At 33.0% G+C, this 144,179-nt stretch overlaps 1 protein-coding gene and 4 long non-coding RNA genes across 5 annotated transcripts in view; 2 read left to right on the top strand and 3 right to left on the bottom strand.

Annotated features, from left to right (window-relative positions):
• LOC123659000 overlaps positions 1-7,741 on the bottom strand; it is a 17,704-nt gene extending 9,963 nt beyond the window's left edge. The window contains exon 1 of the long non-coding RNA XR_006743954.1: positions 6,952-7,741. This is a non-coding gene — a long non-coding RNA (uncharacterized LOC123659000). The remainder of the gene's footprint in view (positions 1-6,951) is intronic.
• A 32,014-nt stretch (positions 7,742-39,755) lies between these two features.
• LOC123659228 lies at positions 39,756-40,943 on the top strand. The gene has a single exon (XM_045594477.1). The coding sequence runs from the start codon at positions 39,756-39,758 to the stop codon at positions 40,941-40,943; it is 1,188 nt and encodes a 395-aa protein (XP_045450433.1).
• Positions 40,944-50,621: 9,678 nt separating this feature from the next.
• On the top strand, positions 50,622-72,979 carry LOC123658837. Its single transcript, XR_006743940.1, has 3 exons — positions 50,622-50,686; positions 61,234-61,256; positions 72,969-72,979. It is a non-coding gene; the product is annotated as an uncharacterized LOC123658837 (long non-coding RNA).
• Positions 72,980-82,994: 10,015 nt separating this feature from the next.
• LOC123659141 lies at positions 82,995-102,353 on the bottom strand. The gene is made up of 2 exons (XR_006743985.1): positions 102,320-102,353; positions 82,995-83,071 (listed from the first exon to the last, which is right to left on the bottom strand). It is a non-coding gene; the product is annotated as an uncharacterized LOC123659141 (long non-coding RNA).
• A 29,811-nt stretch (positions 102,354-132,164) lies between these two features.
• On the bottom strand, positions 132,165-144,154 carry LOC123659025. The gene is made up of 3 exons (XR_006743959.1): positions 143,917-144,154; positions 135,163-135,167; positions 132,165-132,176 (listed from the first exon to the last, which is right to left on the bottom strand). It is a non-coding gene; the product is annotated as an uncharacterized LOC123659025 (long non-coding RNA).
• Between the last annotated feature and the right edge of the window lie 25 nt (positions 144,155-144,179).

Below are 144,179 nucleotides of genomic sequence, written 5' to 3'. Positions count from 1 at the left end.
TTTATTGGATTACGATGTGATCTATTTGGATTATACTGTGTTCAATTTTAGCAAAATTGATTAGTATTTAACGCACTAATCCGTTTATAAAGAATAATTAGATATGTACTTATATATGTATAGTTTTTATAGTTTATATATGTGTAGTTTCTAATATTAGAAATAATAATAAAAAAATATTTTTATTCTTAGATGTGAATTGTTGTTACATTGATTTTTTTTTGTACTTTTTTTATTATTTTCGTATAATTAGAATAAAACTCGACTCCAAGTCAATTAGATATATATTTAAAAAGATATATACATGATTTATACCATAAACATCTTTTAGTAATTTATTAGTGCTTAAGATTAGTATTGTTATGTACAACATTCTTATGCATGCATGCATTCAGCCTGTAATATCCCACTGCTGGGCATAGGCCTCTTTCTCTGTGTAGGAGAAGGATTGGAGCTTAATCCACAACGCTACCCCACTGCGGCTTGGCGGATATATTCCTTACTATGAGTAACAATCGCTATCAGGTGTTGATGATAACAATCGAAACCGGCAGCTTAACGTGCTCTCCGAGGCATGGTGGGGAGACCCACAAGGACAGACACCCAAACTCGAAAAGAATATTTACATAAATACGGTTGTTAGTTTTCGAAAAATATATTGAAGTTAAAAGAAAAATAATATCGTAGTTGTTATATTCAGTTCAAAATATTATTTATAACCTTAAAGTTTCAGGAAACGTATTACATTTCGTGAAATCTTTGATCAAAACTTCGAATAGAAAATAAATGACGCGCTTTAAACACTTAAATGTAACATGAACAAATCTGGTGGTGTACGATACGAGGAAGAAGCCCGCCATTAAAACGTCTTCCACCAGATTTCATCGCAACTATAGAATCGTTGGAGTCGAAAAACTTTTCACAATGCGTATCATGCTGAAATAATCTCTCACATCATAAGTCGTGAACACAATAGTGTTCAAAAATAAAATGTAACAAAAGTTTTTGTAACGACACAACACGTCTGCTGCCAGTCGAATATTGCGATAACTTTTATTGGCTTTATTTCTCTATCAGACTTTTCTTTTCTACAGATCTACTGGGCTTTGTGGGAATCGTCCGAGTTGAATTGTTGGTAAATGGCTTGTTTTACGAAAACCCCGATTTCCTTTTTATTTTATTACTTGTATTATAAACTTCGCGGCGCCTCTTAAGGTGAACATAGTTATTGGATACAAAAGATGTAACGGTTCTTCTTGGTTATCAATTTCACTTTTTTCTTGTTTCAATATTTCTTGGTGATTCGATCGGGACTGAATGTGTTTTGTACGGGGTGGCTTTATTCATACATTTTAATGCATACATATAGGTAACAACGTAATAACAATAGGACATACGAACTAGAGACGAACTTAACAACCAGATACACCACAGGCATTGTTATGTGTAAGAAGATTCTATTCAACCAACGACATTGTGATCAAATAACATTTATAGAAATTTTTGTTTTTTATCTCTGTGTTTGTACATGTATATCTATGTATGTATGTATATCCCTATCTTGCCTACGAGCTCATAAAGGTGTTAAGATCAGATCTGAAAAGTCTGCTACAGCAGGAATATCGTAAGCACGTTGCCAATATTAACGCCAACCTTCTTCAGATGCATTGGCCACTTTCATCATCATCATTACAGCCTATACAGTCCACTGCTGGACATAGGCCTCCACAAGTTTTTGCCAAAAATGGCGCGAACTCATGTGATTTGCCCATAGTCACCACGCTGGGCAGGCGGGTTGGTGACCGCAGTACTGGCTTTGGCGCACCGAAAACGCTGCTGCCCGTCTTCGGCCTGTGTTTCAAAGCCAGCAGTTGGATAGTTACCCCGCCACCGGTCGGCTTCTCAAGTTCCAAGGTGGTAGCGGAACCGTGCTATCCCTCAGTCGTCTCTTACGACACAAACGGGAAGAAAGGGGGTGGCTGTATTCTTTAGTACCGTACTTTCAATATTATGAATTATATAAAATAACAAAAAAAGCTGTTACATTTTATTACAGTACTAAACACTAAGTGAACATTTCATTACTAAATAATTATCATGTTTCTGAACATAAGTAGATCATAAATGTGAGCTTCTCTTTGTATATATTATTGAAAGCTTTTAAATTAATAACGTGAAATTAAATTTGACTATGTACAAAATGAAATATGTCACTGCGAGGCGACGAAATTTTAAAATAGTTTTGGTGATAATTTATGTTGATTATTACTGTATATTAAAGAACCGAATACATTGTTTCTGAAAATCGTATTACACTTATTTTAATTAATCTCTTCATGAATGTTTGAAAATTTATATTAAATGTGTTTTAATTAAAGTTTATTTTGTCGTAAAACATTATGTAACTGAAGTAGGGCACAGCAGAATTTATCCTGCTCAAAATCTTATGCATTCTGACTGGGCAAGTACATCGACTTACAGAAGATCACAGCTAAATAATACTGCTTTCAAGCAGTGTTGTGTTCATGTGGTGAGTAAACTCTTTGGAACTTTGGCCCCTGGAAGGTATTGGGTGTAGGATCCGCAACGCACTTCCGATGCTTCTGGTGTCTATAGGCTACGGCAATCGCTTACCGTCAAGTGAGCCGTATACTTGTTTGTCGACTTAGTTATAAAAAAAAATGAATATATATATTTGCATCCACGTGTAAAAGTCGTGTCGAGTCCTGTTTAAACGTAATTTCTACAGTGTGCAGTTATGTAAGGTTTTATATTTGTAAAACTGGGACTGTTAGGAATATTATCTTATATAGGGATGTATACGCTTCAGTCTGTAATATCCCACTGCAATATAGGCCTCCAATGCGGGGTATCGGATATATTCCCTACTATGAATAACGATCGCTATCAAGTGTAAATGATGTCAACCGGGATCGGCAGCTTAGCGTGCTCGGCTCGGTGGGAAGACACACAAGGATTAACAACAAAACTGGAAATAAAAATTTGTATAAACACAAATATCAACTCCAAACGGTAATTGAACCCGCGACCGCCGGTGCTTAGGCGCCGCCGATACGGCATACGCACTATTTCAGAGCGGTCATCACATATAGGGATGTATTATATAGTTTTGTTACTAAACATTTCTTTTTCATATAATGATTGATTTAATCATAATTTAACGAAAAACATTTGTAAAATTACTAGTGGAATTTTATTATGTTCATAACAACCTTCACCTAAAAGGAAATATTTACTTTCAAAAGTCAGAAACTTGAAGTTATTATTTATTTTATCATACCTTCTCGGGTTTATACAACGTACTTTACTGTTTTTCGAACCTAATAATTTTGCAATTGCATCATCAGGAATTTGCAAGGATTTTTTCCTAAAACCTCTATAATGTTTTTAGGCTGTGTGGTTACGGCAGCAAAGGATATAGCCACCCCGCTCTTCCCGTGGGTGTCGTAAGAGGCGACTAAGGGATAACACAGTTCCACGATCATCTTAGAACTTAAAAAACCGACCGATGGCGGGATAGCCATCCAACTGCTAGCTTTGAAATACACAGACCGAATACAGGCAGCAGCGTCTTCGGTGCGACAAAGCCAGCCTTGCGGTCACCAACCCGCCTGCCTAGCGTGGTGACTATGGGCAAAACACATGAGTTCACGCCGTTTTTGGCGCGAACTTGTGGAGGCCTATGTCTAGCAGTGGACTACGATAGGATGATGCGTGTGTGTGTGTGTGTGTGTGTGTGTGTGTGTGTATAATGTTAGATTCTAGCTCAATGATTATAAATAATGCGAGTAACCTATATATGAAGAATAAATCATTTTAAGTGTCAAAAGCGTTAACTTATAACAAAAAAGCATAAATATAGACGACTACGTATTATATATACATGCTGATTGTATTTTGTTCAATTAATACCTGTATACACGATTTAAATTTTGATGGTATATTTGGTTTTCACCCCCTGTTTAAAGAAAAAAGTTCAATAATTCTAATTCAAAATCAAATTTATTATTATTATTATTTATTTATACAAAGATGTTTCATTTTAAACATAAGATATATCCTGCCGTGTATGCAGTGGCGTGCAATGTGTCAATTTTTTATTATCATTATTTCAGAATTTCAGGTAAAAACTATTAAATACTGCAGCTCGTTAAATGAGTCCATTTCATGAGTCTACTCATGCCAAATCTTATTCAAATTCATTCAGTAGTTTTAGAATCTTGTACCGGCCCAGTTATAGAGATAGAGAGACTAAGATAAAATAAAAAATTGGCTTCAGTGTCCAACATACACTATTCTAGATAAAAAATGGTATAATTACGTATTCACGAATTCAGCCTGTAACATCATACTGTAGGATATATGCCTCTTTCTCCATGTGAGAGAAGTATACGAGCTTAAGCTGCTCCGCTGCGGGCTGGCGGTTATAATTACACCAGATTTATATTTTCGTTATGATATTATACTCTTTATTTCAAATAACGTAAAACCATTTTTGCCATACACATATGTCAGTTTTCCATAATGCACTTCTAGACAGTCAATTTTACGACAAGATTGATTTTATATTCAAACATTTCGGGTGATTGATAGCTATCTATGTATAAAATTCTATTACAAGCTACTTGAATGAAAAGCTGGGAATGATTAATGACAGGGTCTCCGTTAAAAACTCCGATTGTTATACTTGTTACAGCAATTTGTCCTTGATAAATTATGAATATCCTTTTATAAAGGGGTCCATGGATTCATCAATCTCGTAAAATTTTGGATTTTGATTAAGCTAGGGTATTAAAACCGTGTCAGTTCAGAGGATTAGTTTTGTCTAGTATAATAGAGAGCAAAATTAATATACGGACAGTCTAGCTGTACGTGTATTAAATTTAGTCGGGTATTCGAATATTCTGGTACATTTTCATAACTACAGCAAATATGATCACTAGTATTATTTTGAAAACAATGAAACTCATTGAAGATGATCATTAAAAAGGACATATTTTACCACATGCAATAATAATATTATAACCTAAGTTTGACTATCATGTAATGTGTATATTCTTACGTAAGTAGTGTGTTGTACCCTGTTACATATAATTTGTTACAAATTTACTTCTTTAAGATATTACATTCTTAAACTTTACATACATTTTAAATGAAACAACTTATTTGGCTTATTAAGGTTTTTAAATGCCCGACGTTTCGGATACTTTACAGCAACCAAGGTAACGGGAGGATAAAGTAAAAATGAGACTTAATTGATGGTAGCCTTCCACACAAGTGAAATAAACTAAATATATTTATATTACGTGTATTTAATTTTTAATTCTTCTGTATAATAATATTTTCGATTAGAATTAATACAAAACTTTTCGAAATAAATAAAATGATTAATAGGTCTTTAACTATGAAATAGCCGTTTTTGATGAAATAAGTTAACGCAAATTTTGTTTCTATTTTTTTTTAATTTTTATTGTTCAAAGTAATTACCCATGGAATCAATGTATTTTTGCCAACGTAGTGCTGGACGGTAGGCAACAAACTCATCAAAGGCATTTTGTACTGCCTCTCGGGTATTGAATTTTTTCCCGCCAAAAAGTTATCCAAATTCTGGAAAAAGTGGAAGTCTGTAGGGGCAAGATCTAGTGAGTACGGTGGATGATGGATAACTTCCAACCCCAGCTCTTGTAACTTAGAGACCGTCTGCTGTACAGTATCAGGTCGCGCGTCGTCATGCAGGAGCAGCGGAGCCGAGTGATTGACCAAAGCTAGTTGGAGACGTGCGAGCTTCCCCATTATTGTGCTTAGTTCTTCACAGTTGTACACATCTGCTCATGCCGTTTGGTAAGAAGCTGTGGTAAATTACACCGGCGCTAGACCACCAAACAGCTACCATCACTTTCTTAGGGGTCATTTTTCGTTTAGGGCATCTTTTAGGTACTGAACCAGGATCTAACCAACTAGCTGAACGCTTGCGATTGTCGAATATAATCCATTTTTCGTTACAAGTAACAATGCGATTTAATATGCGTTCGTTTGAGTGTCGAGTATCTTTACCTTGCCACATCTTCGCTGTTCAACAATCTGACTTATTATCTTACTGAAATTACAAAACTGCAAAGTAATAAAAAATTATTGAACTACTAGCGGACCCAGCAGACGTTGTCTTACCCGGTAAACAGCTACTAAATTTGATAGCTTACATATCGATAGCAGCGCCACCTAAAGGGTCCAATTGAGATAAAAACTAACAAATCTTCCAAGTTAGACAAAATTACAGATGCTTACAAAATTTGATGAAAATTGGTTCAGTAGTTTTGGAGTTACATACTGATATCAGCGCCACCTACCAGGTCCGACTGAGATAAAAACTACCCTATCTTCCAAGTTGGACAAAATTACAGATGCTTACAAAATTTGATAAAAATTGGTTCAGTAGTTTCGGGGCTGCATACCAATAGCAGCGCCACCTATCGGGTTCAATTCTGATAAAAACTATCCTATATCCCAAATTAAATCAAATTACATATGCTAACAAAATTTGATAAAAATTGGTTCAGTAGTTTCGGAGTTACATACATTTAAAATTTTCATTGTTAACGCCCACCCCCGTAAACCTTATTGGGCATGAGTTATCCTAAAACCCTCTCATCGATCATTTCTACATCACATATAGGAGATTCGTACCAAATTTGGAGTCGATAGTTTAAAAAGGGAATTTTCCATTGTTAACGCCCCCGCAACAATATAATAGGTAATTTGAAATAGCTAGTTAATACCATTTTTACTGTATGTAAAATAAATTAAAATGCGGTCTACGAATAAGATTCATTTAATCATTAATAACTTAAGTAAAATGCGCCGTAATATATTATTTAACATGAACTTTATTGAATAGCAATAAAGTTCAAATTGACTCTACATTTTATTTACAAGGAAAGTCTTTCCGCTGACCCCCTTCGATTTCAATTAAATTGAAATATGTTATTCTACATCAAAATCTAAGAGACACGTATTTTTTTTTATCGGCGGAAAAACGTTTCCAAGGGGTGAAAATATCCCCTAAAGTTGAGACCTCCGAGGGTAGTTTTCAGGTTTCGCCTATTTTCACTCGAGATAAGCGAATGCACTTAAATCGATAATCAACTTAATGATAAACGATGGAAAATGCAACTGGTTTCATATCGGGGGGTTGCACAGGAAAAAAGTTATAGGGGTTGAAATTCACAAAATCGTTATAACAAAAAAACTATAGCACCTATCTCGATGGTTTCAATTGCATTTTGAAGAGGGCAAAAAAATAGTAGATACGGGTTTTTGCGTTTTTACCGCAAATGAAGTTAAGGGGGTGAACTACCCCTATATATGTTTACAGTAAATCTCAATAAAACGGCAGTATTTCTTTGTTTTCTTATTTCTTCTCCTTGTGATACGTGTTTTCTTTCAATTTTCAACGTCTACATCTCAAACGATGGATAGATTTTTCTGGAAATAGCATTTCCATAACTGGTGAAAGCGATAGAACCAAAAGTGTGCGTCCAATCTTAATAAGTTGTTTTTTATTTGAAGGCAATTTAAGACACTAGTTATACTTAAAAGATTTAATTTTCAATGTATTTAAGCAATGAATTTTACCTAATTGAGCAAGGAAATTTCGAAACAATAAAATTTCCCTCTGAAAATTCTACCACTCTATCAATTTTTTATTTTTTGTCACTTTTTACGGTATAAACCAACCAATCACATCCGTAGTTTCAAAGAATTTTCTTATTTATTTATTTTTCCCGAAAATTACATATGGGTTAATTTTTACGGATCACCATTTTTTTTATAAGTCAATATTGAATAAGCCAGAAGATGAATTCCAAAAATATCTAGACGTTGAAAATTGAAAGAAAACACGTATCACAAGGAGAAGAAATAAGAAAACAAAGAAATACTGCCGTTTTATTGAGATTTGCTGTAAACATATATAGGGGTAGTTCACCCCCTTAACTTCATTTGCGGTAAAAACGCAAAAACCCGTATCTACTATTTTTTTGCCCTCTTCAAAATGCAATTGAAACCATCGAGATAGGTGCTATAGTTTTTTTGTTATAACGATTTTGTGAATTTCAACCCCTATAACTTTTTTCCTGTGCAACCCCCCGATATGAAACCAGTTGCATTTTCCATCGTTTATCATTAAGTTGATTATCCATTTGGGTGCATTGGCTTATCTCGAGTGAAAATAGGCGAAACCTGAAAACTACCCTCGGAGGTCTCAACTTTAGGGGATATTTTCACCCCTTAGAAACGTTTTTCCGCCGATAAAAAAAAATACGTGTCTCTTAGATTTTGATGTAGAATAACATATTTCAATTTAATTGAAATCGAAGAGGGTCAGCGGAAAGACTTTCCTTGTTAGAAAACGTTTATATGGGAAAAAGAAAAGGGTACAAATATTTAATTCAAATGAGAATAGAAAAACATACAAAACATTTCCACATACAAAACATTTCCACGTTTGACAAATTTTATATTAACGTATACTTTGTATTACGAAAACTTAGAAAAGTTTTAATTTAGTTAGGTTTATTTTAGATATGTAAGCAAGAATTTTTTTAATATCGAAAAATGTATTAAAGTTTGTAGTAAAATAGAGTTCAATAAAAATTTGCGTTAAAAGGTGTTTTTTATTTGATGAAATACCGTTATATTTTACAAAAGGCTTGATTAAAGGTTGTATAAAGTAATTCAATTTCAAACAATCATGCATCACTACACGGGTTATAGATTGTTCATTAACCATAGTTATAAAACTGATAACAGTAAACTGATAAACTATATTGTTTGGTGGGTTCCTATTTAAATAGCAGTGAAAATTAACATTTATTTTTCATTACTACTACTCGTATCTGTAGGAGTTGTTAGCTATACTACAAATATAATTACATTATAATTATTATATTATAGAAATATAATAATTCATTATTAATTTAAATCATCTAAAGCGTGACATTTATTGTAAATATTGTGACATTGAAATGTCATATTATGTAGTATTCTATTTTTGAACGCTTTACTCGTATATTAGCTTTATCTGTATGATTGTATGTTTGTAACCGACTCCTTTAGACTTCGTTTTGAATCACTTAGACTTATCCAGGACCGATGAAAATATACAAATCTAATAAAATTTTCTGCTTTTTAGTTTGGGTTTTTTATAAAAGCGTGTTTTTTTTGTTTTTTTAAACTATTATTTGTTATGTTGTTTCCTATTTTAATGTTAAATCCACTTTTCGTTATGTATTCGTTGTTTACTATTTGTTGAATGAGGGATGCTTCTGACCAATCTTTTGTTGACTACATTCACATATGTTCCTTGCGTCTCCTTACATTAGAACGGAACTACGACTACTGATTAACAGAGGTAGGTCACAGCAGGAGATAGTAGGAGGGATCCTGCTCAAAGTCTGCTGCACTCCGAATAGGGAAGTACCTTGACCTTACAGAAGATACAGACAGCTAAATAATACTTTCAAGCATTGTTGTGTTCCTGTGGTGAGTAAGGTGACCAGAATTCCTGGGCGAGGATTCAGGATAAAGTCGGCTACGTCTATAAGGTATGGTAATTGCTTACAATCGGGTGAGCCGTACGCTTGTTTGCCAACCTAGTTGTGTAAAAAAATCACGATCGCGTTATTTTCATAACCTGTCATAACCTCAAGCCGCTCTCTATATATCACGCAGCCACGTATCTACAGCCTTGATCTCAAGGCATATATGCCTCGTTGTCATCTATCATGTTGCTCTCAAATTAAGTTCCTGGATCTGTCTCTAGTTACCACGCCGTAACACAAGAATCCCGCTTACGAAGGAAGAATGAATGGAACATGGGAACAATAGAATAAGCGATTCAGCAATTTGATTGTTTTACAATTTAATTATTAAAATATATTTTAAATTAGTCTTGTATCAACAATCTCATAGAACAGTTATTTTTATTTTACTTTAATTGTAATTTCATTTTATATTTTGAATAAATAAATATTGTGAATTTAAATAAAATTGTTTTTAAAAAGACTTTCATCGGGCGTCATATCATAACTCTCTTAGGTCTTTATTTTCTCTGATATCTGCAAAAGTTTCAAAGTACTGTAGTTAATAATTATTTGGAAAGTCAGAGCAATGGTCAAGTTACTGGCTGTTGCACTAGAGTTAGCAGTTTTGATCCCTCCTTTATATCTGGATAGGCCTTGCAGATATTTGTCATAGTCTCGATACTTATGTTGTGTAAATTTCTGGACATTACCGTACATAATTTCAACCACTATGGGAGACGTTAGGTATCAGCGATGTGTTTGAAAAAGTAAGAACTATATGATCCGATGATTGCGAGACTTCACTATTTATTTATCAGTTTTTATTTTTGGAGGTTATTGAAGTTTAGTCCTTAAGAATCGATTTTCATATAAGGCAGCCGGTATGAAAAAGATAGGATGAGTAAAATCTACTGATCGAATGACCTCGTTACCGTTCTCGTAACGCCATCTATCGGATCTCAGTAGGGTTCCGATAGATGACGACGTTTTCTACAATCTAACAACGCCATCTATCGGCGATAGATGCTTTTATTAGATTCGTTTATTTGCCATTTAATTTTGATATGGTATAAATCTTACTAGTAAGCTTTTTGTGCCTATTTAGACAGTCGATCTGAAGGAGTAAACTCCAGTCGTGTGTCGAAGCTGACATAACACTTTTTTTTTTCTTGATATCTGTATTTTTTTGTAAAGTAAGCGTATTTGTAACAATAAAATAAAAAATAACCTTTCATTTGACCTTCGTAATCCTTATGACTGAAACAATTACGTATTTGTACTGAATGTTTTGACCTAAGGATTATCGCAAAATATAATCGGTTGTTCGTGATCACAACTGAAACAGAGGGATTAGCAGCCCTTTCTGTAATACCTGAAGTATTTTTTCAAATAAAATAAATATTCGTAAAATTGTTCCGCTGCATTGTAATATACTTCCAAATCAATCTTAGTGTAGAATATACACACATACACACACATATTATGTAAGCACATGGTATAAGGCTTTTTACGATCTACTGAGAATACCTTTCTTAATTACATTATAATAACATATAACTTACCATTACCTCAATGCAAGCAAATTATGAATATTTATAAACTTATTATTAGCGAAATAAAACTAAAATAACAAATAAATAAATGTAGCGTCTATGATACTCAGGAATGGAAGGAATAGTTTTCTACTGGTGAAAGAAATTTCAAAAAGAGTTCTGTAGTTTTAGATATTGATTAACCCATACATATCTACAAGTTGCTCACAAATATCTCTTACCACCTTTTACTATCCTTATAATATTTCTACAAAAATGATATCATCATCAACATCATTTCAGCTGATCACAGTCCAGTGAAGTCCACGTGAACTCGTGTGTTTTGCCCATAGTCACCACGCTGGGCAGGCGGGTTGGTGACCGCAGGGCTGGCTTTGTCGCACCGAAAACGCTGCTGCCCGTTTCTGGCCTGAGTATTTCAAAGCCAGCAGTTGGATGATTATCCCACCTACGGTCGGCTTTGTAAGTTCCAAAGTGGTAGTGAAACTGTGTTATCCCTTCGTCACCTCTTACGACACCCACGGGAGGAGAGGGTGTGGCTATATTCTTTACTACCGTAGCCACACAGTAGAAATTTTTTTACAAAAATGATATAAAAAAGCTAAAATTATATATATAAAGAATGTTAATAGCTTTAAATATCTTCAACCGAAATAGTTAAATATTATTTTGTAATAATGAGGAGGTACTGCACATATCTAGCTCCTATTATGGTGTATATTTGAAACATACGAAATTAATGTCGAGGCGCTCATTATTTTAGTTCGCTTCAACTTCATTAATTAAAAACACCACGGCTCGGTAGTCTTTAACGAAAATTGGATTTCCATAAAATGTTATTTTATATATTTTATTTCACATACTAAATCGTAAAACATTTTTTATTTTAATTTAAATTGTTTATTTAGGATTTATTATCAATTTTTAGGAATAAAGCGGAGGAAAAAATGTGACGTAGAGCACAAAAGTAAAATATCTTGTTTAAATCTCTTCGACTGAGAGAGAAGATAAAAAAATATCACAACCAAGTAAAACTGCTCGGAAACGTTTTTGTACTCTCTACCCCACCGTCCTCGGAAAGGGTCCCTGCGATGGTTAAAAAATTTGAAATATCTTCACAGTTTAAAGGTTTACATAAATGTACACATTAAAAACAAACAATTTCCATAATAAGGCAATTCAGATTGAAAACCTCCTATACCCTAAAAATATGTAAAATGAAACGTAAAAATACTCGGTACATCACTCACATCTTATTTTTTCATAATTCAGTAGAAATTTATGCAAATGTTTTCAGCCTCAATGCTGCCAAATGGAACGGGCTAATGCGGAACCCAGGCCATGATAAATGAGCCCTATTCCCATTTTTTTTATTAACTCATAAAATTATGGCATCCGCTGCTATGGGTATTGCGTTTAAACGAAGCTTCGTAATAGTAAAATGGAATGACATAACTCCTTTTCACAGATAATAACTTTATTTCATCGTAACGGGAGACATCTGGTGGAATTTATATTAAAAATTTTAGTTATAGAGGTTATTATTTATTTATACGTTAGTATGTTTACTAAGATGTAGTTTATTTTTGTTTTTTAAGTATTTTGTGTGAGTAATAGTCTAAACCTTTTCTAACTTTTTTTTAATAGTTGAAATACTGGGCACACTGAGAAGATACCAATCCTTATCACCATCTTTAAATAAGCAATGATAGCATTATAGATGTAAAACATTTTTTAGTTATTTTAAATGAATAAATAATTGATTTATTAAATAAATAAATTTAGTATCAATTTTTTTTTTTAATCATAGTTCATCCACTCTTTCTATCTTCGACATCCAATAACCGATTGTATGGAGTTAGTCGATAATAAAACTATATTTATAGACTATAATTTACCCTATTATCCTAAATTACCCACCATTATTATTCTTAAGTGTCCAGAACCACGGTACACTAAAGACGCATAGATCTTTCGTAATAATCTAATCGAATGTATCGTAACCTACATATGTCCTGCACAGTTTGTGCAGTAAGACAAGGAAATACTAGACGTTTTTCTTGGTTTCACCTGCTTTGACAATTATACGAGTCAAATTATTCTTTTGTTACTATAAATAGAAATATATTATACTTAATAGCCTATTTCTCTCAGATAACCCAAACATAACTCTTATCTACAAGGATACTTATGAATTTAGACTTTATTTTAGACATGTATGTTAAAAAAACTTGTAGAAAAAAATTTATTATGAGTATAAATGTGCATGTATAAGAACACATCGATATAACAAAATATGCATCTATAATCTCAGTTAGCTTTTTTGATTTTGCAGCTTTTGCCAAATTCCTTTTTCTCCAATACAATCCTCCATCTGTAATGAATTACTGTCTCACTAATGCAGATAATCTTATGTCATATACATAATGTTTTCTTGGCAAGTTCGCACAGCTTCGCCTTTCGCCTACGAAAAGCGATTCGTACTTTATCGGGAATACCGCAAATGTAATGATCCAAATTAGATGAGATAAGGATATTTATGTAGATATTTTGATATTCACACAGATACATATATATTTTTGAATATACACATGGCAGTCTTTTTCTAAGGTAGGCCACCTAATATATTTCTTTTAGGAATTTCGTCCGCGTGGAATTAAAAAAATATATTATTTAGTTACAAAATAAATAAATTTCTAAAATAAAAGTAACCAAAGTTACTCCTTATTACATCAGCTATCTGCCAGTGAAAGTTCCCACAAAATCGGTCTAGCCGTTTCAAAGATTAGCCTTAACTAACAGACAGACAGATAAGCAAAAATTATAAAAAATATTATATGTACCGTATATATATATTTATATGCATTTAATAAAAAGCTGTTATTTTAAATATTACAAACGGACACACCAATTTTATTTAAAAACATATAACATATAACAAATAAATAACTCGATTGTTTATTTTGAGTTTATACTGTATACTTATGATTTAAGAAGAAAAAAAACAATACATATTAATACTAAATAATAAATATTTATATTATATTATATTATTATTTATTTGTATAAATATAGATTGGCGATGGATTTTACTAACTTCAATAATTATTAAAATATACCCAGATATAACCAGATACCGAGTACCCAGATATATACCAAGATATATAATACCATATGACATATTTTCAGATGTTGCGACTGTGAAACTCAAATTACGAAACAGAATATTATATTCTATTCTATGGAGCGAAATTTAAAAGAATTTTACTGGAATTAATAAAAACAGACTCAACTAAAACTAAAAAAAAACCGCCACACTACAATTATTTAATTATTTTCGTGCTGATGACAAAGACAACTATACCCTGAATATGAATGTGCGAGTGATATATATATATTTTTTGTATGTTATTTCAACCATGATAATACTTATAAAAACCATTTTGGACATTATATGCTGCTTCCATTTTTGTTAATTTGATATTAAAGGGCTTGATTTGATATTTAACGTGTATCGAAACAGGTGTTATTATATATATTAGTTTGTCATATGAGACATCTAAAAGTTAAATCTTTTCAGCTTAAAATTGATTATTCTTCATCCATTCATCAATTTGATTAAATTGCGTTCAATTGTGTAAAATAGCACGTATGATTTTGTCAATGTCACGTAGAATGGAGACATGAAGACCGCACTAACCAATCTTGTTCAGTGCGGTCGAGGTTACAACCTTAATAACGATTTGCAGACTTTATTAATAAAGTCTTAACAAATACCATCAAAAATGACCGATTTTTAAACTATGAAAATGTGAATTTTCTTTTTTTAAAAATAAAAGTAGTGCAATGTCTTTTTGTATAAGATTGTGTTCAATTTAAAATAAAAAATCGTAAGCTATTTAGAATCCCGTTGTTTATTTTATCGTTGAAAAACCGTTCCATTTACGAATAGTTTTCGTTCAAGAAATCGAATATCATTTGGCAGCATCGTAACAACACAATTTTCTTGTCTCGAGTCAAATTCGATAACGCCTCACGCATCAGAAACCCTATTATGGCGTATACATGTATCGTATGCGATAACCTTTGTAGTATATTAGAGAACAATGGAATGAATGACGTTGTAATCAATATTTATTTTTTATAACTTCGTGATATTTTTATACCAATGTTTCTCTTCAATTAGGTGCTTTCGTCTTCTTTTCATCTTTCTTTGCACAAAAGTCCAGAAGATAGCCACCCCCTCTCTTCCCGTGGGTGTCGTAAAAGGCGACTAAGGGATAACACAGTTCTGCTACCACCTTGGAACTTAAAAAGCCGACCGGTGGCGGGATAACCATCGAACTACTGACTTTGAAATACACAGGCCGATGACGGGCAGCAGCGTCTTCGGTGCGACAAAGCCAGACCTGCGGTCACCAACCAGCCTGCTCAGCGTGGTGACTATGGGCAAAACACATGAGTTCACGTTATTTTTGGCGTAAACTTGTGGAGGCCTATGTCCAGCAGTGGAATGAATAGGCTGTAATGATGATGATAGAATACCTTAAGAGATAGACATATGCTGTTGCGGACTTACATATTTTTTTGAGAAATAATATTTTTTTCCCGTTTTCGTAACATTTATTGAGAATGCTCAGCTCCTATTGATCGTAGTAGTAATGGACTCTTTAACATAAAAAGAATTTTTCAGTTTGAACCTGACACTTCCTGAGATTAGCGCGTTTAAACAAACAAATCTTCAGCTTTATAATATTAGTATAGATAAAAACACACGTCCCTCCTTATGTTACGCTATAACTCGGTACGAATGAGATGGAAAAAAGTTATAAAAGCTGTGAGGTGGGTTTGACATACCATTTATTAAATGTACGATTTAAGCAATCAAAATAAACGTTTCAAAATTTTGTTAGGAATAAACCAGTATAGGAGTCAATAAACTCAAAAAAGCTACCTTATAGCTTGTCAACGCAATTAAATATATAAAAAAATAAAAGTATTAATTTTCTTCATTTGAACGAACTTAAAACAATAGTTACCTAAAAGGGAAACTAGAGTGACAGAAAGTAGAAAAAGAAAATTCGACATCAAAACTTCATACTTACACGTATACTTCCACTCTGCAAGCAATGCCTTCAATCTCTCAATTCCGTTTTTAATAGTAATAAATACATATTTAGTCTGTATGACATTTCTCGACACTGTAGAGATTGGGAGCAGTCTCTTATTTAATCGGTCCTTTGCTTGCGAACGGCGGTTGTACTCTGTGTTCCCTAGAACAATCGGGAACCAGTGGAGGTAGATCAACACTAGATGCAACACAGAAGCTAAACATGTTCTTCAAATATGAGAGACCGACAAGAAAGAGAGAAAGAGAGAGACGTTTTCATTGAAATTTCTAACGTAACATACGATTAAGGTTGGTATTAAAGCTAACCTGCATCAAACGTTTTTGCATTATTTTTTATTGATAGATCCAAGTTTTAAATTCATTTATTTAATTTAAATACGTTCAAACGCACATTCGTTCGATTTTTGAAACAAAAATAAAAATAATATTATACACATTAAAAACAAAATATATATAAAGAAAAAAGAAAGAATATAGAGAGAGAAGATTTTTTTAACAAAACTTTTTTCATAACATCGAGACTCAAGAGTACATTGAACTTTCGGGAACATCCCTTTAATCTTACAAAAGTTATGCTATCCCGCTATCCCATCAAAATTTATATCCTTCAATGCCGTTCCATGACAATATTCCGCCAATATCATTTTTATTTCGATATAATATCGCTATGTTTATTCGTAATAGAGTCTCGAATCTTGTATCGATATTCAGAATATGTTTTATTTCTCAACAATTTCCACACGAAGCTTCATTTTATGTAACGTCACGTGTCGTGACATTTTCTTCACGTAATGGATAAATAAACTATTGTTTTATCGCACTCTTAAAGAATTTTAACGTTATGTTGACGTTAAAACACATTGGCATTACATTATTTGTATCGTTTTACTCAAAATAATATATACAGTTCAAGTATGTTTGTGAAAAATTATATTTATATGTGGCGAAAAGATGAAAAAAGAAATAACAATTGAGTTGTCAATGTATCTTTTGATAGTAAAAATATTAATAAGTCGCATTCAAAAATACCAGTTGATTTGAGAAAAGAAAGGCTTTTTATTTAATATAAAAGATGGAATAAATTTATCAATTTGTCATTTGCGTAATAGTTAAGAAAGAATATATCCTGCTATTGCTAACTACAATTCATTTTTTGTCGAAATTGTCTTATTAACACTTAATTAGAATTACGAATTCACCACTTAGTATTTGTTTACTTTCATGAAAAAATATCAAAAGCTGCCCTTTACCCGTAGGTAAAGAACGACGAGAATGGTTATAATTACTTGTTCATTTATAGTATAACATCTAACCAATAACTAAATATTAATCAAATAACTTTCGAAACAGATAAACGTCAATTTAATAACGGTTTCGGTAACTCTTTACAAGGCTTCCTTAGAATATGTAAAACAGTTCTATAAAATGTTGTCAGACTAAGACTACTTGGTACTTGAATGGAGCATGGTCCTATTGCGTAAAGGTTTTTTTTAATATTAAATGATCAATTTAGAAGTAATTTATGATAAACTACTCGATACGAAAGTATTTAATCTCTAACGACAATAAACTCAATAATACATTTAAAATCCACTCATTTTTATTTTTAGTTACGTTTTTCATTCAATACATTTTCAATTTTGTTTCAAAAGACACAAAATTAATTATTGTTGATCCACCCACTTGAAAATTTATTATCTTCAACGTACCAAATAATCAACCTATTTTACCTTTACTTTCTTTGAAAACATTTTTCCGAAGTTATCTGTACTGATAAACACAAATCGTTTTGAGATTATAATAAAGCCTAGGTATAATAAAAACTCAAAATGACTTGCGCAATTGAAAATTACGGCTTACTTATTTCCGCCACATTCTGTGCTCTGGTAAAAAAATACCTAAGGTTATTTGAAACAGATTACTCCAAGCAATTATAAAGCATAATTATGCCTTCTCTCATTGTATTAAATAATAATTTTTTATTATTGTTTTAACTAAATGTACTCTGTTTTGTAATTTGCGTCTGTATTTTTGTTTGTTAAAAACGTGAAATTTTATAGAAAAATTCTTTTTAACATGTTTATATTTTTATTTTTTATTTTATTTTATTTTTTTATTTAAAAATAAAAATAAAATAAAATCTTTATATGAAAAAATAAGGTTTAAAGACAGACTAGTGGTCGGCCAGTGGCCGTAATTCGACCATAATTAATTTAAATTATAAGTTTGAACATTATCAGGGTTCTGTTATCAAAGACTATATATACTTCTATAATAACAAACAAAAGATTATATATGCGTGGGTGTGTCAAATACATGATAGTGTATGTAATAATTTTTTAATTCGTGCATTTTATTGCTTTGCATAATTAAAAAAAGTTGCATTCTGCCCTTCTTCTCTATCTTTACAAATAAATAAAATTGGAGTGTCTGTTTGTAATATTAAAATGACCGCTTCTTACTAAATGCATACGAATATATACACGATACATATACCAAAATAACATTTTTTACAATTTTTGTCTGTCTGTCTGTCTGTCTGGTCCAGCTAATCTTTGAAACGGCTTAACCGATTTTCACGTGACTTTAACTGGCAGATAGCTGATGTCGTAAAGAGTAACTTAGGCTGCTTTTATTTTGGAAAATTTATTTTATAACTCTGCAAACTGGACCATAATTGTTTTGTCAAATTCCACGCGGACGAAGTCGCGGGCACAGCTAGTATAAAATATAAGTGTGCGAAATTTCACACTCCACCGCCCGCGCAATTTTCGTAAAAAAGGAGTACAAAGATTTTGCTTCACGTATGTATAATAATTATTATATATATATAGATAACAATTATTATATAATAATAATAAAGCGCAACAAATGAAATTTAAATATAAAAAAACAAGAGTAATTTTCTAGGCATCGATGCGATGACCGATCGAAGCACCGATGACTGGATTGAAAAGAGTGTTGACCCCATTGACCTCATCGCGGGCACTCGTTTAGTATTGAATTCAATATACAAAGAATCGTTGAATACACATATACATTTATTTTTAAACATTATTTTATTTTCACAATAATAACTATGTTGGGTTAAAATAATATATTTAACATACTAGTTATAGTATAAATGAAAAGGTAAATTAAAACTCACATTTGCTAATTAGTTTAGTAACTAATTAGCAATAATTGTTTAATTTAAAACCTGAAATGTTATTGCTTGGCATTGATTTTTACCATAACAATAGTTTTCGAGAATTATCCACTTATGCACCGACGCTCACTCAACAAAAAATACACACACATACGTAATTTTGTCAAGAATGTATATTTATAATAATATTATAAAGCTAAAGAGTCTGTTTGTTTGTTTGAATGCGTTAATATTAGGAACTACTTGGACTTAACGCGTGTGTAACCTCTGGACATAGCTAATATATATGTTTTATATGTTACTAGCTGACCCGGCGAACTTCGTATCGCCTAACCCAAACTTTATCGTATGGTATTAAAGTTCAAATTGACTTTTAAGTATTATCACAAATCTTTTGTATGGGAGTATAGAAAAGTGTTGTTTTTAGACTTTTTCAGGAAATTTTAATTTTTTTTTAGGATTTTTCTCTCCGTAAGAACCATCCTCGTACTTCAAGGAATATTTTAAAAAGAGAATTAGCGAAATCGGCCCAACCGTTCTCGAGTTTTGCGCTTAGCAACACATTCAGCGACTCATTTTTATATATATGTTATAACATACACACACGGTCGTCTGTTCCCAAGGTAAGCAACTTAATGCTTGAGTTATACAGCCGACTGTTACAGCTATTTTTTTTTTTGTTAAATATAATATATGTACATAGAAATAATACATATAATATGCTCAACACCCAGACTCAGGTGGAAACAACCCGCAACCCGGGGAGCAGAAAGCAGGGCCAATACTAACTGCGCTAACGGTCTAGTCAAAAATAATCAAAGGTATTTACTTAGTTACTCAATATTTTTAGTTGACAAGATTTTATTACGATTGCTACTACAATTTTTACACAATACGCTAATCGAAAATAGCACGCGCACGTTGGAACATCGTACCTTTGATTTTCCTAGTGCTAATTAAAATTCATCTCGTGTTCGACGGTAAAAGAAAATTCTTGAGGTAGCTAGTGCCTCGCGAAAAATTCTGATTACATTTAATATATGATCATGTTATGTATAATACATAGACAGATCTGCTTTTCGAAAGGAATCAAAAAGTGTAAAGGACTTTGACCAGCCGTGTGTGTACATATCTATAGCCTTTCGATATAGTCAGTATAAGGCAATTGATTTTCTAGTTATGAGCTTATTGTATTTTAAACCAGCTTCAAAAAAGGCGGAGGTTCTCAATTCGACGATATTTTTTTTTATGTATGTTACATTAGAACTTTTAATGGATGAACCGATTTCGATGATTATTTTTGTAATCGAAAGGTGATACTTTTCATGTGGTTTCATTCAAATTTAATCGAGATCCGACAAGTCCTTTTCGAGTTAAATCTAATGACGCTTATTTACTTGACTATTTTTTCGACGACTTACGTTGTATACCTCGTAACTTTTTACCGGGTGTACCGATTTTGATAATTCTCGTTAATTCAAAAGTTGATACTTATCTTGTGGTACCATTTAAATTTGATCTAGATTATATTGTATTTACTTGACAATTTTTTCGTATACCTACGTTGTGTTACTTGTCGATTGTTGTGATTAAAGTAATTTTTTTTCGTTTGTGACCAAACACAGTTATGACTGAATGTATTCTCTGTTGAGAGAAGGTCATAAAAAGTATCAAAATTAAATCCTAATTTTTCTAGTAAATTTCCACCTTAAAATGCTCCTCTGATATCTCAAAACGGTGTTAAATTGTCCTACATAAGGACACCTCGTATTTGCTTTCACTTCTTAACTTTGCAAAACTTCGAGCAAAGTTTTACACTTTGACTCTATCGTCTCTAGGAACTTAATAGAGTATTGCGCAGAAGTTTGTCGTGGGTTAGCGTTTATTGCATTGATCTGGTTATATTATTCAAATTAAACGGTTCTTTAAAATCAACAATTTATCATATATTATTCTGTACTTAGCAGCATATAAATTTTTATTCCCTATTTCTACACTTATCTATATAAAAGTTGTCCATGTCCTTTTCCTCCTCCCTAATCTACCTCTGTATCAAATTCCAACAAAATCCGTTCAGCAGATAGACGGAGTTACTTATGGATTTATAATATTAACCTGTAATATTTTTAATTATTTGTAGCTCGGTGGTACCAGAACTAGATACGCATTACTCAGACGAGATTTAAATCTTTACGTCTCCAATAGACGCGTTTAGCATTATAACTCACAGCCCAACTGCGCTTAACAGGCCCTAAATTTTGCTGTCTATTCACAAATCATTTGCTCCCTTAAGTTTTCCTTTTAGAATTCATCTTCTTTATGTTCAATGGGGCAATTGTATAACTCTGAAATTTTTGTTTTTTATAGATTTTACGTTACTATTGTTAGAAATTTATAAAATGAGTTGGCTAAAATCCGTAAGAGGATTTAAAAAAAAAGATCAAGACTATTCAAACTGAAAAATAATGACGGATGTATAGCAATGTTTTTATTTTTAATATTGCTTCTACAGGCGAAACCGCAACGTTGGCCGAGAACACACATTGGAAACGCAGCGGCTAGATGTTGTCACATATAAAGCCACGGAGTTTTATCTTCGAAGCTGGTTTAAATCGAATAAATACTGGTAATATTTAATGTGACCAAAAATTTCTATTGATTAAACAATGTAAATGTATCATTGTATACATATCTTTTCTTACAATGTTATTTTAAAAGTAATATTTATCTTCGATATGAAATAAATATTTCAACGATGTATTTCAAATAAAATAAAATGTTCCACATACGATATCTAGTTGCGTTTTATCGCTATGAATGTTGAAGAAACAAAGACATAGCAATAACTATTGGCTATCATAAATCCATCATAATATGAATGTGACATATCACGTCCGCGTTGACGCGCGTTGTGAACACCACTACCAGTTTTACGACGTACCTTGCTTCGTAAAAGTTCTTGGTTGGTGCAAATGAAAGCGTATGCAAGTTACATCTTAATCAATTAATCCTAACTACATTGTTATCTGTCTGTAGTTTTAATGAAGACATTTGTTTTAAGATTAAGATCAGCGGGATTAAAGAGAAAGTTAATTAAACTAATTTTACTTGTGCTCATTTTGGTTTAAAGTAGTCTTGTACTGTATTGTGTGTAATGGTAAGACACTTAATACATTTTTTTTGGACTTTACTAGTATATACGTAACACTGTCATTACAATAATTTGATTATGTTACATTCGATATTTAGTACTTTGTTAATATGTCAACATAAAATTAAATATTAATACGCTCAAAATTTCTAATGACATATAAGTTCATATCTTAGGCCGGAACCTTAATGCCTTCAACGAGGCGTATCGAGGGACCTTATGCCAGCTCACGTCTAGCGTGTGTTTGTATGACTCTCGAAATGCCTTAGTTACGACCAGCTATTCACCCATTGTGGGGTTGAATGTGACAGTGTGGGTTGGACATTTTTTTCGTGTTTATCATCAAGTTCCAGTCTGTACAAGATCGTATAAAGATCTCGGATGCTTGCCAAGATTAGTTTGTTAGGCTCAAGTCATACGAAATATGTCTACAATCTCAATATGTTATGCAGGCACTGTTGTACATTTCTTAATTATATTTTGAAATTTATTTTAATTTCATTAGATAGAAAGTCTAATGACAACTCATTGATGTAAAATACGCAAAGCCAATTTAACTTATATTCAGTAGAATAACATTCTGCGTTAGAAATAATTATTTATGAAATTGATCTGTTATAAGGTAAGGTGTTATAAGGTAATATCATAAAATTTAAAACCCTTTTTAATTCTAATATTTGAGCTAGGAGAAATTTCAATTATTTTTTATTACTTTAAACAATTTCTACAAAAATGTTTATTTAAGCGTCATATTTTTATATCTTACAAAATATTATCGAATAATGCCAACTTTCAATAAAAAAAATATAAAAATAATTCAGCAGTTTCAAAGCTCACAAACAATGAAATTATTTCTCATCAAATCAACGTAAATTTCATTTAAAAGATAAAATAATTGTATAAATATAGACAACATTTTTAAAAATCCTATAAAAAGTAACTATTCTGTCTACATAAAAACTACTATTTTATTTGGTGCTATTGATTCTTGAAGGAATAGAATCATATTTACGATTCCTATGAAATGGAATATAAATTTTTAACGTTCTGTTTATAAGGGTATAATTGTGTATTTACATCCAATTTCACGTTTAAGATACAAAAAAAAGTGTACAGAGAACAGTGGTGAACAGTATCCAAGAAGCTATTAAGATACATCAAAATTATTTACTTAAAAATGTATTTAAAACTCTCTAAAACCACAAATTCATCACTGAGTTTTAGCGTATTACATAATTTATGATGTGATATGAAGATGCTTCTAAAACGTTTTCTTTTACTGCTGACCTCCATTTTTGACTTTGGAAGAGATGACATTTTACCCGTCACTGTTCCTATTTTTTTTTTTTTTCGAAATTACTTTATTTAATTACTACTACTAAGCACAAATTTAAAATTTACTGTTGCTAACACGTAAAGCTCTTGTACACTTCAGGATTTAGCAGTATCAGGAGATATTTAAACCCTTCATATTTATTATGAATTTCAAAATGTATGTCTTCATAAGTAAAAAATAAAATGATAAAATACATAAAATAAACATTACAAATAAGGAAATTCAAAAAATACCTCATATCCGTAATAGTTTTACTTACAAAGCGAACTAAATATGTAAATATGTATGCATATTTGAATAACATGTCAGTTATTCGAGTAAAAAAACGAGTGCATTCAAATCATGTTAAGAGCTGTACCGTAAGAATACAAAACACAAGACGACCAAGATTCATTACTTTTCACCATAGGTATAAGGTTACGTATACGTAGGTAGGTATAGTTTATTTTTAAATAAATATTTTTAAAAAGGTAAAAAGCATATTGATATATTAATTCTAACCAATGATAATAAGTGCATGTAGGTTATATTTTAATATATACTAGTGGTCGCCCAGAGGTCGAAATTCTACCATAATTAAAAACTTAAATTAAATAATACCATTAAACCAAAAAAAAAATATTAAAATAATAAACCTCTTTTTAAATTTTTCTATTTGACTACAGACTTTGACAATCAACAAAAAAGTATAATAAACGTGTGTGTGTGTGTGTGTGTGTGTGTGTGTGTGTCTGTGTGTGTGTGTGTGTGTCAAATACATGGTAGTGTGTGTAATGTTTTTTAATTGATTTAATATACTTTTTTAACATAATTAAAAAAAAAAAATGAGCATTTTGCACTTCCTCTTTATATATAAGTGTGAATTTCCATATTCGATTCGAAATTTCATATTCCTCCATCCGCGTAATTTTCGTAAAGAGGGGTACAAAGTTTATGCGTCACGTATATATCAATACGTAATATAGAAGATAAGTTATGAGTGTGTTATTATTTGGTAAACATTTTTAATTCTAAGAAATTCTAAACTAAAAAGTATCATCTATTGAAAATTATTCTGGACAGTTAGTGAATGTAATTACAATTTTAACGTTTTAATTGAATTAGATTTTACGCCACAAACAATTTATAAAAAGACCAATCAAATACAATATTTAAAATTTCATTTCAATCAATTTCAATCAAAATCGCTTACAAAAAATTTTGTTCGCATACGAGTCTAGACGATGTCAGTTCGCTACTTCGAAAGTTCATTTCAAATAAAATTAAAATCTATTTTCATATTAATTTCATTTAACGTTACTGTCGTGTTTAAAAGTAATAAAAAAAAACTTCAGCTGTCCGGGTCGTCGCTTATTAAACCAGGGATAAGAATGTATTCCAAGAATCCGTTTTCAGTCAGAGCTGTCAGTGTAAAGAATGCCCTTACTTTAGTTTCGAGTCTCGAGATCCAGGTGCGTCGACAGTAAGTTACATTATGAAAATTTTTATATTTAAACGTCTCTTATTCCCTGATCCGACTTTTTACAGCAGAAACTATTTCGATTATTCATATTTTAAAATCTTTGTTTTCTGCTGTTTATTCTGAATCACTATTTTTGTATTATTATTAAAATTCTTGATTGGCTTCTTAAAGATTTTACTATTTCATTAAAGTTAGAATATTTAATTCAAATGGAAAATTTCCAAGAACATCTTTACTTTAATTGGAGTGTTAGTGGTACATGCTTTGAGATAACAACACACGCGTATATATATAACACTTAATACACGAATATATATACTTATTGATAACTTATCTCAAAGTGGCTTATTTTTTCCTAATTCTTGCATATAAAACAATTCTAAAATATGCTTAAAATGTCGTTTACAACTTCATTTCTTTTTATACGTATATCGAATATCAGACTATTTTGGTTCCTACACATTTTTAAACAATTTATTAAAATCTTCGTAATTCGTAGTATGTATTAAGTATGTTGTACTCAATATTCACGTCTTTTTCAGTTAAGTGTTAGGAGTAATATGAATATAAGTAATTAAAATGGACATACATATATATGAGTGCACAATAACCCTTTTTTTAAAGGATTGTATAAAATATCTACTTGTTATTATATTGTTTTATAAGCATTATTTGATACATCTTAAGAACTAGGTTCAGGCCTATGAAATTATTTGTGTTAAAAAAAACAACAAAAAAATTACTGGTTAGTATCTCAATCTCAGTTTTATTCTCAGAAAAAGTTTGGAAGAATAAAAAATCCGAATTGAATTAAAAAATCTTAATATTACCATAGAATAATAAAATAAAATAAAAATGAAATCTTAAAAACAAACTCAAGTATGAATCTCTTCAATTTCCCATCCACTTTATTCGTATATACTTTTATAGGCAAATAGTAAATTACAGGGTGGAAGCAAAAGACCCCTTGATTGGCATTGCGATGGTCTTTACAGTCCACTGAATCGGGAAATCTGATCAGTCCCCTGTTAATTTCCGAGTACGTGTTTGTACAGACCCCCTTAATGCAGTTACCGGTTCATAATATTAGCTTTTAACGCGCATTCAGTGTGCGATATTATTGACACTTTATTTCAATTGATTTTTTAGTATTATGATTGCGTTATATTATTTTTATACTTTAAATTAAGGGTATAAAAAACTTGAATTCCTCAAATGTATTTTCCTCGTAATATTTGGGTAAAGTTGAATAGTTTAGCCGTAACTTTAATTAGGTATATAATTTTTTTATAGGTACAACTAAATCGGCAAACAAACTTATGGCTTAAACGATGGTAAGCGATTACCGCAACTTATAGATATAAAATGCAGTAGCATAGTAAACGCGTAGCCAACCTTATCTCTGACCTCTCTAGGATATCCGATTGCCTTACCACGGGAGCACAACACTGCTTGAGAATGGTATTATTTAGCTGCGATCTTTTGTAAGGTTAAGGTACTTACCGACTTCGGTTGCTCCAGATTTTGAGCAGCATAACATAACAATACACTTTATTGTACATCAAAACCGAACTAATACACATTAGATTGATTTTAACAAAGTATCTTAAGGTACAAAGGGCGGCCTTATCGCTGCATATATTCTGCTGAACCCTACCTTCATAAAATATGTCGTGATAAAGCCTATAAACACAGTGAAAGCGACGACGCGTTAGATTAGCTGCGGTCATAGCGGTGGGTGTTACATTCGCGATCAGGAATTCGAAACCCCGAAACAGGAGTAAATCAGAGTGAAGTTAGTTGAGTGCTTTTATTAATTCAATTATTTATTGATCAATGAAAGTGAAATTTCATTGCTTTCAAAATTTCAAAGAAATTATTTTACTTAAACGAACCGCATGTTCCTTTCATTCTTCAAATTGAATTGTTTCTTACCAGTAAGCACAGTGTGTCGTCATGTCGCAATCATGAAAATGCTACTCTGACTCGGTAGCGAATGCTCGCCGCACTTTTTCTGACTTTCTCGTTACAAACTAGACAGTGACAAAGAAATGAAACATTTTCTTTGCTGTAAAAATATTGGATACCGCTGAATATATAAATATTTCGTTTTAAAAATGTTTTAAAACTATACCAAAAATGCATGATTAAAATTAAGTACATTTATTATGAACAAAACTTGTGATAGCAAATCGTTAATTTTAATTTACAAACTTCTTCATTTAAATTTTAAGAATCACGAGCTATGCTTTTTTTATTGTAAGGTGGCAAACAAGCATACAGTCTATTAGATTATAAGCGCTCACCGTAGACTATGAAGACATGTAACACCAGGCTTCAAGCGCGTTACCGACCCTCTCCAGAAGCTCTGCCCACCTTACTCATCATAGGACCATACTAATTGAGCGTGCTTTAGCTGTTCTTTAGCTATGCTCGAACAACTATTATTATCCATATTTTCCACTAATAATAATCGGTAACCATCAAGACATGACAGAAAAACAGAAACAGAGATGTTGATTTTTACATTTTTTTTTTTCAGAAATTATAAATGTATATTTCCTCCCTTTTTTCATCTTTATCTAAATTTAACTAATACTCGATTTTGCACACCTACAAACGTCTGCTCTTATACGTCCTAAGGTGGGTTGGTAGAGAAGGCTTTTAGAATTAAGCCCGCCTTTGAACAATTCTTTAATGTATTGTGCAATAAAGTATTAATAAATAAATAAATAAATTTAACAATAATTGTTTTTGCACTAACGTCAAAACACCTGCAACTAATGTTTAAAATGAACGTAAAACACAAGACTCCAGGGACAGTGATCCGGGGCTAAGCGGGTTTTAATGCGGCGTCCCGCAAAGCCGTCATAAAGCCGCCGCCGTGTACCGAATATGACGGCGAAATGTTTTTGTAGCGCCGTTGAGAATATTTTAATAACAATTCGTTTTTAAGGAGAAAATTAGTACAAAAATTTTGATTAATAATCAACCTGAAGAACATACAATGATGCAGTGTAATGTTTTATACCTGACTCCTAACTAAGACTAAAGACCTAAAAAATAGCTTGGTGACAGTAGTTCTTCACGTTTTTTATTCTTGTATTCCGCTTGTTAATATTTGATAATATAGACAAATAACTAAAATCCCATGATCATTAATCAAGGTCAAGAGCATTGATCTAGGGCAAAGAGGTAATACATTGTCCCAAAAAGCAGTCATAAGCCTATTCGGTACAGGGCCGAGTGTAAGTTTTACAAGTTTTTAACGTCACTTTCAAGAAGGCGTTTTTATGAGCACTAAACTCGCGATCGAATTTATTTCTTTACTTCAAGTTAACCCTAAATTTAGTTTTTCGGCCTAGCCACATTTGGCATTTATTTACGAATATCGCAAATGTTATATTTATTTTCTTGATCAACGTACCTTTTTACTATTTTATATCTATTAACTATTTATTTTTGTATCTTAATAGATTAGGGACAATGGGAATAGTTCACAATTTTAAAGTCACCTAACGTGTTATACAACTGCGCAACACTTGAAGTCACTCTAAAATATGAGATCGTGAGTACGCGACAGAACCAAATTAGTCGACATAGCCATCAAAATTAGCTGATTTAAGTACACAAAATCATTTATAGTTTGACTATTAAATGAAAAACATTATTAAGCATTCGATTTAATAAATTTACGCAAACACACATTAATCGGAATATAAATTGATAAAAAGGTTCCGAGTTCAAAAAACGCGTTAGGATTTCGCGTGGAAATATTTCATATTCCGAACATAATTCTTAATTAAAGGATAGGTGTGATATGCGCATGTGCGTTACAACGTGTGTGCGTTATATTGACGGTTTATGCTTACATCTGCGTAAAGCATACTAAATACAGGATTATCAAAAGCTGTCGTTTCACGGTTCACTTGCATTGTTTAGGAGCGATTTGAATTTAACATTACGGTATCAGCGTATATTTTATTGATTCATGTTATATTATAGCGTTCGATCAATCAAATTGTAACCATTTTAATCGGGTCTGATTAAGTAAGATTCAAAAAATTGTAGTCATGAGAAAATTAAAAAGAAAACCTATTAGTGTTGTAATGACTCCGGTCTTGTGTACCGGTGCGTGTCTAAACATCGGTAGTGCGGGTTCGATTCCCGCTCGGGATGAATATTTGTATTTCCATAAATATTTCTTTCCAGTCTGAGTGTTTGAGTCTTAGGCTGATTTGTTTCACAGTAAATTCTATTTTTTTAAACGTTTCTAGTATTTAGGATGCTTAAACGAATAACTTTTAAATATTTTTGTTTATAATTATTTATGAATTCGTGCATGCACATGCACATATTCTTGTAAGTAATATTTATACACATTGTTTTTAGCAAATTACATTTTAGTAAATATCTTTAACTAGCTTCGCTTTGTGATGTCACTCGCGAAATTCATTTATCGAGATAAAAATAAAAAGCTAGCCTGAACATCTTTTGTGACAAAAATAAACTCACCATTAAAATAAATTAGGTCTATAAGTGATAAATTATATAAATAAACCCTTAACAGTAAGCATAAAAATTGGTACCACCATTTGTAATAATATTAATAAAGACGTATATTCACCAAGCTTAAAAAATTAAAAGAAATTATTAAAATATAATTTAAACAGTTTAAAAAAATGCTGGTGAAAAGGTCGTAGACTCAGCTTATAGCTGCTTTACATATATATACATATACGGTTGAATTGAGTAACCTTCTCCTATTTTGAAGTCAGTTAAAAATAGTTATAAACAAAAAACACGAATTATCAATGAAGTTTTAACGTTTTTTTTTTTTCAGTTTTAGATAACATATTTCCATGCCGGAGACTTTAAATTTACCGAATTTGAGATCATCAAGATATTTGCTTAGAAGCTTTGATCTTTTTATTAATTACAATTACAACATTTTTCGTTTCATTATAATTATAATAATTTTTTTTTATATATATAAATTTATTTATTGAAATATTATACGTATTTCTTTTTTTTTTATTATTATTCACAACTTCACTTCAGCCTAATACAGTCTACTGCTGGTCATAGGCCTCCACAAGTTCGCGCCAAAAATGGCGTGAACTCATGTGTATTGCCCATACTAACCACGCTGAGCAGGCGAGTTTATGACCGCAGGGCTGGTTTTGTCGCACCAAAGACGCTGCTGCCCGTCTTCGGCCTGTGTATTTGGAAGCCAGCAGTTGGATAGTTATCCTGACATCGGTCGGCCTTCGGCCTGTTTATTCCAAAGCCATTATTTACTACTTAAGAACTAAATATTAACAGATGTGAGTTATGGTATAAATCATATTCACGTGGAGTGGTGCCAAGAATGCTGGCAGTATTTCCCCGTTGAATCGCTATGCTGATTCTCTGGGCAAAAACTGCTCCAGCCCTCTTGTCACCAGTGGAGGCAATAAGCTGAGGAGGAGGCTGAGCTGAAGGTTGCTCCAGATTTTGAGTAGGAAATTTCCTGCTGTGCCCTACCTCAGTTAGATACTTAAAATTTATTCCCGAAAAATTCAAAAGTTGAAAATGCTTTAATTCATACTGGCTATACACATGCAAATAATTCTCACTAAATAAATAATATATATATAATATGTATAATAATTAATACTTTACAAAATTAAAAAAAAAAGTATTTATACGTGAGTTGATTTGAAATTGAAAAAAAAAATTACCAACCATCCATCATGTTGACGTTGTTTCAAAATAAAAGCCGTCGTATAATTATATAATTTTAATAATTAATTAATTTACAAAAACAAAAGCAATAGTAATTTTTTTCATTACTGATGCTGGTAGAGCAAGCAATTATCTATAAAATGATATATAATTTATGTGGAGTAATTGTGAGGTATTTTCTAAAAAGAAAGGCATACATCTTAAACTTAGCGTATTAATACATATGAGAATGACGTCAATGTGTCAATTTGTTGTTAGTATTTTAATATCCAAGCCTTGAACTAATAACATGTATGTTATAAGCACAAGGCGTACATAAAGGAGATTAGGATTTTGTAATCGGTTGGATGTGAGGCACGTAAAATATAGCCTGTTTTTCGACGTCCTTGTTATTTTTTCATTCCCATCCCGACACTCAGCGTATAACAAAGTTGTTCGATATAAAGTCGACCGCAAATTACTAAAGTTTCGTTATAATTTTGTTTTATGTAAACTCCTATTGAGTATTAAAATGTTTTAATACATACGTTTTCTTTAATTTTAAGCATTATTTCTAGAAGTAAAATTGGTTTGACTCCGACTTACAAATTTCCATGTACAAGTCCCTACGAAAAAACAGAATTAAAAAATAATTATTAAAATTTATTTTGAAATAAAAAAAAATATTGGTAAATCCATACATTCTTATTTGATGTTTATAAAACAAAGCAGGAAACGTAGCACCCGGAGACCAAGCTTACTAGTTCTTCTAAAAATAAGAACCAAATGGCAAAGAAAAATATAACTTTCGATGGAGCATAACTTTATAAAAAATTATCAACCTATATAAAAAACTTAAACTCAGTAGATTTAAGTCTCAACTATCAAAATATATTTTAGGGAATACCCCTTTTTATAGCGATTAAAATATATAAAACGACTTAATTATATTCTATTAAGATAACAAGAATATTTCTATCATTACATTTACTACTAGCTTCTGCTTGCGACTTCGTCCGCGTGGAATAGGAACAATTTTGTTATACATGGTTTTTACAAAACTTTTGGTCTTTACGCAGGGCACGCAGCGGAAGCTCTCGAAAGGAAAAAATCCCGATTTTAAAACATTCTTCATTGGTGCTCCGCTCCTATTGGTCTTAGCGTTATGATATATAGCCTATAGCCTTCCTCGATAAATGGGCTATCTAACACTGAAAGAATTTTCCAAATCGGACCAGTATAGTTCCTAAGATTAGCGCGTTCAAACAAACAAACAAACTTTTCAGCTTTATAATATTAGTATAGATGTTGTTCTCATAAAAGTGATTTTTTCTTTTTGAGAATAAAATTCTTTGACCCAAAGCATAAATATAGATTTTCGATTGATTTTAATTTTGATATTTTATAGTACGTACTAAATATATTCAATATTAAATATATATAAAAAAAATATATTACTATTTTTTTATTTGAAACTGGACCTAGAAATGAGCTTTGTAATAATAAATATTTTGTAATAATTCTATAATGTTTTTGAAATTTTGCATATCTCTATATATAATTATTGTAAGATTTAAATAAAATAAAATGATTTTAAGAATAAGTTGAAGCAATTTTATACTGCCACTGAGCTATGTGACGATAATCACAAAGCGAGGCAACAAATTATACGGCGTCAACAAATCTGACGTCATTATTTTTAAAACCGTACGGTGACGGGTACTTCGTCATTCGTCCGCCTAAAATATTAATTTTAAGCTTCATCCTCCTTCAATTTAATAGTGACACTCACCAAGCAATAAAAATTTATAGCAAATAAAATATGGTTTCTTTTTGATCGAATAGGCGGCGAACAACCATAGATCTTTCACAGTAGACAGCTAACAGTAATTAAACTTAATAAATAAATACATTATAATGTAAAAATACGGTAGTCTGTTCCTACGGTAAGCAGCTTGTGTTACTGGAAACAGCCGACTGCTATATTTATATATATACGTAGAATAATACATATAGGTAAAATATATATATTACACAACCCGCGGAGCAGAAAGCGGGGCTACATTATTTATCTTTATTATTGATGTAAATGCCATGTAACGAAATTTAATTACAAAAATCAATAAGTCATATTTAAAGGTTTTACATAAAACACTAACGCGGTTACCACAATTAAGGTCAAACAAAAAAGGTTATATATCAAAAAAAAAAAAAATAGGAACTAGTTTGTCAAAATTAAGGTTTAAATCAGCTTAATAATATCGGTTATATTGTCACATAAAATGCAATGCAGTATTCTCGTACCGAAAGTTATCGGTTACGTTAAGTTTGAGACTATTCGGGAAATTTCCGTTACGCTCGGTAAAGTAAGAATGCTTCTCTAACCTTAAAGGCTTGAACACACTGTGGGACTGTGAGAAACGATTCTTACTGAAATCAATTACATAAGCAAGTATACTGAGTGAAATATTTGGCATACGCAATTGTGTGCTTTTAATTGCTTAATACGTATTCAAATTTGTTTATATGACTGTGTTGTGTGTGTGTATATATTTATGTATGTGCGAGTGTCTATAATTATGTTACACTGGGTCATTCTTTTGTGTGCATTTCTATTGCGTATATCTTTGCTTGTACGTCGCTTTACTCAAATCAAAATCTGGAGCAGCTCGACTAGGGAAGTACATGAACCTTACAGAAGATTACAGCTAAATAATACTGGTATCAAGTAGCGTAGTGATTTTGGAAGTAAGGTAGGTGTATGGGGTAGCTAGAACTCCCATGGACGGTAGAGGGTAGGGTTAACAATGCGCTTCTGATATTACAGGCATCGAAAGTCTATGGTAACCACTTACCATCAAGGTAAGCCGTACTTTTGTCTGCCTCCTACGTACTATAAATAATTGGTTCATAAGCACCAATAAAATGTTTTATGAAAATATCGGTACGAGTATCTCAATTTAGACTAGCCCGTTGGTTATTACTAAGATAGACTAAGCCCTTGGTGCAGTTTGTAGTGTCCCTGCTTTGTGCTCCGCGGGTTGTGGGTTTGTTTCACACCTAAGTTTCAACCAAATCTACCAACTTCCATGTATATTTATCAAAACAAAAATAAAGATTATCTATAACATTCAGCTTTTGCCTATAACACAAGTATTTATTTTCTTACCATAGGAACAGACGACAGTGTGTGTATGTTAGAAGATAACATAAACGATAAGTATTATGTCCGTATCGTACTAGTGTGCATTTTCCTTTACCCTTAATACTCAGGTGAAGGCAATTGTAATTAGACTTAATGTAATTCCAACGCTATAGTAACTAGGAATTCTTCTTAAGTCCATTCTCCTCAATAGGAGAGGCTTAAGTAAGTCTCTGCCTCGCTTTCACTGTTACAATAGGTATAAAACAAGAAAGAAAATATTATATTGACAGTATTTTTTTCTCGTGAAGTATAAAAGTAAAATATAAACGAAATACTTTCAATTAAAGTGCCCTTTTTGCCGAGGGCTAGTTTTTGAAACGAGTAACATTGGAATTGACGGGTCTTTTACGTATAAACTTTGAGAATGTTTTACTGGTTTTATTAACAGTTTGAATTAACCATTTTTTTCTCATGTGGCATATAGAATATTTATTCATTAATTTAAAAAAATTAAACACTTTTAAAGCCTGAAATATCATCATACATTGTTCATTCATAATAATATTTAAATATTTATCAAATAGGACATTTAATTTCTTGATACACTAAAACTTTTAATAAAAATACAGGCGATATAAAGTGTGGCTGTACGTACATTGAAATTTGACAAAACGATATCCTGAAAATTCCTTTGATGTTCGTCAAAAAGTCGAATCCAACAGAATGCGTGCAGTGAATTGAGTGAAAATATTTTCATGTATCGATACGTATATTTGAAATTGTCACGAATGTAAGGATTTATTATATTGCGTAAAATATATAACTATGTTTCTAGCAAACCAAAAATCGACTTCACTTCAACATGGTAGTACGCTTCAGCTTGTAATATCCCACTACTGGGCATAGGCCTCTTTTCCCATGTAGGAGAAGGATCAGAGCTTAATCCACCACGCCGCTACAATGCGGGTTGGCGGATATATTCCCTACTATGAGTAACGATCGTCAACAGGTGTACATGATAACAACCGGGACCGACGGCTTAGCGTGCTCTCCGAGGCACGGTGGGGAGACCCACAAGGACTTCACAAACACCCAGACCACGGCAAACACCTGTATGGCCAATACAAATGTTTGTCATGTGCGGGGATCGAACCCCAACCTGGTAGGTAGTGAAAAAAATAAAAAATTAATTACGCATTCTGAGAGGAAGTTTAAAAAGTACTCATCAGCTCCCGGATAAATTAAATGTGTATAATAATTAAATGAAACCATACGACAATCACAAGTTTTTTATTAAAAAAGAATCATCAAGATCGGTTCACTCAGTAACAAGTTATGAGGTAACAAACGTAGATAAGAAAAAAAAATACAACCGTATTGAGTACCTCCTCTTTTTATGTCGGTTCAAAAGATATTTTTTATTATTGTTTATAGTTCATTATACATATAAAAAGTATATAATTGCATGGCCTCTAATTCCCTAATCGCTAATATGTACTATACGAGTGAAGAATATTTGGGTTAAAAAAAAATAGTTGACCAGGATGAAAACAGTGAAAATAATCAACGTTTCTAATTCTGTCACTTGGCTTAGAATTACGCTGCCATAAATATTAGTGTATTACGGGCTGGTTCTCCAATTCCATTTCGTCAAATAATTTGCAGTACTCAACGTATTACTTTAAATTTTAAATTCTTCATTTTTAAAATTGTGGTAAGTAAATGCTACCTTTTCAAAAGTGCTGCTTTCTTTGTTACTTCTCGACTTATAGTTCGCGTCGCCTTTATAACTCACCAAAGGATGACAAACTAGAACTTTGTGGTTATCGTTCTTAGTGCCAGTGAGTTTCGGACTCGAACATAAAGTGAAGAATAATTTATAGATAGAAATATCCGTCTAGTGCGCTATAATTGACATCAGATAATATCAAGCACATTATCTGCAGAATTGTTACTTGTATTGAATATTTATAATTTAATAATAAAATAAATAAAATGAGTAGAAATATAAAAAAAAATCATAAATCTATCTTCAAATTGTTGAAAGGCGATCAAGTGTAGAATTTTAGAGAAGTAAAAAAAAAATTGAAGAAAAAAGAAGATAAATTAAGATGGCTGGAATAGTTTGTAAAATAATTATTTGAAAAAATAGCTACGAATTTATTTAAGTGGCTTAGATTGAGACTTGCAAAATATATGTAACAACTTTGAAGTCCTTATGTCAATATCTGTTTTTGGAGAATTTCTTTCTATTTTCGCCCACCGCTTGGCAAATGAACCTACCGATTGCGTCGTCACCTTCGTCAGCGTAGCAGACACAGTGTTAGTGTGTCTTGTCATCGCTACTACCGCATGAGTCATAATGTCCTGGATTTGGAGTCTCTCGGTCTTTGTCTGGATGATGACGACCTCGCCGTAAGTTTGCCTTTCTGCTTCGTTGATGGTCATGACGCGGAATCCTTTGCCGGTCCCGTATCCCCGGTCTATTAGGAATTTTTTATCTTCCTGCGTACCAAGTATAAGGGATCTTGATGAAATTTTCGGTATTGCTGCGTCAGTGTATATCTTCAGTCTCAGTGGGGTTGGACGAGTACATGTTTATGTAAACCTCGCAGATGACATATACAAAATCCTTGGGACTCTTGTATGTGCAGAGCAACTTATGTGAGATGTTGGTTGTCAGGTAAGGTCTACAGTATGTCCATTTCATTAATTTGGACGATTTTATCAACCGTGGATTGTTCGCTTTGCTATTTACGGTCTACAAGCCTATAACCCTCTGAGACAAGTTTTAAAGAAACATTTAATGTTCAGAAGAAAAAGTAACACTCAATCACGTAAGCCTGTTTTGATGTTCCTTTTTTCGAATATTTAAAAAAAAATACAAACTTTTAAAATATGATTATAAGCGTTGAAAGTTTATTATAGCGTCATGTTTATTGAAGCAGTGGAGTATGAAGTGAACTGGTCCGAAACAACTTTATAAGCGAACGCTTTTTGGCAATAAAAATATTTATACAGGTTACCTTGATGTCGTGAATGTGCCTAAAATATCAATAAATATTAAAAATCCTATACATTTAAATAGATAAATAATAAATAGAACCTTAAGTTAAATTAATACACAAAAAAATATGCAGTTGACAAATTAAAATTAATGACAATTAGGAATTAATATATCGACACAAAAATTAAGGTAAGTAATAGCTAGAATAAACAAAAATCAATATAATTTAAAATGGAACTTAACTACAGATGGAAAGGTACTAAAGAAGAGTGTTTTTTATTGGTGACTTTATTTAACATATTAAATGGTTTAGGGCGTTTCACGGTAAAAGAATTAGAGTAAAAAATTTTAGTTAAAAATTTAGAATTTAAAATTTAAATTAAAAATTTTAAAATTAGTTTAAAAAGTTTTTAGTTTAAAATTGAGAACAACCTCGTTTCTTTGAAGTCGATTATTGAAGTCTATTAGAAGTTAAGAAATTAAGGAACGGGGTGGAAACTTCAGGATTATGTTATTATTTGTATTGCAGTTGCAAATTGATCAATTTTGGTACTGGGCAGTGGCTTCTACTGCTTACATTAAGACTAAAGTTCCCAAATTTCTCTCATATACAGATATTCTGCAGTAAGAGTTTCATTATATCTACAGTCAGGTACGAGCATCCATTTTTATACTGATTATGGATATTACATTAATGGCAAATTTATGTATTACCAACACTGTATTTATAATTATATATCGTATTATTAAAAAAAAACCTAATACGCTCTGGACAAATGCTATAAAGAAAATATAAAACTCTTAGAAAATGAGCATAACTTCATTCATTATATAAAACCTTTATATAGCTTTGTTATAACATCATTTGTAATATTATGAAATATCCAAGTCAAGACTCATAAAATATTGGCCATACTTCAGACTTTGATATCTAATATAATTTATTTTATTCAATTAATTTTCAATTTACATTTTAATTTAGAAAAAAATGAAATGCAATAACCTGATAACAATTTCTCTAATACCTACTTAATTAAAAGATGAAAGCAGAGGGCGTTTCCGAGTTCAAAGAGATCAATCAGGTGTCAAATTGGCTAAATTATAGCTTTTATCATTGAATATCACAAAAACAAAACACATGTGTCTTTATAAGACTGCAGCCACCGCTCCTAAAGGCTCTTGCAGAATTATTATACATTACAATGCATTTATGCTTGTAGTTACGTGGTGTGATTGTCAAGAACTAGGATGACATTTGACTCCAGCTTTTACTCACGTTGATTTCATTACTCGTAACATTTAGGAACATTAGGTCGTAACATGTCGTTTTACAGCCTAAAACTGTCTTCAATAAATGAGATATTTTTCAAAAGAGCTAGTTATTTAATAAGTTAACTCCTGTGATAAGCGTATTCAAACAAACAAAGATCTTCATTTTATTATATACGTCTCATGCGATTTCACTCGAGTTTACGATACTTCTTAGATTAGATGTCATGTTTACTGCTCCCGTCTTCAATTTCGTTTTGTTTGATGTTGTAGACTTCATTTTCTCCGATAAACATTTGACATAAACATTTTTTTCGACATTGCTTAAGATTTATTAGATTAACGCCTTTCTATAAACAAAGTTAAATTTAACATTTATTAATATTTGATTCAAACAACGACGAAATTAAAGCATCGTTTTGACTACGAGAGCTGCCCGGTATCATTCGTTAGTTGAAGCATTCGAATGCATTCGCTTTACGAATGGAATCGGCGGAACTGAGAGGGTTATACGACTGTTGTCACAAATGTTTTCTACCCCAATGCCATTGAGGTACACAGAATTATAGGCAAAATAAAGGTGGATAGATTTGTCGCCCAGATGTTGACAGGGCACGGAGGGTTCACTGGGTACTTGCATCGCTTCAAGTGCAAGGTGCCCATTGTATGCCTGCGGCCCTGCAAGTTTTGAGTCTGTCTTACAGGTCCTCCTCGATTTCTCGATCATCCTGTATAATCGCGTCGAATGTGAAAATCGGCTAGGTGGGGTGGGGGTGGGGTGGGGCCATTTGTAAAAATTATTTAAGCGAGATAGTTAAAATAGGGTCATATTCTTAAAATATTTCATAAATATGTGTAAGTTAGCAAACAAAAGAAACAGCAAGTAGGATTGTATTGTAAATATATTATAATAATATTTTGTACCATATGAATATTTAATTGATAAGTTCGGAATATGTCCACCGTATATATAATTGTAATAAGTTAGTAATTAAGTTTGTTAAGCCAGTAATAGTTTGTCAAAATATAATAAATAATAATCATTTGCAGTAGATTCATTAGCACGTGTAAGTTAAGTTTAAATTGTAGCCGTAGCATGGTTATAAAAAAATGTATAGACAGCACATATTTTTTTAAAGGTATTATTATGTATTTACGGTTAGCAGAGATGGACTATATAACGGACTTGAAAGCATTGGGTGTCCATCAAAACTTCTGAGCCTGACGAAATGCTTCCATAAAGATATGAAAGGTTCTGTCATATTCAACGGAAACACATCCGGTCCGTTCGAGATGCGTAGAGGTGTGCGACAGGGCTGCGTATTGGCCCCTACCCTGTTTGGTATATTCTTTTCATTACTCTTAAGAGAAGCGTTCGGCAATGACCAACAGGGTATCCATTTTTATACGAGGACGGATGGGAAGCTCTATAACATCACAAAACTTCTCAAATCCAAGCGTAATCGCGAGGACATTTTTGTAGACAGCCTCTTATTTGCCGATGACGCAGCTTTTGTCGCTGACTCCGCTCTCGAGCTTCAGACCATATTGGACAGGTTCGCCCGGGCGTGTGCACTGTTCTCAATGACGATAAATGCCAAAAAAACCGTTGTGATGGTGCAGGGAAGCACGAAAATACCGAAAATTACGTTGGATGGCGTGCCCCTGGCTGTCGTAAACAAGTTTACGTATCTAGGGTCTACCGTGTCGAACAATCTCTCGCTTGATGCGGAGATCGATATTCGTATCGGCAAAGCGGCGACCACCTTCGGGCAGCTTAATACGAGAGTATGGAAAAACAAACATCTTACCACGCGTACCAAGATGATCGTCTATCAGGCATGCATCTTGAGTATTCTCTCTTACGGAGCTGAAACCTGGACGACGTACGCGAAACAAGAACGTCGACTAAACGCCTTCCATATGCGCTGTCTTCGTAACATCTTGGGCATATCCTGGGAGGACAGAGTTACCAACGAGCGGGTTCTTAATATTGCACAGCTGCCTAGCTTCACAGCGTTACTCAAGCAGAAGCGGTTGCGTTGGCTAGGGCATGTGCATCGAATGGAGCCCTCGCGCCTGCCTCGGCGGATCTTGCTTGGTGCTGTAGCAAACGCAAAACGTAACTTGGGGAGGCCCATGCTACGGTTTAAGGATTGCGCTAAACGAGATATGCACGCCTTTGGTATCGACCACCAAAACTGGGAAGCAGTTGCCGAGAGTCGTGACGGATGGCGTAAAGTTGTTGTGGACGGACGCAAGATACACGATCAAGCTTGGTTTGAGACTTTAGCGGCAAGAAGAACGCGACAACAACAAGCTTCTTCCGTCGCTGACACCACCCGGTTTACCTGCAGGGCGTGTGGCAAAGGTTGTCGCTCACGTATCGGCTTATTTAGTCACGAAAAGAGCTGTGTAATTAACTCAAGCTGACACTGTTTAAATCGTCTGCAACAGACGGATTGAGGCCAATGATGATGATGATATTATGTATTTATAGTTTATTTATATATTATTGTAATGGAAGACCAAGATTAATATTAATTACCTATATGACAAGTTTTGTAATATTAAACTTTTATTATTTGGTTTTTTGTTTAAATGAAAAATCCACACCTTCTACCCCAAATAACAATAGAATAAAAATTTAGTTTTTAACGCAGATGGGAACTCCAACCCTAATGCGAAGGGGGGGAGTGAAAGAAAGAAGAAGTATGAGGAATAAAAGTACGAAAGGAATAACTCCGAGAACTAGTATAAAAGAGTACCCACCCATGTTGGAGGAAAGTATTAAAAAAAATCGTACATATTCCGAATCAATTCCCTATTACTTATATATCCGGGCATACCATTTACAGATCGGATTTAATTAATCCCATTCGGTATGGAAGGCTGATAGTGTCGAAAATAGCGACGTTAAATTTTAGTTTAAAGGGATTGAAAATAGAATTTTCCCCTGGATTTGGGTTATCAAAGATTTTGTCGTGCGACCACCAGACGTCACGGCGTTAATTGGATATTTTACATCGACTCACTTTTTGTTTTAGATCTTGTTACAAAAAAATTAAAGACATGTAAATGTATAATTGAATTATTGAAGATTTTTACAGCGTAGACGGAAGATTTTTATATGTGTAGGTAACTAAATAAAATATATATGTATATTTTTTATATTTAAAAACTTTATTGACAAAAAATAATTATGTATAAATATTATAATTACATTCTTATACAAAACTAATATCATCTTATAAATATATACCTGATAATAACTTTACCTGATAACTTTAAATATTGATATTGTTCCATTTTACGAAATTTACGCGGAGTATAAAATTTCGCACACTTATAGTTTCGCACACTATATAGATAAGAAGTGCAGAATGCTCACTTTTTTTTTAAATTATGCATAAAAATTACATTAAATCAAAAAAAAAAAACATTACACACACTACCAAGTATTCGACACACACGCTTATTATACATTTTTGTTGATTGTCAGTCTGTAGTCAAATTGAATTTTTTTAAAAAAGGTTCTTTATTTTCAATATTTTTTTTTAATTTAAATTTTTAATTAGGGTCGAATTTCATATAATTTAAAAACCATTATTGAAATTATCGAAACCGTAAAATGTTTTAAATTATTCCACAACAAGGTAGGCTAGAACAGTATGTAAAGTGAAATTGAGACAACGACTCTAAAAAATGCCACAAAAGGATTGAAGCAATTTCAATATGCTGGGAATATATAGATGGATCTCGTAAACGAGTTTCGATTACCGCTCCTATCTCACACACGTCGTGCAGAAGATGGATGACGCAGCTTCCGCTTATCTTGCTCGTTTTGACGGGCCTTAAATACCTTAAGTGGATTTTTAATTTCCATATATCTTCATATATTCCTTAGATATAGGTTTTAATAACTTTTTGTAATGTTAATTATTTGTTTATTTATTCTTATTAGGATAGACCCTTAGACTTAAAAAAACGGATCCCTGGTTTTCCTTATATAATATAAGACAGAAATAATAAAATGTATATTATACAATTTATGTAAATTTAATATCAAAAAATATGTTACTGTTGGAATAACGTTACGAAATACTTTAAAAAAAAGTAGAAGTTATAGATATTAAATTATAAGAAAAGATTAAAAATTCTATAAATTGAAATACTAAAATTTTATTGACATAACTAAAAGTGATCAATGTTTTCATTCACAAAAAAAATAATATAAAAATACATATTGATTCATAGGAAAAAAGTTCAATAAAATTTTATTTGTTAATTACAAACATCTCTCTTTCATTGCGAAATACAAAACATTTAAATTATATTTCTTTTCTTAATAATTCATCATTGTTAATGTAAGAGTCGATTAGGAGTCCATAAAGTCGTTGGTATTGTTCTTCCTATCAGTTCCTCTTATCGGCACAGCTGTCTCGTTATCTGTAACATAATTTGTAGCTTGTGATAAACCATTTTATTAGACACGTATATCTTATGGGATGTATCACTGTGGGTCGTAGAGCAAGGCTAAGGCTTTCTGATAACTAGTTTAATATCAATGACCGAGTGAGGATAAGCTTGACTTATTGCTATTAAAAATTACCAATTGTATCGTCTTTTTATAAGACAAATAAACGAAACTGGAAAATGTGAAAATTTGTACCTAAAAATGTTGTAACAGTATTTATTTACCTATTTGTTCAGAGGTAAGGTGTCAAAAGCTAGTGTTCCTAGCAAAGAGGTATTTGTTAGGAAGAAAATATCTTTCTAACCTATTTGTTTTTCACTATTATAATCTATATAAATAAAAATGAATGTTGCCAAGCGCATAACTCGATGGCTCGACTAATTCGGCTAACTTATTTTTTGTATGTTTCGTAAGGCCCACGGGAGGTTTTATTAGGAAAAAAAAATTAACTATTAACTTTTGACAGAACGAAGTCTGTCCGGGCAGCTAGTTATTAAATAAATGTTTTAAAAACTTTATGTCATAAAAAAAAGTGTACTGTGTGGCTACGGTACTAAAGAATATAGCCACCTCCTCTCTTCCCGTGGGTGTCGTAAGAGGCGACTAAGGGATAACACAGTTCCACTTCCACCTTGGAACTTAAAAAGCCGACCGATGGCGGGATAACCATCCAACTGCTGGCTTTGAAATACACAGGCCGAAGACGGGCAGCAGCGTCTTCGGTGCGACAAAGCCAGCCCTACGGTCACCAACCCGCCTGCCCAGCGTGGTGACTATGGGCAACACACATGAGTTCACGTTATTCTTGGTGTAAACTCGTGAAGGCCTATGTCCAGCAGTGGATTGTATAGGCTGTAATGATGTCATAAAAAGTATGAAACATAAAATTAAACTTATCATATTTACTGATTAAATTCCTAATAACCTACGGTAAGAATAGGAAGAAAATTAGAAAATATAAAAAACGAGCATGCTTTAGATAACACGACCGAAGTAAAACTTCTTTGGCGCCTACAATTATATACGAAACGTTACTCTCTCTCTTTCTCTTTTCACTAACTTATATCACCCTCTCAACTTCCATTCGCGTCACCCGATCACACTTTGCATAACGCTCTCGTCACGTACCTATTCACCAACTTACTCCGCAAGTCAAGCGTGCGTAAAGAAGCGTTACTTCAAAAACTTATTATAATGCAGTTAATCTTTTACAACAAAAACTGATATTAACAATCTAATAGTTCAATAATGCAAATGTAGCAGCGAGAGAAAAATAGTTCACAACTAGAAATTACGAATAAATAAAGAGAAAATCCCATACCACCTTATCATTTTTGCTTTTCTAAGTCGTAGTAAGTAAGTAAGTGTAGTGTTCCTACATATGGTATTTCTAAAAAGTAAAATTCATTGGTTAAAATTTAAACCGAAAAATCATTTAGACGACGCGTTGGTGTAGTAATCAAAGCGCCAGCGGTCGCGGGTTATATTCCCGTTCACGACAGACATTTGTATTGGCCATTTGTTTGTCGTGGTCTGGGCGTTTGTGCTTGTGTGTGTTTCCAAACCCCCAACACAGGAGAACATCCTACTAGGGGCCGTTGAGTGTGATGCGTTTATTTATTATTTATTTATTTTTTACAACACAAGTTCGTGTACACACCAAGTTATCCTTAAGCTATCGCATATCCCGTTTATGACTATCATTGTCTAAATTCTCTGTCATCATCGATACGGAACATTAAATACATTTATAAAAATTGTCAGTCTATCCGAGTGCCACGTGAAAATCGTAGGATGAATTTTAATGTAAAGCAGTATCGTGATAGCTCACGATTATTTTCCTGATTTTCGAATATTTTGTGAAACAACCGTGAAAAACCTTCAAAATGGATGAAAATGCTGTAAATTTATTATATTTTACACACAAACATTACACGTACGTATAAAAAAAATAATGGTTTTTTAATAGAACAACTCGATAGCAAATTTCGGACAGTAAGATTGAAAAAAGTGAAATAGTTTGCTGGTTAAATATTTGAAAATATATCCTTGTCAATTTGAACCACAGCAAAGTGAAAGTAAAATAATATTTCGTTATTATCGAATACCAAACACGATTTTTTTGTGTACAATTATATAATACATAACGATACTAAAATTATATATATAACATAAGCAAAAAAATAAAGTATTTGGTGGGATTCCAAACCCATTCACTTCACACACACTTGATCTGAATAATGACGTCACAACTCAAACCTGACTTTTAAGATTATGTGGCTAAGGAATTTTATACTAATATAGTATATCCAATAATTGTACGCTGTGTGGCTGCGGCATTATAGAATATAGCAACTCCCTCTCTTCTCGTGGGTGGCGTAAGAGGCGAAAAAAGAGAAAAAAGAATTCAACTACCACCTTGGAACTGTCAAAGCGAACCGATGGCGGGATTACCATCCAAGTGCTGTCTTTCAAATACACAGATCGAAGACGTGCAGCAACATCATCGGTCCGATAAGGCCAGCATTGCAATCACCAAGCTAGCACCAGCCTAGCGTGGTGACATGGGCAATAGTCATGAGTACAGATAGTTCAATAGCGATAGTCAAAATTTTACCAGATTATAACAATAAAGTTGGTGATTTTAAAAATGATAAATTCGCTAAGTACAGCTTTCATTTCTGTACAAATCACCAGTAAAAATTAGTAAAAATGTAACCAACACTAGTTCACTAACTTAAATGTTTTCAATTTAAAAATCAATCCTATTTATTAGTTTTAAATGAAACGAAATAAATGTTTTAACGTATAAAACTTAAACATCTCCTTTGTATTATTCCAACTGAACTTAAAAATCGAACATTTTATGGAAGTTAGAAACTTTCTTTATAAAGGGTGCTTAATTAAATTGTAGGAATATTTGATTTTTTTTTTATTAAATCTTTCAAGTTTTCAATCAAAACTGACAGAATGGGAGTAACTTCATTACTCAAATAGACTTATTGAATACTTTCAAATTAAAAGATCGATTTGATTTTTGTGTTTCGGTATGAATATTAATAAGATACTTTGATTTTGTTCCAATCAAAAATAACAGAAATGAAACAAAGCAATTTTTAACCGACTTCCAAAAAAGGAGGAGGTTCTCAATTCGACTGTATTTTTTTTTTTTTTTTTTTATGTATGTTACATCAGAACTTTTGCCCGTGTGGACCGATTTCGACAAATTTTATTTAATCGAAAGGTGGTGTGTGCCAATTGGTCCCATTTAAATTTATTTGAGACCTAACAACTACTTTTCGAGCTATATCTAATAATGCGTTTTTACTTGACGCTTTTTTCGTCGACCTACGTTGTATTATACCGCATAACTTTCTACTGGATGTACCGATTTTGATAATTCTTTTTTTTTTTGGAAAGGGGATATCCCTAGTTTGGTACCGTGATAAGGAAACCAGGATCTGATGATGGGGTCCCAGAGAAATCGAGGAAAACTCTCGAAAATCCGTAATAGCTTTTTACTGGGTGTACCGATTTTGATAATTTTTAATTTAATCGAAAGCTGATGTTTATCATGTGGTCACATATAAATTTTATCGAGATCTGATAACTACTTGTTGAGTAATCTTTGATAACGCGTAGTTACTTGTTATTTTTTCGTCGATCTACGTTGTATTACTTGTCGATGTAATTGAAGTCGGTTTTTTTTTTCGTTTGCGAGCAAACACAATTTTTAATGACAGCGAGTTTTTTTTAAATATGTGGTTTTACAATTGAAACTTTGGTATTGTTTAACCATATGAAAGAGTCTTCAGAGGAAAGCAGAAAATTATTATTGAAAATTTCAATGGCATTTTTAGGAAAATGTGAAAGAGAATAAAATATTAATGATGGATTTTTTATTCTTTCGTGCATACACTACTGAAATAATTGTAATAAAACTAATTACGTAGATTGGAAATCCAGAATAAAAAATAGTCTACTTTTGTATCCCGACAGTCCCACGGGATCGGAAATAGCGCTAGTTAAACCGCAAGGTACAATTGTATTTATATATAGTTGTATTCATTTTATTACGTCGAGTAAAAAATTACTTTAAATCTTAAAAAAAATATATATTAAAAATAACTGCTAGCGATTAAAAAAATTTACAAACAAAATTAAGGCAGTTCAACCCATCATGGCCCGCGGTGCCATGTTTCCATGTAGTTGTAAACAAACAGGTTTGATTTGTGAGACAATGATGTGATAGCCGTCATTCGAATTACGTTTAACTGTGCATGTGTAACTGAAAAAAAAATTGCAGTTTTAATGCATACATATTTTATTTATATTTTAAATTTGGAAAAACGAGTTTTATCGAAGTTAACGAGCGTTCTTGTCAGAAACTAGAGTTACATATACGCACACATACACACAAATATCTTAATATATATAAATCTCGTGTCACAATGTTTGTCCGCGATTAACTCTTAAACTACTTAACCGATTTTAATCAAATTTGCACACCGTGTGCAGTTTGATCCAACTTGAAAGATAGGGTATATTTTGTTTTGATATTTGTAATTATTATATTTAAGAAAAAAAATAAGGCGATACGAAGTTTGCCAGCATAGCTAGTAAACATTATAAAATGTACCAGTCGCAAATAATTACAATGACGTGGTTGTTACTACTGGTTATGGCTTTTAATTTTATCTACGGTAGTCGGACAGTACATAGCAATGATAATTGAACATATAACCTAATAATAGGTTTAATCAGCCTCAAAGCCTCTGTTTTAATAGCATTAATTTGCTACAGTGTAATGTATTATTAAGACGACCGTTCTTTTGTCAAACTATTGTACACAAAGAGGCTTTGACGCCAATTAGGGCTTTTATTAGTTGATTACGAAATTATCACTTCTGAGTATTGTTTTGTCCCGAAATCTTCGAGCGTTCTAATAATAGCTTTACGGGGTAAATCATCTATATACTAATAAATGGAGAGCCGGTTTTCTTGTTCGGTTATACTGCGAAAACTATTGAACTGATCGGAATAATACTAATAACATAAGATGCAGCGTGTTTGTAGGGAATATATCCGCCAACCCGCATTGGAGCAGCGTGGTGGATTAAGCTCTGATCCTTCTCCTACATGGGGAAAGAGGCCTATGCCCATTAGTGGGATATTACAGGCTGAAGCGAAATAAAACTTATAGCGCGATCAGGGTGATATACCACATACCAGATAATACCAGTTTAAACTGGAATAGTTTACGTGAGTGGTAAAAATGAACCTCGGCTCCGATTTAAAAGGCGACACTGACGTTGATTGATAGCGCCTCACAGCTCCTGGGAAATTAACCCAATGAGTCCCGGACAAAAACAGATCTTACTTATTCACTTGATCGATAAACGAACAAAATGGCTGCGGTTGTTACGTAATTAACGGCCAATTAATGACTTTCGCGGGCGGTCGAGTGTGAAATTGAGAAAAATGTGTCACGTAAATAGTATAACTGCTTTATACGTGACATAACCTGATGGTTTGAAATGTTAAACTTTTAAAATGTTAACGCGGCCTAGAGTACTCCACCCTCGTTATTTGATTGAAATAAACACAACTAAACTGTTATCAGGAACATTTTTATGAGATGATCCTTTAATTTTATTTCAATTAGACAACACTTTTTTTAAATAATTCAATTTTGAATTAAATAATAAAATATTTATTGAAATTGATGTGATTTTATTTACTCTCTCTACCGGTTATAAGAGGAGTGATACATTTTTTCCAGAGAATCTCTAATAAGGAGACGATTACCACAATAATTTTATTTATAAAATCTACATATTTTTTTGTTTTACTTAAAATAAGTTCAAGTATCAAAAATCTTACTGTTGATAAATCCAAAAAAAAATCATAACGTTTCAAATTTAAAACACGTAAACCATTAACTAAGTTTCCCATCATTTTTACTTTTTCATTTAAACATTGTTTACCCTGACTTTCATCGTCTAGCCTCGTGGTTCGTTCATACGTTTTCGATAAAAATATAGCCAAAAATAATTTCGAAGTGAATGATTTCTCCTCTTATCCATGGCGAAATATCAGAGGATCATCTATCTTAATTTAACACAACAAAGGGCAAAGCTCGAATCACGGACCCTTTAGAGAGTTGTTCATATTGAAAAGATACTTAAGTAAACTTTTCGAAAGTATTTATTTTATGAGAATATTTTTATTATTTCTGCAAATAAACAAACTTTATAATGTTTTTCGTTTTAAATCAATTATTTTGTTATTCATGCTTCAGCCTGTAATATCCTACTACTGAGCATAGGCCTCTTTTCCCATGTAGGAGAAGGATCAGAGCGTAATCCACCATGCTGCTCCAATGCGGGTTGGCGGATTTTGTTATTCACGAGTAATTAATTAGATCTAAGCTTCAAACCGTAATATCCCACTGCTGGGCATAGGCCTTTTCCCCATGTAGAAAAAGGATTATAGCTTAATCTACCACGCTATTAGAATACGGGTTGGCAAAATTTTCCCTACTATGAGTAACGATCGCTATCAGGTGTATATAATAACAACCGGAATCGACGGCTTAACGTGCTCTCCGAATCACGGTGGGGATACACGCAAGGACTGCACGAACACCCAGACCACGGCAAACATCTGTATGGCCGATACAAATGTTTGTCATGTGCGGGGATCGAACCCGCAACCGCCTAACTAAGATCTAAGTTTTAGTTCCTACATAGATAAAAAAATCGACTCATTTCAACTAATTTTGAGGGTGAGAGCTAGTTTTTAAAAGTGTATATGAATATGGAGAGGAATGTGAAATATTTAATAATAATAATAATAATAATAATAATAATAATAATAATAATAACCCCCGGCCGTTTGATCTCCCTGCCGGGGCGTATTCCTCCACCCGCTTATATTTATATATGTAAGTATAAGTAAATTTACTATATTATTTATATAAGTAGTTATTATAATATATGTATCTATTATGTATTGGGCGGGCGGAGTGACATTCAGTATAATAATAATAATAGCTTTATTTGCAAAACACACTGTTCCTAACATACACAATATATGCATATACATATAACATCAGAGGCAGGCATTACAATCACTCTTAGGTCTAATACAATATATGAGTAATAAAAAACAAAAAATAAAAAAATAAAATAAAAAATAGACGATAAAAGAAGATAGTAGCGCGGCGACAGTGTGTCTCACAAAAGGTGGGACCTCAGCTATTCTCAGGACTAAAAGCCCTGACACTGGTTTTCAGGACCACCATTCGTTTTCCCATTTTGGCGGCAATGATAGAAAGATAATTAAATAATAATGCGAAATTAACGTTAAACAAATATTAATTATTAATAATTATACTAATATATAATAAATACACTAAGGAAAACAATAAATTATAATATGTGACATATTAAAGACAAAATATGACCTACATGACAATACACATATTCATGAACACATACACACACATACAATTATATAGTACGATGACACACAATAGTATTGAGCACTTGCGACCAAATCAACGAATGCTGCTAATTTGGTAATGAATATAGACCATATAATTTATCACGTTTGCCATGATCAGACTATAATTTAAATATCTTGTTGCCCTAAAAGTAAGATTCTTTTATAGAGTTTTTTAAAACTTGATTTGGTTGTTAAATTACGTAGCGGTGGTGGAAAGTTATTCCAACACTTAGTAGCAGCATATTTAAAGCTACCGCGAAAAGCGGCTGTACGGTGTATGGGCAAGCTCAGGGCATACTGAGACTTTACTATTGTTATATAATACCACATTCCAAAATGAACATTGTCATAACTACAATACATGCTGTAGGTAGCTATGATACAAACATAAAAGAAAATGTGTGTTACTAATTGTCCAAAAAAATTCTTTTCCTCAATGAACAACAGTAGAAAATTCGTCTATAAACAGTAAAAAAGTCGAAAAGACTGCGGGGAACCGGGAAGTTTGACGCGAACTTGGGGAGGCCTATGTCCAGCACTGGATTGCGTGAAGAAAAAGCAAGAAAATTCTTCTAATCTGATGTATCACATTTTTGTATTAGTGATAGGTCCACTCTTTGGCCTACTCTGACTTTGGAACAGGTTGGTTATTATAGGTTAGGGAACGTATCTGTATTTGAGGTAGGGCAGTAAATATCCTGCTAACAATCTGGAGCAGCCCGACTGGGGAATACCTCGACCTTACAGAAGATCACAGCTAAATAATACTGATCTGAAGTAGATTTGTGCTTTGGTGGTGAGTAACGCTATGGCAGTGCTTTTGGTGTTGCAGACGTCTTACCAAATCGCTTATCATCAGATGAGCCATACAATTATTTGCCAACCTAGTTGTATAAAAAAATTAGGCAAAGGTCTATAAGAAGATAAAAAGGTAAAGACATACAACCACACAACACGTCAAGTCATTCCATACTAACTCAATGTACGATATAAGTTTTCATGAGAGAAGAACACAAGCGCGCCCACAACAACAGTAAATCAATACGAATTCGTGTTTGCATCCATGCAGAAGGATGAGCATAGAAGACAAACGACCAAAAGTAACAAAGCAGAAGCGCATCAACAAAACGTGCCAGTAAATTCTTCGAAAAAGAAACAACTCTAAAACGCTTATTAATTCTACTTTCGAACAGTAAAAATATAGATGATTTGGAAGATATTGTTTGTTATTTTTTACTAAAACAATATGACTTGGCAAAAAACTTATTACTAAATGCGACCTTTATGTATAAATTAACATAGTGGACAAATTATTCTAATGTTGGATATATTTATACACTAGTTGTGCCTGCGACTTCGTCCGCATGGTTTTAACAAAATTGTTATTGTTCAGTTCACAGAGTTATAAAATAAAAGTAGCCAAAGTTACTTTTCATTTCATGAGGTATCTGCCAATGAAAGACCCGTCGAAATCAGTCCAGCCGTTTCAGAGGTTAGCCGGAACAAACAGACAGACAGACCGACCGACAGACAGACAGACAGACAAAAATTATAAAAAAATGTTATTTTGGTATACGTACCGTGTATACATAGATATGTATTTAGTAAAGAGCGATTATTTTTATATTACAAACAGACACTACAATTTTATTTGTTTGTATTAATGTATATTTATTCAAATTATATTCTGCTAATCGTCTTTAACCCTACTAATGTATATAAACATATACATTTATATTTATATTACATCAGTTATCAGTTCATCCTATTGCAGTCCACAGCTGGACATAGGCCTCCCCAAGTTCGCGCCAGATATCCCGGTTTTCCGCAATCCTCATCCAGCCTACACCGGCAATCTTACGTAGATCGTCGGTCCAACGGGCCGGAGGACCTCCCACGCTGCGTTTGCCAAGACGCGGTCTCCACTCCAGGACCCGTCTGCTCCACCGGCTATTTGTCCTGCGACACAGATGACCCGCCCACTGCAATTTCAACTTGCTTCATATTACATGTACTGTGTGGCTACGGTACTAAAGAATATAGCCACCCCCTCTCTTCCCGTGGGTGTCGTAAGAGGCGACTAAGGGATAACACAGTTCCGCTATCACCTTGGAACTTAAAAAGCTGACCGGTGGCGGGATAACCATCCAACTGCTGGCTTTGAAATACACAGGCCGAAGACGGGCAGCAGCGTCTTCGGTGCGACAAAACCAGTACTGCTGTCACCAACCCGCCTGCCCAGCGTGGTGACTATGGGCAAAACACATGAGTTCACGTTATTTTTGGCGTAAACTTGTGGAGGCCTATGTCCAGCAGTGGACTATATAGGCTGTAAGATGATTATGATAATGACATGTATTATGTAAATAAACGTAACTGATTGACAAAATCACTTAGTCCTATAAATATAGAATAACTAGCTGTGCCCGCGGCTTCGCCCGCGTTGAAATTAGTCTGTCGCAATGTTTTCCCGGCAAACTTCCAGTGAAACTCCCATCAAAATCGGCTTAGCCGTTCCGTAAACCTTCCTCTTGCCAATGGTGGAGCCCTCTCTCCAATGGTGAAACCGCATGAAAATTCGTTCAGTAGATTTTGAGCAATTCGATCACATTCACTTTTGGGGCCTTTGTTTTATAACACACTAACTGTTGCCCGCGACTACGTCCGCGTGGTTATGAAGATATCCATTACTACTAAGACTGCATACTATTAAGATGTTTAACGCAAATTATTTTTTTATTTCACTCACTTGAAATGCTTATCAAACTAAGTAACTTTTTAAAAGGCACAATTTAGTATAATTTAATAGTTATTTTTATAAAACCTCTCTATACACCACATTTTTTGTTTTATTTTCAGGCTGTATATGTTTCATACAAACTATCAAACCCCTTAGCGGTGGAATATCGTAAAATCCGTTCAAAGCGGACGTCTGCTAACTATAATCTACCTCCCAACCAAATTTTATCTTTGTCCAACCTGGATGGATAGACAATCCAGCGGTTTTTGAGTTCTATTAGTTCTAGTTAGTTATAGATTACGATGCATGATTTGAACACCTCCTTACCATCTATAGAGCATACATTTTAAATTTCAAGTCTCTTACTTCAAAAACATAGGACTTTCATACAAACTTCCAAACCCCGTTTTATAAAATCCGTTCTTAGCGAATGTCTACGTCTTATAAGGAACCTAGCTGCTAAATTTCAAGTTTGTAGCTGTTATAGTTCCGGAGATTTCGTGATGAGTGAGTAAACCTACCATCCCCCGTTTTAACCCCAAAAGGGAGTTGATTTCTAAAGATACATTATTTGATACCTTTTCACCATCTATAAAGCATTAATTTTAAATTTCAAGCCTCTTACTTAAAAAACATGGGACTTTCATACAAACTTCCAACCCCCGTTTTACCCCCTTAGGGGTCAAATTTCGTAAAACCCGTTCTTAGCGAATGTCTACGCCCTATAAGGAGCCTATCTGCCAAATTTTAAGCTTGTAAGTGTTATAGTTCCGGAGATTTCGTGATGAGTGAGTAAACCTACCATTCCCCGTTTTAACCCCAAAACGGGGTTGATTTCTAAAGATTCATTATTTGGACACCTTCTCACCATCTCTAGAGCATAAATTTTAAATTTCAATTCTCTTACTTCTAAAACATAGGACTTTCATACAAACTTCCAACCCCCGTTTTACCCTCTTAGGGGTCGAGTTTCGTAAAATCTATTCTTAGCGGTAGTTTACGCCTTATAAGGAGCCTACCTGCTAAATTTCAAGTTTTTAGGTGTTATAGTTTCGGAGATTTCGTGATCAGTGAGTCAACTTACGATACCCCGTTTTAACCCCAAAAAGGGGTTGATTTCTAAAGATATATTATTTGGACACCTTTTCACCATCTATAGAGCTTACATTTGAAATTTCAAGTCTCTTACTTCAAACACATAGGACTTTCATACAAACTTCCAACCCCCGTTTAACCCCCTTAGGGGTTGAATTTCGTAAAATCCGTTCTTAGCGGATGCCTACGTCTTATAAGGAGCCTACCTGCCAAATTTCAAGTTTGTAAGTGTTATAGTTTCGGAGATTTCGTGATGAGTGAGTGACCTTTCGCTTTTATATAATTATACTAGCTGTGCCCGCGGCTTCGCCCGCGTTGAAATTAGTGTGTCACAAAGTTTTGCCGGCAAACTTCCAGTGAAACTCTCATCAAAATTGGCTTAGCCGTTCCGTAAACCTTCCTCTTGCCAATGGTGGAGCCCTCTCTACAATGTTGAAACCGCATGAAAATCCGTTCAGTAAATTTTGAGCGAATCGATCACATACACTTTGGGGACTTATAATACACTAACTGTTGCCCGCGATTACGTCCTCGTGGTTATGAAGATATGTATTACTATTAAGATGTTTAACGCAAATTATTTTTTTATTTCAGTCACTTGAAATGCTTATCAAACTGAGTAACTTTTTAAAAGGCACAGATTAGTATAATTTAATAGTTATTTTTATAAAACCTCTCACCACATCTCACCTCATACACCACATTTTTGGTTTTATTTTCAGGCTGTATATGTTTCATACAAACTATCAACCCCAATTAAACCCCCTTAGCGATGGAATATCGTAAAATCCATTCTTAGCGGACGTCTGCTAACTATAATCTACATCCCTGCCAAACTTTATCTTTATCCAACCTGGATGGATAGACCATCCAGCGGTTTTTGAGTTCTCGTGATGTGTGAGTCACTGACCTTTCTCTTTTATATATATAGATTACGATGCATTATTTGGACACCTCCTCACCATCTATAGAGCATATATTTTAAATTTCAAGTCTCTTACTTCAAAAACATAAGACTTTCATTCAAACTTCCGACCCCCGTTTTAGCCCTTTAAGGGTCGAGTTTCATAAAATCAACTCTTAGCGAATATTTACGCCCTATAAGGAACCTACTTGCCAAATTTCAAGTTTGTAGCTGTTATAGTTTCGAAGATATGTAATGAGGGAGTCAACCTACCATTCCCGTTTTAACCCCAAAAGGGAGTTGATTTCTAAAGATACATTATTTGGACACCTTCTCACTATCTAAAGAAAGTACATTTTAAATTTCAAGTCTCTTACTTCAAAAACATAGGACTTTCATACAAACTTCCAACCCCCGTTTTACCCCCTTAGAGGTCGAATTTCGTAAAACTCATTCTTAGCGAATGTTTAAGCCCTAAAAAGAGCCTATCTGCCAAATTTCAAGTTTGTAGGTGTTATAGTTTCGGAGATTTCGTGATGAGCGAGTAAACCTACCACCCCCCGTTTTAACCCCAAAAGGGAGTTGATTTCTAAAGACACATTATTTGGACACATTCTCATCATCTATAAGGCATACATTTTAAATTTCAAGTCTCTTACTTCAAAAACATGGGACTTTCACACAAACTTCCAACCCCCGTTTTACCCCCTTAGGGGTCGAGTTTCGTAAAATCCGTTCTTATCGAATGTCTACAACCTATAAGGAGCCTACCTGCTAAATTTCAAGTTTGTAGCTATTATAGTTTCGGAGATTTCGCGATGAGTGAGTCAGCGTACCATCCCCCGTTTTAACCCCAAAAGGGGGTTGATTTCTAAAGATATATTATTTGGACACCTTTTCACCATCTATAGAGCTTACATTTTAAATTTCAAGTCTCTAACTTCAAAAACATAGGACTTTCATACAAACTTCCACCCCCCGTTTTACCCCATTAGGGGGCGAGTTTCGTAAAATCCGTTCTTAGCGGATGTTTACGTCTTATAAGGAACCTACTTGCCAAATTTCAATTTTGTAGGTGTTATAGTTTCGGAGATTTCGTGATGAGTGAGTGACCTTTCGCTTTTATATATATTATAGATTATAGATTATAGATAGTCATTATTTTTAAGTTCGCCGTAAATTAAAAAAAAAAAACTTACAATACCCAAGTGCTTCAGATGCATTAACAGAAATGGTTTAAACTTGAATAAATATAAAGATAATGGAAATAAAATAAAAACCGAGTATAGCAGCGCTACATTTACTTAAAGTTATTTTAATACCCTTGATTCAAAACTAATTTGTATTTTCCTATGCGCCGGTCACCATTTTATAAATTGACGTTAAGGTCGCCAAAAAGAAACTTCTTCTTTTATCCACCTGTTGATCACAGTTAAAAGTTCATTGGTGTTCTTTTTTGATGACTTAAAAAACCGTTTATTTTAAAATTGTACACCAAGAATTTTTTTATGTCCGTTTATTACTAGCTGACATAACATACTGGTGTTGTCCTGTCTATACAGAAGGAGTGATGCATTTTAGTGTAATTTTATAACATTTTATATAACCTATATGTATCAATACTATATATATATATATATACTACTGTTTGAACGCGCTAATCTCAGCAACTACTGGTCCGATTTCAAAATTTATTTTAGCGTTAGATAGCCCATATATCAAGGAAGGCTAAAAGCTATAATATCATAACGCTAAGACCAATAAGAACGGAGCATCAATGAAGAATGTACTAAAAACGGGATTTCTTCTTTTTGAGACCTTCCGCTGCGTGCCCAGCGTAAACAGTAAAAGTTTTGCAAAAATCATGCAGACAAAGTCGGAGGCAGAAGCTACTACAGTATAAGAGTCGGGGTGGGAATCAAATCCACAACCTCCGAAAACGAAGTATCACTACAAACTGAGACAACGGACTATATCTAATATTATAATTAGATACATAATTATGTTGCTTAAATATTTTAAATGTATATTTTATTCGTAGTTTCTTAGTTTACACAAAGTTCGAATCGAAGTTAGCAAAAAATAAATTAATCTAAAATTTATTTTAATACTAGCTGACCCCGCAAACGTTGTTTTGCCATAATTATATGTTATTAACTTTCTTAATCCCCCCCCCCCATTATACCTTAGGGGGATGAAAAATAGATGTTGTTCGATTCTCAGACCTATCGAATATGCACACAAAATTTCATGGGAATCGGTCAAGCCGTTTCGAAGGAGTTTAACTTCAAACACCGCGACACGAGAATTTTATATATTAGATTTATTTTTTTATTGTTATTCCTGGACTTTGAATTCATACAAAAGATGTTAATCTTTTAAAAAAATGTACGTGTAAACTTATATTTCTTTTTCAAACCTTATCAAGCAAAAAAATCACATTTCAATCCAGAAACCGTTATAACAAATAGCGCTTCAAGCGCACTCGGCGCTCAGAACGCTACACTTACCGTCATTTGGCAACAAAACGAGTATTGTCTAAAAGATTAATGACGAATTCCGCCGACCGACCTATGACGGATAATCCACTGAAAGCAAGTGACCAAATAATAAAACGTTTTCTTACATAATAAAAATAATACGCCTGAGAAATTTCGCTCTGAATGAATTATAACTGTGTTTATTTCGAAATGAATTCGAAAACTCGTTAATACAGCTGTCACTTATATGTATTGTTTATCTAAATACTAACCCCATGTATTTTATACAAGACACTTATTGGCCAGTTATAACTCGTACTGCCAACAATATGGTTCTTAGTAAATGAAATGATAAATTTACTAATACGTATGTAAATATTTTTATGCAGATGTGAAACTTGCATTTTGATTTTCATTTATGGAAATAATAAAAAACCATCGGCTACATGCTTTGTACAGAGAATACAGTAAAGCTAATTATGTAAAGATTTGACTTCTTATCTGAGTGTTGACTAATAGCAGTAAACTTCGATAGCTTCTTCACAATTGAAAAAAGAATATTTTTAATATTATTTATTATTGTTTTTAATATTTGAAACACCAATAATTTTCCCAAAACTGAGAAATTGTCTAAAATTATTTTAAAAATACTCCAAGTAGGCAAAATATGGTAAATATATCATTTATATGTTAGGTCAATATTATATTTTTGCCACAACCTTAAACAAATCAACCTTTTCAATCATCATTCTTATAATTGTCTTCTATCATTTGAAAAAATCTACTTTATTAATTACATTATTTATGACTGTGTGGATACGGCAGCAAAGAATTTGAACTTGAGGAGGCCTATGTCCAGCAGTGGACTGCGATAGGCTGAAGTGTGTGTGTCTACATTCCACGTGATAAATCATATAATGTAATTGTTTCCTAATGTTTACGCGAATTTCACTTCTTATAATGAAACAATTTTTTCGGATTTTATCGCGGTTTATTAAGTTTTTTAAAAGCCCGTTTCAGATACTTTACAACAACCGTGGTCACACGGAAGGAATGAGTCCAAAACAGTTATTTCACATAATGTAATCTCGTGACCAAAGTCTAAATATTTTACTGAATGATTTTTCAATCCGCAAATATAGCGATTTAGCGTCGAAAATTCTGAAGCGATTCGGTCCATGCATAATGCATAGTTTCAATTGTCTTCTGTTGTAAAATTTAGTTCATTTCAAATTTAGCTTGAACTCCACTTCTTAATACTGGTCTTATTTCTTGTCATTTAAATATTCTGTTTTATTTCGTCGTCGAAACATTTTGAAACGGAAATATCATTTTTTTTTTTTTGTTTAAAGATTCAAAGAAGTTTCTTCTCTGACTACTAAAATTCATTTCATGACATTTCAAAGCATATACCAATCAAATATATTTTAGTACTTTTCACTTGCGACCGGCTTGCGTTGCGTATGTCGACCCATAGCTCAGTAAATATTTCTACATACCTGCGTTGATTTATTTTTATTTCTATTCTAACTGTGAAATATAAAATTGTAAGCATATAAGTACACTTTTGTAAATCTTTTTATTTTTTATAATCTTTGTGTAAGTGTAATGAGTATTAAGTGTAAATTTTAAAAATGTGCAACGTTTTAGAAACTCATACGATTAAGTACTATACTGATACCTGTGAAGTGTCTTTGTGTATGTTATAATTACTTTTTCGTGTTTCAACGTGTATCTTTATAAAGGTAAGTTAGCCTAAAAATGTATTATAAATATGATGTTAACAGTAAGTGAGCTTTTGTTAAACGGTTTGTCAACTTACATGATTTAATAAAGACATTTAAAAATCAAAATCAAAATCAATACTTTTCACTATTCTTATTTATATAATAATACGTGGCAATAACTTTGTACCCTTTTTTACGAAAATTGCGCAGACGGAGGGGTATGAAATTTCACCCACTTACAGTTTATATAGAGGAGTGCAGAATGTTTATATATATTTTTTAAATTATGCATAAAAATACCAGAGCAGGCTGGGTTTCGAAATGGCTACAGCACCGTGGACCACATCCATACTGTTCGGCAGATTATCCAAAAGACGGAAGAATATAATCAACCGCTGTGTGTGGCATTTGTGGACTACGAGAAAGCCTTCGACTCCGTCGAGACCTGGGCTGTCCTGGACTCTCTGCAGAGATGTCATATCGACTGGCGATATATCGAGGTACTAAAATCTATGTACGACGCGGCGACGATGACCGTTCATGTCAATGACCAAAGAACAAGACCTATTTCCCTCCGGCGCGGGGTAAGACAGGGGGATGTAATATCACCGAAACTGTTTACCACTGCGCTAGAGGATGTTTTTAAGACCTTGGATTGGGGGGAACGGGGCATCAACGTCAACGGTGAATTCATCTCTCACCTTCGTTTCGCCGACGATATTGTCATCTTTGCGGAGACGCTGGATGAGCTAGGCCAAATGCTGGCCGGCCTAAACGAGTCCTCCCGACGTGTCGGTCTCTGTATGAACTTGGATAAGACGAAAGTTATGTTTAACAACCAAGTCATACCGATACCGGTATCGGTCGATGGCACCCTTCTCGAAGTTGTTCAGGATTATATTTACCTAGGCCATACTATCCAACTAGGCCGCAACAACTTCGAGAAGGAGGCCGATAGGAGGATTCGGTTGGGCTGGGCGGCGTTTGGCAGACTCCGTCGAGTCTTCACTTCGAAGATTCCGCAATGCTTGAAGACAAAAGTTTTCGAGCAATGCGTCCTGCCTGTGTTAACATACGGAGCCGAGACGTGGACACTGACCAAGGGACTGGTCCACAAGTTTAAAGTCGCTCAACGTGCAATGGAACGGGCTATGCTTGGGGTCTCTCTCAAAGACAGGATTAGAAATGAGACTATCTGCGAGAGAACGAAGGTAACCGACATAGCCCACAGAATTAGCAAGTTGAAGTGGCAGTGGGCTGGTCATCTGTGTCGCAGGACCGATGGCCGTTGGAGTAGACGGGTCCTAGAGTGGAGACCGCGTCTTGGCAAACGCAGTGTGGGACGTCCTCCGGCCCGTTGGACCGACGATCTACGTAAGATTGCCGGTGTAGGCTGGATGAGGATTGCGGAAGACCGGGATGTGTGGCGCGAACTTGGGGAGGCCTATGTCCGGCAGTGGACTGCGATAGGCTGAAGTGATGCATAAAAATATATTAAACAAAAAAAAACATTACACACACTACCATCTATTTGACACACACACGCATATTATACTCTTTTAATGATTGTCAAAATCAGAAGTTGAATTGATTTTTTTTTTAAAAGGCTCTTTATTTTCTTTTTTTTTTATATCACTAGGTTGGCAAACAAGCGTACGGCTCACCTGATGGTAAGAAATTACCGTAGCTTATAGACGCCTACAACACCAGAAACATCGAAAGCGCGTTGCCGACCTAATACCCAATCATTCATAAATCATCAGGAGCTCTGGTCACTTTACTCACCAACAGGAACACAATACTGCTTGAAAACAGTGTTATTTAGCTGTGATCTTCTGTAAGGTCGAGGTACTACCCCAGTCGGGCTGCTCCATATTTTGAGCAGGAAATTCCTGCTGTGCCCTATCTCAGTTAATAATTAGTTTCTTAATGTTTTAGTTTTCTTTAATTTAAATTTTTAATTATGATCGAATTTCGACCTCTGGGCGATCACTAGTTTTAGTATAAATTACATTCACATGAACCTTGATATAAATATACTCAAACTGCACTCTAAATTTCTCTTAAGTGGTTTCTAACCTAAATAAGAATTATCGAATATTTTATAGAGTAACTGTAAAATGAAAAATAACTATTCTCACTTCATAACGTATTATAAAATCAAATTGCCAAAGGTACTGAAAACCTGCTGGATAACCGCAAGCAGAATATCTTAACTAAATGATTCTGAGACGCTCACCGCAGTTTGGAATTAAGCGGTATTTTATCGGAGTTCGGGAATTTTATTACATTTAGAAATAATTCGATTTTGAGACTAACAATGCGATACTAATCTATATTACTATTATTTAATATTGATGTAATGCATGTGAATGTAATATTTATTTGAGATATGTACGTGTATATCGATATATTAAAAACAACAGACATCTATCTATATAAAAATGAATGTTTGTCTGTATATCCTTCACAGAATCTTAAACTATGCATTTCATCATATCATGATCTTCAGCAAAGTGTTGTGCATGAGCCCACAAAGGTACTTGAGTTGATATGACCAAAAGAAAAAGCGTAGCAACGCGCGTAGGGTAGGTAGGTATATAAATAAAAATGAACATTGCTAAGTGCATAACTCGAGAATGGCTCGACAAATTCGGCTAAATTTTGTTTTGTATATTCATTAAGGCCCACGGAAGGTTGTTATACTAAAGTTAAAATAATTTTACTCTTAACTTTTGACAGAACGAAGTAAGTCTTAAACAAAAAAAAAAAATAGTAGTATATTCGTTAAATACCTTATAATAGAAACACGCGGTCGTCTGTTCCTATGGTAAACATATGAACGCTGGTGTTACAAGTGTGGCGACATCTATCGCGCGAAATACGAACGACTACAAACTACGTAATTAGAGAAAACTGACGTATGCTACATCGCGCTATCAGAGTTTTCAAAGTGATTAAGTATATATACAAGATCCCGACAACAACCGTTGGGCCAGTAGCCCGCCAGACACAACACCCGTCTGGTGGAGGATCCTCCCTTTTCGATGGCGGAGACGATTCTTCACACTTCCAAACTGGTGACCCCGACGTGATGAACATCAGCGCAACCTTCATCGTCATCATCACTTCCTCAAGCTTTCGAGCAGCGAGTAGCATCCAGCATCTACGACTTCAGCCAGCCAGCATCTACGGCTACTACGGGTATCCTGACCACCAGCATGCAGCGGACCCGCATTCCTGGTCATCACCCACAGCCTTCTCAGCGACTTTGGCACAGCATACTGCACTTCGGCCGGTCAGCAAGCAGAGACGCACTTCTCTCCTGGTCGACGCAGCAGCCAGCCACTACGCAGTACTGCACCACTCCGACTCACTGGAGCATATGCAGCATCACCGCAGACAGTTCCGACTCACCGTGAACTATGCGGCATCTGGTTCCGACTCACTGGAACATTCCACTGGCCCGGCAAGCATCACAAGATGAATGGACGACTTAACCTGCTATCGACCTCCGGTCTCGGAGGGGAGTGATGTGGCGACATCTATCGCGCGAAATACGAACGACTACAAACTACGTAATTAGAGAAAACTGACGTATGCTACATCGCGCTATCAGAGTTTTCAAAGTGATTAAGTATATATACAAGATCCCGACAACAACCGTTGGGCCAGTAGCCCGCCAGACACAACACCCGTCTGGTGGAGGATCCTCCCTTTTCCTCGCGCTTCCAAACAAGTAACCACTAACTTTTATAACTATATATTTTTTTATAAATATACATAGAAATAATACATATATAAATACAAATATTACACCCAGACTCAGGCGGGAATCGAACTCGCAACTCGCGACACAGAAAGCAGGGCCACTACAAACTGCGCCAACGGTCTAGTCGAAGTATTCAAAGTTAGTATTTAAAAACAGTTTATCTTTATAACAACAAAAAGCTATCAGTGTCGTACCATCCTAGCAATTGAGATGGTCTAAACAATTTTTTTTTTCAAATTTTTATTTTTTTCGAATTTTTTTGAAAGAAATGTTTTTTATAGTACAAATGTCACGGGCAACTAAGAGCCCGTGGATGTTGTTAATATTATTTAAAAAAAATCTATATTATTATTAAGCATATACTCGTAATATTAATTACGCCTCCTGGTTTTATTTAGGGTAGCTTGACAGTCTACAGAAGTGATTGATTGATAAACGTTTAATAATATCTTTAATTTTGCTAAACGCTTGTCTAAAACAAAAACGCATTAGCGCAGCGATCACATTACGATGTATTCGCTAGATTCTACACATCCTCGCGATTCCCCGGTCGATTTTTGATATGATATTAAAAATATGCTTAGAATTTCCTGATGTGTGGGTAACACAAAAATAAAATCGTACAAATTAAAAATAGCATGGTGTCGTATCCTGTCAAAGATTTTCATTGTAATATGAAACCTTGAATAATTATGGGTTTCTGTAAAGAACTCACTATAGACAGCGCCACAGTCGCTTAGACCGAATACAAAATTCACATATCAAAAGTTTCGATCTAGCGAGTACATCGTTCCATAGCTTAATTGCCTAGAGCACCGACACGGTCAGTCGGATATGCAGATTCGATCCCCGCTGGAACGGTCGATTTTTGATATGATATTAAAAAATGTTTAGAATATCAAAATTGTTTATGCAGTTTCAAAAGCTAGCGCCTAAAAAAATGAATATAAATTTCAAACCTCCAAATTTATACTTTCCACACACTATTATCTTTAATTACATTTTCAAAATCAAAATCAAAAATATATTTATTCAAATAAGCTTTAAAATAATTCTTTTTCATTTTACATATAAAAATTTTAATTATTTTTAAAAGTAAAACTAACACGAATTCGGAATGCAGATTCCGCAGAGAAGAACCAAAAATAATAAATCATTAGAAAATTATGTTAAAATAATTTTACATTTTATGCGTGAACAAAAGTGCTAAGTCTTACGTTTTATACTCACTGATACGATGAGAAAAACTTCTTGGAAACTTTTCAGAAAGCTCCAAAGTTTTTCACGCAGTCATGTCCGTACAAGATGTTAAGAAAATTTCTTTGATATTTATAAAATAATTTCGATTCAATGAATAGCTATGGGTGCGTAGATTGAAAATTTTGTTAGATCATTTTGTATTCATTTTAGTTGAAGAATTTATTTAAATTGAATTTGGAAGTTTTTCAAGTATAAAAAGTCATCAAACTTGTTACCGAACATATTTTTTATGTAATAATATTGCGCCATGCTATGTGGTTATTAAAGAATATAGCACCCCCTCTCTTAACGTGGGTGTCGTAAGAGGCGACTAAGGGATAACACAGTTCCACTACTACTTTGGAACTGAAAAATCTGACCAATGGCGGGATAACCATTCAACTGCTGGCTTTGAAATACATAGGCCGAAGACGAGCAACAGCATCTTCAGTGCGACAAAGCCAGCCCTGCGGTCACCAACCCCGCAGCCCAGCGTGGTGACTATGGGCAAAACACCTTAGTTCACGCCATTTTTGGCGTGAACTTGTGGAGGCCTGCGCCAGAGAGACGAAGTACCTTCCGTAATATTATAACTGAGGGAGAGCTTAGCAGGACATATCCTGCTCAAAAACTGTATCGGCTATGGTAGTCGCTTACCATCAGGTGAGCCGTACGCTTATGTGCCAACCTATTTGTATCAAAATATATATATTTATATATATATATATATATATATATATATATATATATATATATATATATATATATATATATATATATATATGTATATATATGTATATATATGTATGTATGTATATATATAGCGTAACTGCATTCGGGATGTCATCTGTATTACTGCATCATAGTTTCATTTCGAGCTTGTAACTGCTACAGCATCAGCCAATTGCTGGTATCCTTACAAACGCATTATCAATTGAAGATAGTAATTTCAATATACCAGTAAGTTCTAACAATAATTCAATGTGTCCGTAACTGGACTAACCCTGGATTTTATGTCGAAAAAAAATATAAATTTGTATAGCTTTTTTTTTTATATAACAGACCTACTAATTCTATTTTTGAATCACACGTTTATAGTTTATATTCTGAGATTAACCTGATCAAATAAAGTTTTTAATAATACAACATTAAGAAACAATATCTATCTATCTAATAAAGAACAGACAGTTGGTAAAAATCTCAAGATTTGTTTTCGTTCGTAACGAAAATATAATTTATTACTGTACGAATTGGGATTACGGTATTGTCTTTGTTCTTAGCCACCGGGAATTTCGAATGGAATGAATAAATAGAAAAAAAAAATCTTGGCTCGGTATCCCCGCATTAGGCCGTAATATTCTCGAAGTTTTTCGTTTATGCCTCTTGTTGGTAGGGAATTAAGATAGATGACTTTACTTGGTATGTAGTGACAAGGTTCTTCAGATTGATTTTTTCCTTAATACGACAACAACTACATCTCGTATTACAAAAACATGTCTTGTTAGATTTTTAGAAGAAATGAAAAGTAGAAAAAATGTCATGTTTAACTATGAATCGAAAAACAAGTAAATTTATGTGATTTCTTTAATAATAATTTGTCTTATAGGTCACAATGTGCAGCGGTCATAGCCGCAGCGTGGGCAAGCCGCTCACGAGGTGGACCGACGATCTGGTCGGGGTCGCGGGAAGCTGCTGGATGCGTGCTGCGAAGGACCGATGGTCGTGAAAAACATGATGATGATACAAAAAAAATCTATCAACCAAAAAGCATACGTTGCATGCATGCATGCATGCATGCCATAGGCCCGTGTCATAGACATCTATATTTTAAGACGGACAGACGTGAAGACAAATATTATATGAAATAACAATAATTACCTGAACCTGAAAGAAACAATATTTTCTCTTCTCCCATTCATTTTATTACAATGAATCTAATTGCGTAGGAGATACAAGTAGAGAATAGCAGAATAGATAGCATTTCAAAGGTCTTTTCATTTCATTAATTCTGGTGCCTAATGGTAAAATATAATTCACAGAATTACTTCAAATACTATTTAAAATGTAAAAATACGTTACTTTATTGTTTTATAGTAAAAATAATTTTAATAAAAAAAGGAAAGTTCTGGGAAATCGCTATTATTATTTTCCGAGGTTTTTTGAATGAACAATTTTTTCTAGTGAAAATAATAATAATTATTATTATTATATTCTTTATTGCACACCATTAAAAGATACAAACAAAAGTATTACAATTAGAGGAAGATGTACAAAGGCGGTCCTATCGCTAAAAGAGCGATATCTTCCAGACAACCTTTGGGTATAGGACTTAGGTGGCGAATGCTAGCGCGACCCCCTCTCGCCCCACCCAGGCGGACAACTGCTCACACGTGATCGCTTTTTAGCCGGTAGGAGTCTGACATAACTCTCTGGCGCCCCCGCGCCGGATGATTATGTCAGACCATATGAATATCCATGATGAATTTTCCCCACGTAAAAAAGGGGGCATAGAATTGGCAGAAAAGTGAAAAAGTGCAGAATCATCGCCTCGTTTATTTCTCGTTTTAACAAAACACATGCTAATTCGTTAATAGATATTAAACTGTATCTCATAATTTTAATCGATCCATAAAATTAGCAAATAAATAAAAATTGTATAATCACAAATAAATGTTTTTATTTTATTCATAATGGCTAGTTTCACGTCACGAGTCACGTATTTGAAAGTTAGATTCAGTTATCAACTGTAGTCAAGTGCTTAAACTTCAGTGGCTAGTATGTTAAAATATTTTTCTTTTTTATTTTTAAAATAATTTTGTAGCGATATCCTTTTATATTTACCATTTACAAATGTCTTTGACGATATATGTTGCTGATTATAATTGCAGTCGTCTGGGTGTTTGTGCAGTCCTTGTCGTGTCCTCCCCACCCTGCCTCAGAGAGCACGTTAAGCTGTCGGTCCTGGTTGTTGTCATGTACACCTGATAGCGACCGTTACTCATAGGAGGGAATATATCCGCATATATGTATAATGCAGGTCAATAAATTAAAAATATAGTTTAAAAAACAAGATGGCTTAAAAACGGAATGTCCATTCTTCCAAATACAATCGCGACAGTGTTGCGTCCAAGTAAAATTTTATCGAAATGTGTTTCGAATACTTAATTATGATTTTTATTTAATTTGACTTGTAACAAAGCCCAAAGAAAGAAAAAAACTATTTTCTGAAATACGAAGATGAATACGAATTTGATACTTATGGTGTATTGTCATGCGTGGTTTAACTTCCAACGGCTTTTATTTTTATACGCGTCGATGCGACACGGAAAAGTTGTCAGAACTTATTCCAACTTCTTTTAAAAGCTCGAAAGTTTCTTACAGCCATGTCCGAACAAGATGCAAAGTATTTTTCTTTTATATTTGAAAATGTTACAATTCACTTATTCACTTTGAAGCTTTGTTTACACTTGAAAACATGTTTAAACTTGTAGCTATTATATTGAAACTTCATGGTTTTCGTGAAGAGATAACTGCGTCATTGGTTTAAAACAATTCTGCTATATTTATGTACATTTTTAAACATTTGCAGGTTATAGAAGGTATTGTAGGTTATATTTTTAGATGATTTATTTTTATAATTGAGTCATAATTATGAATATACATAAAAAATTCTATGTTAAGAGTTAAAATTAAACACGAGTAGAAAGCGAGAGATATTTCGTATACTTAAAAAACTTACATAAGTTCTAATGTATTATTTATGAAAATTTCATCTCGTGAATGGGTTAAACCAGCTGCCTGAGAAATTGCCGAAGTAAATCATACCTGTCCGTACTTTTGAAATTCTATATATTTTCGTTTAATAAATGTTAATCGCACAGATTTTTATTAGAACTAACAAAATAACTAAAGTAAAATATCTTTGTTTAATTTACAAAAATAAAACTCAAAAAGACTAAGTTTTTTTAAAAATAAGTTATATAAAATGCATATGTTTGTTAGCTGAACTAAGCTATGTGATTAATTGTGAAGTTAGACGATAAATAGGTTTAATATTTTATATACATAAGTATATTTTAAAGTTATAAGCTTTCACGATTTATATAAATTTATCGTTAAATATATTTAAAAATTGTAGGTATGTTAGTAGTTCATTTCTGTAACGAATGAATATATATATATATATATATATATAATGTATAACAAAATATAAGTAATTAAAAAAAAACGTAACGGCTAACATATTCCTGGCGTTTAATATATGAGTATGAGTAAAATTAATGAATATACTTTTAATATATTTTTGACCGAGAAGCCTTTAAAATTAAATTCCAAAATCACTTAAATTGATTGACAATATTCTGTATTCAGATGCGAAATAATTTCAATTTTAATTATTGTTTAATTTTCTGATTATAATTAGCCATACGTAAACTGTATCCTGAAAACCTGATTATATTTTTTTGGTTAAAAGTACGATTAGTAAAGTTGATCCTAATTAAATAGAAGGGATTTTTTTATGGAAAACAAGTTTACAATTGACGAAAATTTTGATTGATGGCAAGTAACGATGTAATCTTGGGTTGCGGTGGCACAAAAATGCCTATTCACTCTTTCTCTTGTAAGTGTACGGATTATAATTGGTAGGATACATGGAGAATGAAAGGTGGTGTTACGCTTTGAGTATTGAAATAACGTAAGATTTGTAAGCTTAAAGCGCTGTTTCTAAAAATAAAATTAAAGAATTTTATTTTATTTTTATTCATTACTGTAATTTTTGAAGAGGTGTTTTCTTGTTTTCAGTATTCTTGAAGTAGGAATTAAAACTAAATTTAATAATTGTAAGATGAAAAGTAAACATTCAACAATTTTTTTTGTATACTACCTACTAGGGTGGCAAACAAGGTTCACCTGATATACAATTATTTAAAGTATGAAAAATACAATTAGGTCACGTTTAGGGGAAAAATCGGAGGGAAATAAACATACTTTCGAAGCAGGCTAATATAATGATTAAGGTAGAAACATCCTGCTAAGGAAGATAAGATTAGGTATTTGACCACTCATCTCAGGTTTCATAAGTTTTTACATTATTTGATGACTGTATCGGTTACCGCATATTCAACAATGTAATATATGACAGTCTACAATTTAGGTTATTTCTTGCCAAATTGCTTTTTTGCATTTACCTTAGACACCTATGACGTCACTACTTCTGCCTATTTATGCTTATAGTTATTTCAATAAATTCAGAGTTACAATCGACTCTCATTGGCCTTAGTTTACCCCGTCAACTTGTAGTCATGTGTAATCCACTGTCACTCAACTATAAACTGTACAAATTACAATAACATCAGAATTTTAACAGTTTTGACTGAAAAGCTAGAGTAAACCTTATAATATTTCGAAATTTAAATGTTAGCTTGTATAATATACTTAATAGTGTTATTGTAAATATTCTCTCTAAAACATAGCCCGTCAACAACATATAAATAACTATTCCCTCGCAGTAAGTCTTAAGTGCCCCGGCGAGGGCCACGCGGCACGTATGCCAATATTCTAAAAGCATGCTTATACATTCAACGAGGGTATTTGGATGTTCTTCGTACTCTTAAATCGAGCTGTTTTGTTGATATTTTAAAGAAAATTTTCATTTTAAATTTAAATTTTTACAAGGTAATTTCACACACAAAAAATATATAAGATCGTGCTTTATAGCTTATATCGTGCATAGCGTAAAATCTTGCAAATGTAATAATTCACATAATTGTTCTCTTGTAGATAAAATTCTGAGCTAAGTTTATGTTAAAAAAATATGTAAACATAAAAAAGTAGTTTATTAATAGCATTGGTTAGAAAAAAACTAAAATGCTGAGTTGGGACGAGTATCTGTCTTATCTTATTGAGATGAACTTTTTCAATAGAAGTTTAATAAGATATATTCAGAACTCCAAAAATTTACAAAATTAAAAATAAATATAAATTTGTCAATATAAAATCTATTAAATACTCAGTATTATATCAAGAAATTGTAAACTTTTGACAAAATAAAACCAAATAAAATTATTATTTTACTTTTATAACAACGGATACAAAAGCACACACATAAATTTGTTACACATACATTTTAAAAGAGAATTTAAAAATTATATTTTTTCCAACTTCAAATATTTAGCGAGTCTATATCGGAAGCCCAGAGGCGCTCGGTTTCATGCATAATTCATAGTTTCAATTGTCTAGTGCTGTACAGTTGGCGGTGCTTAAAATTCAGCCCGTACTTTGCTTCTTTAAGGGGCAGTCTTTATTTCTTACGGCTCAACTTTAAGAATTTAAAGCGCTTTTGTTTGTCTCCACTTATTTTTCGGTGTCTCACTTCTGCGCCTTGCATTTTTTGTTTATTTTTCAGAACTTCGAGATAGAAATGTTTCTTAAGACTACTGAGGACTCTTTTTAATCATAATGTTCGTATGTTGAGATAGTTATTTTAAAATAATTCTTGAACGTTCATTATTGATGTACTCCTTGTACTTTAATTTATATTTATAATTTAAAATCGATGCACATGATATATTGTATTCGATTTTTAATGTAAATTATATTAGATTTTTTTCTTTTTTTAAATGATATGAATTTAAAAATTTTATTCATATTTGAATCTCATATTGTCTCTGCATAGCTGAATTTACGTAACTAAGAAGTTTGCTCATATATTATTTTGTCCTAATTTTATTTGTGAGGATACTATATATGTTCTTGTATATATTTTTTGTGATATACGATTCAAAACTTTATGTAACCGATAACTACGTGTTAAAAACTATAGATGTATCATTATATTTTTTTATGATCTCCATCTAGTTGTCACTAATGTTTACCAGAAATAGAGATATGCCCAAAAACGACCCGATAGTGGAACACTCGATCAGTATTCAGATTCAGAAGACTTTGTAGTTTTATATGTCAGCATAAAATTCATCATCACATCACTGCAGCCTATCGCAGTCCACTGCTGCACATAGGCCTCCACAAGTTTGCGCCAAAAATAGCGTGAACTCATGTGTTTTGCCCATAGTCACCACGCTGGGCAGCACCGCAGGGCTGGCTTTGTCGTACCGAAAACGCTGCTGCCCGTCTTTGGCCTGTGTATTTAAAAGCAAGCAGTTGGATGGTTATCCCGCCATCGGTCCGCTTTTTAACTCCAAGGTGGTAGTGGAACTGGAAGAGAGGGGGTGGCTATATTCTTTACTGCCGTAGCCACACAGCATAAAATGAATACACGACAAATAAAAAAACTTATAACATCTACTGCAACAAATAACGTATATGGCCAAAGAACCACGGAATATTTGACTCATCTCTTGTTTGTTGGCTTTTAAGAACAGAACCACTATAAACCACCGAATTAAAAGGTTTTAAACTTACTTTAGTTTGTAGAACTACCCACCGTTAATTGCCTAAATGAACTGTATTCAAACTTAGCACTCCGGACAAATCCCCGAGGTTTTGGAGTGAAATATTGTAATTTTGTATGTAGTATGAGTTTAAATAATAAATTTAAAAAATGTATGAAGTAATTAATTACAAAAAGTTCGTTACATTATAGATGATTTCACTGTCTTAGAGGACCCATAACTCATTACGTGTGTACAATTGCAAATTTGACATTTTATACCCTTTAAAAAAACCACTAATATTGAAAGCTTATGAAATATAATAATAATAATAATAATACTCATACTCTCTACAGTACAAAGGCGGTTTTATCGCTAGAAGAGCGATCTTATATAAGATAAATATTTTTCAGTGATAAGCGAATATAGACTAGGTGACATGTTTGTTGGCTTTCTAGAAGAATTTTACATCCAAACATTGTTCATGAATAAAATATTCAGAATTTGTTTTCAAGAAGAAACTAATTTTCCGAGTTAGTTGCTGTCTCAGAATTTTTCTTCCATTTCATAATTTTTTCTATTCGACTTTTCGCTATATTTCAAAGAAGTTGGGTTTCTTTTTAAATGTAAAGTATTGTTTGATTTTAATTTCAAAGTTATTTACATATACTTGCATAAAGTAAAATTGATTTTATTTTTATTACCTTATAAAACTTTATAAGAAAAGAGGAAACAGCAATAAAAATCAAATTTGGAGTATAATCTACATCTACCGTTAAAAGTACATAAGTAATTAAACACGTTTGAAATGAATTATGTTAATTTTAAATACAAATTCATTTATAATTGAATATTTAATTTTCAATTATTCCGTGCATTTATTCTACTACTTAATGATACTTTGTATTTTTAAACAGCGTAATTGAATGCATTGAAATTGTATAAGCTTCCTTGTTAATATGTAAATGTACATTTTAAATGTAATTTATAGTTATTGATGTAGAATAGATGCATTTGTCAGATAATCTACCAATTTTAAGGGTTTGATGGCTTTGATTTAAATAATATATAAATGCCTTTATACGACCGTTATAAGTTGGGACGAAAAGACGCGATCACGAAAGCAATAGTATTTTCTTAATCTGATCAATCTTATCATAATAATTCATTAACTTTATATACATCTATGTATGTCTATTACAACTTTCCATTTATATAAGCCATGTACATATTGTTTTTATTTTTGTATTTTTGCTCACTCTTGGTGTAAAATAAAGTGTTTTTATTATTATTAATATTATTTATTTTTAAATAAAAAAAAATTAAAAGCCTGCGTCTTATTTTAAGCATCATGCATTATGTTTATCCTAGAGACGATTTATTATTAAACACTGCCGGTCGACTGTTTTGTGACTTCGTAATAAACGATGGTCCTACGCTGAAAATGGAAATATGTAAGTATAAAAATGTCATAAAAAGTAGTCAGCTGAAAAGGTCATGGCCTTTGACTATTGCAAAAGCAATAGACAGCTGTCATGACCTCTATCCCAATTCATTGTCATATTGTCAGTCTTGTTAAAGTCCGGCTATTTGTATCAAACGAGATCAGTGACAATAATATTATGAACATTAAGGTAAAAGTTAAACACTGTTTAATTTTTATAAATTAAATTGAGTAAGTAAGAGAATAACAAGACATGTAATGCCTCGAAAAGGTATAAAATATTATACATATATTTACAGATCAAAGCTGTCATATATCTTGTTTCAACTCATTAGCTTCACACAGTGTGAGAGCTTGAAGTACTGTTACGCAATTTTTGCCTTTAAGCTATTTTTGGAATGCGTAAGGTCAAATAATGACAGTACCAATACAATAATTTATCAACGTAAGATTTACTTTTGGGTTACTCACACATGAGGAAATTCTAAACAATTTTTAATATAAGTTGATATGATATTAAAAATTGTTTAGAATTTCCTCATGTGTGGGTAGCACGAAAATAAATCATACGAATCAAGATAGCATGGTGTCGTCTCCTGTCAAAGAATTCATTGTAATGTGAAAACTTTGAATAGTTACGAGTGCTGTAAATGACTCACTATAGACGGCGCCACGGTCGCTTAGACCGAATATAAAATCATCATATCGAAAATTTCGATCTAGCGGTTACATCGTTCCATAGCTTAACTGTCTAGAGCACCGACACGGTAAGTCGGAGATGCAGGTTCGATCTCCGCTGGAACGGTCGATTTTTGACATGACATTAAAAATTGTTTTTCAACGTAATTCACATTTTAAAATCAAAACTTTCAGTGTTCGAGTAAGCTTTAAAAGCACTTTTTATCCACAAGTTTACGAAGAGCTTGATTTTTAGTTAAATATTGTTACTGCGAACCAATCTCCGTATCTTGATGTGAATTAATAACTGGCAAGAAACTTAAAAAAAAAAAAATTTAATTCTTTTTTTTTATTTAGTTGAAAGTGGGCTGGTCACCTGTGTCGCAGGACCGATGGCCGTTGGAGCGAATGTGTCCTGGAGTGGAGATCACGTTTTGGAAAACGCTACGTAAGATTTCCGGTGCAGGCTGGATGAGGATTGCAGAAAACCGGGATATCTGGGGGAGGTCTATGTCTAGCAGTCGACTGTGATAGGTTGAAGCGAGTAAGTTAATTAATTATTTTAAGTTTAGTCATAGTCGCATGTCGAATTAGAAAAAATTATAACGATGATAATCTAAAAATTAACAAGTAAAGTTTACCTCTTTGACTATACCATACAAAATATCGAAAAAAGTGAAACCGCTTTTGTGTTAAATGTGTTCAAAGATATCACATTTCATTTATTCGTCGTGGTGTAGAATAAAGTGTCTTGTGTTATTTTAGTCACATACAAGTTTATTTGAATAATTCGAGTTTCGCTTTCCGTCATCTGTTAGCGTCACGTGTCGTTCAAAATATAATATTATATGTTCTCAAATAGGAAAAAAAACCGACTTATATTCATACAACTACCCGCGTTAACTAAGCGTGCACGTACAACGTATCTCTGTAACATAAATTTCCATTTTTTTCCATAAAAAGTCTTAATCAAGTGAAAATAAAGGAAGCAAGCTCAGTACTGTACATATTGTGAGGAATTATTGTTTATTTATTTAACAAGAAGCCAAAGTAACATAAGTGAATCACAAGAACAACGTTGTCGTCGAACATTATCATCTTTGGTGGTCAGTTATTGATTAATTTGAAGAAGTTATGTCTGAGTCGAATGCATGGGGTTGCTGTCGGCAGGAATGTGCTTCAGATGATAATTTTATTATTTGTGCTAAATGCAGAATGTCATTCCATCTTTCTTGCTTGTCAGTTATTAGCACAGATATTACCTCCGACTGGAAGTGTCCTAATTGCAAGATGAGTACTCCGAAGACTGCTAGAACTGACAACACACCCTTACGGAATGTCTCTATGAGCAGGGGATGCAAAAGACCTGCTATAAATTCTCCATCACCGCCAGGTGCTACAATTGGCGAGAACAATCTAAAATCAATTATTCAAGAAATGTTACAGATTGAATTTGGCAATATGCTGAAGCAGTTCAATGATAGTCTGAAGATTGCCATTAGTGAAGAACTTGCACCAATTAAGCAGGAGATGAAAGATATGAATGAATCAATGTCTTTTATAAACCAAAAGTTTGAGGAAATCAAAACGAAACAAGAGGCTACAACCGAGAAAGTAAAAAATTTGGAGGTGGAAAATAAAAAGCTGAAGCAAACGGTTGAAAGTCTTAACACACGCATCAACTACTTGGAGCAACAGTCACGGTCTTCGAACTTGGAGATTCAGTGCGTGCCTGAAAAGAAGAATGAAAATTTGTACACTATTGTAACCCAACTAGCCAAGACAGTACACAGCGAAGTAAAGAATACAGATGTTTTGCATTGCACTCGGACTGCCAAGATTGCTACCTCGGGCTCTCGTCCCCGATCAATAATTATACAATTGGCTTCCCCAAGAATCCGCGATGAATTACTTGCATCTGTTATAAAGTACAACAAATCTAATCCTGAAGAACGACTGTGTACTAACCACTTAGGTATTATGGGACCTAAATTGCCTGTGTATATTGTTGAGCATTTATCACCCTCGAATAAGGCTCTTCATGCTGCTACCAGAATTAAAGCAAAAGAAATGGGCTATAAGTATGTGTGGATTAGAAGTGGAAGAATTTTTGCAAGAAAATGTGAGACCTCTGCTTATATATTAATTAAGAACATGGACACTTTAAATAGGTTAACTTGACTTTAGTACTTTTTTTTCTTTATTATTTGCATGCTAATAAAACTTTTAATATTTACATTCAACAGTCTAAAAATATATTATCAGAACAGTAGAGGTTTAAGAACAAAAACTAATTTATTTTATAAAAATCTGTGCTGTAGTAACTACGATATCATAGTTCTCACTGAGACTTGGTTAAATGAAAAAATTATGAGTAATGAATTGTTTGATGACAGGTATATTGTTTATAGGAGAGACAGAATGAGTTCCAATTTTCTTAACAAAAAGGACGGAGGAGGTGTATTGGTTGCTGTAACAAGAGAAATAGTCTCAAGGCGTGTTACTCAATGGGAAAGTAACAATGAGTGCTTGTGGATTATTTTTCATATTGGGAAATCTGAGGCCTCTCGTCAAATAGCTTTATGTGCAACTTACCTTCCACCGCCAGTAAACCTTTCTAGTCTCGAACATTTTATTGATAGTTGTAATTACGTCTTTGACAACTGTAATATTAGCGATGTTGTTTTGATAGGTGATTTTAATTTGGGGGCTATTGACTGGGATGGAGGTCATCGCGATAATTTGCCTTCTACATGCCAAAGTCTCCTTAATTTCGTTGATATGAATAGACTCACTCAACAAAATATGATAAAAAATTTCTCAGGGCGCATACTGGATCTGGTATTAATTTCGGAGTCTTTGTTGGGTCATATATGCGAGGCAGGTAGTTCTTTAAGCGCGGTCGACAGGTTACATCCACCCCTAGATATAGATCTGTCTTTTAAGAAAGAGTTCAAACTTCCATATGATACCTCAAATGTAGGACCAAATTTTTACAAAGCAGACTACAATAATATAGTTAAACGCTTGGAGGAGCAGAACTGGGAGTCTCTTTTTGTGGATCTTGACGTTAACAAAATGGTTGACGTATTTTACGATGTTTTGCGTGCAATTATTCGGGAATGCATCCCATTACATAAATCAAGGTCTAAAAGGTATCCTAAGTGGTTTAATAAAGAAATAATAAGATGTTTGAAAGAAAAGAATACATTAAGATGTCGTTACAAGAAATATAATAATCCTATGGATCACCTTCAATTAAAATTAATCAGTAAACGTTGTCAAAAACTTGCCAACTCTTTGTATAATACATATTTAGAAAGTATAGAAGCAAAAATCAAAGAAAATCCAAAATTGTTATGGACGCATATAAAGAACAAACGTGGTGGTACTAGTGCTTACCCTAAATATATGACTGACGGGTTAACGGTATTATCAGATAGCGTTGAAATATCCAACTTATTCGCTGACTACTTCTCTTCTATGTATTCCCCTAAATTGGAAAAGGACCTCACTTGCTCTAATGCTTTCCTGAACTCACTTCGCAACAATAGTCAAGTTTTAGATATTCCGAACATAGATCAGGAAACCGTGCTTAAGAGACTGGAGGGCATTGACCCCAGGAAGGGTGCGGGCCCTGATGGAATTCCACCAATTTTTATTAATTCATGTGCATCATCTCTTGCATTTCCTTTGACGTTAATATTTAATAGGTCTCTTTCGTCGGGTATATTTCCTACCGCTTGGAAAACCGCTAGAGTGGTCCCAATACACAAAACAGGTAATAATGATCTAATTTCCAATTACCGTCCTATCTCTATACTTTCTACTTTCGCGAAGATCTTTGAGTCATTGATATGTCCTTTTATCCAACACCATCTTAAACTATATCTTAGCGAGGATCAACACGGGTTTGTACGACTGCGATCGACTGCGACCAACCTATTAGGCTTTACCGAATTATTGGTGCAATCAATTGACTCCGGTGAACAGTATGACGTCATATATACTGATTTCACTAAAGCCTTTGATAGGGTTCCACACTCATTATTGATATATAAAATGTCGGTTTACGGTATCGAAGGCACATTACTCTCTTGGTTCACTTCTTATTTATCTGGCCGCTCTTTTTCTGTCGTTATAAATGGATCCCAATCTAAAGAATGTTCAATTTCCTCCGGAGTTCCTCAGGGCTCGCACTTAGGTCCCGTTTTATTCAATTTGTTTATAAATGACGTAGTTAGTAGCTTTTTGTATTCGCGTGTTTTTATGTATGCCGATGACTTAAAATTTGCACGGGTCATCAAGTGTGAACATGACGCTAAATTACTTCAATCTGATTTAGAACGATTTATGGAGTGGTGTAAGAGTAACGAAATGCACTTAAATACAAAAAAATGCATACATGTCAAGTTTTCGCGTAAATTACATACTATTAATTCAAATTATCACATGGGCGAAGAATTGATAAAAGAGGTAGAAACGGTTCGCGACTTGGGCGTTGTTTTTGATAAAAAAGTTACGTTCATTCCACATATTGACGGTACGGTGAGTAGAGCAGTCAAAGCTCTGGGGTTTGTTATTAGAAATGTAAGGGGTTTCCGTCATACTTCAACCAAAATTTTAGTTTACAATAGTTTAGTTAGAAGTATTTTGGAATATTGCAGTGTGGTTTGGAGACCACATTATGCAACGCACTGCTTAAAACTTGAACGTGTACAGAAACGTTTTCTCTGGCATCTTGCTTATACCGTGCAGAAGACCAGTCAGTTGCGATCATACGAATCTCGACTGAAATATTTTAATATTGACTCTTTGGCACTGCGTAGGGATTTGATTGATTTGCTTTTTCTTTATAAATTAATAAGAGGAATGATAGATAGTGGATGTTTGCTAAGTCTTTTCCGATTTTACGCTCCATCGAGGATCCCTCGCAGTACCATAACTCCTCTCTGCCCTCCTCTGCGAAAAACGGTATTGGGTTCAAATTCGCCGGTGTGCCGGCTTTGTAAAATTTTAAACTCTTGCAGTGATATGGTTGATATCAACTTTGATTCGTACGGAATGTTCTATAGAGTTGTATTGCAGTATTTAAGATCCAATTTATAGATTTATAATTTTTAATATATTTTTTTTCCATTTTTTAACTTACTACTAGGTATAGTTGTATTAAATATGCATGCAATGATGAATTTTAAATTTGATTTAATTTAATTTTTTTTTATTTGATTTCATTTTTGATTATTATTTTTATTTTGTTTTATTATTTTATTTGTTTTAAACCAAAGTGATTTCATTCTTAATTATACGTTATTTGATATATATTAATGAATTTGAGATGAGTAAATAAATAAATGAATTACATATTAAGAACTAAAAGCAGAACAGGGGAAATATAACCATATTTACGTATCACTGTGCTATTCTGAAGTGTCATGCCCGCAGAAGTCTAAATAATGAGTCAGTCTTATTGTTTGGATTTCTGTGGCCATGCCACATCCAGTCATTTTTAATGCATGTTTTGTCCGCAACATATTATATACACTGTCGATCACTGCTGTTTACATTCTACCCACCAAGTTAAGATTATTTTCATTAAGTGTGAATTTAGTATGTGACTTATTTTTTCTTTTTTCTTCCTTTTAAATTATTTATTATGCTTCTGTAAATTGTGAAACGTGAATACTTGTGTCTCTAATGTACTATGAATCAATTTTTCTATCAATTGTGAAATTTTTATATTGTAAGTAATGATGACATTATGATGTGTTTTTATGTAATTCCTAAACTTTATCTGATATTATGTGATTATTGCTGGGTTATTGTGTTATCTAATGCAACCATAATCTATCTTTCACTAAGTGCAACGGTGATTTTTGCATGTGGTGTTAGCCTATAAGTGGTTGTTGCACTTGTGCTATGTATTAATTATATTTAAATGTTAAATGTCTGTGAATCATTGTAAACAACTGTTGGCTAACCTAATAAATAAAATAAAATAAAATAAATAAAATAACAAATTTAGTAGAATACCACGGTATTTATCATCTATACCTGATAACTTACTCAAAGTAGGGAATATATCCGCCGATTGGAGCATCGTAGTGGATTAACCTCTGACCCTACTCCTACATGGGGAAAGAGGCCTATGCCCAGCAGTGGGATATTACAAGCTTAAAGGTATAGTAGAATACACTTTATAAGGTATAAAAATTTCTTGTTAGATCTTGTTCAATTCAATTCGAACCACACGACGATTTTTAACATGCTTTAGAATAAAATAAATTAAAATCGCTACAACCAGTAAAAAAATATGAGGTAATAAATTTAAAAAAAATTCAGTCGAATTGAGAACATTCTCCTTTCTTTGAATTTGGTTAATTCGTTTTTCCTATCTCAAATATGAGTCAGATAGGCATAGTCGATAACTATTAAACTGGGTGGGTACTGTTATTATTATTAAAGGACAGGTCACCCTAATGCAATTAGTCGTCGCTTTTCAACGTCAGAGGGGTGTAAAATACATTGCTGAAAATATAAAGGAAAAGAGTAGGTAGGTTGTTGATTACATTTTTAGTACGTAGTAAGTTTGTTATATTTTGCTGTATTATATTGTATTATCTTATGTATATATTTTATTATTATTTATTATATATTATTGTATTATACATAATAATTCATTATATTATGTTACGCTATATTGTATTATTTTATATTATTATATTATATTATTTGCTTTTTTTATTGTACACCTACACACTATACTTTCTTGCACATGCCAAGGTTGGGTAGTAGAAAATGCATTAGCGTTAAGCCAGCCTTTTGTACACACTTGTATTACTGTATTTATTGTACAATAAAGAATTTAAATAAATAAAAATAAATACCCTTGCTTGTGAAATTATCAATATGTTAATTATTATCACATATTAAAATGTTATTTTAGTAAACTTTTGTATTTCTTTTATTATATAGTCTCTTACGTCATCTTAGCAATCGGTAATATGTGTGCGTCGACTTTTTACAAAAAAAGGTTAGCTATGCGCTTGTATTGATATGTATATATTTACATATGTGCGTTTATTTCTTACATGTTTATGATAACGTTGGTAACATTACGTAACTTTATTTCATATCTTTTTTTCATTATTATTATCGTTTATAAAATTAGCAATAAATAAAATAATAAAAAATAACAACAGAAAACCTCTAAGGTTTTACCCTTTGCTATCTTAATCTAATTTTACACATTCATTATTTATAAATGGTTACAGACAATGTTCGCCTTCTCTTTCAGTAGTTAAAATATGAACAAAAATACGAAAACCGTTTGTAATGTTTATACAATTTAAGAAAATTCAATATATTTAACTAATGTTGTTTTAATTTGTTTTGATATTTCTGTTTGAAATATTTTTGCACAAATCTGAGGGTAGGTTGTTAATAAATCGAGGTACAATATTAGCGTTATCTAAAAACGTTCTGGCTTATACGTCCTAAGGTAAACTGATCCAGAATGGTACCAGCCATCATTATCATTAGCATGTCTCTATAAAATAAAATCACAAGAAGCGTTGAAGCAAATAAATCTAACACTTTTAATAGTCTCCGCTTAAAAATAATTTTGAATCTATGCAAATACTGATATCACATGATGCAAGACAGCGATTGGATGCACTATAACGAAATTGCTTGGGGCATTCGTGCCGTTTTAAATACTTATTTGCCAGGCGATTTTACTCTGAAACCCTTTGACGTAAAGCATATTTATCTATGCTCGTATCCGTTCAACTTATGCAAATTCATAGGCTTATAGAAATAGACAGGGATCTTCTGAAGCAATATATGTGGTAATATCAATCGGATAACATAAGTGGGTGGGTATCCTTTCTATTGATGTCTGTCACATTACTCCGGCTCTTCGGGCGTCCCTCTCAATATTGACAATTTATTTTATTCCGTTAACGATTAATGCTGAAAGAAGGGAATATTTTGAGTTCGTATCAAAGAAATACTTTTGTGGTAATATTCGAAATGCAAAGCCCAAAATGTTTGGATTATCTTTTTGACTATAGAAATTCGTTGGTATATCTTCATAGGTTTTCGAAAATTTGTCTAATTCATTTGGTTTGATGACATTCATTATATCTCATACTATTTACTCGCGTCTTCGCCCGCGCGTTTTACGTGATTTTTACTGTTTCGTTTTCTGTTGTTAAAATATAACCTATAATAATTGTTAATAACGTAGCATTCTCCTGGTGACTTTTTACTATAGGTCCTGTTGTTTTTTGAGTTTGTCCATTAAAAACAACCAAAAAAAAAAAATACATCGTTCCCATTTATAATATTTGTATAGATATTTCCTACCTACATCCGCTATATCGTCTTTGTATGATATAATATACATTTATTATATGTTTAGATATGTCTATATTTTATATATGTAAGTATTATGTTTATTATTATATATTAATTAATGTATTTGTACTTTATTCAAATAATCTAATTCACACATCAATTATTTGTTTACTTCCTAACTGCAGTTTCTATTATCGTTTTCTATACCCAAAGGTTGTCTGGAAGAGATCGCTCTTTCAGCGATAAGACCGCCTTTGTACATCTTCCATTTTACGTTTTTTTTTGTTGTTTCTTTTAATGGTGTACAATAAAGAGTATTATTATTATTATTATAGATAAATAGATGGGTTATCAAAGAGTAACTAGCAGTATCAAGTTGCGATGTGCTAAGTAATAACTAATACGATTGTCAATTAATTTAGTTATGTACATAGCTGCTTATTAACCGATATATCATACTAATTATTCATAGTCTGATACGTTGCCTTACACAATATCTATAATGATATTGCGCGGTGATCTCAGAATCTACTGATTCGAATTGAAAAATGCTTTTTGTGTTTGACAGTCTTTTTACCAAGGGAAGATATAGGTTGTATAATATTTTAATACATTTTTCGTCATACTAACATATCTGAAACCGTTATACATTGCGAGTTTTTTTTAATATATAAATAGGGCAGCAACCAAGCGTACGGTTTACCTGATGTTAAGCGATTACCGTAGTTTATAGACGTCTGCAACCTCTAAGAGCTCTAGTCACCTTACTTACCAACAGGAAAATAACACTGCTTGAATAATCATGTTTCTCGCAAACGAAAAAAAAAAACCGACTATAATTACATCGACAAGTAATACAACGTAAGTAGACGAAATAATAGTCAAGTAAATACGCGCTATCAAAGATTACTCAAAAAGTAGTTATCAGATCTTAATCAAATTTAAACGAGACTACATGACAATAATTAGCTATCGGTTAAAGTAAGAGTCATCAAAATCGATAAATTCAGTGAAAATTTATGCGGTCGACGAAAAAATAGTCAAGTAAATGCGCATTATTAGATATAACACTAAAAGTACTTGTCAGGTCTCAATTACATTTAAATTTCATCAAATGACACGCAACACCTTTCAATTAAAACAAAATTCATCGAAATTGGTCGACTCAGTCAAAAGTTCTGATGTAACATACACAAAAAAAAATTAAGTTAATATAGTATTATTTAGCTGTGATCTAAAGATTTGTAAATTGTAGTTGATCATGATTTAGTAAGATCGAGGTACTGCCCCAGTCGGGCTGCTCCATTTTTTGAATAGGAAATTTCCTGCTGTGCCCTACCTCAGTTAACTAAGTTAGTATTTTTTATATTTAAAAAATTTACAAATTTATTTCAAGGAAATGTGTAAAAATAATAAGAGTTAGAGAGTACTCGTGTCATCTCATTATAAAAATAATTTCGTTTCCGTTTCGTTCGCATCGTTGATATTCGTGCTAAGTTCACATTTTGCTGTATTTTTTAAAATGAAGTTAGTAATTTTGATACTCCTTGGTGTTTTTGGATCAACAATTTTATAACAATTTTAATTATTTTAATGCAAGATTTTTATTTCATCAAATCAAATATTCTGTGCCTGTTTAATGAAATTATTGTTAAAATGTTTTAAATAAAGTTTTAGCGCCATATTTGATTTAATTCGAAGATTTTTAAACAAGGGTTAACCGTTATTTAAAACGTTTTTTCTACTGTAATAAAAAAGAAAACATTAAAGAAGAAAAAATCATAAAAAAATACAATATTTCTCACTTTAAATTAGAATAAAATAATATTTATAAAAAAAGACGTCATATTTTTTTTTAAGAATCGTTTCATAGTATCAAAATAATTACTGTCCTATCCATACTGATATTATAAACTAAAAAAGTTTGACGAAGTTTGAATTGTTCTGAAAACGAAGTAATGGTTATAATTGAAAAAATATTTACCGGAGTTACCGAAGAAGGCAATAGGTTATTTCTTTTTTGTCTTCACATTTACGCGTGTGTAACAACGGGTTACACACACAGTTAGTATATATACATATATTCGCTTAAATCACATAAATCTTCGAAATATAAATCAAAGAATAAATAATTTTCAGAAACGTCAAATATAACGTTTGAAAAACGAATAAAAAACAGTATATTATTTTTTATCGGGAGTCGCCTAAATTGAAAACGAAGTGGTGTTAGCAGCCGTGGGTTAAGTAAACGAAATTTTGTAAACAAACTTTATTTACCGCTTTCTACGTAAAATGTAGCTGAAAAATAAATTTTCGCTTCATCTCCGCTTCGCCTTTTATATGCAAAATAGATATTCGCCTTAAACGGATCCCAGCTTCCGTTTCATTTTAATACGACCACATATACGAAACTGTTTAGTTATTAATTAAATGTGTAATGATTTATGTAATTCTGTATGATATAAGTCGGGAATTTATGAGCCCATTACTTTATTTCTGACTACCTTCTGTATGTAATTTAAATATTTTAAACTAGATTGTCTAATTTAGGCTGAAAAGTGAAAAATTTATAGGGTTGTTCAAAGTCATGAAGTCTAAATGCAAATGTATTGTACAAACTAGCTCGTTGGTGCAGTTTGTAGTGGCCCTGCTTTCTGCTATATATATATATATCTCACTCATCATCATCACTTCAGCCTGGTACAGTCCACTGCTGGACATAGGCCTCCACAAGTTCCTGCCGGGCTGGCTTTGTCTATACTGGCTATATATATATATATATTGTTAGCATAATCTCGATTATTTTAATATGTTTCGTGACGTCGTGCAAGTGTTAATAAAAATAGTTCCCTACCCGCTAATACGTTTTGTAACGTCATGCAACAACGTCAATAAAAGCAGTCCCTACCCTTTCAGAGGGCTCTTTTGCTTCTCGGCTTTCGGAACGATAGGACGTTGTTTCATGACGAGTGCGTTGATCATTTTTATATTCAAAGTAACGGTTGTTTGCTTGGTTAATTTAAATTGTAATTCTCGGTCATTATTTTCGATTAAGTTAGTGGTTAATGTTAATTTTTGTGATAATTGTTATATTTGTAAAAATGAGTAATAAATAGAAGTTAAGTGTTCGGTTTTCTGTCTTTTTTTTTTGAATAAATAAGTTTGTTTCTCCTAAAAATATATAAAAAGAAGTATTTAGCTATATCAGCCGCCTGTTACCTATAACACAAGTAATAAGTTGCTACTATAGGGACAGACGACCGTGTGTCTATGATATAAGATATTTATAAATGTATTCCAAACGGTTTATATGTTTGTCTCTAATATAATACCTATGTGGTAGCAATAATACAGCTCACTACATGGCAAACACGATAAAAATGACCTTCCTTAAGATATGACCAATGTTTTAGCAGATACTATGTTCTAATTCAAGTTTAACATTCCACATATATACCTACAGTTAAATCTCATTCTTTAATACACAAAAACATTATTTATCATGTCATCAATATTTTAAATGTCTCTCTTTTTATTTTATAAAACTAGGTCAGCAGACAAGTTTACAGCTCGCCACACCAGAAACATCGCAAACGTGTTACCGACTCTATACTCACCATAGGAAAGCAGTTTCGCAATTCGCTATTTCGCAAAATTATCAAGACAAATATTTTTTAAATCTCATCTAATATTTGACAATAAAGAAAAAATATGGCGATGTTTTGGAAGAAATTTTGAGATAATATCAGATAATCCACAGCGAAAGCCCTGTAAATTCAGTAAAAAAAGCCTATATCAACAATGAGACGTTACCGACGGGTTTTTAATGTAATTTTCTTAATGGAAATAGCAATAATAAGCAAACTAATTACCTAATTTTAAAGGACACTTGAAATCTAAAAATTTAAACCTAATGATGATATATTATGTTATAAATATTATAAACATACTGAAATATGTCAAAATAATAAAATATAAAATTTAAATATATAAATTTAGACAAACACGATACATAAGAGATTATATGCACCCAGAAAGAAGTAAATAAATAATTATTTTTGCTAGCAAACGAAAAAAAAAACCTATTTTAATTACATATATCTATAATACAACATAGGTAGATAAAAAATTAGTCAAGTAAATACGAACTTTTAGAGATAGATAAAAAATTACTGGTTAGATCTCAATTAAATATAAACGGAATCATATGACAAGTACCAACTTTCAATAAAAAAAAGGATCGTTAAAATCGGTTCATAGAGTACAAAGTTATGAGGTGACATAAAAAAATAAAAGCAAGTTTCACATGATAACAACCCGGACCGACGGCTTAATGTGCTCATCGGGCTACGGTGGGGAGACCTACAAGGACAGCACAAACACCCAGACATCGGCAAACATCTGTATGGATACTACAAATGGTTGTCATGCGGGGGGATTGAACCCGTAACCGCTTTGTCATAAATAATTATATAAATAATAATAATTACCTACACTTAATATATAAGTACGATAATAAATTGTATGTGAATAATTCTCGTACAAACAATATAAGTGAGTGCTTAGTCATGAAAATGGACTTTTTTTTTCGTTTCTACAATTGTATTCTGCATGTCAAAGATTGTTATTAATTTACTACACTCCATGGACACAGGAAAACTTAAGAAATCAATCATCAAGAAACGCTCGAATGATGCCTGCTCTACCATTATAGCGCAAAGTGGAAATTAAATATAATGACACGCACATATTATGTTCCAGGTCCGAAGAACTGACCAATATTAATCTAACGGCTAATATTAGCTTCGCATTTGAAATGCAGAATTCAGTACACGCCTGCCACCACTACCACGCGTGCCAGTAACCTTATTTTTAATATTTGTGGTTTTGTAGAGTATACTCGTATTTACAATCTAAGATTTTCATTATCTATCTTTCATTATCTATCTTTCACTATCTATCTAAGATTCTAAAATATCATATCACTCCGAGAATAGTGAGATTATAGAAATAACAATACATCCTCCTTTTGCGGTCCCAACGATATTATTACAGCTTTTGGAATCGTCAGCTAGGGAGCCATCTCCTCGTTTGTTAGTTGTTTACTATCCACGTTCAAAATTTTCTATGACAATATCCTTCTACTTTTGACAATTTACTACAACGACGAAGAGTTTTCTTTTGTCGAGAAAAAGGTCGGCCGATAGCAGCTGAGTATGATTTTAAATAAAAAAAATCTTCACTTCTCGAATTTACCCAGAACTTTGTTATTAAATAAGGCTTCATAAGTAAAATTCTGGAGGCGTGTTCGAAAGTGAATACGTAAAGCGAACTCGTTTGTACCAAGTCGAACAAAACTAAAAGCTTTGAAACAAACAAAAAAAGTATTTGGCCCTGAAGAAATTTCACTTTGGGTCAACATATTTGAACATTTTCGTCGTACGAATACAAACAAACGCACGATAACTCCGGCGATGGTAATCGAACGATCATTAACCAGCTTATGGCACACGCCAGAAATTACAATGTTTTCACTAAAATCCAAGTGAACTTGATTTTATTTCCCTGCCTCGCTAGCTAATTGTCCATTTGCGGGCAGTAGCGCGTGCCGCGGGAAAAACAGAATTTTACCGTTGCCATTTTTAATTCAATTCTTCCGTACAAAGCTGCCGCTGCATTTTTCGTTGCACGCTACGTGTTTTGTTGTCGGGAGCAAATGTCTATGAAATAAAATGGGATAAAAAATATCTTAATTTCTTATCCCTTACGTTCCGTTCGTATCTGATCACTATCCTATTGTCTATTCAATTTTTAATCAACGTGTTCTTTGACACCATAATTTAAGATCTATTAAACTAAAATAATTTCAAATCTCGCTTCTTAGAATCCAACGGATGTATAACCAGAGAGGATATTTTTTGTAACAAACGTTTATGGCGCCGAATATTTCATTAGAATCACATGTATTCGCTGTTCAAACTGTGTTTTGAAACCAAACCAATGAATATTTTTAAAGGGCAGTATTATTTGTCACTTTTATAGGCTAATAACAAAACTACGCAAAACCTTTTACAGAAATGAGATACTTCATCAGCACTAACGTAATTGGTTTTATTGATCATCTCTCGTTTAAATGTTTATTCATTACTACATTATTTTACAAAAATATTAATATTGTATGACTGTAATGATAAAAACTTAAGTAATTATATCACTAGGCACACGCGCGGTACAATTATTTAAAGTTATATACGTTCAAAATCGTAAAATATATGTGATTACAGGTACAAGATTGTTACGAATCAAGGTGGTAACAGTTGGTCGACAATCGCTTATAGAAACTTTTCTAATAACTTTAAATGTCTGGTAAAGAAATAACTTCGCGTAAGAGTAATTAATAATGAATTTATCGTATCTAGAGTAATGAAAATGAAAGAACTAAACAATTTTTTGGAGAGGACTTAGCTTGATTCTTCCTTTTTTTCTCCTATTACAGATATTTCTATGTGGCAGGCCATATTAAATATAGAAACATAATATCTATAGTAAAAGGAGTTTTATTATAAGTATTATATAATTTGAATCATTGCTCCGATTTACTATAATAGATTGATTAATTTTTATCTCTCAACTTCATCTGAAACTTATTCTAAGCGCGTGACTCTTCCGAGTTTTCATTTTACGCCCTACCCGCAATAGAATACAAATTGCACTCAATTCATAATAATATTATTTTACAATCAATTTAAACTTGACGTTAATTCAATGTCATATTTTACAACCATTCTGGTGTAATAGTGTGAGAGTAGTTACCTAAAATATCGACGGTTTTCGGGTTCGATTCCCGCTCGGGGTGAATATTTGTATTTGTACAAATATTTTATTCCGTTTTGGATGTCTGTACTTGTGGGTCTCTTCACCGTGCCTCGGAGAGCACGCTAAGCTGTTGATCCCGGTTGTTATCATAAAAACCTGATAGCGATCGTTACTCATAGTCGGGAACATATCCGCTAATCCACAGTGGAGCAGCGTGGTGGATTAAGCTCCAATCCTTCATTTAATGGAAAAAGACGCCTATGCCCAGCAGTGGGATGTTACAGGCTGAATGTCATGTGTTTGTTTTTTTTATATTTTAATATGATCCTTCTCGTACACAAGGAAAGAGGCTTATGCCCGCCCAGCAGTGTGATATTACAGACTGAAGCAATATTTTATAAGGCAATGCCAGATAAAAGTTGGTACGTTCTTCACACTCTATGCTGGTAGCGTCTGGTACAGGAATGCAATTAGAATTGTTTTGTGACAGATGAGAATGTTACTAAATTAAGATTGTGGCTGCGGGTGCTTTGAAACAATTCCTCTTATACTTGATTTCCGATGTAAATAGTTTGGTGAGAGGTGGAAGTGGGAAACGTTTTGGTTTTGTAGACCTCCCTGCACTTACATGTATTTATTTTATTAGATTTTTTTAATCTACACAATACACGGTCGTCTGTTCCTAAAGTAAGCAACTTAATGCTTGTGTTATAGGTAACGGCCGACTGGTATAGCTACATTTTTTTTTAGATAAACGTACTTATAAATAATACCTATATATATAAATAAATATATATATATATACATATATATATATTACACCCAGACTCGGAGTGGGAATTGAACCCACAACCCCCGAAGCAGAAAGCACTTCAAACTGCGCCAACGGGCTAGCCGAATTATATATTTCTTTATTAACCGACTAGCCGACACGTACCCACTTCGTTGGGCGTTAATTATTATTTTTAACCGACTTCATAAAAAGGAGGAGGTTACTCAATTCGACCGTATATATGTTTTTTTTATGTATGTTCGGGGATAACTCCGTCGTTTATGGACCGATTTCGATAATTATTTTTTTGTTGGAAAGGGGATATCCCTAGTTTGGTACCATGATAAGGAAATCAGGGTCTGATGATGGGATTCCAGAGAAATCGGGGGAAACTCTCGAAAATCCGTATAACTTTTTACTGGTCGTACCGACTTTAATGATTATTAATTTAATCGAAAGCCGATATTTATCATGTGGTCACATTTAAATTTCATCGAGATCTGATTACAACTTTTGGAGTAATCTTAGATAATGCGTATTTACTTGACTATTTTTTCGTCTACCTACGTTGTATTACTTGTCGATATAATTGAAGTCGGTTTTTTTTCGTTTGCTTGCAAACACAATTATTATGATGCAAATATTATAGTAAAGTTTCGACCTCGCTCGCATTTCACCGACTTGATTTACATATATTATTATTTTTTACTGAACATTTTGTCCAATAACATTAAAACAGCCTATATCATTCCTGAATAGTGTAGCTTTCTGTTAGTGAAAGAATTTTTATAATCGGATCAGTATTTGCGAAGATTACCCCCTACAAACAAACAAAGTTAGAATCTTTACCTCTTTATAATATTAGTATAGATTAATATATCTTTGTGACAGAGATATAGATTTTAGGTAATAGTGATTATTTAAATTAGTCGAAAAGGAAGTTTTTTCATTTCTTACTAAGCCTATGTTTATACCCTGTTTAACTTGAGAATTAAGGATAAAATATACTTTATTGTGCATAGAAGTTAACATACAATAGGTATCTTAAAAATAAAACTTATAAAATAATATTATGCACAAATGTGGTCTTATCGCTAGTAAGCAAGCGAATCCTCCCAGACAACCTTAGATAGAGGAGATTTTAAAACACTAATTGATTTAACATATTTATGTGTTTAAGTTTTGCCACATAATTTTCAATGAACCGTTATAAATTTATAAATGACATTATGACCAAATTCGATAAAGCAATAAAAAAACAGCGATTTATTATTATTATTATATTAAGCCCAAGAATAATAATAATAATTATTATTATATTATTACAGCAATTATATTATTATAGCGTCTCACAGCTGGTCCTTTTTCGCCAAATAGCAGAAATATTTGAGCTAAATCGACCACGCTGCTCCACTACGTACACTGACGCAGCGGTTACAGCGCTGGCTATCGCGCTTTTGCGGTCGCGTGTTCGATTTCTGCTTGTGACAAACATTTGTATTGACCATTTATATGTTTTCCGTGATCTGACTGAACGTGAAGACGTTTGTGCTTGAGTTTAATCTGTGTTTCCGGACACTCGTGATATGAAAATCCTACTGAAAGCCGTTTAGTATGACGCAAAAAATATATAAAAAAATCCAATTGTACATATTAATATTTATATTACTGTATTTATATATTTATGTGTATGTTACACTAGCCTAACCCCACGGTATCAGTGTGCCTCCGACTTAACTTCATACGAAGATAATTAAACAATATATTTGAATATAAGAAACACAGGTGTGCCCACAACCTTATTTTCTCTGTACGGCACGCGTGCAAGATTTCAACATCATTTCGGATGAAGATGGCAAGCAACGGAAAGCGACCACCGCAGAGACCACCGCAGCGACGGTCACACCGTGGAAACCTTTCTTCAACTTCGTTTTATTAAATCATTCTTCTACTTAACATCAGTAGGGAATCACCTCTTTAGTATTAAGTTTAATTATAATGTAGATTAATAAATTATTATAAGTAAATTGCTTTTTTTTGGCATCTGCGGCTGCAACAATCGTAACTGGCGCAGTCGGTAGGATAGTACTCACGGGCCGGTTCGCGAGATTCGGGATCAAAAATCATCGACGCGTGCCACCCGTGTGGTTTTCAAACTACGATCGAGTACTATACGAAGAATCTACAGAAGTTGCAGCCAAAGAGAATCAAGAAATCGATTCGGCTAAGAAAAATGCAAAGGTACCTTACCTTGAATCTTTCAAGTTCCTTACCCAAACCTATCCTATAAGTCTTTTATTATAATTAAATAATCCATAAAAATTATATCGCATAATTTTTATGTCTGAATTTTAGTCGTATTATACATATTTTATATAATTATTTGTCTGTGTGTTAATTTTAATTCACTTATTATACTAAAATAATCCATAAAAATTATATCGCATAATTTTTATGTCTGAATTTTAGTCGTATTATACATAATATTTTACATAATTATAAATCCGTGTGTTAAATTAAATTCAAATATATTTAGGTAATCCATAAAAATTATATTGCATAATTTTTATGTGTGAATTTTAGGCTTATTATACATATTTATAATTATAATTTATATAGCTATGTGTTAATTTACAAATTCAAAAATTTTTCATCCGCGAAAAATTAGGAATAGTAGGTTAAGTAATATAAGGTTAAATTCAAAATGAAATATGCTCATCTTGCTCAAACACTACTGATATTGAGTGACGATGTAGATTATATTTCACAGGAGATAATTAAATTACAGAATATTCTAGCGTTTGTTAAAACTCCCACTTTACATCATTCGGCTTTAGATCAAACCACCTTGCGCTCTATTATAGATAAGCTGTCATTATTATACGGCAGCGAACATATAATTAATTTAGACATAAGAGAATACTATGACATAAATAGATAGGATCATTTTATGTAGGTAATGAGATAGTTTTAGTTTTTAAATTCCCCATAGTTATATTTTATATCTATAATTTATATAAGTTATCTATGGTTCCCAATAAATACCATCAGGTCCTATCACCCACCTTTCCATTCCTAGTTATTCATGAGAAAGAATTCAGGTACATAGAGGCTGAATGCCCGAAGGCCAGCAAGTGGCATTTATGTATAGAAAAGCCGAACCCTCTTAATCAATCAGAGGACTGTCACTTTGAGCCACGCAGCATATGAAGAATTGGATGACAAGCATTACACAGTCAGTTTTCCTGAATCAACAAAGGTCCACTTGTTCTGCGAGCGACACTCCTATGAAACTCTTCACGGCAGCTATCTCGTCATAATCCCTAAGCAATGTTATATAGAGACACCACAATTCACTATTTCTAATTCCAAGGATCACTTAAAAGGACAGGCGCTGAAATTATTGAATATGCCTAATTACACCACTGCCGACCAAAGCTTACAGCCTGCACTCACCCTTAACTCAGTAAGTTAAAAAACCTTCAAGAAATGAATACTAGAATCTCTATGCAGCAACCTATAAAGTTAAAAACCGAAGAAAACTATGGTATCTATCACACTACGATACCTATGTATGTAACCATACTATTAAGTATATGCGCCCTTCTAAGCTAATGCTATTGGAAGCGTCGTACCAGACCACCAGCTAAAACAACGAAAGAAAATGAAGAAAATAATCCGGAAATGCAAGCTGTCTACACTGTCCCAGGTACCAGAAGGGTGGATCCTGATAATCTTTCAGCGCAGTTTACGACATCAGTCTTCAACAGTCGCTGTTCTACGGGGGGAGGTGTTACACTAGCCTAACCCCACGGTATCAGTGTGCCTCCGACTTAACTTCATACGAAGATAATTAAACAATATATTTGAATATAAGAAACACAGGTGTGCCCACAACCTTATTTTCTCTGTACGGCACGCGTGCAAGATTTCAACATCATTTCGGATGAAGATGGCAAGCAACGGAAAGCGACCACCGCAGAGACCACCGCAGCGACGGCCACACCGTGGAAACCTTTCTTCAACTTCGTTTTATTAAATCATTCTTCTACTTAACATCAGTAGGGAATCACCTCTTTAGTATTAAGTTTAATTATAATGTAGATTAATAAATTATTATAAGTAAATTGCTTTTTTTTGGCATCTGCGGCTGCAACAATCGTAACTTGTATGTAAATATTTATATTTATTTATTTTTTATTGCGTACGTATGTGTATAATGTATATGTATATACATATTGTTTTATATTCTGTCTTTTTACTTATTTAAGTTTATATACCACCTGCCCATCGGAAAAGTAATATCCCTTTCATTATCAGGTTGTCTGGAAGAGATTGCTTTTTAGCAATAAGATCGCCTGGTTGTACAATTTGTTACTATATGGCTTGTAATGTAAATTTTGTTCTTTATTTACATGTGCAATAAAGTATATTATTATTATTATTATATTTGACCAGGGCGTAAATCTAACCTACAACCACTAGTGAATGTGCGTGTGGGTGAATATACGACACACCAAAACACAATAAATACAAAATTATAATTTTATAATACCATAGATAGATATGCTGGATATGGCATCTCACGCTATACACGATGGCCACTCGAGCAAGATTTATCGCTCGTGAACCAGAGCAAATTAATTTATGCACTCAGCCGTGTCCAGTTGTTACGTCTCTCATTACGTCAATAATGTAGATCGACTGCGTGAACCGTATGTGACGTGACACGGAATATGTACATTTAGAAATGATATCGATACAAATTCAAAAATAAAATGCCTTTTTTATTTTTAAATAATAGTTTTATATCTACACTCATACAATTTTTATACGTACTAACAATACCGGCTTCAGGTATACGAAGATTATATCTAATACACTAATTCATGAAGAATATACTCAAATTAATATTCGGTATATAATTGTGTGTGTGCGTGTTTATTACGAGAGTTTCTCCAAGTATTGTACACCAAAAACAGAAATAATACATAGCAAAGAAAGAAAAATTATATAAATATATATTCATTAGGTATAAAGGGCGGCCTCATCGCTAAAAAGCGATCTCTTCATCTATCTTATATATGTCTATTTTTTTATTATATTTATATCAAGGTAAGTTATTTAAATTCAATTTTAATGTAAAAATGAAAGCTTATGGTAGCAATTACTATAACATAAAAGTATAAAATATCGGTGACACAGGTGCCATTTCTGTTCTTCTAACCACCTAGAAACTGTAGAGCGTGTATTATTTGGTATTGACATCTGGTAGAAAATTACCTCATCAAAGATTGATTGTCTTACGCAGTTAATAATGCTTGTACAATAATTGTTTAATTGAAAACAATTTCTTGAAAACAAAACAGTATATGAATGAAATGTTTCATGCTTCGAAAGTTTCATTAGAAATATATTTGAATAATGAAGTTTTTGATTTAATTTCATATGTAATGTAATTCTACGATGATTAAAGCAATGGCCGTTCTTTGTATGTCTAATTAATCGGTCATCGATTGTTTCATAAAAATTATTTCTTAATATTTAATTTTTCTTCACGTTTTTAATATATTTAAAATAAGTTTTTCAGTTTGAATACATTATTGAATGTTAAACTTCAAGATTACTCTCCGAACATCAACAAAGCAGAGGAAAGCACGATGGTTACGTTACACAATCCATTAGTGAATATAGTAAATTTGTATATAATATTTATATAATATTACCCACACACGTAATAAAATACCTAATAATAAAAATACTAAGAAATCGAAAATATATTGTTGTGGATCACAGTGTCAGAATGTAATAAAGTAGGGCAAAGAAAGAGAATAGTAACAATGGCGGTAGGTTTCTCGGAAGTATGTCGAACATTTTAAGAAATAAGTATTTATTTTATTTCAACAATAAACCTGATAGACTTCAATGAAGAAAACTTTAACTGATGTAGGGCACAGCAGGAAATTTCCTGCTCAAAATATGGAGCAGTCCGACTAGGGTAATACCTCGACCTTACAGAAGACCACAGCTAAATAATACTATTTTTAAGCAGTATTGTGTTCATGTTGGTGAATAAGAGACCCATAGGAGTATGGGGAATTGGGGATAGGGTCGTCAACGCGCTTGCGGTGTTACCGATGTTGCAGACGTCTATAAGCTACGGTAATCGCTTACCATTTGGTGAGCCGTACGCTTGTTAGCCGACCTAGTTACATTTTAAAAAAAAGTATTTTGCTTCAGATTTTCTCACTTTCCAGGTACAATAACGTAAGTTCGACAGTAACTTTACGCCAATTATTTTTTCTCAAGAGCGTTGTACTGTCCCTATTGCCTTAGCTATAAATGGCTATAGCTAAGCCCTATCGAAAAATTAAAAAATATAAATATACTGTAACCGATAAAAATCAACCAGACATGTAAACAAAACACGCCGATTCGTATCAAATGATTGAATCGACGGTAAATTTACATAAAAAAACGACCGCCACATCCAAACGGTGCAATTTTTTACAAAAGCAATGTAATGTAACACATTTTGTTGATAAATTATTTGGTTGGAACGCCCCTTCATTCAATTTCGTGAATAAATAGCTCACGCCAGACGCAATCCGTAAATTATTTGTATAAGCTTTGTGAAATATAGTCACTTGATATTTCAAGTTTTTTAAACTAAGTTTTTATTTTTATTTTAAAAACACTTCATTTCAAATGATGGAAATGGTTTTGACAGCCCTTGTACAACTAGTACATACTACAACGATATGGGTTGTTATATATCGTCATAAAAATTAAAATTAAAACAATGGTAAGGCTATATATGAAGCACATTTATAATATTTATGTTAGTGTCTGATTCTATTTAATTTTTCTACTTTACCTGTTCGTTTCTAATCCTTATTATCAGAAGCACCAATTTGCTGCGGGAGGCGCCGCTCACTCGCGCCACACGAATCAGCTGTCAGATCAGGTGGACCTATTCTGTTGTACTCTGAATGAATTCACATGAGCTGCTTTATTTATTATATGTTATGATTAATGGTTGTGTTGTTGTTGTTCGTTGTGTTGTGTTATAATATTTTAGTATGTACTATCGAATTAGGTAATAAACCTTTAATGGTAGTAAATTTATAGCAATATCGCTTCAGCCTGTAATATCTCACTACTGGGCATAGGCCTCTTTCCCCATGTAGGAGAAGGATCAGAGCTTAATCCACCACGCTCCAATGCGGGTTGGTGGATATATTCCCTACCTCTACCTATTATAAATTATTTCTATTGAAATTATATTATATTTGTATTATATAAATTTATGTACTAATACTAAGTTAATAATTAGAAAATGCTTTTATAATTAAGCTTACCTTTAATACAATTAAACGATGCAATGCATGTGTGCGATAAAACGTTAAATAATTTATTTGATTTAAAAATAAATGTTAGTTCTTCTTTATTTATGGTATCTTATACATTCCTATTACTTTTTTTATATTTTATAAATAAAATATTAAAATTTAATGAAATTCAAGAACGTAAAACTTTCATTATCAAACAGTTACTAAGCAGTTCATACCAGACGCCTGTCTGAGTGCCTAACGCCTTCGAGCAATGCAACGCAAGCATTAATAGGGCAGACGAGGTGTAGCCGAGATTAAAGCACAAATCCTTAGTCCAGAAGTGTTCGAGCGAGAGAAAAAATAAAAGAAAAGATGAAAATAAAAAGTTAAGCATTCTACTTAAGGAAAAGGGAGAGTGCATCTTGGAAAAGGCAAAGTTCGGATTAAGTTTGCCTTCAAAAATTTTCTCACACCGCATCCCAAGTACAAAGAAAAGGTAGGAAAAACTCTTTATACTGACGTCTTTGTGTGTTGTTAAAACAACGTTAATGACTTTTGTATGAGTTTATATGCGAGTTGTAAACTATGTGCGTGTGCGTATGTGTGTTTATATGTACGTATGAAACGTACTTGTATGTGTATATTACATTTATAATACATTTAATACACCTAAGACTGGTTTATTAGTCACAAAGAAATGAATCAAAAATAATATATATCCGTATAGGGCAGCCCGTCTGAGGAAGTACCTGGGCTTACCTGAAGATCACTGCGCAATAGTACTGCTTTCAAGCAGTGTTGTGTTCCTGTGGTGAGTAAGATAACCACAGCTTCTAGGAAGATTCACTGTAAAGTCAGAAACACGCTTGCAATACTTCTAGTGTTACAGGCATCTATACGCTACGGTAATCGCTTACCATCAGATGAGCCATACGCTTGTTTGTCGAACTAGTTGTATATATAAAATTTTCTAATATTTAGTATTGCTAAAAATAATCGTCGGTTAGCGTGGTTATAAACTTCTTTTTTTTCATCAAATGGCAAATAAAAAAGTGATTTTAATTTAATTAAAAAATAAAGAAAATACATAATAATAATAAGTATTTGAATTTAAATTTTAAAAAAATCGTTCGTTTAAAACTTAATACTGATAATTATACTGAAAACACGTGTTTTAAACGAATGATAATAAAAAGCCGGCTGACGCCAACGGCAATATGTAGAATTACTTTACTTTCTCCCGTGAGCAGCGATTTTTCACGATTCTGCCCTAAGTACTAAGCTCAAACGCCAAAATGGTCATGCATCGGTAATATTAGATGCCAATTACAAGTGACGTTAAGAGGGATTATTCTTTTCTTTTTAATTTGTTCACACAAGTTCGGATAGCATTACTTGACATACATATAAGCGAAATTTCACTTATCTAATGCTCACAGTAACTCTATGATCAAAATGAGCACTAATCCTGCTATGACACCCGTCATGAGCCGCTTAATCTAATTCAAATAATATAAACCTAATTTTAGTAACAATTACTTCAATAGTTCTATGCACGGAAAAGTTGTACGTTTTATCAATTAACATTGATGAACGCACTAATCATCTAAAATTAAATGAATGATCGATTACTTAATGTAATTAATAGTGATCGGTTATGATAGAAAAACTTACATGTATTTATTTTTTTTAATTTATAACTTAGTGTATTAAATAAATTAACTGTAGCGTTTTCTTTTGAATTAATTTTGATAGCCGAAGTCCTATAATGTGCGTTAACGCTATTTCAACAATCTTACACCTCGAATCGTGGCCTTCAGTTATTTACGTAACAAATGCGTAAATCGTGTGACCTTTCCTATAAACAACCATTCTCCAATTAATAAAATCAGTATAAAATACGTCACACAGATAAAATATATCAAACTTAACGTTTAAATAATAATAATTAAATTACTTGTCAATCTTCGTGATAGTGACCGACCTCAAAATAAGTTGATAGTCGAATAAGTAATAATTAAATTGAGGTTAAATCCCTAAGGGCGAAACTTTAATCGATATGACTTCACCCAGTTCAGCCTAATCCTTCTATATAATAAAATTATAAATATCTTTATTCATACGTTTATCGTCATACGTTTGCCTGGACAAGGCATGGGGTTAGCCTTAGTTCACTATTACTACTCGTATTTACCATAATTTACCGTTGACGCAAAGGGTAGGGTGATCTTATTTCAATTCAACGCGCTAGTGGACTCGTTTACTAAATTTTGAGTTATAAATTATGTCCATACATTTCACATTTATATATTGTTATGTAATATTGGTTACGTTCCCCCTCTCTTCCCGTGGGTGTCGTAAGAGGCGACTAAGGGATAATACAGTTCCACTAACACCTTGGAACTTAAAAAGCCGACCGGTTGCAGGGTAACCATCCAACTGCTGGCTTTGAAATACACAGGCCGAAGACGGGTAGCAACGTCTTCGAGTGCGAGAAAGCTAGCCTTGCGGTCACTAACCCGCCTGCCCAGCTTGCTGACTACACATGAGTTCACGTTATTTTTGGCGTAAACTTGTGGAGGCCTATGTCCAGCAGTGGACTGTATAGGCTGTAATGATGATGATGATGATGATGATGATGATGGTGATGATGATGATGATGATAATGATGATAATGATGGTGATGATGATGATGATGATGATGATGATGATGATGATGATGATGATGATGATGATGATGACCGCTCTGGTGTATTGGTGCATATGCCGTATCGGCGGTGCCTAAACATTAACAGTCGCGGGTTGGATTCCCGCTCGGAGAGTATATTCGTGTTTATACGAATATTTATTTCCGGTCTGGTTGTTAGTCCTTGTGGATCTTCCCACCATGCCTCGGAGAGCACATTAATCTGTCGATCTCGGTTGTTATCACGTACGCCTGATAGCGATCATTACTCATAGTAGGAAATATATCCGCCAACCCGCATTGGAGCAGCGTGGTGGATCGTGGTGGATTAAGCTCTGACTGATCCTTTTCCTACATGAGGAAAGAAGTCTATGCCCAGCAGTGGGATATTCCAGGTTGAAACTTATAAATAGAATAGAATAAAAGAATAGTATTTGGCATGAACGCAAAATAAAATAAATTGTAGCCATGTAAGACATATAGCTGGTATAAATATAAATACTTTCGACTTACTATAATAAAGTTAATATGAAAACACATTTGACTTTTTTGTCATTTTATAGAGAAAGTGCTTATCACTTTATCTGCTTTGTGGGTATTGGCACGAATGTTTAACGCTAGCTCATAAAGCGAGGATCGCTTTGCGCATCGTATAATATAAAAATGCATTTGTTCAGCACAAATATATAAAAAAAAAATGCAAAAAAGTATTGACTACTCAGTCAGTCAGTCAGTCAGTTCAGACTATTGCAGTCCGCTGCTGGACATACGCCTCCCTAAGTTTGTGCCAGGTACCCTGGTTTTCCGCAATCCTCATCCAGCCCACACCGGCAATCTTACGTAGATCGTCGGTCCAACGAGTCGGAAGACGTGCCATACTGCGTTTGTTAATACGCGGTTTCCACTCCAGAACCCGTCTACTCCAACGGCCATCGGTCCTGCGACACAGATGACCAGCCCACTGCCACTTTAACTTGCTAATAATTTAGTAATAATTAAATTAATCTATATTCATAAAATGTTTGGGTAAAGTACGGTGTCAGCTGTATCTGTACCGATAACTGTTATTACACTTTGTTTTTTTAAGTCATCGGAGCTTCATAAACTAAAATTTATAATTTCTAAACATTTTTGAATATCATATCAAAAATTGACCGCTCCAGCGGGGTTCGAACCCGCGTCTCCGACTGACCGTGTCGGCGCTCTAGCCAATTAAATTATGGAACGATATACCCGCTGGATCGAAATTTTTGATATGATGAATTTTATATTTGGTTTAAGCGAACCGTGGCGCAGGCTATAGTGAGCTCTGATATGATATTCAAAAATGTTTAGAATTCCTAATGGGGTTACACAAAAATAAAATCTTAGATATTTAAAATTTCTGTTCAATTGATCCCTAAAAACACGGTTTTCGAAACATTGCCAACGGTTCATATCAGTCACGTTTTTGCATTTACTCTTTTGACCAGCTTTTCAATATTTGGTAGTTTTTAATCCCTCGGATTATCAAGACTTCTTTTATGGAGTGGCCTTTCAAAAATATTGATCATGGGAAAAATCATTCAGCCATTTCTGTATATAGGCAGGTGCAGTGAAGATTTTATGTAAAACATATGTTTTTCTCCAATAGCTAAATGAGAGTTCGGTTATGTTCGATATTTAATAATTGATTTGGATATTGAAATATAGTTTTTTTTTTTAATATTTTATACTGAGAAAATAAAGCTCAATCGATCCAGTGTTACATTTCATGTTTTGTTAAACAGCTTGTCTGCGTCTAAGTATAAATGTGACCTAACATCGAAATGAAAAATCTAAATTAAAATTCACTTAATCTAAGTATTTTTTAACATTACAGTCTAGAAATAAAAATGAATATACATATGTTGTGAATTTAATTTGGTTCCTGGGGAGGAGGGGGAAACAAAATCCTTAACCTTAATCCTTGGGGGCTACGAATAAAATCTTCTATCTTGCAGTAGAGTAAATTAATAAATAAATAAATGCCTCACACTCAACGGCCCCCATTAAGATTCTCCCTCGTGTCAGGGGTCCAGAAACTCACGTACTCAAACGCCCAGATCACGGAAAATATTTATATGGTCTTTACAAATGTATACCATGTGCGGGGACTAAACTCTTAAACGCCACCGCAACAGCTACAACCCAATTCTTTGACTGTTGTGCTAAAGTACCATCCCTACTAATATTATAAAATAAGTGAATGTAAGTTTGTTTGTTACGCTTTCACGCAAAAATTACGTATCTGATCATCATGAAACTTTGTACACATAGTTTTTTTTTTATGTCACTAGTTCGGCAAACAAGCGTACGGCTCACCTGATTGTAAGCCATTACCGTAGCTTATAGACACCTGCAACACCAGAAGCATCGCAAGCGCGTTGCCGACCCAATCCCCCCAGGAGCTCTGGTCACCTTACTCACCAACAGGAACACAATACTGCTTGAAAACCGTATTATTTTGCTGTGATCTTCTGTAAGGTCGAGGTACTACCCCAGTCGGGCTGCTCCATATTTTGAGCAGGAAATTCCTGCTGTGCCCTACCTCAGATAAAGTTAATTAAGTTTTGTAGGTATTAGCAGTAACATAGGATACTTTTTACTAAAAAAAATCCAATGCTAGCGAAGACACAGGTAAAAGCTTGTCAATAATACATGCGTTCATTTTATCAGACGTAAGCTACAAAGTAATTTAAGATAGATGGTCTTGTAAGCTGATTTTTTTTCAAGTAGCCGAACAAGGACGTAAACAAAATGACAGACACGTTATTAGCTAAAACATTTTGTTTAGTTCTCGAGTACACATTACATTCTTGTACAGTTTTAAAAATATTGACTGTTAAATATTGTGTGTGTGAAACAGGTACATTTTTTTTATTTTTCATAATCTGATTATACAGGTCTTTCATTCTTCTCGATGTTCCCAAATCCAATCTTCTCTTAAGATAGAATTGGTTTCTAAAAAGAAAAATCGCAATAGTTTTTTAAAATTTGAATAAAGAACGATATTATATATGTACATATTTTGTACGTAGTTTCCCATATGTAATATATTTTCTTTTCTCACGAAGGTTATGTCGGGTGAAAAGCAAATACAAAACTAGGTTACGTTCACAAGAGTAACAGAGAACTTACCTCGTACTACCACTGAGACGCGAGTCATTCCGTTTGAGGGCACTTGTATGTGTCGGCTGTGTTTACACTAATTGCTGTAGACAGGCACTCAGATGTTATCACTCACAGTTTACAAGATGAACTTAACCTGCATTTGTTTTAAACGAAGCCGTCGAATAGATTGTTTTCTATGTCAAAGATGTTGGTTTTGTGAAATTAGTATAAAACATTTGTTTTACTAGGTCGAAAGTTTCATAGTATTGTTATATGCTCCATTAATGTTCAAAATTGAATTGTATTTTTGTTACTTGGTTAGAAATTGTACGTTGATATTTTAATAAATATATTATGTATTTTGTTATATTCTGTTATATATGAATAATTTAGGTAGTCCTTAGAGTTGTTATTTTTAAGTTTCGTAACGAACAGACTGAATATATCAAGTACTTGGTAACTAACAGGTTGAATTAATCAAGTAGGCGCCGAATTTTCGAGGTCAAAATTAAATTTATCTTTAATTAAAATCAAAATTTGATTAATTTAAGATTTAATGTATTTTCTGTCTTTTTTGTATAGAATAAAGACTAACTTACTACTCATCATTCCAGCCTATTGCAGTCCACTGCTGGACATAGGCCTCCACAAGTTCGCGCCCAAAATGCGTGAACTCATGTGTGTTGCCCATAGTCACCACGCTGGGCAAGCGGGTTGTTACAACTTAACAAACTCCTCCGAAGCGTCTGGACCGATTTTTATGAAATTTTGTGTGCATATCGGGTAGGTCTAAGAATCGGTCAACATCTATTTTTCATACCCCTAAGTTATAAGGGTCCCCCCCTTATAACTTAGGGGTTAAAGGGGTTAATAACATGTATGCAAAACAATGTTTGCGGGGTCAACTTGTATCAAATAAAATTTAAAATTACATCAAAATGAAAGAATTCTTAACATAAAAACGTTAATTTAATCAAAATAAACGTTAAATATAAACGCCTTAAAGGATTTACATTGGTATTATTAAAATTGAGTTTGTAAGAAGGCCTACAATAGATAACATAATTAAGCCTTTTCATACCATTTTTCTTTTATAAAGAATTCAGTCTATACTACTCTTTCAATGTTTTTATGTGGCCTTAATAACGATCAAATTTATTAACTTTCCTATACACATAAAGGTGTACTGTTTTTTTTTTTTAATTAGTAACTTGCTTGCGGCGCTGTCGAGAATGTTATTACACACGTGTTCAATTAAGTTTTTTTTTTCAATATTCTTCGTTGTATGCCCAACTAAATAAATATCTTATAACATACACACACGATCGTTTGTTCCTAAGGTAAGCAACTTAATGCTGACTGAGCACCTTAAGATGACTGATATAGCTAAATATTTTTTCTTAAAATAAATATATTTAGCTAAAATAGTCATCTGTCACACAAATTGAAGCGAGAATCGCATCTGTAAACCGCAGGTCAGAAAGCAGAGCCACTACAAACTGCGTCAACAACTGCGGGCGCGTTAACAATGGAAAATTCCCGTTTTTAAACTATAGCTCTTATCGACTCCAAATTTTGTGAAAATCTCCTATGTATGATGTAGAAATGATCAATGAGCGGATTTTATGATAACTCATCCCCAATAAGGATTGCGGGGGTGGGCGTTAACAGTGAAATTTGTAAATCAATGTAACTCCGAAACTACTAAACCAATTTTTATCAAATTTTGTAAACATCTGTAATTTGGTCTAAATTGGGAGATAGAGTTTTTACTTCAGTCGGACCCGAGAGGTGGCGTTGCTATCGGTAGGTAAGCTATCAAATTTGGTAGCTGTTTACCGGGCAAGACAACGTCTGCCGGGTCCGTTAGTTTATATATATAAAAATGAATATTTGTCTGCATGTCCTTTATAGAATCGTAAACTATGCATTTGATCATGTCATAATTTTCATAAAAGTGTTGTGCATGAGCCCACGAAGGTTTCTGAGTTGGTACGACAAAAAAAAAACAAAAAAAGCGCAGCAACGCGCGCAGTTTACAGCTAGTAGTTTATATGGGGAAAGAGTGCAGAATGGTAATATTTTTTTAATTATGCGTCAAAAGTACATTAAATCAATAAAAAACAAAATTCCACACACTACCATGTATTTGACACACACACGCATAATAAACTCTTTTGTTCAATGTTCAAACATAATTTAAATTAATTATGGCCAAATTTTGACTTCTGGGCGACCACTAGTTCATATAATATTCAAACACATTACCTACATAGCACATAAAATGAAATTATAACAAAACATATACAAAAAAAGTAATATAAAATATTAAACATTTCCCTTTATTCAAACAAAGGTACGTATGAGACAGACAATTAAGTACGGAAATTTTTCCAATCAATTAAAATTCGGTAATCGAAAATCCAAATCGCAAAATTATGGAGGGCCGAAGTTATCTCGATTAAACTAAGGATAAAATGAAGTCTCCAATTTCTCGTGACAAATATTCTCGAACTGAGTCCCTTCAATTAGTGGCGATTGCTTCGGATAACCCTTAACTTTATCGGCTTATCCCAATACAAATTACCCAAAGAGTTAAAGGTAACATGCAATGCAATTGAATTGCGGACTTTGCAACTTCTTACTTAACTGTGTGTGAATTAATTTGTGTTACAGATTAAACATGACACCATAAAGTGTTAAAAGCCAAAATGGACTAGTGGATATCAAACTTAGATTATCAAGGCCTAATCTTTTGTTTCACACTATCTCGTAGACGTTACGTTACGTACGAAGTTTCCAAAATTATTTTCTGTTCAAAATATGGAGCAGCCCGTCTGGGGAAGTATCTTGACCTTAGAGAAGCCCACAGCTAAATAATACTGCTTTCAAGCAGTATTGTGTTCCTGGTGGTGTGTTGGTGAGTAAGGTGAACAGAGCTCCTGGGGGGATTGGGTCAGCAAAGCGCTTGCGATGCTTCTGATGTTGCAGGCGTCTATAAGCCACGGTAATCGCTTATTATCAGGTGACCCGTACGCTTGTTTGCCGACCTAGTTTTTAAAAAAAATGTAAAAGGAGGAAATTGGAATAAGAATAAAAAGTATTTTATAATTCTAGAGGCATTTTAAATTGTAGGACTCAACAAATAAGATTTTAAATACAATATTGGCATTGTTCATAAAGTAGTTACCGTATTATAAAAAAAATGTATGCTTATCATTACTAATAACATATTAACTTTACTGCTACACTAACGCTACGTCTACGCTAATGCTACGGCTACGCCTACGCGACAGCTACGCCTACGCGACAGCTACACTAACGCTACGATTTATAAAGTTTTCGAGGTTAAACGTTTCGACTTTATACCCTACGACTATAGTAATCTTACTTACAAAATACAGATGCTACACTTAATCCAGTTCCTGTTGACAGTAAATGTTTAATACTATGAACGCAGTTGGCGTTACAAATTATCATGCAATAGTGTGGCCACAACTTCGTGACAACTCAATCGATGAGATAATTAGTGCCATATTTACGACTAAGCTAAGGCCTGGCCTATTACAAGACAAGTAACAATAAAATAAGTAAATACAATAAATATATGAATAATATAAATAAAATAATTAATTACAATAAAAATATACATAGAAACTGAAAAAAAAAAATATATATATATATATATAATGTAGGGAACGAAAACGCATCATATTTGCATACATAATGTTTTATTTACAAATAATAGACATAAAAACGCTGCTGCGCCTACCTTTTCAATGTACATTTTCCTTTTTCTAAAGCTTGTCTAGAAATGATCGCTACGAAGTGATAAGACCGCCTTTGTGCATTACTAACTCTATGTGTAATTACTTGTTTTATGTAAATCTTTTCTGAAAATAAGCAATAAAGTATATTCTATCTATTCTACCCATCTATGATTCAATGCACCCAGACTCAGGCGGGAATCAAACCGACAACCCCCGGAGCAGAAAACAAGGTCTCAAACTACACTAACGAGCTAGTCAAAAAACATATACCTACAGTTACAAAGTTAAATTTACTTATAACAATAACTTTAAGGAAACGTTGATGTTGTTTCGAACAATGTAGGTTTTGTTAATTAAGGCTTTAAATTTACAGTGCAGTTGAGAAAGTTTATGTTACTAAGAATTTAATTACATTTCACGATCAAGGAAAGTTTTAACAAAACAATAGTTTCGAGCAATACCCGCATATCGAATCCACGTCTGATAAGGGATCAGACACACTTATTCGCTTATTTTATACGGTTTTTTTTTTTTGTTGAAGTAAAAACTTTTTTTGGCGCACCGCACACACATTTTTACGTAGGTAGTAAGTTAGGCTAATCCGTCACGCTCTGAAGTAAAAGGCTCATTCGGGTGAACCCGTGACTGCCGAGTGTACCCAAGCGAGAAAGATATAGGCAGCTGCTCTTTACTGCTGAATGGTGAACGGCTCGATCGTGTAAGCTCCGGACTTATTGCGTTATTGTTTGATTGTGATAGCCAATTAACTTTTCACTTCTGCCGTGCGGTCTTAAGCACACACACTTGTTTTAATAGCCAAAAAATTAAACATAAGTTTAAATGCCATGTATGCTACATTTTTATTATTGTAGTTTTTCCTATTGTTAAAAATTTCATTTAATAATAACATGACTTTTTGTAACAAATTAAGTATTAATTTTGCGACGGCCGCTTTTGTAATATGATTGAAAAGGAAAGAATAGTTCAGTGCTTTATTTTTACTTATGCTCATTATAAGTGTAAACGAGCGAAAATTGCACTGGAATGATTCGTGGATTTTTGTCAGTGACCACGGAAAATATTTATATGGTCTTTACAAATGTATACCATGTGCGGGGACTAAGCTCTTAAACGCCACCGCAACAGCTACAACCCAATTCTTTGACTGTTGTGCTAAAGTACCATCCCTACTAATACTATAAAATATGTGAATGTAAGTTTGTTTGTTACGCTTTCACGCGAAAATTACGTAACCGATCATCATGAAACTTTGTACACATAGTTTTTTTTTTATGTCACTCGGTCGGCAAACAAGCATACGCCTCACCTGATGGTAAGCGATTACCGTAGCTTATAGACACCTGCAACACCAGAAGCATCGCAAGCGCGTTGCCGACCCAATCCCCAATCCCCCCAGGAGCTCTGGTCACCTTACTCACCAATAGGAACACAATACTGCCTGAAAACAGAATTATTTTACTGTGATCTTTTGTAAGGTCGAGGTACTACCCCAGTCGGGCTGCTCCATATTTTGAGCAGGAAATTCCTGCTGTGCCCTACCTCAGATAAAGTTAATTAAGTTTTGTAGGTATTAGCAGTAACATAGGATACTTTTTACTAAAAAAAATCCAATGCTAGCGAAGACACAGGTAAAAGCTTGTCAATAATACATGCGTTCATTTTATCAGACGTAAGCTACAAAGTAATTTAAGATAGATGGTCTTGTAAGCTGATTTTTTTTCAAGTAGCCGAACAAGGACGTAAACAAAATGACAGACACGTTATTAGCTAAAACATTTTGTTTAGTTCTCGAGTACACATTACATTCTTGTACAGTTTTAAAAATATTGACTGTTAAATATTGTGTGTGTGAAACAGGTAAATTTTTTTTATTTTTCATAATCTGATTATACAGGTCTTTCATTCTTCTCGATGTTCCCAAATCCAATCTTCTCTTAAGATAGAATTGGTTTCTAAAAAGAAAAATCGCAATAGTTTTTTAAAATTTGAATAAAGAACGATATTATATATGTACATATTTTGTACGTAGTTTCCCATATGTAATATATTTTCTTTTCTCACGAAGGTTATGTCGGGTGAAAAGCAAATACAAAACTAGGTTACGTTCACAAGAGTAACAGAGAACTTACCTCGTACTACCACTGAGACGCGAGTCATTCCGTTTGAGGGCACTTGTATGTGTCGGCTGTGTTTACACTAATTGCTGTAGACAGGCACTCAGATGTTATCACTCACAGTTTACAAGATGAACTTAACCTGCATTTGTTTTAAACGAAGCCGTGGAATAGATTGTTTTCTATGTCAAAGATGTTGGTTTTGTGAAATTAGTATAAAACATTTGTTTTACTAGGTCGAAAGTTTCATAGTATTGTTACAAGCTCCAGGGGGCTCATGTGTGTTCAAAATTAAATTGTATTTTTGTTACTTGGATAGAAATTGTACGTTGATATTTTAATAAATATATTATGTATTTTGTTATATTCTGTTATATATGAATAATTTAGTTAGTCCTTCGAGTTGTTATTTTTAAGTTTCGTAACGTATAGACTGAATATATCAAGTACTTGGTAACTAACATGTTGAATTAATCAAGTAGGCGCCGAATTTTCGAGGTCAAAATTAAATTTATCTTTAATTAAAATCAAAATTTGATTAATTTAAGATTTAATGTATTTTCTGTCTTTTTTGTATAGAATAAAGACTAACTTACTACTCATCATTCCAGCCTATTGCAGTCCACTGCTGGACATAGGCCTCCATAAGTTCGCGCCAAAAATGCGTGAACTCATGTGTGTTGCCCATAGTCACCACGCTGGGCAGGCGGGTTGTTACAACTTAACAAACTCCTCCGAAGCGTCTGGACCGATTTTTATGAAATTTTGTGTGCATATCGGGTAGGTCTGAGAATCGGTCAACATCTATTTTTCATACCCCTAAGTTATAAGGGTCCCCCCCTTATAACTTAGGGGTTAAGGGGGTTAATAACATGTATGCAAAACAATGTTTGCGGGGTCAACTTGTATCAAATAAAATTTAAAATTACATCAAAATGAAAGAATTCTTAACATAAAAACGTTAATTTAATCAAAATAAACGTTAAATATAAACGCCTTAAAGGATTTACATTGGTATTATTAAAATTGAGTTTGTAAGAAGGCCTACAATAGATAACATAATTAAGCCTTTTCATACCATTTTTCTTTTATAAAGAACTCAGTCTATACTACTCTTTCAATGTTTTTATGTGGCCTTAATAACGATCAAATTTATTAACTTTCCTATACACATAAAGGTGTACTGTGTTTTTTTAATTAGTAACTTGCTTGCGGCGCTGTCGAGAATGTTATTACACACATGTTCAATTAACTTTTTTTTTTTCAATATTCTTCGTTGTATGCCCAACTAATTTTGTTGGGCATGCAACGAAGAATGGGGGATATTTATTTAAATATCTTATAACATACACACACAGTCGTTTGTTCCTAAGGTAAGCAACTTAATGCTTGTAATAATGTAATAATGTATGTGTAATGTGGTAATAGATGACTGATATAGCTAAATATTTTTTCTTAAAATAAATATATTTAGCTAAAATAGTCATCTGTCACTCAAATTGAAGCGGGAATCGTCTTTGCAAACCGCAGGTCAGATAGCAGAGTCACTACAAACTGCGTTAACAACTACAGGCGCGTTAACAATGGAAAATTCCCGTTTTTAAACTATAGCTCCTATCGACTCCAAATTTTGTAGGAATCTCCTATGTATGATGTAGAAATGATCAATGAGCGGATTTTATGATAACTCATCCCCAATAAGGATTGCGGGCGTGGGCGTTAACAGTGAAATTTGTAAATGAATGTAACTCCGAAACTACTAAACCAATTTTTATCAAATTTTGTAAGCATCTGTAATTGGGTCTAACTTAGGAGATAGTTTTTATTTCAATTGGACCCAGGAGGTGGCGCTGCTATCGGTAGGTAAGCTATCAAATTTGGTAGCTGTTTACCGGGCAAGACGAACGTCTGCCGTTCCGGCCCATTAGTCTATATATATATAAATGAATATTTGTCTGCATGTCCTTTATAGAATCGTAAACTATGCATTTGATCATATCATAATTTTCATAAAAGTCTTGTGCATGAGCCCATAAAGGTTTCTGAGTTGGTACGACAAAAAAAAACGTAGCAACGCGCGCAGGGTACAGCTAGTAGTTTATATGGGGAAAGAGTGCAGAACGGTAATATTTTTTTTTAATTATGCATCAAAAGTACATTAAATCAATAAAAAAAATCCACACAATGTTCAAACATAATTTAAATTAATTATGGTAAAATTTCAACCTCTAGGCGACATAGCACATAAAATAAAATTATATTACAAAAAAAAAATTAATATAAAACATTAAACATTTCCCTTTATTCAAATAAAGGTACGTATGAGACAGACAATTAAGTACGGAAATTTTTCCAATCAATTAAAATTCGGTAATCGAAAATCCAAATCGCAAAATTATGGAGGGCCGAAGTTATCTCGATTAAACTAAGGATAAAATGAAGTCTCCAATTTCTCGTGACAAATATTCTCGAACTGAGTCCCTTCAATTAGTGGCGATTGCTTCGGATAACCCTTAACTTTATCGGCTTATCCCAATACAAATTACCCAAAGAGTTAAAGGTAACATGCAATGCAATTGAATTGCGGACTTTGCAACTTCTTACTTAACTGTGTGTGAATTAATTTGTGTTACAGATTAAACATGACACTATAACGTGTTAAAAGCCAAAATGGACCAGTGGATATCAAACTTAGATTATCAAGGCCTAATCTTTTGTTTCACACTATCTCGTAGACGTTACGTTACGTACGAAGTTTCCAAAATTATTTTCTGTTCAAAATATGGAGCAGCCCGACTGGGGTAGTACCTCGACCTTAGAGGAGATCACAGCTAAATAATACTGTTTTCAAGCAGTATTGTGTTCCTGGTGATGTGTTGGTGAGTAAGGTGAACAGAGCTCCTGGGGGGATTGGGTCAGCAAAGCGCTTGCGATGCTTCTGATGTTGCAGGCGTCTATAAGCTACGGTAATCGCTTATTATCAGGTGACCCGTACGCTAGTTTGCCGACCTAGTTTTATAAAAAAAATGTAAAAAGAGGAAATTGGAATAAGAATAAAAAGTATTTTATAATTATAGATGTCATTTTTAATTGTAGGACTCAACAAATAAGATTTTCAATACCATATTGACATTGTCCATAAAATAGTTACCGTATTATAAAAAAATGTATGCTTATCATTACTAATGACATATTAACTTTATTGCTACACTAACGCTACGTCTACGCTAATGCTACGGCTACGCCTACGCGACAGCTACGCCTACGCGACAGCTACACTAACGCTACAACTTATAAAAACGTTTTGACTTTATACCCTACGACTATAGTAATCTTACTTACGAAATACAGATGCTACACTTAATCCAGTTCCTGTTGACAGTAAATGTTTAATACTATGAACGCAGTTGGTGTTACAAATTATCATGCAATATTGTGGCCACAACTTCGTGACAACTCAATCGATGAGATAATCAGTGCCATATTTACGACTAAGCTAAGGCCTGGCCTATTACAAGACAAGTAACAATAAAATAAGTAAATACAATAAATATATGAATAATATAAATAAAATAAAATAATTAATTACAATAAAAATATACATAGAAACTGTAAATACCCCTCCCATTCCCCCCTTCCCTACATTATATATATATATATATAATGTAGGGAACGAAAACGCATCATATTTGCATACATAATGTTTTATTTACAAATAATAACGCTGCTGCGCCTACCTTTTCAATGTATATTTTCCGCTTTCTAAGGGTTGTCTAGAAATGATCGCTAGGAAGTGATAAGTGAGAGTGGTGTGCAATAAATTATATTCTATCTATTCGACCTATCTATGATTTAACACATCCAGACTCAGGCGGGAATCGAACCGACAAACCCCGGAGCAGAAAGCAAGGTCACAAACTAAACCAACGGGCTAGTCAAAACAACATATACCCACAGTTACAAAGTTAAATTTACTTATAACAATAACTTTAAGGAAACGTTGATGCTGTTTCGAACAATGTAGGTTTTGTTAATTAAGGCTTTAAATTTACAGTGCAGTTGAGAAAGTTTATGTTACTAGGAATTTAATTACATTTCACGATCAAGGAAAGTTTTAACAAAACAATAGTTTCGAGCAATATCCGCGTATCGAATCCACATCTGATAAGGGATCAGACACACTTATTCGCTTATTTTATACGGTTTTTTTTTTTTAAGTAAAAACTTTTTTGGCGCACCGCACACACATTTTTACGTAGGTAGTAAGTTAGGCTAATCCGTCACGCTCTGAAGTGAAAGGCTCAATCGGGTGAACCCGTGACTGCCGAGTGTACCCGAGCGAGAAAGATATAGACAGCTGCTCTTTACTGCTGAACGGTGAACGGCTCGATCGTGTAAGCTCCGGACTTATTGCGTTATTGTTTGATTGTAATGGCCAACTAAGTTTTCACTTCTGTCGTGCGGTCTTAAGCACACACTCTTATTACTTTATTATTAACCAAAAAATTAAACATAAGTTAAAATGCGATGTATGCTACACTTTTATTATTGTAGTTTTCCTATTGTTAAAAATTTAATTCAATAATAACAAAGCTTTTTCTAACAAAGTAATTAATTTTACGATGGCCGCTTTTGTAATGCTTTGGCTGAAAAGGAAAAAATGGCTTAGTGCTTTATTTTTACTTATGCTCATTATAAGTGTAAACGAGCGAAAATTGCACTGGAATGATTCGTGGATTTTTGACAGTGACTATTACGTCATTATAACACGTATAATAACGTATGATGACGTGGAATCCAAATGTAGAATAGAGATATATATAGAATTTAAAAATCGATACGATATAATGACTGAATAGTACAAAAACCATAATTGTGAGATTTTGTTGATATTTAAATCCGTTAATAATATGAGTAAGTATAATTATTGTTCGTTTGATAAATAAATTAAAAAAATAACAAAAAGTGAATATGATTTATGAAAAAATTATTCGCCAACCCGAATCGGAGAAGTGTGAGCTCCAATCATTCTCCTACACGGGACAGAGGTCTATGCCTAACAGTGGGATATTACAGGTTGAAGCGAAATGAATTATTAAATTTTGACATGTTACATATTGTGTTAGACTTTTATTTATTTATTAATACTTTATTGCACAATACACATTAAAGAATTGCGCAAAAGGCGGACTTAATGCTAAAAGCATTCTCTGCCAGCCAACTTAGGACGTTCAAGAGCAGACGTTTGTAGGTGTACAAAATTGAGTATTAGTAAAATTCACATTAAGAAGAAAAAAGGGGAGGAAGTATAAGGTAGCGTTAGTGGCAATCGTTATATTATATACACGAGCAAATAATTCATATATATACCATACAAATATATACATACATAAACAGATACAAACTTGCATACATGCATACACATATGCATACATACATAAATACGTACATACATACAGATTTGAAATATTTTCCAAAATTATTTCTGTTGTGCAGTCTACGAGTTACACTTAGGTACATACACGACCAATTAAAATACAAAAATTGAAATATCTAGACAAAAACACCGAAAAATATTCATTAGGCACAAAGTATCGACCTTAGAAACCTTACGTTCTAAAATATTTTTCAAGTAACTCAATACACTATTGTTTTTGAAGTTCTAAAGCACAGAACCCGAGACAAGTAATTAATAAACTATTAAATAGAAAAAAAAGAACACACTTTCCTTTATTACTCTACTTTATTACCCTTGTAGGTATTTAAGAAGTTCACGAAAAAAAAAAAAGTATCTAAAAACAACGTAAACATGTAATTTTTCCCACCTGAACATAAGATTGAGCAAATGTGTTTTGGAAGAGAAAAGTTTACCTATTCATTACAACTTCGGCACCTACCGTTGAAACAAACTTACGCATCACTTTATCTACCGAAGTATGTAACGCGGTGATACTACTTCACCAGCTGAGATAAACCCTCCTTAATACTCCTGTATTAGAGGTGAGTTCTGAAATTATATGTAATGCTGACATATACGTATTTCGATAACAAAGTGAGATTGGTCCTAGACTATAAATATGTCGACAACTATTATATTTATATTTGTATTATTTCTATGTATAATTTATAAAGTCAAAATAAAAATAAAATATAGTAATAACAGTCGGTCAAGCATTAAGTTGCTTAACATAGGAACAGACGATGTGTGAATGTTAGAAAAAAAAAGAACTAGCAGGATTAACTTGATCAATAAACGTCAAATTCCATTTTTAAATCAAGTTGCGTTTTCTTTACATTTTGTTAGACATTTCTATGCTTTTTGCCTTATTGACTAAGTAAAGGGCCTATAAACTTAATTGTTTTATCTATTTTCTCTGTTTTGACGCTACTTGGAGTCGATAAGTCTCACAGCTAGAAATATCTAGACTTTATTGCAAGGAAACGAAAACATTTCTCATTCAAACAACTAATACTCACGAGTTTATTACTATAACGAAACATTTTTAATTGCTCAAATATTCCTCTACGATTTAAGTGTTTATCCCCGAGGAACTTCTCAGACACGTTAACATTCCTTTTCTGTTTGTTGTTACAAGTACCAGATGATTATATTTATTCTCCTTGGTGAAAAAAAAAATCACTCTCGTCAATAAGATCATCGACAGCTGTATAAAAATTAGTAATCTGTCAGTTCCACACTAGAATAATTACCAAACCCTGATAAAAATTCGGAATGCTGGCAAATGAATCATCTCCCTCATCTCCAAACAGTATCTACTGTACCAAATATTTAAAAAAAAAACTAGGTATTGCACTCTGTGTACATGCTTTAAAACATTCTGAATTCTAATTTCGAAATAAAAAAGATTCCACATAACTCTTTTTTTTGCTTGCGATATTTACCGATCTATTAGTGTAAGCTGTAAAAGTTGTATATTTTTTTTTGTATTGATGTAACAATCACTGATAAATCTAATAAATAGACATAATTCACTCCTTTTCAATGGCACTAATGACGTCAAATTTCATCTGTCCTAGCCAAAGTTTAGTCTTGGTGACAAATGATAGATATAGTAGCAACATCAATTTTGATATTTTAAAGAATAATTCCTTTACGCACGCTTGACTTGGAGAGTAAGCTGGTGAATGCGTGACAAGAGCGTTATGAAAAGTGTGTGGGCAAGGCGAACGCAAGTTGAAAGTGAGATATTAGTTAGACGAAGATAAAGAAGTTTTACTTCAGTCGTGTGGCCTAAAGCAAAGTCGTTTTTTTTTTTATATCGCATACTAAAATAACGATCTTATATACATGTTGTATTCAAAGATAATCAGCTGGTAGAGTCGGCCTCTTACGAAACATAATAAATTTGTTTTTCACATACTTTTACATATAACGAAATAAATAGCTAAACAATATTATTTCTTCGGCAGTACGATTTATCTTTATGGTTGTTTTATTGACGGTAATAAACATAAAAGCGATATCATCAATGTTTTTATTGAATGATACGTAATATTAAATAATGTAAATTATAGACTGAGTTTATATAACGATATCGATCGAACGATCACGGCAAACATCTGTATGGCCAATACAAATGAATATGTTACTAAGAGTAAAACGAACACGTTTGGAAAATATTCTTAGAAGAACGTTTCGAAAATTTCTAAGAATATTTTTCAAAATTTTTAGAAGGATTTCAAGGATTCCATCATTTGACTATTCGCAAGAGAACGTTTATTAGGTATATAAGCTAATTTGTATTAATATCTCATCATGTTACTGTATCATATTCAATTACTCGTCATTTTACTGAAATCCTGCTTCGAGTGAAGCCTCTTTGTACTACACTAAAATTGTAATAAGAACAAATTTACTCAACTAAAGCTCTCCTTTTGCGATTATTTTTCTTTTAAATGTTGCTGAGGATAAATTTACGTCTCAAGTCCAAAGTATTATTTTCTACAGACGTAAAGACAAAAATTAATTCATATTTATAAGCGAAAATTCTTAAAATTTGACCTTACCTTAGAACAGGGCTAGTAAACACTTTAATATTAGTAGAGTAATCATGCTGGTGTATCTTAAGTTTTTCACGTATTATTTTTAACTATGTCTTGCTGGGCTTATTGTGGTAATATATGGTGTGTTACTTTTTCTTTTAACTCGAAGTTACTACGAAGTTTCATCCATGGTAGTCATGGGTTGGATCATCGTTTTCGTCGTTGGTCAAGAGCTGACTTCTCACTGACTAAGTCAACGAGAAGATTATATATACTAGTAGCATTATTTGATCTAGACTTTTAATAGTTCCAGTAATAACTTTCAAAATTGCCTGTATATTTTTTTCAAAGTTATATGTTATGAATATGCAAAAAATCGTTTTAAATAAATCAACAATATATACACGTTTCAAAATATACTTCTAAATATTAGATTTATAACTAAATCAATGAGCTTCACTCTTGAGACACAGACATTAACATCTTTCACTAAGTTTTCTTGTATTAAAACATCAATCTAAGGAATAGTAAAGCCATTTGGCTCAATGCCAAGTAAAAACAATAAAACTAAAGCCTTTGGGAAAATAAAGGGAAATTCGAAAATTCATTTGGACCCGCTATGCTTACTGGTGTTTGTCTAACGCTGAGTTATTATTTGGATCGTCGATTTTATTATGAGGGGATTATTTTCTCAGGGAACTAGCGTGTCTAGAATTTTAATCTAATCTATCTTTTATATGTAACTTGCTTTATTTTTATATTTATTTATTGTAATATGTTTCAGAGATTTATATATATATATACATATATATAAGTACCTGTAATTCATATCAACTTAATTAATTTATTTTTTTATATAAAAAAATATAAATATTTTTATAATAAAGGGAATGTTATACTTCTATTTTTTTAGATTGTGTAAAAATATTTCTCATTGGTCAGAATAATTTAATTAATATTATTTTCATTATACACTCACATATTGGGGTTTTAATCGACTTTACCGACATTCGTGGATAGTCTTTTCTTAATAAGGTATTTTTGTCACAATTTGAAAAACATTTTAGATTAGCTTCGGCCAAAAAAATATTATTAAAATATTTAATTCAATAGTGATAGAAAACACGAAAATTTACAAGTTTATATCGATATATTTTAAGAGTCAAAATAGATGTTTCGCAAACGTGCCACCCAAGAGAACGTCGAGAGGGCTATTTTAAAACAAAGGAATACCTCAGCTAAGTACGTAAGCTTGAATTAAAAATATTCGAAAAGGATTTCGTTGACGTTAAACGTTATTTTAATAATAATGATAATTATTATTATAATAATTTATTTCAGACATATGTCCATATTTTTGTTAGTTCAATTTTTTTTTCTTAAACTATGTTAGTTTCAATATGATACAATGAACATGACAACAACAATGACACAAGTTCAATGTGATAATATAAATTTATCAAATCAAAATACAATCAAACAACACTAAAATCAAAATCAAAATCTATATACTAAAATTCAATCATACCTAAAATTAAAATCATCACCAAACTCAATACTAAAATTCAGTCAAAATTATTTTAACGTTCATATTACAAAAATGAATATACATTTTTTTATATGGCTTCAGAGTAATTTCGTTAACTTGATAAGAAAAATAATCTCTTAGGAATACCTAATTAGTTAGTTAATAATAATTATTATTAATAATTACTGTAACAGGCTGAACTGACTAACTGACTGATACCTAATTAATAATGACAAGTACTATTTATTATTTATCTATACTAATACTATAAATCTTAAAAATTTGTTTGTTCAAACGCGCTAATCTCAGAATTGCTGGTTAAAATAGCTCAATTTCGAAGGAAGTTTGAAGTTTTTTTTTTTGTTTTTTTTTTCTCGAATTTATGCGTGTAAAAAGGCGGGACTCAGCTTTACTAGCTGTAAATTAAAATCTAATTGCTGAAAAAAATTAGAATAAAAAATGCAGTTTCTAGGATTTTACACACTAACTGCTCTGATGTCAATTAGATAGCAAACACATACATAAAATATTAACTATAATGAATGAGTAAAAGTAAATACAGTTCCTGACTGATGTAGTATAAAAAAATGTAAAAATATTTAGTTACATACAATTGTTATTTACATTTTAGTCGTATATGTCAAAGCATCACGAACACGCTTTTATAGGTACTTTCATAATTACCACATTACTATAATGCAATTAGTCACGAAGCTTGTAACTAGTGCCTGTTTTTGCACTAATTCACAGCCTTGAAAATGTTAAGCGAGAACGAACTCGATCGACTTAAAAATAAGGTCCAATTTAGCGAGTAATGTTTACGATGCTTTAATTTTCAGCCCGGAGTTGTTATAGCAGCCTAATACAATTTCTCGCTCCAGCAGTGACCGCGTCCCTTGGTCTCAAAACAATTAGCAAAGCGACATTCATTTTTGTGTCACTCGTAATCTCTATTTTGCTTGACATCCCTCTATTTAAAAGGTTAGATGTATTTTCTTTAACATAATTTTGTAACTCAATTGGGAAATGAGAAGAGACATGTTGAAATAAGAACATAATATAATAGTTATATATTAATCTTTCTAGGGTAATGTAGGTTACACATAAATAATAACTTGTTTATTTTATTTTTGATTTGAAAACTACACACGCTTGACTTAAGGAGTAAGTTGGTGAATACATGACAAGAGCGTTACCAAAAGTGTGATCGGGCAAGGCGAACGGAAGTTGAGAGGAAGATATAAGTTAGTAAAAATAGACGGAGAGAGAGTAGAGTAGAGTTACATTTCGTTAGTTTTACTTCAGTCGTGTGGTCTCACGGCACACTCGTTAATTTTTTTCACTAAAGCAGAATTCGATCGAGAATCGATGTAGAGATTTACTATTCTAATTTAAGAAATAAATTATTGTTCTTTTAATATATTTCTTTTTTTTCAAACCCATTACCATTTGTAAGTGACAAGAAATATGAAAATTACTGTGATAAATAAATACGACAAATGTTGAAAAGGTTTGAATTTACAACGTATAACATAATGTAGGTGAAATTACAAGTCAATATTTACTTCTCTCGTCGTATCTTAGCTTTTTGGATTTGTGTACATTAGAACCTAAACTCAGAAACGTTTCTCACGTAATGATAACGAAGATTGATTTAAAAAATACGAGTACATTGTTATACGTTTGTTGATAAATTATTAAATGATAATTGGATAAAATCTCTTTTTTACTATTGAAAGTCAATAACTAAGATATAAATAAGAAACGCTTTGTATTAAATGATCCACAGTTGCTTATGACTTCAGAACACAAAATTAAAAAGAATACCGCGGTTCAGAAATATACACAAAATACGCTATACAAACGCAAACAACCAAACCACAACTAACATATATACGGATCGTACAAATATTTGTCATGAAATTAAATTAAATACAAATATTTAAAAAAAATCTACATTTCCAAAAAAATGTGTTATCATATCTCTTAAGCCTGAGCAAACATTTTTCACATGGATCCGCTAATTGATATCCAAAGTTGTGACCAATATGCCAACATGTAATCATATGCTATAACATATTATATAATTTTTTAAAAAGAGGTTCTCCAACGAATGTTGTCACTTGACATTTCAAAGGCAGAAATAAACTCGAATACAGCGTAATGAAATACCTTTTGTCCAGACAGAACAAATGAGCTCCTTGTGACAGAGTTAATAAACAGATTAATTAATCGTAACGACAATCATTGACAATGTAGACTGCGAATATAATTGGAATATGCCTTTTCGAAGTTGATACATAACACAGAATAAAAATTACTGTGAATGTGACATGTATAAGTTCTGTCCGAAATGCAACAATGTTGACAGATTGTTTTTAATATAAAATAGAAACTAACTATCGGTGTTTCTTTTTAATATCACTAGAAAACAAAATACTTATTATCTGCAATTTTGTTAGACAGTCTAAATACCTGTATGTTTGTTCCTTACCTTAAATCTAGTGAAAGTTTCCATCTTGTTTAGAAATTAAGTATAACTCTAAAAATAAAGTTGTAATTCTATAAATATTGTTGGTACTATCGTAAAATAGTACGAAAGATTCGTTTTCAACAGACACAGCTATACAAAAATAAGCAAAGCAGACGAAGTTGCGAGTATCAGCTTGTGTATCTTAAAATACGATTTATTATCTTCATGTAAATGGAGTCTAAAATTAGTCACTTTATCGAGCGATTACATTATAATTACAGATTAAACTATCTTCCTTTAGATATAATTCAAGAATTGTTTGAAGGTTGTGGTAACAACCATTATGATTCCAAATAGGAAAATTATATACCAAACTCAAGTGAAGCAGGGGGACGAATTAAACACCAACTCATCTTTTATGTATTATGTATGTGAGCAACTCTTTGCTCAGCAGTGGAACCCTTAGTCATCTTAAACTCAGCTTAATATCGCCTACATTTAATCCATTAAACTAAGTGACCGTATTTAAATATATTATTATTGATTATATTCATATGTAAGGTCATTCATCCTGTTAACATCGTAATAGTAGGGTTGCAGCAGTACTAGGTGTAGTGAAGGGAATTAAAACTCGATATTGACTGATAATTATTTAAAATCATTCCGATATTTATAGATTTTTCAAAATGTCAACGTATATTTTACATCAACTGACAATAGTGGGCAGCGTGAATCCTACATGTATATTTGAAAGCGACAAGGTTAATAACACTTGTAAAAATACATTTTTCTTCAATTATTCACGACAGATATTTTGTTCTTAAAATAAATAAGTCTAAATATAATACCAATACATATTTTAAGAAACTTTTAAAAATCATTTAGATTTCAAATATAAGTAATAATTTTTATTTCAAAATATCTTTTTTTTTAAAATAACTTATTTCAAGATGTAATTTCTATAATTTTTCTGTTCTCAGGTGCACACAATATTAATTAAAATGCCTTTTAGACATCCCCTTCATTCATCAATATTTTACAAGGATTCTCTTAAATTATACATCTTAAATAAGATTTTAACTTAAAAAAGCACGCTACTTTGTATTAAAGAATGTTCTGTCATAATTCTTTTATTTATTCTATCATCTGTCTTTTTTTAACTAAAATTTTTTGTTTAAAACACCCCGAGTACTCCACATGATATCTTTTGTTGCATTGTAAAGAGCTCACGTCACTATCAATTATCTCGAGATAATGTAGTCTGTTAGTAAAAGGTTCTTTATAATGCAGCTTTTAATTCTGCAAATAGATAAAAGGTAATATCTTGGAAGCGAGCGGGATAGGGGAAGAAAGGAAATTATGAAAGACACGCTTATAAAGAACTTGTCAGGTGACAGCCGCAAGCCGGAGTCTCGTACTTTGAATACTTCTCGTACTTGTTGAATAAAGGCTGTTCGTTACGGTCTCTGTGCGTTTTATCGGGAGGACATCTAATCAATTCAATATTCACGTGCTTTTAATTTTTATATATGCAATTTACTTTTTGTTTGCAAGTTGACAATATATAAACACTAGTACAAAGATAATTATGTAGGAAAATTATACAGCAGTCGAGATGCAGTGCGAAACGTTACTTTATTTTAGTTTTTTTTTTGGCTGATTCAGTTTTGAATATGCTGCCCTGCTGGGCATAGGGCTCTTTCTCTATATATGATAATGATCGGAGCTGTTCTACTAAAGATTCGCAGATATACCTAGTTCATATAAAGAACAATCGTCAGCTTACTGTGCTCTTCGAAGCACAGTGGTTAGACCCATATGTAAGTATGTATTGTAAATGTGAAACAAAAACAATTAATAAAAAAAGAGTAACCAGATGTAAGAATTGCGTAGGGTGATATGGTTACTAATCATGGGTGGATATGTTTGTTATTGAGTTAATTAACTTACCTTATTTTTATTTTGAGAAACGCTTAAATCGTTTTTAAATTGTGAAATAATAAATCATTAACAAACAAAAAACTAATGTATATTTTTCGAAAATTATTATATTGATATTCATCGACTGTATCATATTCCCTATTTGAGTTACATTATGTTATTAAAAATATTGACATTACAACTTAGTAACAAATGACAAAATACTACGTCAAATATTACTTGAAACTTTCTTATAGAGTAGTGACATTCCATTGTAACGCATTAAAAGTCGCCTTCAAAGAGGTATCAGGTGACTATCCCCTTGTACAGCGTCTGCAGTTCTCGTAAAACGTTAAAAATGCGCTAATTCCTCGGGCGGGAAAAGTCTACTCACAGTAAGTCATAGTAGTGAAGTAAAGTGACAATAAACGTTTTTTTTTTCTTTTTCTTTAAATGGTGTTGAAAAAGGATTTATGCGACTTTATGTAACAATAATAAATTTGCTCTGAATTTAAATTAATAACTCAGACCGAAATTATGACAATCTAATAACGATAAGCAGTTAATTGGTGACGCCTAGTGGTTGAACTGTTTTCTTAATTTTGGAGCAATCTTATAAATTTATTAATTTATTTATATTTCATAATAATATAAACAACCGCTCTGGTGTAGTGGTGCGAGTAATCGCCTAAAACACCGACTGTTTGTGGGTTTGAATCCTGCTCGGGATAGATATTTGTAATTGTGCAAATATTCCTTTCCAATTTGAATATCTGTCTTTGCGGGGCACGTTGAGTCGTTGGTCCCGGTTTTCATAAATACCTGATTGTAAGCGTTACTCATAGTAGGGAACATATCTGCCAACCCGCAGTGGAGTAGCGTGGTGGATTAAGCTCCAATCCTTCTCCTACGTGGAGAACGAGGCCATGCCCAGCAGTGGGATGTTATACTCTGAATCATGCCGTATCGTACTTCTTGGTTTGAATGTCCTTCCTTGTGAGTCTCCCACCGAGCTGTGGAGAGCACGTTAAGCCCATTATGCCCAGCAGTGGGATGATACTGGCTGGATGAATATTTGATATTACATTGTATGTGATACAACCTATGAATCAAATCAAGTCATTTCTACAGAAAATGCTTTGGGATAGTTAAAAAACTACTCGTCAGACCTCGCTTAAATTTTAATGTAACTATAGAAATTACTAGCTTTCAAATAAAAAAGAATTAATATATCAAATTTAATACACCAAGTAAAAAGTTTTTAGATAAAACAAGTAAAAATTAGAGATAAATTTAAAAACTCCTCTTTTTTTGCAAGTCGGTTAAAATGGAGCAAACCAAACAAACACTAATATTACTATATATCACCATCATCACCATCATCACTTGAGCCTATCGCAGTCCACAGCTGGTCATAGGCCTCCACAGGTTCGCGCCAAAAATGGCGTGAACTCGTGCGTTGTTTTTGTTTTTCATACTATATATACAAAATGCAATTTCACTGTTTACGATTACAATTTAATTTTTCATGTAAAATTTTAACTGTAAGAAAGTAAACGTGTAAAAAATATTCACAATTATAATAGTTCATTAACATTAAAAGGGATTTCACAACCGTCGAACGAATATCGCCATAACTACAGTTGGAATCGTAAACACGCGACGAAAGGCAGTAATTGTACCAATTCTGTACGTCGTATTATTCACAGCGAGATAACATTTCGTTCTCGTTTTAATGACAATTCGTTTTGAAAACAGGTGTATCGAGTTAAACAACATATTTTTGAAGAATATTTTACTGATGTATAATAAAAAGCGTTTTAAATAAAAAACGAAAAAAAAAACAACATTCATTAGCCTCCGCTTTTTTATTGCTTGGAATGGTTTTTTGAGACTTTTTTGTGACATTGTCATAATTATGTGACATGGTAATGACCATGGAGGATTTAATGATCCTTGTAATGAACCTTACTCAAAAGTAAGATTAAAATATGTTTACATTTAGTGAAAGTTAAACATTTAATGAAACAAATATTTCTTAGTTCTAATATTTCTTAGTTCGTGCGATTTTATTTTTGTGTTACCCACACATTAGGGAATTCTACACATTTTTTAATATCAAATCAAAAATCGACCATTCCAGCGGGGATCGAACCCGCATCTCCGACTGACCGTGTCGGTGCTATAGCCAATTAAGCTATGGAACGACGTACCCGCTAGATCGAAAATTTTGATATGATGATTTTATATTCGTTTCGAAGCGGTCGGAAAACGGTCGATTTTTGATATGATATTAAAAAATATCTTACTTTTGTAATTTTTAAATATCCAATATATTTTTACGTCTTCTTTTCCAAATTCAGACAATATTCATAGTACCCCACACTTATTTCTATTATTCACTTCATTTACTCATTTCAGATTACCATAGTACTACTTGACCTTAACCTTGCAAACTTAGGCAGCTACATATGTATTACTCGTAGTATTTCGTACCACTCTTTCAGTAGCACTAGTTAGTGGTGTGTGTGTGTGTGTGTGTGTGTGTGTGTGTGTGTGTGTGTGTGATATTATAACACAGTTTATTTTTTATACGAGTAACTGCGGAGTTTCTTGCCGATTATTCTCTGCAGAATCTACAATCCGAGATGGTGGTATTATTAACAACAAAATGTAACTTTTAAGATTACGATCCGATGCGGCTTTTGAAGCCTATTTAAATAAAATTATTTTTGATTTAGAAGGATCAATATGATCATTAGACTGGAGTTAACAAACAAATAAACAATTTTACATTACAATGTTATCTATATATGTATATTAATACGTAATTTGAAAACGTTTGTGCCCCTTTTTATGATAATTGCGCGGACGGAGGAGTATGCAATTCTGCACACTTATAGTTTATATTGAGAAAGAGTGCAGAATGCTAATAGTTTTTTTTTTCAAATTATGCATTATAAATACATCAAATCAATAAATAAAAAACATTGCACACACTACCATGTATTTGACACACATACGCATATAGCATACTCTTTTGTTTATTATTATAGTCTTTGACAACAGAACCTTAATAGTGTTCAAAGTTATATTTTAAATTGATTATGGTCAAATTTCGACCACTTGGCGACGACTAGTATAAACAAAAACGTCAATGTTTCCATATTTCGTTTACTATTTATAAAGATAATTGCAACGTGAAATATATTCAAAGTGCTACATTAAAGGTGATATTACGAGCACGCAACAACACAATAATGTTACCAATTAAGTAATTTATTTATTGATCTTTAAAACATCTCCATAGTACGAAATGGAAAAATAAAATATGCTTGGTATTATTTAGGGCTTTTTATGTCTGTGGTATGTGATTTTTTTATAGTGATCGTCTAATACAGGTGGCCCTTTACTTACTTAACTTAACTTTTTTTATCTATTCCGAAGACTTCCTATATGGCTATCAAGAAAATAATTATGTATGAATCATACGACTACAAACTACAACTATGACTACGAAGCAAGCACCGTGAGTGTACTCTTAGTAACCAATTAACCTATTATAAAGTTCTCTACTAGAATAGTTTAAGAATTCCAAACAAAATTTGAAAGAAGAGACCGTTAAACTGAATTTTGAAGGATTCATAAGTAAGAAATAATTTTTACTATATATTTTGATATTCATAAAATTCTTAAAAATTTTAAAAAGGATTTTTTACCAACACTAATAACGAACAAAACCGAGGGTTTGTACACTGTTTTATAAAACACACAAGATACCAATTACTTCGTTTTCTTTATTTTAATATCAATAACTACGATTCGAGGACAAGAAGGTACATAATAGTATCAATTACTAAAAAATTCCTTGCAAAGATAATAATCTATACAAATAAATAAATTTGGAGTGTCTGTGTGTAATATTAAATTAATCGCTTTTTACTAAATGCATATGGATACACGGTACATATACCAAAAGAACATTTTTAATTTTTTTTATCTGTCAGTCTGTTTGTTTATTTGTTCCGGCTAATCTTTAAAATGGCTGGACCGATTTTGACGGGACTTTTACTGGCAGATAGCTGATATAATAATGAGTAAATTAGACTACTTTTAATTTAGCAACTTATTTATTTTATAACTCTCTTTCCTAACTCTCATTTTATAACAATTTTTTTTCTAAATTCCACGCAGACGAAGTCGCGGGCACATCTAGTTTAATATATATTTGTTCTGTCTGTAAATAAATTGTAGTCAACTAATACTTTCCCTTTTTTATATTTCTGTTTCATTCGTGTTTTAACTGACTTCAAAAATAAAGGAGGATGTTCTCATTTCGACTGCTTTTTATGAGTGCTACAACGTAACTTTTTACTGGGTGTAGCGATTTTAATAATTCTTTTTTTAATCCATAAGCTGGTTCTTTTCATGTGGTCCTATTTAAATTAGGTTGAGTTTAAACCAGTAATTTTTAACTTATCTATATTTATGCGTATTTATTAGATAATTTTTCGACTTCCCACGTTGTATTTATTACTTGTCGATGTAAATTAATGAAGGTTTTTTCGTTTGTGAGCAAACACAGCTATCTTTTTCATTATAGTTACGTATAGAGTTTATTTTTTTTTCATTCATAATGAATAGAGTTTATAGTTTATAGTAATAGAGTTTATATTATCAATGTATTTACTGGGTTTCAACTCAGCTGACCTCTGAAGGTTATGCTCACTCTGTACGCATCACACGTATTATAAATTTTAAGCAAAAATTAAGTTTTGAATAGACACGGCTTCATTTTGACTAACACGGAAAATATGACGTGAATATTAGATGTATCTTTTTTTTTAAACAACTAGGTCCGCAAAAATGCTTGCGCTTGCGCTTGCAATGCGCTTATCTATAATCTATAATATATATAAAAGCGAAAGGTCACTCACTCATCACGAAATCTCCGAAACTATAACACCTACAAACTTGAAATTTGGTAGGTAGGCTCCTTATAAGACGTAAACATCCGCTAAGAACGGATTTTACGAAACTCGACCCCTAAGGGGGTGAAACAGGGGTTGCAAGTTTGTATGAAAGTCCTATGTTTTTGAAGTAAGAGACTTGAAATTTCTAATGTATGCTCTATAGATGATGAAAAGGTGTCCAAGTAATGTATCATTAAAAATCAAGTCCCTTTTGGAGTTAAAACGGGGGGTGGTAGGTTGACTCACTCATCACAAAATCTCCAAAACTATAACACCTACAAGCTTGAAATTTGGCAGGAAGGCTTCTTATAGGGCGTAGACATTCGCTAAGAACGGGTTTCACGAAAATCGACCCCTAAGGGGGTAAAACGGGGGTTGGAAGTTTGTATGAAAGTCCTATGTTTTTGAAGTAAGAGAGTTGAAATTTAAAATGTATGCTCTTTAGATGCTGAGAAGGTGTACAAATAATGTATCTTTAGAAATCAACTCCCTTTTGGGGTTAAAACGGGGGATGGTAAGTTGACTCCCTCATCACAATTCTCCGAAACTATAACAGCAACAAATTTGAAATTTGGCAGGTAGGTTCCTTATAGGGCGTAAACGTCCGATAAGAGCTTATTTTACGAAAATCGACCCCTAAGGTGATAAAACGGGGGTTGGAAGTTTGTATGAAAGTCTTATGTTTTTGAAGTAAGAGACTTTAAATTTAAAATAAATGCTCTATAGATGGTGAGGAGGTATCCAAATAATGCAACGTAATCTATAATATATATAAAAGAGAAAGGTCACTAACTCACTCATCACGAGAACTCAAATACCGCTGGATGGTGTAGCCATCCAGGTTGGACAAACATAAAATTTGGCAGGGAGGTAGATTATAGTTAGTAAACTTCCGCTAAGAACGAATTTTGTGATATTCCACCGCTAAGGGGGTTTAATTGGGGTTGATAGTTTGTATGAAACATATACAGCAGTTATAAGTTCGCCTGATAGGTTATTTATACTGCAGCCTGATAATAAAACTAAAAATGTGGTGTATAGAGAGGTTTTATAAATATAACTATTAAATTATACTAAATTGTGGCTTTTAAAAAGTTACCCAGTGTTATAAGCATTTCAAGTGACTGAAATAAAAAAATAATTTGCATTAAACATCTTAATAGTAATGTATATCTTCATAACCACACGGAGGTAGTCGCGGGCAACAGTTAGTGTATTATAAAACAATGTCCCCAAAAGTGTATGTGATCGATTCCCTCAAAATCTACTGAACAGATTTACATGCGGTTTCACCAATGGAGAGAGGGCTTCAAGAGGAAGGTTTATGGAATGGCTAAGCCAATTTTGATAATAGTTTCACTGGAAGTTTACCGGGAAAACTTTGTGACACACTGATTTCAACGCGGGCGAAGCCGCGGGCACAGCTAGTCTAATTATAAGCGGTTACCGTACCACCTATAGACACCGGACACCAGAAGCATCGCAAGCTCGTCGGCGACCTTAATCCCCCCCCCCCCAAGCTCTGGTCAAGTTACTTACCACAAAAACACAACACTTCTCCAAAGCAATATTATTAATTGTGATCATCTGTAAGGTCTAGGTACATCCCCTGTCGGGCTGCTCCAGATTTTGCGCAGGATGTTTCCTGCTGTCCCTAAGTTAATATTATATTAACTTTAATTTATTTCAAAATTTTATACACCGAATCTTTGTTTAGTAATAATAAAGGACTCACACTCAACGGCCTCATTTGGGATATGCTCCTGTGTCCGGAAACACACCAAAACACAAGCACAAGCGCCCAGATCATGACAAACATCTGTATGACCAATACATATATCTGCCATGTACGGGAATTGAACCCGAACCGCTACCGCCAAACATAACGTTTAGTATGTATTTTACCGATAGTGTTTTGAAAATATTATTATCATTTACATTTCGATGTTGTTGTGATCGATCCCAAAGGAAAAAGACGATATGAAAAACTAAGATACAAATATTGGAAGCGAATCAATAATTATTTTGATAATGTGTAAAAATCCGATAAATGTGTAACTGTCTCTAGAGAGAAATAAATTTATAAAAAAATGGACACAACAATAATTTCCAATTTAAATGAGTCACTAGATGTCGCGCTTAGTCTATTTCCATTAAAACAAGCAAAAGAAACAAGATAAGACTAAAAACAAAATTAAAAGTTAAACATTTTGCGAAGAACAACAACGTCCAAATGTCACGCGATTCATTTTAACGTCACTGCTGTATTATGCGGAGTCCACCCGTGGCTACCAAGTGCCCTAACAAACGATAGTCGAATGGCAAAAATAAATGTAATCGCGGGCTCCACAATAATCATTTGAATAGAAATGTACTGATTTCGTAGCGAGACTTACGCAAACATTTATTTTCCAGTATACCTCTAGCTCGGATTGCCAACAATATGAAGGTATTAGACACTTTTCACTACCGCTTTTCTTATGTTTGATGTTATATGTTTATTATTACGACCTAATGTTTCTTACAAAATGTGTAACATGCGCAATTTTTACGATCGTAAAAGGATACGTGTCTCGTTACGTAGAGTGATGTATTTTTTTTTTTTCTCGAATGAGAAAACATAGTTATTGCACAATAAATTTTGTAAATAAAATATTAATGTATTGTAATTTAATTTTTTAGCCGACTTCAAAAAAGGAGGAGGTTATTTTTTATGTATGTTCGGGGATAACTTCGTCGTTTATGAACCGATTTTAATAATTCTTTTTGTTGGAAAGTAGATATCCCAGGTGTAGTAACATGATAAAGAAACCAGAATCTGATGATGGGATCCTAGAGAAATCGATGGGAAACACTTGAAAATCCGCATAACTTTTTACTGGGTGTACCGATTTTGATGATTTTTAATTTAATCGAAACCCGATGTTTATCATGTGGTCACATTTAAATTTCATCGAGATCTGATTACAACTTTTGGAGTAATCATTGATAATGCGTATTTACTTGACTATTTTTTCGTCTACCCTATGTTGTATTACTTGTCGATGAAATTGAAGTCGGTTTTTTCATTTGCCAAAAAACACAATTATTGGTATGTATAAATTTAATCCTTTCACTTGATTTAATTAGAATTATGTATTTTTGTTTGTTTGATTCCAATTGGTATTTGTACATGCATTAAAAAAAAAAAAACAGTTTCTAGGTTTTGTGAAACCAAATAAAATTAGATAATACTTAAGTTCTGTAATGAAAAATTAGTTCTGTTTTTTTCATATTTGTGTCTTAAATTCGCAAGGAATAAAGGGCTTTTTTATTTTTATTTTATTAATTTTTTTTTATGTATAAATAGGTACGATATTCAATTTATTGGGGGATATTTAAAGCCATATTTGATCTCTTTAGGTAACTCTTAGTTAATAATTTTTTTGATAGAATGCTATTAAAGTTTCCTATATTATATAAATCTGTATTTATTCGTTTTTTTTTCATTAGTATTTTTGCCATAAATAGTAACTTAACAGGGAAAACTACTAGGTACTGCGCCTTTTCCCTGTTAAGTTACTGTGTATGGCGAATTTAATAAAAGCTTTTATTTTAATGGTTTAAGTGTCTCTATTTCATATATAATAATTTGCGACGACCTTTTATAAAGTTTTAGCATTAATGCGTCCCTAGATCGCTGTCAAACTGAGATCAGGTATACCTAAATTTTAAGCCTAAGTAACCTGGCGTCTCTCCAAAAAATGAAATAACAACGTTAAATATAAATGTCCTTTTTAGAATTTCGTATGAACGGTATGCGAAATGAAATTTTTGCGGATTTACGTAGTCAACTGATGAAATAGAATATGGTTATTTTAATATAAATCCCTCTAAACGTCGGAACTTTTCATACAGTTTTTTTTTTATATTAAACGTTAAGTTATTTATAAAATTAAAAACTTTAAATATATTTTAGTTATACCTTATTGTTATTTATACCTTACCTTACCATCCGCGTTACTTATAAAATGTATATACAAATAATTAAGCCTACAGATTATACTATCATGACCCATGAGCTTTACAATAAAAGCCCTTCTATTGTTGTTATTGTTCAAGGGTAAACGCAATATTCGGTGTAAACAATAAAATCTCTCTTTCCCTATAATATTTATCCCCAAGACGCTGTGCTGACCCACAATCCAAGTTGGAACTAAACTATGAGGGGGAAATAACTTATGTAGGAAGAGTGACTGCTTGAATATTGTTCGGACTTTGTTAGGTCCAAGTTAAGTGATCTTAATATCATTTCATATTAGATAAACTTGACCCAAAAGATATTCAAGTAAATATTCAAAGCGACTATTTTTAAGTTTTAATATAATACTAGTTTTTAGATTAACCAATGACAAATAATAGTTTCATTGCTGGGAATATATCTCATCATTTCAGCCTATCACAGTCCACTGCTGGACATAGGCCTCTACAAGTTCGCGCAAAAAATGGCGTGAACTCATGTGTGTTGCCCATAGTCACCAAGCTGGGCAGGCGGGTTGGTGACCGCAGGGCTGGCTGGCTTACCACCATCTTGTCGCACCGAAGACGCTGCTGCCCATCTTCGGCCTGTGTATTTCAAAGCAGTTGGATGGTTATCCCACCATCGGTCGGTTTCTTAAGTTCCAAGGTGGTAGTGGAACTGCGTTATCCCTTAGTCGCCTCTTACGAGACCCACGAGAAGAGAGGGGGTGGCCATATTCTTTGACGCCGTCGCCGTTTGCAGCCCGACTGGGGTAGTACCTCGACCTTACAGAAGATCACAGCAAAATAATACTGTTTTCAAGCAGTATTGTGTTCCTGTTGATGAGTAAGGTGACCAGAGCTCCTGGGGGGATTGGGGATTGGGGATTGGGTCGGCAACGCGCTTGCGATGCTTCTGGTGTTGCAGGTGTCTATAAGCTACGGTAATCGCTTACCATCAGGTAAGCCGTACGCTTGTTTGCCGACCTAGTGACATAAAATAAAATAAATAAATAAATAAATAAAACGCCACGGCGCCGTGCCGTAACTTTTCACGGCGTCGTGCCGAAGCACGGTGCTGTGGACGGCGCGCACTAGGCGCGCCGCGTGCTACTTGACAATTGATATTTCGCAGTTTGTGTGCTCGGGCGTGCTTTTCTAGATATGGATCGCAAAAAAGGTTTTTCTACTGTTCTTACTAAGACGACAAATTAAAAAGAAACGGAAACGAGGAAATTTTGGTAAATCCATATATTTATACAATGAACCAAGACGGAGGTTACCTATTTCAAAAGAAAATATGTAGCACCATGCTACGGCAGGACGCCGTCGCCGTAAAACGCCACGGCGCCGTGCCGAATTACGATGCCGGCGCCGTTCCGTTTTACGGTGACGGCGCCTTGCCGTGGATATGGGGCCGGGCCATAAGGATTTTTAATATCATATCAAAAGTCGACCGTTCCAGCGGGGATCGAACTGCATCTCCGACTGACCGTGTCGGTGTTTTAGCCCATTAAGCTATGCAACGATGTACCCGTTAGATCGAAATTTTTGATATGATAATTTTATATTCGGTTCTAAGTGAGAAGTCGGAGCTGCAGGTTCGATCCCCGCTGGAACGGTCGAAATTTGATATATTAAAAAAAAATGTTTAGAATTCCCTAATGTGTGGGTAACACAAAAATAAATAATAAGATGAAGGGTCTTGATTGGATTGTCAATAATTTCTGAAATAACTTTAAAAATAACTTTATAAATTGTAAACTTCTTTTTATGTGTACAATAAAGAGTAAATTATTATTATTATTATAGACTGAACAAAATGAAAAAGAAATACAATGATCATTATTAATGTTAGTGTAAAAACAAAATCACTTTATCACACTTTCACAACGTATATTATACACAAAATTGGACCTAGTACTAGTAGTAGCTTTATAAGAAGTATCAATAAGACGATTAGACTTTGAAAGTTTTCCGCTATATCCTTCCAACTCGGACCACAGCTACCACGTCCCAGCGGGTAGGTCCGCCAGCTACCAACTGCAGACGGTTAATTAAATTCGGTCCAGCGTCCAACCGCTACATAAAACTATGCCGAATGGAATAGTTTAATAATATTATTACTTATTAACTCTGTTCCTCTTGTAAACTTCGTAATAATTAATTCTTGTGTAAGAGATACAAGTTTTATGAATAGTTTACAATGTATGTTGGCTTTTTAACGATGACTATTATTTATTATTTGACTATACGTTGGTGTAGTGGTCTCATCAACTATATATTTCACATTATAATGAAACAACTTATCGGATTTTATTGCACGACACGTGACCCCGTTCTCCCGTGCCCATGGTCGCTGTAAAATATCCGAAATATCGGTCGTCTAAAAAAATTAATAAGCCGCGATTAAATCCGAAAAAGTTGTTCCATAATGAAAATTAAATCAACTTGAACATTCACGTATTATTTCAATTACGTACCTAACCTACATTTTGTGATTGTTTTAAATTAATTTTTACCCAACGTTGCGCAGTAATGAAAAGGATAAAAACTAACCTCCGCACAGACTAGAGCCCCGTCACAGGGTTCTAGTCCTATAGGCGGCGTCGTGTATAAGGTTTTTTTCTTGTTTTCTCACTGTTTATATTTGGGTTGCCTATAATGTAAAGGTGTGTATAATTATTTAAGGGTTAGTGGAGCACTGTCTGGAAATTGTATAGTATAAAAGCAATCAACACATGGCCGAAGAAAATAATTTCTAATAAATTTATTTTAAGCATAATTATAACTCACGAAATAACAGTTACATTTAATGCTAAAAATATTCATTACTAGACTTTACCTGTGACTTCACTCGCATATAATTTTTAGTAAAAAGTATCCTATGTTACTTTTAATACCTCTATAAATATGTGTATAACGTTTCATAATGATCCGTTAAGTAGTTTTCGTGTGCAATTGTAACAAACAAACTTACATTCACATATTATATAATATTTCACGATCTAACTTTCCATTCAAAATTTACTTTCCAAGTGCTTGCTTGGAAAGGATTCCGCTGTGATAAGAGCAATATTGATATTTAATGAATCGAATATACTACGACAAAATTAATAATTTAAAAAAAAATTATTATTCGAAAATTTCAAGATTACACAGCGCTATACTTTTAATCTTGGTACCCCTACTAATATTATAAAATCGAAATTTTATGAGGGGCTATGTACATATGTATGTACGTTTGTTTGTTACTCTTTCACGTAAAACTACTAGACCGATTTTAATAAAACTATATCTACTACAGTACAACATAGCTGAATATCTAGAATAAGACATAGGATAGTTTTTATTTGGATCGAAAATTATACGGAGGAAACCGCATGAACAGCTATTAAAATCTAGTTTCTAGATCGCTTAAACAATTTATAACACTCCTTCAATATTTACAAACGATAAAATAAATAAAGAGATTTATAAAAGAAGTAATTTAAAAAAATACAACAAAAAATTAACCCAACATCGACTACTGACAAACTACCCTCAAAAAGAAACGAAAATGAATATACATTCAATCAATCCCCTAATACAAATTCCATTTAAATTAGTGACTCATTATGGAATCGATGATCACGTACAAATACTGCTGTCGCGTTAAAAGCTCCCCAATGAGAACCAATTCCGTACTATCGTATCTGATATCTAACGCTAACAAAACCAGCCTTAATTGGATTCCACACGAGTGTTGGAATCAAAACGCCATGCGGCGTAAGGCTGAGTTTATATGAGTAAAGTGCAATCCATTTTGATAAATTAACTGTCATTATGGATTTACGGTTAGTGATAGATGGGTTTAGTGTATGTAATTATTTTAATTGATACGTATGCTACATTATGCATGTGTTTAAACTAATTTGTATTATGTAGTAGCCTACACAAAAATAAACAGGTTCATTTGGGACATCACAGAAATTGTAGACAGTTTTTACACAAAAAAAATACAATTAAATAATAATAAATAATTAGTCAATACAACTAATTAGAAAACAAAAAAAAAGTAATAATTTGATAAGGACAGTAATATAGACTACAAAAACACATAATCATAAAAATAAATAAATTATGAATTGTCAAATACATACAAAAAAAAACCAGAAATGTGAAAGTAATTATAACTTTATTATTCCTATATTTATCATACTTAATACCTTTCAAAAATATTTATAATAGGAAAAAAAATGCTTAAAAATATAAATAATACTGGTGCTTCGGTAGCACGAGAGCCGGGCCGGCGAAAGTCAAGACTCCAGGCTGCGGAACCCCTCACCATGCAGGCCGTTGGAACTGTTAATCCAAAAGTGATGCGATAGTTTCTTAAGGTGTTGGTCGAAACTCTTCGCTAATAAGGTTGACTGTTACGTTTATTGAACATATTGTTTTTACTGTTTCAATGAATACGTTATAATAAATTTATATACTTTTAGAACAATGTTTTGACATTTATTCCCATAAGCAACATAGTTTCATTTAAAATGAGACACGTAAACACGAAATATAAAGTTTATTTCTCTGGAGTGTTACAAACAAGTATTAACATATTTTTTTCATATTGTATGAAATTCATAATTTATTATCCAACAAACGTTATCTCCTCTTGCGAACTGTCAAACGCGTGAAAGTAAAGAGTGTTTGTTCGCAAACAAAAAAAAAAAAAAGCGACTTCAATTTCATCGACAAAGTAATATAACGTAGGTAGATGAAAAAAAAGTCAAGTAAATGAACGTTATCAAAGATTACTCATAAAGTCGTTATTAAATCTAGATCAAATTAAATGGGACCACAAAACAAGCATCAGCTTTCAATTAAAATTAGAATTATCAAAATCGGTACATATACTAAAAAGTTATGAGGTATAATGCAACGTAGTCCGCCAAAAAAATAGTCAAGTAAATCTGGTCCATGCAATTGAAGTCGATTTTTTTCCGTTTGCGAGCAACCACAATTATTAATTATCAAAATACTTCCATGCTAATGAGATGCCATGCTCCTGAGCATGGTGCTAAGTCATAAAATATTTTTTAAATGATAACCCTATGTCGCATGACGACATAAAGACGTGTTTTGTTGTCACCGAGCGCTAAAGACCCTGAGCAATGGCTACACGTGAATGTAGCCTAATAAATGTCAGCATGTCACTTTTTGTGGCATTGCGGTCCTGCGTGGATTGATTGATGATTGTTGTGGCAAATATGTCAAGTTCTTTGGTCAAATTGCAACTCTATTATGAATATTTAACGTTCGTGTTTCGAAATTTTCGTTCCATCATTCGATGCTGATGAATATTAATTTTGTTTAATGAAAATTATTGAATAAATTATTTGCTGATTGTTTTTTTTATTTTATTTTTTTATATTGCAATATTTATTCATAAAGTAGCTGCACCCTGCGCGCATTGCCACGCTTTTTTTATTTATTTTTTTTAGTCGTACCAACTCAGAAACCTTTGTGGGCTCATACACGACACTTTTCTGAAGATCATGACATGATCAAATACATAGTTTACGATTCTATAAAGGACATACAGACAGACATTCATTTATATATATAGACTAACGGGCCCGACAGACGTTATCTTGCTTAAAATAGAAATACTGATGATGATTACGACCGCTCTCCTAACGGCGCTTGACTATACTGTAAAAATAAATTAACAATAGAAATGTGAGTTCTGCATGTGTTCACAATTTTAACACACCATAAAAATAAATAAATATTTACACAATACACGGTCGTCTGTTCCTTAAAGTAAGCAACTTAATGCTTGTGTTATAGGTAACAGCCGACTAGTATAGCTACATATATTTTTTTCGATAAACATCTTGAGATTAAATTAAAGACAAAATTGTTAATAACACATGCAGACATAACATGTCGTACGTAATAAAGCAATAATAGACTTTATTTATAGGCTATAATAATTTCTTAGTTCGAGTTAACAGCGGGCTGGATCGCAAAAAATTCGCACTAAACTGTCCGGGACGACGCTAAGCGACGGTTTAAGCATTAAGAGAGCTCGTAAGAACGTTAAAGGTTGTTTATTCGCTGTACGTGACCGACCGGGCATTATTTTTTTCACCCTGAATCTATTTCAGATGGTTCAATTGAGATCTGTGGGCTTTGTTCCATATTGTATTACCTTGTAATTATAGGATTACTGACTTGATATAGCGTTTAACTTTGGGGGGGGGGGATTTGTTGTGAAGTGTGATGATTTAGTTTGGAAGAAGGATTGTAAAAATTTCTTACAGAAAGAGCTTTTAATAAACGTTTTATAGCACAATCTGCTAAGCTCTAACTGTTTCAATATAGGAAATACATATGGATTTTAATAAATTTTTATCTGTGATGATTATAACTAAAACTGAGCCTTTTTAATACAACTAGGTCGGCCAATAAGCCTACGATTCAACTAATGACAAACGATTCACATACCTTATAGACCTTAAACCCAATCCACCCCATGAGCTCTGGCTCACCATAAGAACACGAGGCTACTTGGAAGCAATGTTACTTAGCTGTCATCTTCTGTAAGGGTAAATACTTCCCCAGTCGGGCTGATATAACAGTTAGTTTTATAGTGTGTCATTGCATGTGGTAAGTCAATGTAAAAGATCTCCTGTGATATTTTATTATTATCATTATTAGCTATATGCCAATTTATTTTTATGAAAATAATTTATAGACATCCATACAAATATTACTTATGCGTAAATAATTAAGTCTGTTTGTTGACCTGTGTTAGTATAAAAATAGACTTCACCTTCTAAAAGGATACAGAATAAATTTTTATCGCGAAAAATTAAACTTTAACTTAATTGTCAAGTAAGTGTTAGTTTGTAATGCTTCACGATTTCTCAACTATTTATGATATGAAAGTTAATTTTAGACTTTCAATAAAAAAGGTTTTAAGATTTTTTTATCACTAAAAATGGCACATTAAAAAGCTATATTTGAAGACTCAGTTGCTATCAATAAAACTGATATAAATAAATATGTTGTTACCATACCCATAAAAGCGTGAGATCCAAAGATAGTGAACGTAATACCTTTTTGTACAACAGCCGTTTGACACATATACATTTCTTGTAATACATATACTACTCCGTATCACGATCACAATTCAGCCTGTACATCCCACTGCTGGGCATAGGCCTCTTTCTCCATGTAGGAGAAGTATTGGAGCTTAATCCATCACGCTTCTCCACTGCTGGTTGGCACATATCTTTCCCACTATGAGTAACGATCGCTATCAGATATTTATGATAACAAACGGGACATACAGCTACTCTCCGAGGCACGGTGGGAAGATCCACAAAGACAGACACCCAAACCGGAAATATTTCATTCCCCCCGCACTACTCAGGGCGTTCTAACGTAACTATTCTTAGTCTTGCTTTAAAAATCCTTATTGTTGTAAAAAGTTGACCCTTTAAATATTAAATTACATTGTTGGATAGCTTATTTTGTGGGCTTCACGTTGAACTATTCAGTTTTTAAATCAAGCAACTGACAAAGAAGATATCACAGTTTTATTCAACAACGGCTATAAAACATTTGAATTAACATTTGAGGCGCATGAGTCATCGGTCAACGGACTCGAGCAGTGTATTGCAACGGTGTCAACGACCGGCCTTCGCTCGGTAAACTTCGTGTCAACAAGGACGTACCGACGGCCTCCGATATCCTTGCTCGGAATCGTTCGGTGCGGCGGCGGCGCAGTGACAGTGAAATAACAATATTCCCTCCGACGTTTGCTAAATACGGCCTTGTGAGTACAGCTGTTTTGCTCCTTATTTTTACATATCATATCTATCTATATTTTTTTGTCAGTAAATACCGTATCACCAGATAATAAATCCAATGCTTTCCTCTATGAAAAGAACCCCACCTAATAGTCCAGCGTCGTCTCATTACGCCTCTGAGCCTAACTTAACATCAAATACTTCCAAGGACTATAAAGGTGATGATGATATTTCAAATACTACCCATAGGAAGAGAAAGCGTAGTGATAATGATTGGGAACGAATGGAGATAATGATGAATGAGATGAAGGGTATGTTTTCTCAACTAGTAACAAAACAAAACCAGCAGAATGATAAAATGGATTCCTTACATTCAGCTCTTGACGAAATTAGATCTCAAAATGCTATCATAAGGACTCAAAACGCTGAAATACGCACACAAAATATTGAAATTCAGAATACTATTAAATTCCTCTCTGATAAGTACGATGATGCCCTTCTGGAGATAGATAATTTAAAAAAAGAATGCAACAACAACAAAAAAACTATAAAGGCTCTGGAGGGTAAGGTTGACTATTTGGAAAAGCATATTAAAGCGGCTTCCTTAGAGATTAAAAATCTTCCGTCCACAACACCAGAAACTCGAGAAACGCTTATTAACTCAGTAAAAAAAATTAGTAACATCGTCAATCAACCGCTTAATGGAAGTGAGATTCAGAACATCTTTCGATTAAAGAATAAGACAGACTCGTTGGGTACAGTTATAGTTGAATTTGCGTCTCCAAAACTTAAAGAACAGTTCCTAAGCTCAACTAAATCCTTTAATAAACAAAATACGAAAAACCGCCTTAATTCAAACCACGTGAATGAAAAAGTTCCTAAGCAACCACTATATATCTCAGAAGTTCTCACTACTATGACGAAACGGTTACACTACCTGGCGAAAGAGTTTGTTAAAAGCAGTGAATATGAGCAATGCTGGACTGCCAACGGCAAGGTGTATGTACGAGAAAAGGATGGAATGCCTGGCCGGCTTATAAAGTCTGAAGAAGATCTTTCGCGGCTACGAAAACAAAAGTGACTAGTCCGGTTTATATTACTATCATTTATGTACTTTAAAATTGCACATGCGTTCTATGTACCTATTAAATTGTTAAATATTTTAAGCAATAGTGTACTAACCTACATGTACAATCAAAAATATAATAAAACTATTTACAAAATACACACAGTAAAATATACATTACATATAATATACATTATATATATACATTATGTATCCTTCATGTATCTTAAAATTTCGCTCGCATTGTATGTACTTATTAAACCCCTAAATATTTTAAGCAATATTGAACTAACCTACAAATACAAACAAAAATACGAGTATAATAAAACTATTTACAAAATACACACATTAATACATACATTACATATCATATACATTATATATTTACATTACATGTCATTTATGTATCTTAAAATTTCGCCCGCATTGTATATACTTATCAAATTGTTAAATATTTTAAGCAAAATTGAACTAATCTATAAATACAAACAAAAATACGAGTATAATAAAACTATTTACAAAATACACTCATTAATATATACATTATATTTATTTTGTATCATTGGGTTATATACATTACATTACTACAAATACACACCGCAAACATTTTACAAAAAGCCAATACAGTACATATTATCTATACTCATAAAAACAAACACATACTACCCTCAAATTATAAAAATAATGATTTTCTTGAATAGTAAAACAAAACTTTTCTTACTGATTACAAAAATTGACGATTCTTGTTTGGGACTGTTTGTGATTGGAATCAACAATATCATTTATTGTTGGACTCTGCTAAAGACATTAAATTTCTGTAAATTAACATTGTATAAATGTAAATTGATAATTAACTATAATAAAATTCGATATAATACAGAATAATCTTAACAATATAGACTCTGTCTCTGTGTCTGTATCTTCAACTTGTGACTTGGACCATTGTATCCCACCAAATTTTAATCCAGCCCAGTCACTGAAATTCCTAAGTCAAAACATACGAAGTATTACAAAAAACATGCCAGGTTTTATGACCATACTGGCTAGGGCAAAAATTGACTGGGAAATAATCGCCTTAACTGAATGTTGGTTGCTTAATACACAAAATATTCCTGAGTTAGCAAACTACAATAGTTTTAAGACGGTTAATAACCGTACACAAAACGAGGGTGTTGTGGTTTATGCACACAAAGCACTTAGGGTCATGGTGACAGAGCCTACTTTTATGGATGCTAATTGTCTTCAAATAACAATTGACTCTAGTACAGTACTGCTAGTCATATACCGACCTCCGAGCTATAGAGACATTACCAACTTTTTATCTTCCTTAAATGACATACTAACAAATATAGCTCATTATAAAAATATTATAATTACGGGAGATATAAATATTAACATTCACCAACAATGCCGAGATACAATCAAATATAAGTACTTAAATCTATTAGCATCACATGGCCTGCTGCCTGCCCATTACTTACCCACTCGACAAAATGCTTGTCTTGATCATTTTATCCTCAAAACTGGGCTACCTGCTTCTACCTTGGTCGCACATTCTGCTTTAACTGATCATGACACAATCTTATTATATCTTGCTAAAAAAGTAACTAAAACCATAGCAAAAAAAGTTGTTGTCCGTGTTAATTATGAACAATTGGATGCTCACATGATGAAACTTGACTTTAGCGAAGTGTATAAGACGCAAAACCCTCACGATGCCGCTCAGACGATGATAAATTTAATTAAAAATTTGATTGATTTAAATTCTAAAACAGTTAAAATACCAAATCGAAAAGTAACCATAAAACCATGGATTACTCCTGGTCTACTTCGATGTATCAGACACAGGGACGCCTTACATAAAAACCTCAAAAAGGCACCTAGTAATGAGATCTTGCGAATCACTTTTTCTAGGTACAGAAATTTTTGTAATAGGCTATTAAAAAATACTAAATTAGAATATGATAGACAAGCAGTAATCAAAGCAGACAGAAACCCAAAAGAACTATGGTCAGTGATAAATAACATATCAGGCAGAACCAAACATAAAGAAAATACATCTACTAATTTGTTGAATACACTAGCCACACCGAATCTCTCGATAAACTTTGTTAATGATTTTTTCTCTAACATTGGTAAGCAGCTTGCGGAGAAAAATATAACCTCACAGAATGTACCACTTAACACCTTGGTAAAGAATATAAACCCGCAATCAATGGTCATGTTGCCAACTGACGAGGAGGAAGTCACTGGGCTGTTGAGGGCACTCCGTAGTGACTGTGCAAAGGGTTGGGACAACATTTCCAGCAACTTATTAAAAAAACACGAACTCACTATAGTACCACCTCTAACATACATTTGCAACCTTGCGCTCTCTACAGGCAAATTTCCTAAGGTGTTCAAGAAGGCCATCATACACCCGATCTATAAGAGTGGGGATCGAGGCTGTGTTAATAACTATAGGCCAATAGCCGTACTTCCTGCTCTCTCAAAAATACTGGAGCGGATTATGAATAGCAGGCTTACTAATTATCTGGAAAAGAACAATCTTCTCTCACCTGCGCAGTTTGGCTTTCGTGCGGGCAGATCCACTTCTGATGCTGTAAATGAACTTACCAACTTTATAGTATCAGAGATGGATGGAGGGCGGAAAGTCTTGGGTATATTCCTGGATATTGCCAAAGCATTTGACACGGTTTCTGTACCCCTCCTTATCCGGAAAATGGAAAATCTGGGGATTAGAGGTGTACCTCTGTGCCTTTTTGAAGATTACTTGAGTGAGCGTACCCAGAGAGTTAGAATAGACGAATACATCAGTAGCGAGCGTACATTGACTTATGGCACGCCTCAAGGTAGCGTACTTGGACCTACTCTATTTCTTATTTACATCAACGACCTGAGTATGCTCACCCTCCCTGGTTGCAAAATAATCAGCTTTGCCGACGACACTGCTCTCTTATTCACTGCAGATACATGGGCCGAAACATACAGGTATGCTCAGTCGGGTTTCAATACTATCTCAAAGTGGTTACAAGGAAACCTATTGACTTTAAATAGCGCGAAAACCACTTACATCACTTTCTCCTTTAAAGGCATTGTACCACAGTCTACTACTCACGCCATACAAGTTCACTCGTGTTCTGAACCACAAAACGCTACATGCGACTGCACATGCTTACAAAAAAAAGAGACTGTAAAATACTTGGGAGTAGTGATTGATAATAATCTTAGATTTGACGAACATATAGATGCGATTATTAACAGGTTACGAAAACTTATATACGTCTTTAAAACAATAAGAAATGTCTTGGATGCTAACCGATTGAAATCTGTCTATTTTGCCCTCGCTCAATCGGTGCTAACTTATTGCATCACGTCCTGGGGTGGTGCACCGAAAACCAGACTGATTGACCTGGAGAGAGCGCAAAGAGCTATACTGAAG

The sequence above is a fragment of the Melitaea cinxia genome, chromosome 13 (assembly GCF_905220565.1).
Source record: "Melitaea cinxia chromosome 13, ilMelCinx1.1, whole genome shotgun sequence".
Classification (NCBI taxonomy): Eukaryota; Metazoa; Arthropoda; class Insecta; order Lepidoptera; family Nymphalidae; genus Melitaea; species Melitaea cinxia.
This window is presented reverse-complemented; position numbering and strand designations above follow the sequence as displayed.

Coding starts and splice junctions, on each gene's coding strand:
- LOC123659228 (XM_045594477.1), top strand. CDS start 39,756: ATGAAAGGTTCTGTCATATTCAACGGAAACACATCCGGTCCGTTCGAG.